Below are 144179 nucleotides of genomic sequence, written 5' to 3' on the forward strand. Positions count from 1 at the left end.
ACACTGGCTCTGAGTTTGAAAAAAAGGAGGTTAATAGAAAGGTCAAGCGTGCTATTAAATCTGCTAAACTGAAATATAAGAGTAAGATCGAGCAAATGTTCACTCAGGGGAACCTCCATGCAGCCTGGCAAGGTCTTAAGAACATGGCAGCAGTTAATATAGCTCCCAATGCCTGCAAGTACATTCAGGTTGCTGGTAGCAGCCCAACATCTCTTCCTAATGACCTCAACTCTTTTTACACCAGATTTGAGGCAGATAATAGTATTGTCACGATCGCCAAATGGAAGTGCCCTAGTTGGCCACCAGAGGGCACTCCGACCCGGACCATTTCCTCACCACCCTTGGACTTCATTTCCCATAACCCACTTTCAGGACTCATTATCTCTTCATTGCACCCAGCTGTCTTATGTTATTAGCGTCTATCTATTTATACTGAGTTTGTGTCTGCTTTTGTTATCGAGGTTTAATTTCTGTCACTGGCTTCACTGTGTGTTTTTCTTGTTTTGCGTGGACTATACTGTGGATTTTGACTCATGCTTGGATGGATTACGTGTTCGGATTACCCTATTAAAACTGCACTTGGATCTTACCCTCTTGTCTCTGTGCCATCCGTGACATAAACCTCGATCACAAATAGATCCAGCAGGATGATAATTCGAATCACTCCTCCGGCTACTATGAAGGAACGGAGGGCTCGTCTTCAAAATTCTGACTACCCTGAAACAACAGGGGATGGAGGTAGGATGCTTTGCCCAGTTGTTTTGGATCTTGGCGGTGGGGCTGGGTTATACTGATGCGGCACTGATGGATCTTTTGAATGGTTGCCTGGATGACTCGTTACCTCTATGGGAGATGAATGGACTTAAGGACCTGGATTTTTGGGGGTTCATTCACTATCTCCACCATCGGAGTCGATGGGCAACACCGGGTCAACCAGAGCCCGCTCCAGCCCGTGAGCCCGCTGCAGCGTCCACAGAAGAGGTAAACACAGAGCCACTGCCTCACCCATGTAAAAGGAGGAAGAGGAGGAAGAAGGCTTCCTTCATCCTTCAAGGCCCGGAGGCCTTTCCAGAGCCCGCTCCAGCCAGTGAGTCTGCTCCAGATTCCGTTCCAGCCCGTGAGTCCGCTCCAGATCCCGCTCCAGCCCGTGAGTCCACTCCAGAGCCCGCTCCAGCCAGTGAGTCCACTCCAGAGCCCGCTTCAGCCCGTGAGCCCACTGTAGCGTCCACAGAGGAGGTGAACACAGAGCCACCACCTCACCCACGTAAAAGAAGGAAGAGGAGGAAGAAGACTTCCTTCATCCTTCAAGGCCCGGAGGCCTTCCCAGAGCCCGCTGTAGGCCCGGAGGCCTTCCCAGAGCCCGCTGTGGGCCCGGAGACCACCCCAGAGGTCTTTCTTGCTTTTCCTAAGCGCCTTGCCCTGCCACCGCCGCCCAAGCCGTCTGCCCTGCCGCCACCCCTCAAGTGCTCTGCTCTGCTGGTCCCACCCATGCTTCAAGCTCCACCTCCAGACCTGCTGGAACCCGCCTGGTCAGTTCCTCCAGCACCGCCCTGGCATTCAGCCAGGACTCCAGACCTGCTGGAACCCGCCTGGTCAGTTCCTCCAGCACCGCCCTGGCATTCAGCCAGGACTCCAGACCTGCTGGAACCCACCTGGTCTGTTCCTCCAGCACTGCCCTAGCATTCAGCCAGGACTCCAGACTAGAGCCCTGCGCGGGACTGATTTCCTTAACCCGCACCCGCCCGCTCCCGCTGAATGTCTGACCAGGACCGCCCGCTCCCGCAACCCGCGTGTTCCACTCCCGCCCGCGCCCGCAATGTTTGTGTCCACTCCCGCCCGCTCCCGCGGACTTTCTCTCAGAGCTTGTAAAAAATAGGCCTAAACAAATACTCTCAGACTAAATTCGTTCAAGTTAACATCCAGAATAACAGACTTTAAACATGATTGCGTAAAAATAAGATGAAGTAGCCGCAAAGCCAAAGCACCACACGTGATAAAAACATTGGGTATTTTTTATTAGCATTATAAAACATTAAAGGTTAAAACAAAACCACAACTAGCGGCACCTCAGTTTTTAAACGCAGGCTACTGCATACACACCCACCGAACGATTAACTAAACAAGCAGTTTAAATAACAGTTTAAGTAAATAAGCCAAAGCACAATACGAAATAACTTTAACTTATTAAATAAACACATACTAGATATACTTTAAACAAATTAAATACAAAACGAAATAAATAAAATAAATAGAATGCCTTGCTAAACAGGCTATTGCAAAGAAAATAAATAATACTAATAAATAAATAAAAATAACGTAGCCTACTTAAACAAACGAATTTGATCACTGGGCCTTGCATTGCTTACTCCATATTACTATGAAGGAAAAGTATATTGCTGACTGCGGTCGCAGACTTGTGCATCTTTCTTCCATGATCCGCCCACACACACTAATGCCCTCTCTGACGGTGCACTACTAGATCATGCGAGAATGCTCAAAATAAAACGCGCAAATTTTAAGAATTGTTTCCAAGTGTCTGACTTGTCTTGCTTTGCTTTTGTCAAGTAAAGAGCCGCTTTAATTTTCCTCTTAACTTCATTTGTTGACTCCGTTTCTATTACATGCCAAATCCCACCGTTTCCTGCGGGTCTCCCGCAAAGTTTTCTCCCGCCCGCAGCAAAGGTAAAACCGCCCGTTCCCGCGAGATTTGCGTTGGGTCCCGCGGGTCCCGTGGGAGCCCAAACCCAATGCAGCCCTCTACTCCAGACCTGCTGGCACCCGCCTGGTCAGTTCCTCCAGCACTGCCCTGGCACTCAGTCAGGACTCTAGCCCTACTGGAGCCTCCATGGTCTGTTCCTGCGGCTCCTCCCTGGTCTTCAGCCAGGGACTCTGGACCTGGCCCACCATCCCTCCACCTGGTCCTCCTCCTGTCCACCTCCCTCCTGAGAGTTTTTTTTTTTTTTTTTTTTTTTTGTGCTAGGTGGAGCGTCTGGTATCCGCTCCGTAGAGGGGGGGTACTGTCACAATCACCAGATGGAAGTGCCCTAGTTGGCCACCAGAGGGAATTAATTTCCCATAACCCACTTCCAGGACTCATTATCTCTTCATTGCACCCAGCTGTCTTATATTATGTTATTAGTGTCTGTCTATTTATTCTGAGTTTGTGTCTGCTTTTGTTATCGAGGTTTAATTTCTGTCACTGGCTTCACTGTGTTTTTCTTGTTTTGTGTGGACTATACTGTGGATTTTGACTCATGCTTGGATGGATTATGTGTTCGGATTACCCTATTAAAACTGCACTTGGATCTTACCCTCTTGTCTCTGTGCCATCCGTGACAAGTACTCAATTGGAAACAATCATCCCGACTCTAAAACCTGGGGACTCTGCCCTCACTATAAGTACAGAAGAGGTGGTGCGAGCTCTTAAGAAAACTAAAGTTAAATCTGCACCCGGATCGGATAATATTTGTGGAGAACTTTAAAATACTGTGCGGAGCAACTAGGGGGTGTGTTACAGACTTCGTTTCAGAACTCCTTGGTCAGTGGCATAGTTCCACAGAAATGGAAACACTCCACAGTTATTCCTATACGGAAAAAGAGTTTCGTTAAAGCATTTAACGATCTGAGGCCAGTTGCTCTTACCTCTCTAGTGATGAAGGCAATGGAGAGAATTATTAAAAACTTTATCACTAAAGTCACCGACCCACAGTTGGACCCCTTCAGTTTGCCTTCGTACAGGTAGAGGAGTCGATGATGCAAAAGTGTTTATCACCGATGTTGTTCATGAGCACCTTGAGTCTCCTAATACCACAGCGAGACTTTTGTTTGTTGATTTTTCTTCGGCATTCAATACTCTGCAGACACACATTCTTGCTGAGAAACTCGCCAGTCGCTTTCATTTGGAGGATCAGTTGATTCGTTGGATAATTGACTTTATGACCAATAGGTCTCAGAGAGTGCTAGTCAATAATACCCTTTCTGATCTTCTATATACATCTACGGGATCCCCGCAGGGATCTGTCCTTTCACCTCTGCTCTTTATTCTTTATACTGATGATTGTAGGTCTACTCATCCCAATTGTCATCTAATTAAGTTTGCTGACGACACCGTCTTACTGTCTCTACTTTCAGGCTCCTCACAGCAGCATGGTCCAGCTCTCCATGAAATTTGAATGGTGTGATAACTCCTGTCAGGAACTAAACGTAAATAAGACTAAAGAGATGGTAGTGACTTTTTCGAATAAGCAGAGGCAGATGGCTATAGCAGTTACTACTGTTATTCATGAAAATCCTATAGAGATTATCGAGGAGTACAAGTACTTGGGTACAATATTTGATAACCTGTTGAAATTTACTTCCAACATAGAGGAGATACTTCGGAAATGTCAGCAGCAGCAGTATCTTTTAAGGAAGCTCAATTCTTTTGGGGTCAATAAGAATATTCTCTCTTTGTTCTATTACTCTTACATTGAAAGTGTCATTACATTCTCTATTGTCTGCTGGTTTCATTCTATCAGCCTTCAGAACAGAAATCGCCTGGAGCGTACAGTTAAAGTTTGTTTGAAAATTATTGGACTTCCTATCAGGACTCTTTCCACTATAAGTGAACAGCAAATGCTGAAGTTGATGGTAGGATTTTACATGACCCATCACACGCCTTGTTTCTGAATTTGAGTGGCTCCCTTCAGGGCGACAACTTCGTTGTCCAGGTTGTAGGACACAAAGGAGGAAGGCAACCTTCATTCCTAAAGTGGTTCAGCTTCTAAATTCTGAATCATTTCTGACCCCCAGGCTTACGATGTTGTGATTACATATTTTTAAACATTTTTATTATATTTTTATAGGGTCTGGATTTGCTTCTTAGATGTTTATATGTCATATCATAGAATACACATATGTTGTGTATATTGTGTTATTTATTTACTGTGTTGTGTTTTTGACGTATATTGCTTGTTACTCTGCGTGACCTTGTGAATTGCCCTTCGGGGATAAATAAAGTATTTGAAATTGAAATTCATTTTATGCTCAGTGACCCACTTTTGTTTTGATTTTGATGTTTATGTTGAATCATTGTTCTGTTGTAAGATCCAACCAAAGCCCATTATTAGATTTCTAGCAGGGACAGTCAGGTTTTGATTCATCTTTTGGTGTTTGCTAGAGTTTTTGCTGCTAAAAAGCTCATTTTTAGTTCCAACTGACCATAAAACCCAGTCCTGTTTGAAGTTCCAGTAATGTCTGGCAAATGGATATGCTGGAGTTTGTTTTTGGATGAATATTTTCTTTTCTTGATTTTTTTTTTTCTTTAAAGGGAACCCCTGGTGTTAAGACTTATATGGCTTAATATAACGTAAATGATGTATCTTACTGAAATATGTAGTAGAAAACCCATGAAAGATTTATGTTATTTAAAAAATCCATGACATATTTGGACAGATTTGGACAATGGGCAACGCCATTTTGTTTGCGTTCTATGTCGATGACGTCAAATGGTTGCACTCACTGCTCTACTGACACTGTCCTATTGCTATTTTTAATGCAACAAAACTCAGAATATAATATATGATGCCACATTGTGCAGCTTTTGGTTGTAATTTTCAGTTGATGAGCCACAAGAGAAGCGATCTAAGTCTTTATTGCTTTACTAGCGATAAGAGGAGAAAAGAATAGGAAGTTGTGCAGAATGTGGACGAATAAAACTTCCTAACTGCGTCTTTGTTCTCTTCAATTTAGCCCTGATGACTGAAGCTTTTTATCTGTATGTTTTGGGTCAACGGTAATTTAGTAATGCATACAGGTCTTAATATCCGCAGGGTTCCTTTTAAAACACGATCAGCCTTTTCGATTTGAGCCAGAGCGCAAAATTAGTGAGGATGAAAGCATCGAAGCAATGTCCCTGTGGCTATTCGAACTATACTGTTGTATGATTGACGTGTTAAAATCGTCTGATCACCTGAATGCATACACACAGTTAAACATGCTGAGAAGATGCTACTGTATGCGATAACACATATCCCGTGTATCACAGCGCACACAAGCTTTGAGGCGGTCTGTCTCAATCGAGATGTGTTATAGGCTTACCTTCGTCAGTCTCCACGACAGGCACGGCATTTGGTTAAAGCATACACTTATATCCATCGGCAACTGTAAGCTCTTTCAGCTGTGGTCTTCTAAAAGCCTCAAAGACACCAGGGCTTGTGAAGAGAACAAAAACGTGGATCTTTAGGAAGTTGTATTCGTCCACATTCTTCACAACTTCCCATTCTTTTCTCCTCTTATCGCTAGTAAAGCAGTAAAGACTTACATCACTTCTCTTGTGGCTCATTGACTGAAAATTACAACGTGTCATCGTATATTATATTCTGATTGTGTTGCGTTAAAAATAGCAATAGGACAGTGTCAGTAGAGCAGTGAGTGCAACCATTTGAAGAAACATTTAACAAAATGGTGGCGCCCATTGTCCAAATCGGTCCAAATATGTCATGGATTTTTTAAATAATGTAAATCTTTCATGGGTTTTCTACTACATATTTCAGTAAGAGACATCATTTAAGTTGTATTAAGCCATACAAGTCTTAAAAGGATTAGTTCACTTTCAAATAAAATTTCCTGATAATTTACTCACCCCCATGTCATCCAAGATGTCCATGTCCTTCTTTCTTCAGTCGAAAAGAAATTAAGATTTTTGATGAAAACATTCCAGGATTTTTCTCCATATAGTGGACTTAAATGGAGCCCAAACGGTTGAAGGTCAAAATTACAGTTTCAGTGCAGCTTCAAAGCATTCTATGATCCCAGACGAGGAATAAGGGTCTTATCTAGAGAAACCATCACTCATTTTCTAAAAAAAAAAAATTAAAAATTATATATGTTTTAACCATAAATGCTCATCTTGAACTAGCTCTCTTCTTCTCTTTTTGAATTCCAGCAGTGTAGACACTGCTAAGTGTATTACTGCCCTCCACAGGTCAAAGTTTGAAACAATTGTTATATACTTGCACTAGCGTATTGTATATGACAGTTTAGTTCAAACTTCGACCTGTGGAGGGCAGTAATACACTTAGCAGTGTCTACACTGCTGGAATTCAAAAAGAGAAGAAGAGAGCTTAGTTCAAGATGAGCATTTATGGTTAAAACATATATAATTTATATATTATTATTATTATTTTTTTTTAAATGACGATGGTTTCTCTAGGACGCTTTGAAGCTGCAATGAAACTGTAATTTTGATCTTCAACCGTTTGGGCTCCATTGAAGTCCACTATATGGAGAAAAATCCTGGAATATTTTCATCAAAAATCTTAATTTCTTTTCGACTGAAGAAAAGACATGAACATCTTGGATGACATGGGGGTGAGGAAATTATCAGGAAATTTTAATTTGAGAGTGAACTAATCCTTTAACACCAGGGGTTCCCTTTAAACCCTCCCAGACAACATGTGGTTATGTAGGGGCTGTTTGATTTTTTTTTTTTTTTTTTTTTTAGGCTTTCTGACCCAGAGATACAAATAAGAGATTTATTTTCACACCCTTATACATAACTAATGATCACAACTATATATATATATATATATATATATATATATATATATATATATATATATATATATATATATATATATGTCTGGTTTATGCTTAGGAGCATAGAGAATATAATTTAAGTTTATATAGAGATTCTTGACTATAAATCATAAAATGTCATTTTTGTTGAACAAATGTTACACATCCTGTGTGCCACTCCCTATATCTGACTGATGTTCCATAAATATGTTATTGCAGATCCTCTGTGGTCAGTGCCCTTGTGCCAAGTATGGATGCAATGAACACCAACTTCACACAAGACCAACCGTTGTTTAGCAGTTTGTAAGTATAAACTGGCCTTGGTGTTAATAGTAAATAAGTGTACCTTAGTTGTTTTGGTTCTTTATAACTTTTTCACATCTGACTTCCAGTGTCCCAGTCAAAGAAGAGTCAAGCTACTTTGAGCAAGTGTACACAGAACCCCTGCTGGTAAATCTACCCACACCTGACTTCAGCATGCCCTACAACGTCATCTGCCTCACCTGCACGGTGGTCGTGGTGGGCTACAGCTCCTTTTACAACTTGCTGACCCGCATGTTCCAGGTGGATGAACCGAGTCCACCGCTGGCCAAACGCTTGGCCAACCTGCTGACCTAACTGCCGAGAGCAGATCTGACTCCTGAAATGTCCATATTAGGCAGCTGAGAGAATCATGACTTTAATACAGCATCTGCTGGAGTTTTAAGATGCTTTTCAGCCCTGGAAGGACTCAATGCCAAGTGACTGTTCTGAACTTTTGTTGAACGAATAAGCTTCCAAGACAGATGGATTAGATGTTTTGTTTTTATGTTTTGTTTTTGTTTTGTGATCCACATAAGCAAAGATTAGCCACCTTTTTATGTTTTTTGTTTTGTGAGTCACAAGCAAAAATTAGCTACTTTTTTTTTTTGTTTTGTGTCACAAAAAAAAAAATTAACTGCCCTTTTATGTTTTGTTTTGTTTTGTTTTGTGAGTCACAAAAGCAAAGATTAGCCACCTTTTTATGTTTTTTTTTTGTTTTGTTTTATGAGTCGCATAATCAAAGATCAGCCGCCTTTTTTTGTGAGTCACATAAGCAAAGATTAGCCACTTTTTTAAAAAAAAAATATATATATTTTGTTTTGTTGAGTCACATAAGCAAAAACATTTTTATGCAGCGTTTTAGAAAACCATAGCTTGCTATCATGTGAAAGTCTCTCAAAGGAACTGCATGGTTTGGGCATCTGGGAGAAATATACATGGAAGAGTGTGATGTTAAGTCGTCTCAGTTTACACCACCTCTTTGAGAGCGTGACCAAGTGTCACAGAAACACAGACACCACAATCCAACTACTGAAAATGGATGTTTAAAAATGTGGCAAGTATTTTCTACTTTCTATAATGCACTGATATTCAAATATGTGTTGTTTTGAAGGACTGGACTGTTTTAATGTTTTGCCTTTTTTTTTCTCTGTGCATTTGTCTGTGGGCAGACCACATAATGACCTCCAGACTGGGTGTTATTGAATTTAAATTCTGAAGCAGCTCTTTAACACTGGTTAACTTTCACATAATAAACTGACTGGAAACCCATAACGTGTTGAGAACGGTTTGCAGCATTTTTTGTTCACGCCTCGAGGGATTTTGAGGAAGAATGTAATGTTTTTTTGGAGGGTTTTGGAAACTATTTGGTATCCCACTCAACCGTGCCATTCATTTTGAATTACTGTATGTGAAAGAGCCTCTGCCTTGAGTGACTGTAAATCCTTCTATTATCTGTTATGACATGGTAGTTTGTAATATACATATGCAGGTAATGTAGTTTAACAGATTTGTAGTAACTCACAGTTTCTTAAACTAAAAGTTCCACTGATCAAATCAGACTATCCAAGTAGTACTATCATCAACTAACCTATTACCCATATGTCAGTTAAACTGTGTCCTAGCTTGGTACAATACAAAACAAATTTCCAGCAAGAAGCAATTTGTCTCTACACAATGAATGTGAATGCAACATGATACAATCACAGCCAATCAGAAAAGATTGATGTTCAATGCATGGTTATGAATGGGATTTTGGACAAGTTGCCAGGTCTAGTTAGATAGATAGATAGATAGATAGATAGATAGATAGATAGATAGATAGATAGATAGATAGATAGATAGATATTCAATACTAAAATGTTGTCTTTCTTAAACAAAGGATGTAAACTTTGTTTCCCTCCAGACAGAATTCAAAGTCTGTTCACATTCCTGGAAGCTGATGCACGCTAACCTCGGTTCAGCACAAATGCCTTTCATTTTTGCACTTCTTTTCTCTTTATGTGACTAAATTGACAAGTAAAGCGTTAACGTGCATTCTTTGATTGATTGATTTCTGGTAGCTTAGTATATCAGTTCAAGGCTTTTCCATCACTGTCATGTTTTGCTGACAATTGTTTTGACCCTTTTGCTGCCAAGCTCCTGGAGAGGATGGAAACAGAGGTCTCTTTCATTACAAAACATTTTGCACGTGTTTGGGTTTTGGGGAGGGGAACTTGTACATTCCTAAGCACTGATGCCAATGAGCTGTTATGTGAAAAGAGAACAGCCAAATGAACACTGGCATACCAAAAATACCAACTCTTCAATGAAGCAATTTTCTTTTTTTATTTGTGGCCAAAAAACTCAACACTAAAAGACGGTATGAGGTTTTATTTGGTGGTTACAAACAGGGAAAACATCCCCTATGAATAACGCACTGAATTGATTTAGGTAAAATAACTCAATTATGTATTGTTATGCAAAATCAATCTCACGACTCTTTCCGGTGGTTAAATCAGCACGGTTCACTGCATGCATGACCGCAGGTGGTTGGGCAGCATTTCTGTTCGGCAGGGCACTGACCATCATGGTAACAGTATTCGGCACACATTGGAGTCCCCTTCGGTAGAGCACAACGACCAGGCTTCACTGCATGGATAGAGAGATTCAGCTTCAGTCTGGCCGTAGCAGCATTCAGCCTCAGATGTACAGCACAAAACTATGGAACGCTTGTTTCCACCACACAATAAATTTTTTAAAAGACAATTGCTTTTTATCTCACAATTTTGACTTTTTTTTCTTGCATTTGAGAGTTTACATCTGGTAAATCTGCATTTTTTTCCTCACAATTGCGAGTTTACATCTCTCAATTTTAACTTTTTTTCTCACCATTGAGATGAAAAAATTCTGAGAAAAAAAATACTGACTTTGTTTCAATTGCGTGTTATAATTGCAGTTACTTTGACACACAATTGCAAGTTTATATCACATAATTCTGAAGATGAAAAAAGTCAGAATTTGAGGTGAGATGAAGAAACTCGGAATTGTGCGGGGGAAAAAAGGTCCGAATTGTGAGGTAAAAAGTCACAATTACCTTTTTTTATTTTTAATTCAGTGGCTGAAACAAGCTTCCATACAAAACACTCAAAGCATGAATAGCTAGTTTTACTTACAGAGTGATGATTCATCATCTTTATTAATTTTGTAAAGCCACCCTGTGCATAAAACAGTGCTATAGGCCAAATTGAGGTACTTTTGATATAGAGAATATCATAACATAAAATAATACTTATTATTATTATTATTATAAAATAAGAGAAACTAAAAGGCAATGAGAAAGCTGACCCAAACATGAATAGAACAGAATAATATAATATATATTGGTAACACTTTACAATCCATTAGATAACATGAACTGACAAAGAAAAATACTTCTAAAGAATTTATTAATGGTGTTTAATGTTAATTTTACCACATACTAATACATTATTAAAGTTGAATAAGTTAATATTATTTAATGGACCTGACTTGACATGAACTAACAGCTGTATTTTTATTAAAGTTAACAAAGATTACTAAATCCTGTAACAAATCTATTGGAACCTAAGAGAACCTATAATATAATATAATATAATATAATATAATATAATATAATATAATATAATATAATATAATATAATATACCTGTATATGGAGCTGTACATTCATGTCCACATCCATTGCTGCAGCATTTCTCATTGTTGGGACAGTCACTGTCATCGGCACAGTACTCGGCACACACTCCTGCTCCAAATTTTCTGCGTGGACACACTCCTGGCTTTGCTGTAATACAGACACATGACAGAGAAACCATATCACTGAATGCTGAATCTCTTTTTCACTGTTTGGTTTTTCAGTCTTTCTACTTTAAAATCTCTTATTTTATGCAATGTTATAAGCTACTTGCTGTTTCTTTGTAATTATAAGTGAACTTCATTAGCAATTTCTGAGTGAAAGCTTTCTACAATAATTTTTTTTCAGTGTTCCTTTTGAAAGACCTCTATTATTATTATCCATTATTACTCATTGAAACTCACTGAAAGCAGGTGGCACACACACAGCACCACAGTCGAATACACAGCATCTGTGTCCTCCAGAGCAGTCTCTGTCAGAAGCACATCCTCGACTGGACGGCACGACTGTCAGCTTCCTTGGACAGTGACTGGTCACTACAGAAGAGAATCATTAGAGGAGACCAGCTTGTAATAAATGTTTGTTTCAGCATCTGTAAGTCAGTGGTTCTGCAATATGTCTTTCAAGCTAATTCACATATTTATCTGCTTCAGATCAAAGTATAGTTTAGAAATCTACTTTATCCCTAAACTGTGCCAATTATATATTCATATAAAAAGTGTGTAACAAGAGTTATAACCAATTGTATCTGTCAAAATAATTGTTATGCCAACCCCCTGACCACCCATATTTAAGTTTAAGCATTTAATCCATGACAAAAAAACATATATAGAAATACATTGGAATCGGAGTAAATGGACTACATTAAAGCCATATGATTATAATCAAGTTATAATTAGCTCCCCATGTTATATTGTATTATAGTTGAAGAGAAAATACAAATATACAAAACATTTAATAATAATGTTCTTGTTTTACTGTATATGTCTATATGTTTTCCTTGTACAATAACTTTATATGAATTACTTAAAAGGTTCATCCTTCACTGAACGACTGTACTGTATGTTTGTAAACTGTAATGTGCTGAAATGTCATATTTTGTAAGGCAGTTTTTATGCATTTCTTCAGGCTGCGTAATGAAGTTATAAGAACATGGATCTTCTCACCTGTGAAGTTTTCTCCTGGAGCAGCATCTGTTGTGCTCAAGCATCCAGACAGACACAATAACACAGCGCAGTACACTCGAGCTGTCATCCTCTCGACCTGCGATCACACAATGAACTCTGCTGGGAAAAGCGCTGAATTCAGTCAGGAGGGGCGGAGACTGAGTCCGCGAGGCTTCAAGGTCCTTGCGCGAGGTACACATACCTACAATGAAAAAAAACGAAAAAAAAAAAACAAAAAACGTGTTGCTGCATCAAAACATCAGTTGACATTAAAAATGAATGCTGCTGTTTTTTTCGACTTTAACTCGCTTTAAAAGAAAATAGATACGCCCTTCAGTCTCTCAAATATTATTATAAAAAAAGTTGTCCAAACAAATCATACTTTTCTCAGAACGATGAAGTATTTGACCTCGGGCCGCGACAATCAGAAAACGTGAAGTTAGTGGCGCGAGTTTTTTGACAAAAAAATGTGGGCACTTTAAAGGGTTAGTTCACCCAAAAATGAAAATTCTGTCATTTATTACTCACCCTTATGCAGTTCCACACCCGTAAGACCTTCATTCATCATCAGAACACAAATTAAGATATTTTTGGATGAAATCCGAGAGCTCTCTAACTCCTCAATAGACAGCAATATAACTTTAAAGGGTTAGTTCACCCAGAAATGAAAATAATGTCATTTATTACTCTCCCTCATGCCGTTCCACACCCGTAAGACCTTCGTTCATCTTTGGAATGCAAATTAAGATATTTTAGTTGAAATCCGATGGCTCAGTGAGGCCTGCATAGCCAGCAATGACAATTCCTCTCTCAAGATCCATTAATGTACTAAAAACATATTTAAATCAGTTCATGTGAGTACAGTGGTTCAATATTAATATTATAAAGAGACGAGAATATTTTTGGTGCGCCAAAAAAACAAAATAACGACTTATATAGTGATGGTCGATTTCAAAACACTGCTTCAGGAATCTTCGGAGCGTTATGAATCAGCGTATTGAATCAGCAGTTCGGAGCGCCAAAGTCACGTGATTTCAGCCGTTTGGCGGTTTGACATGCGATCCGAATCATGATTCGACACAAAAGCTTCATAACGCTCCGATGCTTCCTGAAGCAGTGTTTTGAAATTGGCCATCACTATATAAGTCGTTAGGCCTATTTCGTTTTTTTGACGCACCACAAATATTCTTGTCACTTTATAATATTAATATTGAACCACTGTACTCACATGAACTGATTTAAATATGTTTTAGTACATTAATGGATCTTGAGAGAGGAAATGTCATTGCTAGCTATATGCAGGCCTCACCGAGCCATCAGATTTCAACAAAGATATCTTAATTTGTATTCCAAAGATTAACGAAGGTCTTACGGGTGAGGAACGACACGAGGGTGAGTAATAAATGACATTATTTTAATTTTTGGGTGAACTAACCCTTTAAACGTGCTCATGTGAATAGCTCTTATATACAGTAGTTCTGTTGTGTTTTATGTTTTTCTGAGAATAGACATGACTGTTCTCTTCACTGGAATTCCTACATAACTCGTAACATTCTAAAACAACATTCGAACGCAATAAATACTACAAATTCTAAGAGGGCATTCTATGCGTTTGTTTTGTGCACTAAAGTCTGTCAATCATCATTAGAGCGCCACCCTCAGGCTGAATAACGCAAGGACATTATAAGTCTTCAATCCCAAATCAAAATAATTAGCAATGGCTAATTTTCCCCAGAGAGAACTGAATGGAACCCCTCATTTGTGCATGGAGTTTTAGAGGACAGTTTTCCCCCAAGGAATTTTGAAAGAAAGAAAGAAAAGATTTTTCAATGTTTCCTCAATGAATGGCATACACAGAAATATTCATGCTTGAAATAAAGTCATGTTAGCAGTCCTTCGTAAAGAATATAAAATACTACATTGCTTTAAAACAGATTGTGCATTAAAGGTGGGATCAGTAGATTTTAAAAAACACTGTTGGACATTGTTGATATTTGATATCAACCCAAACAAAACCATCCCCTCTCTTCATTCCTCCGCCTCCAAAATTCACACTCCAATCCTAACCACCCTGCTCTGAGTTGGCCTCGAACCCCGGCCCGGTCACTGCTGACATGCGAGGCGAATGCACTACCAATGACGCTAAACACCTCGTTCTCTAGTGGGCATCAGTGTGCAAAACTCTGTTTCGGATGTCTGTTTTTCACAGCTGACGCGCAACAAAATGCTTCACGAAAAATAAAGTGCAGTTGATGAACGAACAACAAGGAAGCAGAAAAAATTAACGTACAGTACACAAGAGTAAATACAATGTTTTCGTTGTTAGTTGCCAACAGCACAGCAGCTAAAGACAATCAAACCCAGTGTTACTCACAGGAGAAGTGGAATCAAAGCAGCCTCCACATCTGTTTTCAGGCCTTCCCCTTTAGCTCATTCCAGGGCTGGAAAGCTTTTCTTATAATTGCAAGTCCTAAAGTGCTTGCCCAGTCATAAACCTTCATTCCAGTGTTATTCTTCTGAGCTCTTTTGTATTGTGTCCCATCTCTCGGTCTGCATGTTTTTTCTTCTTTTTTTCAAATCTCCCTCTTGCTCTTTCTTTCACCTCGACCATCATACGCCCCCTAATGCTGATTGGTTACACGTTTGATAATGGTGTCGGCAGACTAACTTCCAAACAGTGTTTTTCAAAATCTACTGCGTCCACCTTTAACACAGTAATGTGCATCTAGTGGAATGCTGTAAAGTTTTATATGACCACTAGATGGCAGGTGTATAAAATAAGTTGTAGGTATTTGTTGTCAATGCTGTGTAGTGCTTTAAAAGAAAACCACATAGAAGAGCCTTTTATTCTGAGGAACCTTCAATTGAGGAACTTGAAAAGAGACACAAATAATACCTTTCCATTACCAAAGTGCATTACAAATTTAATACATCTGACAGTTGTGTAAAAAGTTTATTTATTGACTTGGGTTTTCCTTTCCTGTGCATAAAATCATTTGAAATACAAAATTTGAATAAAATCCAGCAAGCATTTATTGTAGCCAAAATGCACTTTAAAAAAATGGGAAATTTGAGAAAACTTACAGAGTATATTACGGGAATGATTCAACTATACCCAACAACAATAAATAAATACATAAATAAATATATTCAAATTCAAATTTAGTAAGTAACCAGTATACTGAATTTGTGTGCAAGGGACAACAATCTGTAAAACAATCTGCAATGATTTTACAAAAAAAATTGGGCTCAGATATTAAAACTTTAATTTTTAAAATTACTAACTAGTATTGGTGGAATGATATTGTTTTCTAAATATATTCAAAATCATTCAATAAAAAGGCTCTCTATGACATATAAAGGCATAATTTTGTTAAAAAACATGTAGTGTTATTTATGCACTGCTGAAATGAACAGATTTTGTGCACAAGTTATTTAAAATCACTGTGAGCTCAGTAACAAAGCATTCAACTGTACTTTACAGCATCATAAAGACATAACATTACTATTTGAAGGCTTCTGTTGTAGCAGTATCTGACAATTTCTTTAATAATTTACACCAAAAGTGGAAATTCCCTTTAGTACAACAATTTGTACTGTATCCTTCACCAAAAAGGCAAATCAGTCCAAGGCAGCTGAATGTAAACAACACAGTTCAGAGTCGACAGCCTCGTTTAATACTTTCCCATGTCTATTCGAAATAATGTGTGCTGAAATGAAGGCCACTTGATTCAAGTCTACTAATCTCTGTGAAATTCATATGACGGCTGAAAAAAAAAAAATGTTCTGGGTGTCACACCAAAACCCAATTTGCTGTTAGTTCATAATACTTAATGCATTAGGTAATGTTAACAAACTGAGTCTCGCTGTAAAGTGATACCAACTCAAGAATAAGGCTATAATAAAACTACTGAAATGTGCCCATGAAATGCATGTGTTTTAAAGTGTAGAGTTAGTATTAATTCCACAGTTTTCCTTTGTAACCTAATCTTACATAGTGCTTTCAGAAACATCCCTCATATTCATATAAAAAAAAAAAAAAACCCTGAATGCTTACGGGACATCTTCACTTTTACCCTTAGCCCTGACCAGCCCCTCGCTGTCCTCGATGCTCTCTTTAATGAGACACTCTTTTAGGTTGGGCTGGTTCCCTATATCAATCCCCAGCTCCTGGATCTCCTGTAGAAGAGCTTCCCAGCGCCTCTTGTCCTTCGAGATCTTCCAGGACAGCCTGACGTTGGATTGCAGGAGGGGGATGAGCAGAGGGTGCAACTGGCGCTGCTGCAAAGCCTCCTGGGAAGGTGCTAGATCCTGCAGGGCTCGGTCGCAGTGTTCCTGAGCCTCACTGAGTTGGTCCAGCTCTTGGAAGCAGGTGACCAAAGCGGAGAGCGTGAAGAACCAATGAGCCCTCTGCAGCTGGTTGAGCTGCAGGATCTGATGGCATCCTAACTTCTCCTGGAGTCTCAGGGCGTTGAGAAGAGACCCCAGAGCGTCTTGATGACGGCCCACTCGCATCAGCATCTGGCCAGCACGCAGATCACCCAGGTAGAAGAACTCAAGGAACGTAGGTGTGGTCCGCAGTTCAGATAGGGAGTGAAGGTGGGTCAGGTACTGCTCGAACGCCCGGCTGCGCTTGGCAATGGTCTCGGCGGCGAAGTTTTTACGCAGCTTCTTGCGAGGGAAGTACACGCCATCCATCTCGTCTCCGTGACGCCGTCGCAAGCGGCTGTGTAGCCGTTCGAAGTCAGTGTAGCGCCGCGTGATGACAGCGGGAGTTTTGTCAAACGCGCCAGAATGGATGACATGAATCGTGTAGAGCTGATGAGAAAAAGTGTATTTGACTTCATGTGAAACCATAAAAACAAAGCCAGCAAAAAAAAACAAAAAAAAACAACATCTGTTCAATTGGTCCATGAAATGATGCTAATTTTTGTCCTATTTGTCCCAACATTTTTGATTTTTAAAAGACTTTTACTTTAAAGTGCCCCTATTATGCTGTTTTAAAGGTGTTTTCCTAACAGATTTAAATGCATCCAAGGTCAAAAAACACTTTAATTCTTCATCACCTCTTTTCTCACAGTGTCTGAAACAGTTTGATAAAGGATTTGGTCTCTCTAAGCACCTCCTTTCTGAGAGCCTACTCTGCTCTGATTGGTCAGACGTCCCAGTCTGTTATGAATGGGCTACTGTGCTCTGATTGGTCAGATGGCTCAGTCTGTTGGGACTGGTCTACTCTGCTGTGATTGGTCACAGCGTGTGTCGGAAACGAAACATCTTCCTCAGCACTTGATACACAGATAACGATGGCATCGAACAGATGTTAATGTTTTAACAAGTTATTTCATGAGTAATAACTTATATTAATTAAATTAACTTATATTAACCTGTTTACCATACCATATACATGTGTGTCTAGTGTGGTAATGGCGCCATCTCTTGGCCAGTCATAGAATGACTGCTCTAAATATTTACACAGACATGGTGTTAAACGGGCTTAATTTGTAGTTAAATTTTATACCTATAAAGATTTTTATTGCATGATAATTGTTTTGCAAAGGCTTACTTAAATAATTACTCGTGTAAGATTATTTCTGTATTTGTTCCAGAGCCACAACTTTACCTTCAGTAAACGCTTTATTGAGATTCTGGGGTCTGGGGTGAATTCTTCAAATTGGATGTCATTATGAAGTTCTGTCCGACTGTCTGCAGGGGTTTGAATATAAATACACTCTATACATAGCTTTAAAACAGATTATGCATTAACAGAGTAATGTGTGTCTAGTGGAATGCTGTAAAGCATGCAACGTCAACTGGCGGCCCGCGGGCCAAATCCGGCCCGCCAGAGATTTCCATCCGGCCCCCAGAATAATACTGAATTCAGGAATAGCCTTGTAAGAGGAAAAAGTTTAGGGCTGGTCCGAATACCATTTTTTTAGCTTCGGTAGTAATGAACATCGACTCTTCGGAGAGAGGGGCTGAACATATTTTTCTCTCTAATAAAGGCAGGAATCTGTGTCTGTATGCCCGTTTGCATTTTTATTATTTCGAGAACCATTCATCCAATCGACTTCACAAGGGAGTGCAGTGTCGCATTTGGTGCAATATAGATGGACACGCGAGACGCGACACATTCAGAATTAATAAACTTTTAGTAAACTACAGTCAGAGCAGCGCGAGCGGGAAGCGGCGCACCTCACGCGGGCAGGGCTTATGCTCCGAGAACGGTCACTGCACTAGTGATATAAAACGCACACACACAGGTCTGTTAAATTAAGCAATACTTTTAAGGTAGTCTAATATTTTTCTGACTAACAAATTGGCACAGTAAGGGTAGATTTAAATAAAGAAAAACGAAATTTAAATAAAGAAAAAACAAAATTTAAATAAAGAAAAACTAAATTTAAATAAAGAAAAACGAAATTAAGTTAAATTAAAAACGGGATTAATTTAGATTGATAATAATGGGTAAAAAGCTAATACATTTTGTTTCTATTATTCTATTTTCCACAATGTCAAAGCAACAAAACACAAGCTCAGACATGCACTTCGGTCCATACAAACTCCGCTGTTCTGCGCTCTAGCCAGAGAACACTCCCATTGCTGGAACACGCGTCGGTTCTATTTCTAGCATGCACGCGTTTTCCGCGTGGCTCGAGCGCGCCTGAGACGCGTGTCTCAGTGTGCAAACTCCAACCTGTTAAATATGGGAGCCGAAATAAAAACGGACACGCCACGCAGCTGAGACGCTCATGCAGCCAGTGTGTCGCCGGCCTTATTGGGGTGAATTGCAAAAAAAAAAAAAAAAAAACGAATATTCGAATGTCAAATTTTCAAATCGAATACCAACCCACCGAACGAATATTCGAATATTCGGGTCCGTTCCATATTTATTTATTTTTAAATCTAACGGGAAAAAAAGCCTTCTGAAAAGTAGCTTGTGCCATAGCCTGCCTTCAGTCAAGAATGACGATAAACGCGTTGCTCTCATTGAACATCTTTTATTGTTTCACGTGCTCATTTTTTCACAAATGTCAAAATTTTCCTTGCCTGGGATTTGCGCACAATTGCTTGACAGTGATGGACAGCTTGACAGCCTCACAAATATGAAGCCTAAAATATCGCTATCGCCCCCTTGGTGGCTTGCTGCAGTACAGGTAATATGTAAAAAATAACATAAATTAATCAAATAATAACATATTAGGATACAATTCGAATTTTATTTTATATTACGAGTATCTGGCCCTTACAGTGTCTGCAGAGAAAAATTCTGGCCCTTGGACAAATAGAGTTGATGACCCCTGCTGTAAAGTTTTATATGACCACTAGATGGCAGGTGTATAAAATTAGTTGTAGGTATTTGTTGTCAAAGTTGTGTAGTGCTTTAATAAAAAAAAAATCACATAGAAGAGCCTTTTATTCTGAGGAACCTTCAATTGATGAACTTGAAAAGAGACACAAATAATACTTTTCCAATACTAAAGTACAGTACAAATTTAATACATCTGACAGACGGCCAAGTCTGTTGTGATTGGTTTACCTCTTACAGCACGTGTCAGAAACGAAACACCCATTCCCATATCTGAATTTCAGCTCTCGATCATGGCATCGGTTTTACCATATCAATTCGAGCCCAAGTCCTCATCCTTTAGATGTGCATGCAATTTATATTTGCTTTGATAGCGCAGAAAACAGCATCTTCTCGACATGTTGACAACACAAACTAAACTTTTTTTCAGTCTCAGCTACAACTACAGTGTTGAGGGTCAAAATTTTGTTGTTCCAATAAAAACCATAGGCTGGCATTATGCAAATTTGTTACAAACCTATGTAGGTTCGAGCAGGAAGCAAGACTGGCATGAATAAAGTCTTGTTTCAGAATTGATTCTTTCTTTTCGGAGATAATAACTGTAACAGCTATATTACACACTACATGAAAGATAATATCTGAAAAAGCATAACAGGGGCACTTTAAAAAAAGAAACGTCATTTAAAAATGACTTTTATTTGGATGATCTTATTTGTCATTGGCCCAAATATAAAATGCTGTTTTGAATGTTTGTTTAAATATGTAATGTGTTTTAGTAACGTTTTGAAGTTGCTAAAAAAAAAAGGCTGAAATGGTTCACAAGTTGTGTCTTTTGTACTTACCACATACTTGGAATTTGTCTCATGGACAACGCTGGCATCAGTCACCTCAAAAATGAGCTTTTCAGGAATGCAACGAGTTCTTGAGCTTCGCCAGTTTTCTTGTAGTTGTCTGGTGATCATGTTTGAGGTTTTGGGGGAAGGACCTATTGGGCTGGTATCTATAAACCAAAACCAAAGACAAAATTAACTGCAACTGTGAACTATCAAACTAAAAGTGAACCAAAAAGAAGAAGTGAAATCTGCCTACAAAAGATTATTGTAAATTCACAAAGAGCGTACATCATGTTTAAGCTTAAAGGAAGAGCTCTTTCCAAACTGTATGCTGTTTTTAAAAGAAGGCCTTTTTTTCATGCAAATTCTGTTTCCATACAATGGCAGTTAATAGTAACGACAGATGTCAAGCTCCAAAAATAATACAACATAAAAGTGGCTCATTCCACTTCTGCGCTATAACACAAGTCTTCCAATTAGTAAGTTGCTTTGGAAGCATCTGCTAAATAAATAAATGTAAAAAAAATTAACTGTAAGTCTTCTAAAGTCATGCGATAGATTTATGAACAGAAACTTGTTCACTAATGAGGATCCACGCCACTGAAGCTCTGAAATCTCATTCGTAGTTATCATTGTCACCAAAAAGCTACTGGTTTTCATGTGTCCAGTTCAATTGGCAACATAAATATGCAGAATAAATAATGTGATTCGAGAACTGCAAGAGCTGAAATGATTTTCAGCGAATGCTGACTTAAATATGAGTTCCTCACACACAGCTATCATATGACTTCATAAGATTTGCAATATGGCATACAATATGGGCATATAGGCTACCTTTATGGTGTTTTTGTACTTTTTGAAGCTTCATAGCTCTGCTCAATAATTAACAACATACCGTTTAAAAATTTTGGGGTCAGCTCAAGATTTTTTGAAAGAAATTGTTTTATTTAGCAAGGATGCATTAAATTTAAATACCTTTAAAGACATTTACAATGTTACAAAAGGTTTCTATTTCAAATAAATGCTCATCAAAGTATCCTGAAAAAACTGTATCAGAAAAAAGTTACGTTTATGTTGAAATGGAAGCTTGTTTCTGCCACGGAATAAAAAAAGTTTAGACTTTTTCTCACAGTTCTGACTTTTTTCCCCTCACAATTGAAGATATAAACTTGAAATTGTGCGTTATAATTGTAAAAAATTGTCAGAATTGTGAGCTTGCAATTGCAAGTTTATATCTCGCAATTCTGAGAAAAGAAGTCAGAGCTGTGGTATATAAACTCGCAATTGCCAGAAGAAAGTCAGTATTGTGAGATAAAAAGCCGCAATTTTCTTTTACATTTTTTATTCCATGTTAGAAACAAGCTTCCATAGTTTTCAACATTGATAATAATCAGAAATATTGCTTGAGCAGCAAATCATCATATTAGAATGATTTCTAAAGGATCATGTGACACTGAAGACTGGAGTAATGATGCTGAAAATACAGCTATTATCACAGGAATAAATTACATTTTAAAATATATTCAAATAGACAACCATTATTTTAAATTATAATAATATTTCACAATATTAAATGCAGCCTTGGTGAGCATAAGAGACATTTAGATAACATTTACCGTTAACATTTGAACAGTAGTGTAAGTTTTGGAGGATGAGTAAATGACTGTATTTTCATTTTTGGATAAACTATTGCATATGTAGCTTGGACTTCAATTCACCAACACAAATTGCTGTTCTACTCATCTATAAAGCATATACCTTGTCCTTTATACTACCATATTCCACAATTTTAGCATTTTATAAGATATGTATTATTGGTGACTACCTGTGCTGCTACATGCATTATCTATGGACTCTCCAAAAAAGTCAGAGTCACTGTCTGGCCCCGATCCGTCGCCGGGATCCTCAGAATCCAGGACCCCGTCACCCTCGAAGCACAGGGTCCCTCCGAGCCTTGCCGATACGCAGTCTGTATCATCCTCAAGTTCAGAACTTTCTGGAAAGTCATCCGTTCCATGGCAGTCTGCCTCGGAAGGAAGCTCCCCTTCTTTGAATAGAGAACGACGAAGTCTGTCGAACAGTTTAGAGGCCATCCCAGCTTTGCTCCAACCCTGGAGAGCACAAAAGACTTAATATGCATTCAAATCATGACATTACTTATGGCAGATGCTGTGAAACTATGGGTCTGTCAAACAAGCCAGTCAGTAATGGAAACACTGAAACTTCAAACCTCTCATGAACTTTCATTGAGCCGTGAAACGAGAGAGCAAACCTGATCTGTCACATAAATATTTATTATTTATTGGTGGTTTGGTGAAAAGAGCCTCACAACAGCATTGGATTTCTGTCATTTCCATAGAAGACATAGGAGTAAAACAGATATCATAATTATTTATCTTTAGATACAGTAGGTTTCTTTAGGTTTAGGTTTCATAAACACTCATGAGTATACGGAAAGTTTCCTAACAATTCCCATTACATTCATCACGGTTCATGGAAAAACTTTTGAAAGCCTTCAGGAAAGTGGGAGCGACTGCACAATGTTAATCCCTCTTAGCTTGCTACGTGCTAATAACATCCAGCCTAATCAGCACAACTCCCACAACTTATAATGTAAAGAAATTTGACAATAATTAAACAAAGTCGTCTCTAAAATCCATAAACTCTCTGATAAGCAGCACTAAAAGTCGCCAGACACTAAGTTTAGGGTTAACTTTTCCTGCTAACTATGGCTAATCTAACATTTCAACTCCAAAATGATGATCAAACATATACAACACACGAATATTTGAACTTACCCGAGTTACAGACCTCAAAACTACATTTGATCAGCTCTTCATGGTGCTGGATAAATAATTTCCATGTGCAAATAAAGAGAAGGAGCGGTGTAAACAAGGATGGTAGTTGTTCACTGACCATTAGAAGAGGGCGGACACACTCTTGACAACTGACTGACAGCCACAAAACAGGAGAAAACGTGTTATATGCCTCCTTAAATATGTATTTCATAATACATTTATGCACAGTTTTGTTTGGTGCATTTGTGTTCAACTTTTTATAATATTTCGTATATCATAACATGTGAATCGTTTCTAATAGTTGCAGCAATAAACTGTTTTTAATTTAACCGCCATACATACAACATGCAACACTGCATTTTTAGAGTATAAGAAAATATTATTTTATGATCTATATATTAAAGCTACATATTTATTATTATTTTTTTTATTATTATTATTTTTTTTTTTTTATTATTACAAAAAGTCTTTAAAATTTAGGAAGTTAATTACTCATAAGTGATTCATTACAATGACAAAAATAATCATTGCATCATTTTGAAGAAAATTGTGAAACTAAACTATTCGCCAGACTGCCTGGAATTACTGTGTGTTTTTCAATGACACTCCAGGCTGACAGGTGGCGCTGGACGCAACACATATTAGCGCTTCAAGCGCAGAGGAAGACCGTCATTGAAAGGCGGGTAAAAAACTTCATAACAGAGTCGTTTAACATAATGGCATCTAAAAAGCCGTCGAATATACGTAAAGTTGAGAAAACAGCTTCAAGTGAGTCCAAAAAGTAAGATTTTAGTTTGAATTCATTAAGTTCACTGTTTATATATAACTTGTTGCATGTACAATGTGCACTAATAACATACATGCTTTTGCATTATTTGTTTTCTTTGAAGTGTCATGTATTACACTTACTCTACTGTGCCAGTGTTGATCTTGTAAAGTTAAATATTTCAGATAATATAAATGATATACAATATCTAAAATTGATTTATGTTTAAATATTTCCTATCTGTATTTCTAAAATGACAATGAATAAACCAACTTGACTTGATTGAAAAGGTAAACATGATGGAAATAAAACTAACTTACGCGGAAAAGGGCTTGATAAGATTATATTATTACTATTAAATAAGTTGATAAGGTCTAACAACTACTACAAGACATGGGATATCGGTTTCTGCTACATAAGCTGAAGTGTGGGTCAAAGTCCATTTAGACTGTGACACTAACATTAAGTCAATTTCATTAAAGGGTTAGTTCACCCAAAAATGAAAATAATGTCATTTATTACTCACCCTCATGTCGTTCCACACCTGTAAGACCTTCATTAATCTTCAGAACACAAATTAAGATATTTCTGTTGAAATCTGATGGCTCTGTGAGGCCTGCATAGCCAGCAATGACATTTCCTCTCTCAAGATCCATTAATGTACTAAAAACATATTTAAATCAGTTCATGTGAGTACAGTGGTTCAATATTAATATTATAAAGCAATGAGAATATTTTTGGTGCGCCAAAAAACAAAATAACGACTTATATAGCGATGGCCGATTTCAAAACACTGCTTCAGGAAGCTTCGGAGCATAATGAATCAGCGTGTCAAATCATGATTCGGATCACGTGTCAAACTGCTGAAATCATGTGACTTTGGCGCTCCGAACAGCTAATTCGACACGCTGATTCATTATGCTCCGAAGCTTCCTGAAGCAGTGTTTTGAAATCGGCCATCACTATATAAGTCGTTATTTTGTTTTGTTTTTTGGCGCACCAAAAATATTCTTGTGGCTTTATAATATTAATATTGAACCACTGTACTCACATGAACTGATTTAAATATGTTTTTAGTACCTTTATGGATCTTGAGAGAGGAAATGTCATTGCTGGCTATGCAGGCCTCACGGAGCCATCGGATTTCAATAAAAATGTCTTAATTTGTGTTCTGAAGATGAACGAAGGTCTTACGGGTGTGGAACGGCATGAGGGTGAGTAATAAATGACATTATTTTCATTTTTGGGTGAACTAACCCTTTAATGCAGATATTCAGACAGCCTCTGTTTTTCAGTTTATCCACTGAGAATGAAGTCAGCAGTGGAAATAACAGTGGTGCAAGGAGGAAAACCAAAAGTAAGTGCATGACTTACAACTTCTCATAATTCATTGCTGTTATAGTACTGACCGTTTCATCTGATCTTGATTTTTAGCGTCGGGCACAATTGTGAAGTCTAGGTACATGCAAACTGAAACAAAGGCTCCTGCAAAGGTAACTAACTGCAAAATGATAGGAATAAACTGCGTTATGTTTCCATTCTAATGTTATCTCTCGACATCTGTGTTGCTGTGTCTGTTTTCTCTGTCATTTCATGGCAAAATCAGGACTGATTCTTTCATATGGTGTGTTCTGTAGAGCAGTGTTCAGCAGCAATTGACACTGCCACCCAGACCCACCCGGCCATCCTCTCCCAGAGTAGGCGGCACACGAAAGCCGAGGGATGGCGTCCCGTCGAGACGTACAATGAGCTCTCTGGCAGGCAATGACTCTACCTGTGAGTGTTGGGCTAATCTGTAGATATGTCACCATCTACATCTATATAGCGTCTCTGTGTCACAGTACAAGTTTTATTTTATTAGATAAATTACTTGATGACTGACAAATGTGATGTTTTCCCACAGTGGTCTCCAGCGTTCTGGAATCCTCACATTTAGCAGGAAATGTCTTTCAGTCGACTGTGTTGGATGGCCACTGCATACGTCCAGATTTTGATGTGTCCGTCATTAAAGGTGTGGTACTCATGGAGTAATATGATTTTTGTAACCAGAACGGCTTGTGTAACAAGTTGAAATTTTCCAGATAAAGTTGCGCCGCCAAGCGCAGTGGACCCCGAGAATGAAGAAAGGGACATGGCGATGGAGACGTTTATACTGTCCTTCCTCACTGCTAAGGTCTGATGTCAAGTTGATCAATATAGTTATTGAAAATGTCCCTCAACTTTTCTTGTGAATTTTTTTTTTTTTGTTTGTTTGTTTGTTTGTTTTTTCTAATAGCAACACTTTCACTACCACATTACTCATTCAGATATGCTCTAGTCCAACACATAGGCATACTGTGTATATATATTATCATACACATATCTATGTCCTTGCATAACAAACATTTTATATTCCTTGAATTTGATTTAACTTTTTTAACTTTAGTTAGTGTGTAATGTTGCTGTTTGAGGATAAACAACATTTGCAAAGTTACGACGCTCAAAGATCAATGCAAAGGGAGATATTTCTTTTACAGAAATCGCTTTTTAAGGACTACAACAAACGGCTGGTAGGGACTACAATGAGCTTCTTCCCGGGGTTAGTGACATCACTAACCCTTAAATTTACATAAACCTGCCCCTGAGAACACGCAACAAAGGGGGTGAAGCCATGTTGGGCTGCTTTAGAGAAGAGGAAGAGTTGTTGTAGTAGAGTGTTGTTGTCATGCCGTCATTTTATGCCGGACTGCTTCACAAACAAGGGTCAATTCAACACTGGATTTGCACAAAAGATTAACATGACGGCACATGCTAGTGGATGAGTTGAATCAACTCCACAGCAACTACATAAATTTATCCACTAACCATTCAGAAACGTCCAGTTTCATTCTAAAAGTTGTAACTTCTTCCTGAGTCTCTCCATCAGTGTCGACTCCGGTTTGAACAATGTAAGGCTGAACACCGTTACTGACAATCCTCATTTTGGCTGCGTGAGATTCTCCAGCTTTGTGGTTGTCGAGTAACTGAAGCACGAGCTGTTAAAGCTCCGCCCTCTTCTGGAAAGGGGGCTGGGAGCAGCAGCTCATTTGCATTTAAAGGGACACACAGAAAAACGGTGTGTTTTTGCTCACACCCAAATAGGGGCAAATTTGACAAGCTATAATAAATGATCTGTGGGGTATTTTGAGCTCAAACTTCACAGACACATTCTGGGGACACCAGAGACTTATATTACTTCTTGTAAAAGAGGCATTATTGGTCCCCTTTAAAGTGCCCTATTATGAGCCTAATTTTGTTTTGGAGGTTTCCAACTATAGGTTTACATGCATCCAAGGTCAAAAAAAAAACTGTAATTTTCTTATTATATACATTGCAGCATCTCCATGTTTTATGTTTGTCTGTCTAGATTCAGCATAATACCCGAAAAATGAGAGAGGAGTTTGAGAGGAACATTATGGCCGTCATGGAGAAAGAGCAGCAGTTGCGCGCACAAGTTAACCGAAAGAAGCAACAGTATCTGCTGCTGGAAAAGCAGAAACAACTCAACAGTTTACTGGACTTACAGGTCATCTTCACACATTTAACTCTGTTGTTTAAATCTTCATGTTAACACATCTCACATTTGAGTCCCTCCTTTTTTATGCAGATTGAGGCTTTAACTCCTGTTGCTGGTGCAGCAAAGACATTTGCAGAGGAGTACAAGTCATTTGCCACAGCCGTTGATGCCACGAGACACCAGCTTCCTGTGAAGAACGTGCACATTGGAGAGGACCCAGACCAGTTTTTAGGTGAGATTTGCTTTTATTTTTGGCATTGTATGTATTTTTGACATTTGTAGTTTATATTGTGTGGCATTTGGGTATGCCGTTGTTAAATGTGTTATATTGCTGGACGTAAAGTCACTAAGTTTAAGACATTGTGTGTTATTGAGGGATTGAAATAACAGGTCAGTGTGTATGCATGCATCTCAAGTCCAAGACAAATTTCCTCTTGGGGACAATAAAGTGTACTGAACTGATCTGAACTGTAAAAAAAACCAAACCAAAACAAAAAACTTTATTATAATGTAGATGCGTTCAAAATCTTCAAAGTGTAAGTATCTTAATATCTAACACTGATATTGCGATTTGTGTGTGTGTGTGTGTATATATATATATATATATATATATATATATATATATATATATATATATATATATATATACACACACAAGCATAACATTATAACCAATGACAGGTGGTAAATAAGTGGGTAAATATATTAGGCAGCAAGTGCACATTTTGTCCTCAAAGTTGATGCATTAGAAGCAGGAGAAATGGGCAAGTGTAAGGATTTGAGTGAGTTTGACAAGGGCCAAATTGTGATGGCTAGACAACTGGGTCAGAGCATCTCCAAAACTGCAGCTCTTGTGGGGTGTTCCCGGTCTGCAGTGGTCAGTATCTATCAAAAGTGCTTCAAGGAAGGAACAGTGGTGAACCGGCGACAGGGTCATGGGCGGCCAAGATCATTGATGCACGCAGGGAGTGAAGGCTGGCCCGTGTGGTCCAATCCAACAGACGAGCTACTGTAGCTCAAATTGCTCAAGAAGTTAATGCTGGTTCTGATAGAAAGGTGTCAGAATACACAGTGCATCACAGTTTGTTGCGTATGGAGCTGCAGACCAGTCAGGGTGCCCATGCTGACCCCTGTCCACCGCCTAAAGAGCCAACAGTGGACACGTGAGCATCAGAACTGGACCACAGAGCAATGGAAGAAGGTGGCCTGGTCTGATGAATCACGTTTTCTTCTACATCACATGGATGGCCGGGTGCGTGTGCGTCGCTTACCTGGGGAACACATGGCACCAGGATGCACTATGGGAAGAAGGCAAGCCGGCGGAGGCAGTGTGATGCGTTGGGCAATGTTCTGCTGGGAAACCTTGGGTCCTGCCATCCATGTGGATGTTACTTTGACATGTACCACCTACCTAAGCATTGTTACAGACCATGTACATGCTTTCATGGAAACAGTATTCCCTGGTGGCTGTGGCCTCTTTCAGCAGGATAATGCTCCTGACACAAAGCAAAAATGGTTCAGGAATGGTTTGAGGAGCACAACAACGAGTTTGAGGTGTTGACTTGGCCTCCAAATTCCCCAGATCTCAATCCAATCGAACATCTGTGGGATGTGCTGAACAAACAAGTCAGATCCATGGAGGATCCACCTCACAACTTACAGGACTTAAAGGATCTTCTGCTAACATCTTGGTGCAGATACCACAGCACACCTTCAGGGGTCTAGAGGAGTCCATGCCTTGACGGATCAGGGCTGTTTTGGCAGCAAACACAATATTAGGAAGGTGGTCAAAATGTTATGCCTTATCGGTATGCATACATACACTGGCAGTCCAAATTTTGGAATAATTAAGATTTTTGAAAGAAGTTTTCTTTTGCTCACCAAGGCTGCACTTATTTGATCAGAAATACAGTAAAAACAATATATTGTAAAATATTACAATTTAAATATAAGCAATTGGCAAAGCAGTTGTTTTTGAATAATTCCAACCAGATTTATTGAAAATTATTTCTTACACAGACGAAGCAGTCAAATGTCTAAAACAGAGCGAGTGTCTCTTGCAACACTATACAAAGGACATTCCCACTGACTGTGAGGCTGTGACAGAGTCTCTTAGAGAGATGAAAAATACAGGAAATGAAATCAGCCAGCAGTTGACAAGGTAAGATCAATTCAGTCTCCATATATGAAAGACTTTGCTTTGCACATTGTGAAGGCGATAGTACCGAAACATGTACCTCGTATTTCAAATAGAGCTTGATATTTCATCTGTGCTAGTTAAACTGATTTTGAATGTCCATTTGTCCTGTTTCATATTTTCTTGTAGGACTTGTTCGGATCTTCTGGAGGTGTCTTCATTAGTAAGCCGGGAGAATGTTTTGGTCCAGCAATCACTGGAGGAAGGCCAGATGGGACAGAGCACAGCCCAGACACTCTTCTGCCCCTCCATGCCGTGACATGCTTTATGATAATGTCATCTGTTTACAGTAAAATAATTAAAGAATGTCAGTGAATTGTAGGTATTTATTTCATATGTTATTGCAGAATGATTAAAGAATTTGTCACGTATTCGTTCTCACTTGTAGGACCGGTGATGCAGTGTAAAAACAACACTGATTCATATTTGTATTATTACAAAATAAAACACTTTTTTGAGAAATAGATAAGATTCTGTTGAATGTTTATCAAGAAATACATTGCTATTTTATTACTAATTTTAAAGTCCTTTATACCTAACATTAATTACTGGAAACTGAATTGATTTGTGAAAAGGGATTATGCAGTAAATTACTCTGGTTGCTTTTAATAATTTGGTTGATCAGATATTTGATCCTTTTTTCCTAAAAAAATAAAAAATAGGGTACGTACACTTACATATTATTTCAAAAAATATTGTAAACACTTTAAAAACACTTTAAAAACTGTAAAAACATTGTAAACAGTCGTTATATTGCATTTTAATTTCTTGTACATAAGCAATCTTCTCTTGTGTTTTTAATGTGATTCCAAAATGCAGTTTTTCCCAATTTTTTATGCAATTATACAAAAATGAGTACAAACAGGTATATATCTCACAACAAATATGAAAACAGAAAAAAAGGTATGCAAAAAGAAAAAAACAACAACCTGCATATACATAAGTAAAGGAAAAATATATATGCCAGGGTAAAAGTTTTAAACATTTAACCAAATTAAAGTGACAGTGCTTCATAAGTCTTTTCACCTTTTTTGTTTTTAATATCCTGTAAAGTAGTACAATACTGTTTAATTTCTTTTATAAAATGTTCACAATTTGGCTTAGCTTTCGTCCATTTCATTACATGCATATGGCATATATGACAATTTCACGCATAAATACCCATTACGTAGCATTTATCGGATATGACGTCCAGTTTCGTAAAAACAGGCGACCAATCGGAGCTGTCTCTACGGCAAGTGACGTCCGAGCATTTGAGATCAACAAACACGACCAATGAACAAAACAGCCATGAGTAGCGCGTGAGTCTCCCGAAAGCTTGTTTTTATTTTGATTAATTCACGACGATGTGATATGAACATATTATATTTAAATACCACTTTAAACGTTTAAGTGAAACCCGTTTAATTCACAGAGTATCCGCAGACAGTCTTCGTTTTGACAGGGCGAATGTCAGCAGCACAAAGCACATATAACTGCTTGAACATGACTGAGTGTTTTAATTGCATAAAATGTGTTTTGTTGTTTTGATTTGAAAATGACCAGTTTTTAATCATGAACTAGATAAATTATTGGTAATAAAGAGAAAAGAATTGCTCAGAAAGGTTGCAGTGAGCATTTTACAAACCTGTGCAATGTTGGAGAGTATTTCAACACTTATTTGCAATAATTCATATTGTCATATATGTACACTACCGGTCAAAAGTTTGGAAGGATTATTTTAATGTTTTTGAAAGAAGCTATGCTCACCAAGGCTGCATTTATTTATTTAAAAAATACAGTAAAAACATATATTGTGAAATATTATTACAATTTAAAACAACTGTTTTCTATGTTAATATATTTTCAAATGTAATTTTTTCCTTTGATATCAAATCTGAATTTTCAGCATCACTACTCTTCAGTGTCACATGATCCTTCAGAAATCAGTCTGATATGCTGATTTGATGCTCAGTTTTTATCAATTGTTAATAGTGCAAAATCATTAACAATGGTTCTTATAATAATTGATGATAAAAAATAGTTTTTGCTGGTTAATTATTTGTGTAAGTAACATATTTTCAGGATTCTTTGATGAATAGAATGTTCGGAACACCATTTATTGGAAATAGAAATATTTTGTAACATTATAAATGTCTTTACTGTCACTTTTGTTCAATTTGATGCATCCTTGCTAAATAAAAGTATTAATTTTCACACACACACACACACACACACACACATATATTAAGCAGCACTTAACTGTTGATAATCAAAAATGTTTCTTGAGCATCAAATCATCATATTAGAATGATTTCTGAAGGATCATGTGACACTGAAGTTATGATAGTAATGATGCTGAAAATTCAGCTTTGACATCACACAAAAAACATATTAAAATAGTAAACAGTTCATTTAAATTGATATATTATTTCACAATTTCACATATATACATATGTATATATATATATGTTCAGGTGGCATCAGTCCAGGAGGGGTCGAGGACACAGGCATAAGGAGCAGGGTCGACCGAACAGGGAGCGGGCGGTGGAGCAGACAGCTGAAGACTCGGTGCCCCGCGGCACCTGTATGACTATGTGCCCTGACTATGAGTTACGCCAGCGGGAGGCCCAGAATCGACTGCACAGGTTTGAGATGTTGGCCGGCACAGAGCGGGATCGCTTGCCGCGTGCTGATGTGTCACGTGCCGTCAAAGAGTACTCGCGACCTGCCGCGGGGAAAGACTCCACGAGAGCCAGTGACCTTCGACCTCCATCTGTGCTTTTAAAGACTGTGTGTTACCTAGTTGATGACATTGCAGCTTCCTCTACATTTCAGCCATGGACAGAGGTATGGAAATGTCATCTTTTTGTCATCTTTATCTGTAATATGATGGCCATTTCAAGCCTGTCTTGTTTACGTTCTGATCCACAGGTGTACAGTTTTGTGTTTGACCGTCTGCGTAGCGTTCGGCAGGACATGATTATCCAGCGCGTGTCGGGGCCGGACTGTGTGGCTGTGCTGGAGAAAAGCGTGCGTTTCCTTCTCTACGCCTCCTACAGACTCTGCGGGCAGCCACTTCAATATTATGACCCGCGTATCAATGACACGCACCTGCAGGAAAGCTTGAGCTGGTTGCTGGAGAGCTACAGAGATGGGAAACACCCGCATCAAGAGGAGTTCCAGGCCTTGAGTTTGCTCTATAATTTGGGTGAGTGAGTGGAAGCTGCTAGAGCTCTCAGAGCTGGTTAATATCAGTATATTGATTCACTGTAGTGCATGTACTGTAGTGAATGTTTACAGTTTTTACTGCTGCTGTGTCCAAAATCGAATACTTCCCTACTATATAGTATGCGAAAAGCTCTCCGAAAAAATGTTATGTTCATAGTATTCATAAAACTGTATGCTATCAAGAAGACCTACTACTTCCGGTGACATTCTAAAGTACGCATTCGATGGACACTTTACTGTCCCATGAAGCCACGGGAGAGGATTTATGAATGGCTGTGAAGAGCAACACAACTGACGCTGATAGGTCACGTGACAGTAACAATATAGCGGATGTAGTATGTTCAAATTACATTCATACTATATAGAACATGCTTTTTTAATGGTCACACTAGCTGCGTTTAAATCGGACCAGTAGCCCAGTCAGAATAAAAAAGTCATATGTAACTACGTCAATCGGAATAAATTAGCCAAATCCGATTTAAATTTCATTCGGATTAGTGTGTAATGTTGCTGTTTGAGAATAAAAAACATCTGAAAAGTTACAAGGCTCAGAGTTCAATGCAAAATGTTGAGAATAAACTCATTAAATTATGAGAAAAAAGTTGTTAAATTACGAGAACAAATCGAATTTGTTCTCATAATTTAACGACTTTTTTCTCGTAATTTAATGACTTTATTCTCAACATTTTATCTCGACTTTTTTTCTCTAAATTTAATGACTTTTTTCTCATTTAACGAATTTGTTCTCGTAATTTAACGACTTTTTTCTCGAAATTTAACGTCATTTTTCTCATAATTTTACGAATTTGTTCTCGTAATTTAACGACTTTTTTCTCGTAATTTAATGACTTTATTCTCAACATTTTATTTCGACTTTTTTCTCGAAATTTAACAAGTTTTTTCCCGAAATTTAACAACTTTAATCTCGAGATGGTTTTATTTTTTTCATTATTGCTTGGCCCTAATCCTCTTCCGTATAAACGTGTTGAGCTATATAACAATAATTCGTTTTCTGTCTATAAATATATCACAACAGTTGTTTCCTTGTTTATTAAAACATGTAATATATTAAAGCGTCTTTGGTGTTTCCATGGTTTCTACAAAATAAAACCGTAAACCGAGGGTAACGCGGGTATGACGCCATTGACTCCTCACACGTCCCGGAGCCTTGGTTAAAATTGCAATTTTCGACGATTTACAAATAGTTGCAAACATTTGGGATGTTGTAAGTACTCAAGTGAACAAATTATGTAACACTGGCCTAGTGGTTTTTGGATATTTTACTGCAAAATATTACATATTGCACCTTTAAGTCTGCTTTTTAGAACAAAGAAAAGAAGCAGTAGTAGGAGTATGGCTAGTATGCGCAAACATGGAAAACTCTGTATGTTCATGCAGTGGGCATGTCAAAAGATCAAATCTGATTTAAATTTTGTGACTCATCATTTCAATCACTTTATTTCAATCATGTGAACACTATTCAACAATCAGATTTCTTTCCGATTAAAAAAAGACACAGTGTCTACACCGAACGCGAGTGGTACGACGCGACAAAAAACAATAGAACCCATTATAAAACACTGGATTCAACATGGCGAAATCCCTCACAGTAAACTGAAGCCCTGTTCTAGCCATCTCCAGTAGACGGACTCAAGCTCTTGTCAAGCTTTTTGCTCCATTTTAAATCATTTTTTATATAGTGTTCAACAGTATGAATAAAATGTTTTATCTTGTATATTATATGAGAATGGCAAAGGATGTGTCAGGTAAACTGTGTCCCTTAAATCTAGAAAATGTAATAGTTTTTAGTCATAGGACCATATATTTAGATTTTTAGGGGCCATCATATACAGCAGCCTGTGAGATGCACATGAAAATAATTGAGAATTTAATGCTAAAAACTTGTTTTTTGCTTGTCAAAGAAAATTTTTATTCCTGACATAAAATTAATTTGACCTGTCCATGCAAGTTTATGCGGGTTTGGTGAACTGCTAATGTACAAAATCATGTTAATTATTTAGTCAAGGATTGGATACAAATTATTATAGGAAACATTTTCCCCAAAATGGTAGTTGTGGGGTAAGTTGTGTCAGATGCATCGGGGTAAGCTGTGCCAGTGTCTCAACTCATGGTCATAGTGAGATTTGCCTTCATATGCTGGAAATACTTTTACAGGTACTGTTGGAAAATGTTGAAAATAGGTTCACTACATTCAAATATCCTGAATATTTCATCTTTTTTCTGAATAATGAATAAATGCGTGCAGCAAAATAATAGTTTGGAATGAGATTGGGCGTGTTGTTATTGTTATTGAACTAAAACTATTAAAGAACATTTTGTTAATTGAAATAAAGCTTAAATAAAATAAAATGTAAATATTAGATGAAAAACTTAAAAATAAATAAATTTAAGGTGTCGTACTAATATATTGCTAAATGAAATACAACTAAAACTCAAATAAAATATATTCATAAATTAAAAACTATTTAAATAATAACTAAAAATATATAAACTAATAAAAATTACAAAAGCAAATCAATTACTAAATAATTAAATTAAAATTTAAAATATAAAAATATAAACCAATTCAAATTATTAATAACAATTATAGTAAATAATACTAAAATAACACTGGCACTAGTATTCTTTTCTCATTTATGTTAGTATTTCCACACACATTCCACTAATACCACATATACTTTGTTGCTCTCAAGTGTAATTATTGTAAAACGGAGGAGTAATAGAGAACAGATTATCTTTCATATCTTTTTTTATGCTTTCAGGTTCAACTCATGCCATTCAACATGTTCTTGAGCTTCCTGAGAGAATACGCAGCTCTCCGGCTGTTCAACTCGCTCTGGCCGTGAGTAGGGCACATACAGAGCGCAACCCAGTTCGGCTGCTCCGTCTAACCCAGAGACTGGACTTCATCCAGGTCTGTGCCGTCCACCGACACCTGCTGCCCTGCAGGAGAGACCTGCTCCTGCTCTACAGCCACGGACACAACAGCCGCAACTGCCGCTACCCTCTCCAGAGACTGGCACGCCTCCTCTTTCTGAAGGACCCGCTGGCGGCTGAGCTGTGCCAGGAGTATGGTGTAAACGTCAGCGGAGAGTGGGTGAACTTCTCTAAGAGCTCCTTCACTGAAGCTCCGTCTGGAGATCTGCAGTGCAGACGTACGCATGAGCCGGTGGAGGACGAGCAGTGGAACTCTTCTGCTGGCAGTGAGATTCATGGCTGTGCCTGAAACCACTGCTTTAAAGTGTTGTTCGTTTGCACTGATTGTTTCACTATTGTTTCATCATGTCCTGTTTGTGATCTTTTAATAATGCTCATTTCAGAGCCATTTCCCACTTCTGAACTGGTTTCAATAAAGTTTTTGTATTTTATATATATAAATTAGTGGTTGACCAATATGTGTTTTTCAGTGGCCAATGCCATTATTGAGAACAGAAGGTTGGCCGATGCCTAATAATTAGCCATATATTAGTGATATAGGCTAACACTGTTTCTTAACCAGAAGTGACACAATGAAGCAATAAAAGAATCCCTTAAATGTAAATCTTTGTTAACAAATGCGACAAGCAAAATGAATTTTTTGAGTTGCTTGGTTCTGTTTTAAGTCGTTTTGCAGAGTTGTCCCGCCCACCATGAAATCCCTTTGGTTCAAACTCTGCACCACATATTAAACATATCAAATGTTCTGATATCAAATATGTTCTGGTTATGATTGTGCTGTACAGCTATTTTGTTTTCAATGTGAACACATTGCTTGTTGCTGGAAATGTCTCTTGGTTATGATGAGGTGTAAGGCTTAACACTTGTTAAAAAAATTAAACTTTTTTTAAACAGTATATACTAGAAATTCCTTAAAGGGGCTCTATGTAAGATTTTTACTTTAATGAAGCATAAAAATACCCCGATATGTAGGAAACATGCTAAGTTCACCTACTTGTTCCTCAGAAAAATAATGCTACAGCCAGATATTCTACTTTGAAAATGTGAGTTCCGTGTCAGAATGTCTGACTTTGTTTTGGTCATGCTGCCAGTTTATCCAATAGTATTTCGACATCACAGGTTGCCAGTTGGCGGAAAACACCGCATATTGTAGCCATGGAAACCAACAAACAAACTGATTCTACTTGACCTAAAAAGCCTCTGAATCTATCTAAATATCTCTATGAACGACAGCATATTAAAACAGATAAATCAACTCATCAGCTTACAGTGTGTAAGTCTCCTCAGCTTTCATTGTGAATTGCGCTCCCTATTGTTGCTGGCAACCCGAGTCTTTTAACGAGGGGGCGGGCCAAACAATATTTTGAATTTGGACTGCAGTACCTATTTTGAACACTGTGTGTCATTCCTACATAGAGCCCCTTTGACTTTTTTTTTTTTTTTTTTGAAAAGCCGTTATTTTGCTAGATACCGTTAATTGGCAAATATTGTCCAATTATCTATTGCTTCATGATATTCGATGTATTAAATGAATAACAGAAAATAACAACTTTAATAATAATTCATAACAAACCCCTGTAAGCAAAAAAGTGCCACTTTGATCTAAAATTTAAATATTGCGAAGAAATAAAAATTAACAATGTTAAAATCAATTCATAACAGATCACCTGTAAGAAAAAAGAAAGTGCCATTCAGTTATTTATATATATATATATATATGCAGTGAAACCAAAATGTATTCAGACACCTTGAACATTTCATTCATTAATACAGTTTATTCACTATAATTTAAAAAATGGTAATAAAATATGACAAGATCTCAGAGTTAAACTGTGTCAGAAAAAAAAATAATTATGTCAGATAACACTTAAGCAAAACATGGTCAGGTCAAAGTGTCTGAATCATTTTTGGTCCCAAATGTTTATCAATTTTACTGGTAGTCCAATTAAATAAGTTAAAGTAGAATTTTTGGGTATAATATGTCACAGTTGACTTTATTTTGCTATCCTCACTTACAAATGAACTATAGTGTCCTGCACCCACTAGTAAAAATATACCAAAAATTTCAAAAGTGTCTGAATAATTTTGGTTTGACTATAGTGCTGCTTGAATGTTTGTAAACCCTTTGGAATTTTCTATATTTCTGCAAAAATATGACCCAAAACACCATCAGATGTTCACAATAGTCCTAAAAGTAGACAAAGAGAACTCAATCAAACAAATGAGACAAAAATATATACTTTGTCAATTATTTATTGAGAAAAATCAAGTCCTTCCACAACATTTCAGTTAGATTAAGGTCTGGACTTTGATTTGGCCATTCAAAAACATGAACTTTGTTCTTCTTTAACCATTCTTTGGAAGAACGACTTGTGTTCTTGGGCTTGTTGTCTTCCTTTCCTTTAGAATTTGCTGGTATAATTCATTTTTCCATCAATGACAGCAATTCGTCCTGGCCCAGATGCAGCAAAACAGGCCCAAACCATAATGCTACCACCACCTTGTTTCACAGAGGGGATAAGGTTCTTATACTGGAATGCAGGGTTTTTCTTTCTCCAAACATAATGCCTCTCATTTAAACCAAACAGTTCTATTATGGTCTCATCTGTCCACAAAACATTTTTTCCAATAGCCATCTGGCTTGTCCACATGATCTTCATCAAACTGCACACGGGCAGCAATGTTCTTTTTGGAAAGCATTGGCTTTCTCCTTGCAACTCTGCCATGCACACCATGGTTGTTCAGTGTTCTCCTGATGGTGGACTCATGAACATCAGCCAACATGAGAGAAGCCTTCAGTTGCTGAGAAGTTACCCTGAAGATTCTTTAGAAGATCCTTTGTGACCTCGCAAACTATTACATATCTTGCTTTTGGAGTGATCTTTGTTGGTCAACCACTTCTGGGGAGGTTAGCAATTGTCTTGAATTTCCTCCATTTGTACACAGTCTGTCTGACTAGATTTGTGGAGTCCAAATTCTTTAGAGATGCTTTTATAACCATTTCCAGTCTGATGAGCAACAACAACTCTTTTTCTGAAGTCCTCAGAAATCTCATTTGAAATCTCCAACACTCCAAACACATGTTGTGAAGTTCAGACTTTGCTAGATCCCTGTTCTTTAAAGGTGCCCTAGAATTGAAAATTGAATTTACCTTGGCATAGTTGAATAACAAGAGTTCAGTACATGGAAATGACATACAGTGAGTCTCAAACACCATTGTTTCCTCCTTGTGTAAATCTCATTTGTTTAAAAGACCTCCGAAGAACAGGCGAATCTCAACATAACACCGACTGTTACGCAACAGTCGGGATCATTAATATGCACGCCCCCAATATTTGCATATGCCAGCCCATGTTCAAGGCATTAGACAAGCCAGTATTAATGTCTGAAGCAGCACAGCTGAATCAACAGACTTTATGCAGGTAAGCAAGCAAGGACAACAGCAAAAAATGGCAGATGGAGCAATAATAACTGACATGATATCATGATATTTTTAGTGATATTTGTAAATTGTCTTTCTAAATTTCGTTAGCATGTTGCTAATGTACTGTTAAATGTGGTTAAAGTTACCATCGTTTCTTACTGTATTCATGGAGACAAGATCCGTCGTTATTTTCATTATTAAACACTTGCAATCTGTATAATTCATAAACACAACTTCATTATAAATCTCTCCAAAAGTGTGTAATGTTAGCTTTAGCCTGTTAGCTACAGCCTAGCTACTGTCAAACTCATTTAGAATCAAATGTAAACATCCAAATAAATACCATACTTACATAATCTGATATGCTGCATGCCGAACACTTTGTAAAGATCCATTTTGAGGGTTATATTAGCTGTGTGAACTTTGTTTATGCAATGTATTATAGGCCCTGTCCCAAATGGCACACTCCGGACTTGTGGACTTCCTCAGAGTCCACACTTTGGTGACGTCATGTAGTGCAGACCTATAGGGCCCTTGGTGCGAGTCCACGAGGGCGCATTGAGAGGTATTTTTGGGACAGACTCGATCGTCATGCCGGAAATAACGGTCTGGTTGTTTTTTGACAGGAGCTGCAGGTTCGGGGATAATATTTAGCATCGAGAACAGGTTTCTTTTCTTTTGCAAAATATTATCTCCATGTCAACTACACAGCCTGCTTTTGCTTATGCCACCTGGGCATTAGACAATATATACATGCTTATTTAAATAATGTATACAGTTGTAATAATACATAATGTTTCATTTGAAATAAGATTACAATTTTAACACATAATAAATGTGCGTGATTTTCAGATGAATTTACAGGTTTAAATATAAATACTAGGTTTACATATGACTCAGTAAAGCCCTGACATTCGGTTCTATTTATTTAATGAATCATAATGCGATCGTATTATTCAACGCGCTATTATTATGTTTGAGATAACAACCAATGGTCGATGACCATAATGTTTGTATAAACTCTAGGTAACAACTGGTAAAATGTACACCTAGGTCATAAAAACCGTAATGATACCTACACTATTTTCTTCTCAGCCATGTCATCAATTGCTCTTGAGCGAAATCTCCTCCCATCCGTTGTCTGATTGGCATTTCACAAGGATTCCTGGGTAGTTAAAGTGTGCGGAGCCTGCATCTATGCAGGCTTCGTGGAAGACCGCTTCAAGGGTACAAAGGGGGCACTGCTGAGCGCACTTCAGAGCGTTAAAATGCTGAATGGGACGGCCTACAGACTCGTAGACTCGGCGACCACGCGCAATTTAAGTCCACGAGACCGAAATTCCACATGAAGTGCGGCATTTGGGACAGGGCCATAGAGTCACGAGCTTGGGGGTGGGGAGCGCGAGCATTTAAAGGGGAAGCGGTGAATCGGTGCGTATTTAATTATGCCCCAAAATAGGCAGTTATAAAACTGAATAAAAAAAAAATCTATGGGGTAGGCCTATTTTAAGCTGAAACTTCACAGACACATTCAGGGGACACCTTATATTACATCTTGTGAAAAAACATTCTAGGGCACCTTTAAATAAAACATGGCACAAACTGACTCCTGATTGTTGATTGAAAACATTTAAGAACAGGTGAAGCCTAAATTCACCTTCAAATTAACTGCTAATCCTAGAGCTTCACATTACTTTTGTATATATATATATATATATATATATATATATATATATATATATATAAAGAAATAAAAGGGCAAACCTTGAAATTATGCAATGCATTTTGTATTGTTTATATTATAACTATAAACAATAAAATATTCATTGCATTAAATTTTGTGTGTGTGCGCATATACATATATATATAGGTGGACACTTAATGAAAGCACACAATAAATCTTCATTAATCCGTGTTATTATGTGATGGTTGTGATGATAGAGCTGCAGCAGTGAGGGAACATCTCATCTGTGACTGTGTCAGTGCAGAAACATGGGGGAAGCCGAGACTGTGCCATCCGACGAAAAACAAGCAGAAACCGGTATCTGTACCGCCGAGGAATCGATAGTATGGAGTCAAGAAGTAGAAGTGTGTCTTTTTCACGCCATGCTGGGTCATAAACCCGTAGGTAAGATGAATTCATCTTTTGAGTGATGTGACTAGGCCTGATCTCCGTGTATAGACTTCACACGTGAAACAATATAACTTAACATCATAAATAAGGACCATGTGCTCCTTTTCGCCTTTTAAAGATCTAAAATCATTAATGCATTTATTTCATAACGCCACTCAGATTTTAAAATACTGATAAAGCATTTTAGAGTTAATCTAAGCGTTTTAGTGATCTTTATGCAGTCCAGTCGCTAATTGTTTAAGACCATTTTAATATAACGATGTAATCGACGGCTTTATTATTTTAGAGTATTACTGAGTTGGACTATTTAATAAAATGAATAATATTGTGTTTACGGAGGCAGTAGACTAGCTTACATCTGTTGACATGTTAGCAAACGTTAGCGCGGCTGCTAACTAGCATGATAGCATTATGGCTAGGCTAATCTACATCAACACAAAGGTGTTTTCTGTGCTTTAAGGAGAGTGTCTCTTGTGAAACTGTTTCATATCTCCAGGAGTGAATCGTCATTTCCACATGATCTGCATTCGGGATAAGTTCAGTCAGAACATCGGCAGGCAGGTGTCGTCTAAAGTCATCTGGGATCACCTGAGCACCATGTATGACATGCAAGCGCTGGTAAGATAACTATTTTATGAGATTCATTCATTGCATGCAATGGACATCATCATCATCATCATCATCATATAATGTGATATATTATATGTGGTATCCAAAAGACAAAATCTGGGATTCAAAATGGAAATATTTCCATTATTTGGAAAAAATGTAATAATAATCTCTCCAAAACCTGTAAATAATTAAAAGTTGTAGGGTTTTTAAAACAATGAAAGGTTATAATGTAAAACCAATAACTAATATTTAAGATTCTGCGCTATTTTTAGGTAAATAATCAAATAAACACATTTGTGACACAGTCAGATGTTCAACTACATTATGATTTTTGTTATCATCGTTCAATTCAACTTCTCATGGTTATGTTGATGATAAAATTAGAATAAAAATGTTTTCTAGAAGGACAGTAAATAAAATAATCCAGTGGTCTTAGACTTTCTGATCCTAATATTGTGAAGGACCCAGGGTTATTATAGTTATAGTTATAGTAAGTTGCAATATGTAATATTTTGCAGTAAAATATCCAAAAACCACTAGGCCAGTGTTATATATTTTGTTCACTCCCAAATGTTTCCAACTATTTGTAAATCGTGAGAAAACCGCAATTTTACCCTTGGTTTTATTTTGTAGAAATCATGGAAACACCAAAGACGCTTTAAAATATTACATGTTTTAATAGACAAGGGAACAACTGTTGTGATATATTTATAGACAGAAAATTAATTATTGTTATACACGTTTAGTCTTATTGTTTAAATCAAATTTTTTGATTTTTTGTGAGTATTATGCTTTACCATGCCTCAGAGAAAAACACTATTTTGTTCATACGTTTTAAAATTGAATTGCATGCCATTTATCAACACAAGCCATCCAGCATTTAATATGATATTGTAAAATCGATCTATCTTACTGCAGTGTGTAACAGTGTCTCACAGCAGCCGCCGAGTGAACGCACAGAGTAACGTTATAACATAATTTTCAACACTCAAATGTATCTAATATGATAAACAGAGCTGCGTTACCTCATACTCATGACTGGAAAAGCGGAAGCGGCGACTGTGTCATAATAAAAGTCCCGCTGCTCGTGAGGCGTGTGTTGATCAATCGCTCCAGCTCCTCATTCAGCTTCAACACTCGCTCCTGCTCTGCTTCATACTACAGTAACGTTAATAATCGCATCCATGAACATGATTTGTTCCCGAGTCCTATCCCGATTATTTCCACCAGCTGTGATGTGAAGATCACATGTCCCAAGATTCTGCGCTCAAACTTGGCGTCATCAAGCTACGCCTCTGTTTTGAATAGGCCTCTAGCGACCTCTAGTGGACAGAAATCTTACATATTGCACCTTTAACTGAAACTTTATCTTTTTTTTTTTTTTTTTTTTTTTTTTGCTGCAATTTCCAATGGGACTAAATAACATTTACTGCTGCAATACTACTCAAAGCTAATCAGTAAATTACATTTTGTTGCTGCAGCATGAATCAGAAATACTCCCGTTTCCAAACTCAGAAAAGAGCTTTGTGCTGCCAGAAGAGATCATACAGGATGTCAAAGAAGGTGAGCTTCTCTTAGTTTCTGTGTTGAGATCATCCACAGTTGATCTGTTTGGTTTTACTGATTGTTAAAAACTCTTTTTTTGTCTTTGCGCAGGTAAAGTGGGATCAGAAGATGACGTGAAGGAGGAGTTCAAAGAAGAGAGTGACCCGCCTGCAACCCATGAAGAAGGTTCTCTCCTCCTTCACTCTCTTTATTTCTCTCATCTACTCACCCCTTTCTTTTTCCTTTCCTTCTCTCTCTCTTTCTTTTTGACGTAAGACGTCTATTAAAACCTGCGTCATTGCATCACTTTTTTTTCTGGATCGTTCTTCCGTTGGCGTGAAGCTCAGCGTGGCTCACACTGGTCATTTGTGTCTCATTTTCAAAGGTCTGGGTCCCAGTATGGCTGGCCAGGATTTTGCGAGGTATGGACAGAAGAAAACGTTTCGCTCTGTTCCAAAACTGCAGCTTGAGCTCAGTACAGACCAGCTCATTACCAGAGGCCTCTGTAGACAGCCTTCAGAGACCTCTGACCATGTGCGTCTTTCTCTTCGTCTTTCTTTCGCTGTCCTTCTTTCTCTTTCTCTTTTGTCTTTTTTTATGTGTTCTGTGCACCCTAGCTTGTTGTTGTTCTCTGTGTGTATGGGAGGGGGGCATGAAGCATGGCATGTTAAGGGTTTGCTTTGACAGGTTTGTTGAACAACAGTCGCTATATATGATAATGAAATAGCTTGCAGAAAGGTTCACCATAGAGCTGCACGATTCATTGTTAAAAGATATCGATCTTGATTCAAACACCCAGGCGATCTCTTTACTAAGTGAGAACGATTCATCTGTGTCTATTAAACCTTTGACAATCACACTGTAACGATCAAATCTGTGTCGCTGAGCCAGCAGAGCAGTTATCACGTGTAGGTAAGAAACGGCTTCACAAAGTCTTTTCAACCACGCAGTTTTGTTATTTCTGTTACAAATATTCATATTATCACAGAAGAGCTAGGATAGTAGTTTATAATTTGGATATAAACACTGATGTCTACGGTAGCGATCAAAATAGAGCAAATCACCTTTTGAAAGTAACTTGGCACGATTAATGATTGTATTGATTACGTCGTTATGCCACTAGGGGGCGACAAGTGACTGTTAAAAAAAATGTATTTGTCATTGAATCATTAATTCAAGAAATTCGTTCAAAAATGCTGATTCAACCAGTAATGAAACAAGTGTAGTATTTATGAGTCATTGAATCATTCATTCAAACCGATTTTTAAAATTATTTATTCAGATTAAACATTTTAAATTGACGGCAGATGTTAACATTTTATCAGAACTTTAGTAAATTACACGTTATTTTGTTTAGTTGTTTGTTGAGAATCGTTTTAAAGAAATAATAATAATAATAATAATTGTGTTTTTCAATTTAACCAGAATCGTGCAGCTCTAGTTCACCAGTTTTTCAAACATTTCTGGTAGCAAGGTTGAAGAAATAATACACATGGTTTTGACCCTTTAATTTGAAAATTGATAGTTGTTGAAGCAGACGGTAAAATGTGGTTATTAAACACATAATTCTAGGCTTTAAAAGCATCAGAGATACAAGTTCTGTTCCAAAACCTGGTGTTTTGCACCATACGTAGGCAGCATACTAACTTTCTAAATGACTGATTTGGAACCCTCTTCATTGGCAGCAGCATACTACAAAATCACATTTTAAAGCTCACACAAGACTCAATTTCAGAAGCGTTGTGTTAGCATGTTGCCAAGCTAACAACACAAGCTAATAAGCATAATGTGTGTTCACACCATGTTGGAATTGTCAGAATTATCATAATTATGAGATTGTGATTATTTTTTATGTCAAAAGTTTATTTTCTTGACGAGATTATTATAGATTATTTTTTATGTCAAAAGTTTATTTTCTTGACGAGATTATTATATTTAGGAAGTCAGCACATTCCTGGAGCTTGAGTTTCATTTGCTTCAGAAAAAAAATCTTATTCTTAAAGGGTTAGTTCACCCAAAAATGAAAAATAATGTCATTTATTACTCACCCTCATGCCGTTCCAAACCCGTAAGACCTTCGTTCATCTTCAGAACACAAATTGAAATATCTTTGATGAAATTCGATGGCTCAGTGAGGCCTGCATAGCCAGCAATGACATTGAACTTCTCAAGATCCAGAAAGGTATTCAAAACATATTTAAATCAGTTCATGTGAGTACAGCGGTTCAATATTAATATTATAAAGCGACTAGAATACTTTTTGTGTGCCAAAAAAACAAAATAATGACTTTTTAGCGATATCTAGTGATGGCCGATTTCAAAACACTGCTTCGAATCTTTTGTTTCAGTTCAGTGATTCGGAGCGCCAAAGTTACATGATTTCAGCAGTTTGGCATTTTGACACGCGATCCGAATCACTGAATTGAAACAAAAGATTCGAAACAGTGTTTTGAAATCGGCCATCGCTAGATATTGTTGAAAAGTTATTTTGTTTTTTTGGCACACAAAAAAGTATTCTCGTCACTTTATAATATTAAGGTTGAACCACTGTACTCACATGAACTGATTTAAATATGTTCTTCTGGATCTTGAGAAGTTCAATGACATTGTTGGCTATGCAGGCCTCACTGAGCCATCGGATTTCATCAAAAATATCTTAATGTGTGTTCCGAAGATGAACGAAGGCCTTACGGGTGTGGAACGACATGAGGGTGAGTAATAAATGACATTATTTTCATTTTTGGGCAAACTAACTCTTTAAGAACATGTGACTACATTTCTAAGGGACCGATTTGGAACCCTCTACATAGGTGATGACATGCAAGAACGTTGTGTTAGCATGTTGCTAAGCTAAAAACATAATAAGCTAATAAGCAGAAGGTTCGTTCACGCCATGTTTGAATTATCATAATTACAAGATTCTGACTTGCGTTCACGTCCTCATAGAGGACTTTTCCGATTACTACAGCATCACTGACTCAATGACTCAAGCAGTAAAATTTTTAAAACATTTGTTTAATAATTCCTATAATTGACTACTGATAATCATACATGCAAGAATGATCTAAAAAAACACATACAGTAGTTTGTAGCTGTCACAGAGTTGAATAACTATCTAATGTCCTGCTAAATAAACTATAAGTTTATTAAGGCATTTGCATAATGACTGTTAATGATTACTCAAATTACAAGATTAATTTTGGTGTTAATAGCCATAGAAATGCATAATTCAGAGTCCGAGGAAATGAACAGCACAGAATAGAAAGTCTCTGGTTGTCATCTAGTAATTACAGTAATTATGACACGGCGTGAACGCAACAGTAAACAGAGTACACACAAATATTGGGTAAAATACTGAATGGGAGTAAAACCATTACCATTTCTCTCGCTTAGTCCACTTGTCTAGGATTTTTTTTTTTTTTCTCCACAGAACTCATTGCATTCTTGGATTGCATTTTTCACAATGCTGTCTTAGAATTTGGCTAAAACGAGGGGTTTGGCACCAAGAGTCAGTCTAGTCCCTGCTACTTCATAGATATATTTTGAAATATTGGTGAACTCATTATGAGCAAAGGCATAAACACTTATATTTTAAGTACTGGTCATGTGTGTGACTTACTGAGCTATTTACTTTAGACAGTGGTGAGAATTCAGTTGCTTATAAGCTAGTTTATAAATATTGAAGTAGTATTTAAGTGACTTCAGGACTTTAGGTTTTGCACATGAAAAATGGTGAACATAATACTTGGTAGCATTTCTTGATGCTTACCTTAAAGGGTTAGTTCACTCAAAAATCAAAATTCTGTCATTTATTACTCGCCCTCATGTCGTTCCACACCCGCAAGACCTTCGTTCATCTTCAGAAGAGCTTTCTGATCTCCCTATACACAGCAACATCCTAACCAATTTCAAGGTCCAGAAAGGTAATAAAAAGACATCGTTAAAATAGTCCACGTGACTACAGTGGTTCAACCTTAATGTTATGAAGCAACGAGAATACTTTTTGAAAAAAAGTAAAGAGAAGAAATTGTTGAATACATTTTTGTTTTATTTTTGAGTACAAAAAGTATTCTCGTTGCTTCATAACATTAAGGTTGAACCACTGTAGTCACATGAACTGTTTTAGCCATGTCTTTGCCTTTCTGGGCCTTGAAATTGGTAATTTCATCAAAATATATATCGGATTTCATCAAAAATATTTTAATTTCTGTTCAGAAGATGAACAAAGGTCTCACGGGTTTGGAATGACATGAGGGTAATTAATGACACAATTTTCATTTTTGGGTGAACTAACCCTTTAAGTCAATGGTTCTCAACCAGCTGGGCAAGGCATCAGGCACCATAAACGTATTTAAATTAATAAATAAAATAAATTAAAACACATTAAACAAGATGGATTCTGAAATCCCCAATAACTAGGATTTTTACTGAAGAACATATAGCTCTTGAAACTTATGCAATCACAAAATGAATTGTGGTTAATGAATTTAATCATATCAATACTCCCGCTTTCAAAAGTTTATTTTCTTGAAGAGATTATTATATTCAGGAAGTCAGCACATTCTTGGAGCTTAAAATACTTGAATTCTTAAGAAGGCAAATTGTGCCATCATGTCAAAACACATTACGTAAAGCTGGTTATGTAATCGTGGTTGACCTTTCTCTGAACACTTGTTAATAGAAGGACGTATTTGGATTGGAGGATACATTCATGGTTTTTAGAGTAGAGAGAACTGATTTTCCAAACTATAAATGCCAGTATTTTGGATGTGAAGTTAAAGGTGAAGTGTGTAATTTCTGTGCCACTAGCATTACCAAACTGTATTGTAAATTCAGTGCTTGTTTTGTGCACAATTTCCCCTCTCTGTCTACCATTGTTTGGACAAACAGGTGGTTCTGCCACTAACTTTTACTATTGGTTAAACTAATGTCAGTCTTCATTTAGTGTAGTCTAGTGGTGCAGAAATTACACATACCACTTTTTAATTATGATAGAAAATTGGTGGAAATAACTATTTGGTTTTACTTCATTTTAAGGTGTCCTTATTACAGTGTAATTATACATTTAAGTACTCAGTAATAACACTTCAATACATGTACTTACTGTAGGGTTAGGATTAGGGTTTGGTTTAGGGTAGTTGCATGCAATTATGCATAATTTACTGTTATTACTACAGCAAGTTCATGTAACAAGGACACTAAAATATAGTGTTTCCTTTTTTGCTATATTATTAATGCTTTGTTCTTTGCGTTCCCTTATCCCACTCTTTTTTTTTTCTCATTTCCTTCTCCCTTCTTCAGGCAGCAATTCCTCCGTGAAGATGTCAGAGAGGTCGGGCAGCGGGCGCGAGAAAGAGAGAGAGCGGGCCGAGAGGGGGGGCTCCGGTGAGACGGGCAGCGGGTCGAAAGAATCAGCCGGGGAAAAGAGAAAGAGGAGCCGAGCCGTGGAGAAGGTGATGAACTCCAGCAACCCCTCCAGTCCTGGAGGAGCCAAGCGCCGCAGGACGTAGCCGCAGCTTGCAGCAGGAGGACTTGGGACATCAGATGTTTGAAAAGAACTGACTGAGAGAGGCGTAGCTAATATTGGTCGCGCTTGAGCCAATGTGAAAGTGAAATGACGTGCAGGGGATGTATGATGTTCGTGTGCGTTATCTGCAGTCCAGGGGTTCACTGCGAGGCGTTCCTGTGCTTTAAGCGTTCTGAGCTGTTCACAGACAGAGACAGCAGAAATATTGGAAAGTCTTTGGTGGTTGTGTAGGATCAGAGACTAGACTGATGGGGAAAGTATGATAAACTAATAAGCTTTCCTCTGCTGAGTTTGGAAACAAAACAGTGACTTTTTTTAAAAAGGAAAAACGTTTCTGGGAATTTTAAGTGGTAGCTTTATTTTATTTTTGTCCGAACGATTGTTTTTGAGATGGACCTGAGAATCAACTAGTTTGTTGTGTGATTTTAACAGGACTTGCACTGCAAATAAGTTGAGCTAGACGTCTGTTATTAACTGTATGAAATAAGCTGATTCTGTTAGCCTATTAGACGGTCATTGATCAAATGCTTAGGAAATAGTGATGGATATTTACACTGTTTCTGAGACATGATTGATTCAATTATTTGACCAAATGTGTGTTAAGCACATCAGGAGTATGTCCCTGATTAAAAAACATTATTGTGAACAATGTTGGTCTGAATTGATTTCTTAATTCACAATCTGACAGTGAACAATATTTAATATGTCAGGGACCCTTTTGATCATTTTCTGGTCTATAATAGTAAATATAAATGTTCCAAAAATGTTTTTTTACCCTGATGCCATATAGAAGAAATATTTTAAGCTATGATGCCACAGGAGATTATTTTAAAGTTATTTAGAAACAAACTATCCAGTGATGCTTCAAGGAACACTGGCTTCTCTTTTTCTCTGTAAACAGATGATACTTACTTTTTAATGAAATTAATACTTTTATTCAGCAAGGACACACTAAATTAATTTAAAAAATGAGGGTGAAGAGTTTTACATTACAACAGATTTCTATTAAAAAATAAATGCTGTTTTATTCATCATAGAATCCTGAAAAATATCCACAAAAATTAAGCAAAACTGTTTTCAACATTGATAATAATAATAAATCTTTTTTGAGCATCAAATCGAATGATTTATGAAGGATCATGGTCTCTATAAGTGACAAAATGAAGTCTGAGAGCGCAGAGACCTAGTCAAAATGTTTTCTACTGTTATCTCGGTAACACTTTGCAATAAGGTTCATTAGTTAAACATTAATGTATTAACTAACATGAACTAACCATGAGCAATACATTTGTTACTGTATTTACTAATCTTCGCTAACGTTAGTTAATGAAAATACAGTTGTTCATTGTTCATGTTAGTTCACAGTGCATTAACTAATGTTAACAAGATTTTAATAATGAATTAGTAAATGTTGAAATAAACATTAACAAAGATTAAAGGTGCCATAGAATTTAAAATTGAATTTACCTCGGCATAGTTGAATAACAAGAGTTCAGTACATGGAAATGACATACAGTGAGTTTCAAACACCATTGTTTCCTCCTCCTTATGTAAATCTCATTTGTTTAAAAGACCTATGAAGAACAGGTGAATCTCAACATAACACCGACTGTTTACATGTTACAGTCGGGATCATTAATATGTACACCCCCAATATTTGCATATGCCAGCTCATGTTCAAGGCATTACACAAGGGCAGCCAGTATTAACGTCTGGAACTGTGCACAGCTGAATCAACAGACTAGGTTAGCAAGCAAGGACAATAGCGAAAAATGGGGGGTGCAGGGAGCGTGTGATTTAAAGGGGCCGCAGCCTGAATCGGTGCATAGTTAATGATGCCCCAAAATAGGCAGTTAAAAAAATTTATTAAAAAAAATCTTTGGGGTATTTTGAGCTGAAACTTAACAGACACATTCAGGGGACACCTTAGACTTATATTACATCTTGTGAAAAAAAGTTCTAGGGCACCTTTAATAAATGTTGTATAATTACAGTTCACTATTAGTTCATGTTAACTAATGAACCTTATTGTAAAGTGTTACCGTTATCTCCTTGCTTTTTCAGATAACCAAAATGCACATTGCATCTGAACAAAATGAGCATAAGAATATAATTTATTGATGAATGAGGTTTACTATGAAATGATCAGTCTCAAAAACAGACTAGGAAACTGATCAGACCCTTGTGATAAATATACAATTTAAGATTTTTTTTTCCTAACTAATCATATTGAGATCATTTAAACTGTGTTCCATCTAGAATAGCCTGGTAATAAACGTTGTTAATAATAATACAAACAAAATTATATTACTAATTTGTATTGACAGGTGTCATATTTCAACCATACATTCAGACCCACACAGAGAGAACCAATCCGGTTCTTCTCCAGCAGGAGATAATTCAGGATAACATGCTGAGTCACTGAACACTGCTCTATTCCAGTGTGTTCCTCCTTCATCTCTCCTACTCTTCCTCTCAGCTCATTTCTGCTGCTGTTGCAGCTGTCTCACTGCAGTCCCTCTCCACCAGCCTCCCCCCACTTTGAGTGCCGCATTGCTGTATCAAAGTGGGGTGAGTTCATTACGCACACAGACTTGGACTGTGCCTGTGCCGCCACCTTTGCAGGAGCACAGAGTGTCTGTTTGCTGAGGGGAGAACAGGGTCCGTCTGTCAACTGCAGGTAAGAGGCCACAAACATCCTTCTGCTGATAACACTAACTATACTCATAACGGATGACAGCTTTTTTCTGTTCTGTGTTTTTATTTAGTACTTACCTGATGAAGCTATTTGGCATAAGACAAACTAATAACAATTTACACATTCTGTTCAGAAGTTCACATACCCTTGCATCTTAATTTTGGGTAATTTCCTTCAGCATCAAAGACTGTTTGTAGGCTTTTGTGATAGTTGCGCATGAGTCCCTGGTTTGTCCTAAGCAGTGAAGCTACCCTCTGTTTTTAACAAAAAACCTGAAAGTTATTTGTGTATTCTGCACATTTTGAGTTATTTCCCAAAATGGAGGTATGATTGTTACACCCTGCTTTGACACTCAATTGATGGACTTAAAAGGCTACAAACAATAGTTGTTGACGCAAATATATATTGAGAACCAAGGGTAGGTCCATATATATATCTCGTACAGATGATGCAAGGGCCATGTAAACTTTAAGTTTTGAAAATGCTAGGAGAAGGTATTTTATGAATCTTTTGTCTGAAAAAAAAAAATGTTTTGAGATTGTAATTTTGCAAGGTTATCTCTTCGTAAACTATTGATCTCATTTAATGAGATCAAGTCATCGGTTGTATGTATTGGTTATGACAGTTGTTGAGACATTTCAAATAATATATATTTTATAATTCTATATATGTATTGTATTTGTATCTGATATATTTATTTCCCTTTTTATGTTGGTCAGAAATTAACTTGAATGCCTTTGCTTTGCTGTGCTCTGAAAACTAATACTGTCTAATACTGAATTGTGTTCCAGGATGAAAGTACATGTTTGTGTCTATGTGTACAAATGTTCTTTGTCTCGCTTTCCACGGCTGTAGACAGAAGAAAGCTCCATCCGTTTCCATCCTTTCTTCCTGTCCTGTGTCATCATGGGGAAAGAGAAGATCCACATCAACATTGTGGTCATTGGCCATGTTGATTCTGGGAAGTCCACCACCACTGGCCATCTCATCTATAAATGTGGAGGAATTGATAAAAGAACCATTGAGAAGTTTGAAAAAGAGGCTGCTGAGGTAAACAGGGTCTCAAGAGTATGTCAACTCGATTCGATTTTAATGTTCAAGTGGAGTCAAATTGCTGAGAGTATGATGAGTTCGAAGTCAGATTCTGCATAATTTTTAGTTGGTAAAGAGATAAACATTGATTTGGGAAAACTGGGAGTTCAGTTGCACCTTTCACTTAAATTTAAGTGAACTCATGGGCATAGCAATGTCCTAATGTGTTGTGAAAATTGTGGTCTGTGCTGAATGATGGGTAATTCCAACCCACTTACAGTGTAGGATAATTATGTAAGACTCTTATTGTGCATAACACTACGCTTTCATCTCCGCTCAGAGCAAAAGGGAGACTTGCTGTGTAATTACATTAAGACATATACTCCTTGGAAGATGCCATTGGAGATGAAAGGAAATGATAAATGGATTTCTGGAGCTAACAGAACTATTAGTCAGGCCCTGCACTTCGGTCTTGACACACACTAAACTGTGAATATGAGGCCTGAGTAAAGTGCAAGACTCACCTCTGTCTTTGAGGGTAACTTGTTCTTCATACAGCAAAATGTAGGGGGCAAAACATCATGTGCACAGAGAAGCCAGTTGGATCTGTGTTATAGGATTACTAAAGATTAGGTGCTTTAGTAACCTTGACTGAACATCATCACTCTCAGCAGGGATTTTTACCTACAGTACAACAAGGATGGGCAACTCTGGTCCTGGAGGGATCCATCCCTAATCAAACACACCTGAATATTCTAACCTGTATCTTCAGAATTTCTTTAAAAATTACAGGCAGGAGTGTTTGATTAGGGATGGAGACAGTGCAGAAAAGTGGCCCTCCAGGACCAAAATTGCCCATCCCTGACCTACAAGCTTCCTTTTCAGAGCAGGACAGTGTTGGATTGTTGTGAAAAATGTTAAGCAATTTTTAAGAGTGAGAGTTGTCTGGAGCAAGTGCCTTGCTCAGGGGCACAAGGTATGGACCATTCTGGGATTTGAACTTAAAACATTCCAATTGTGAAAATTGTTAAGAGACTTATTACAATGAATGTCAGCTGGAGGCATAGCGTATGGACCCTTATGGGATTTCAACCTACTGTTGTGAAAATTGTTAAGAGACAAGGACAGTCAGATGGAGTAGATGAATTAGTGAATGGCACAATGTTGAGGCATAGCGTATGGACCCTTATGGGATTTAAACCTGCAACCTTCTGTTGTGAAAATTATTACATATTTATTATTGGGATAGATCTCTGGAGCAAGTGTCAAGCTTGAGGGCACAATATTGAGGCATCATTTATAAACACTTGCAGGATTTGAATTTAAAACATTTCAGTTAACAGCTCAGGGTTCACAAGTTACATGAGTGAAACATTTCTCTAATTGGGGTTAAAAGTGGGGTTTAGAACAATGATAACCTGGGATTAAGCACAATGTGAAGTTCCCAGTGAGCTTTTATAGAGGTACAATGAGCACTTAAGAGGAAAATCAAGTTACCGGATTTCCAGTAGGCCAGGCACTGGGGGAAAAAAAACCTTTTAAGGATATTGAATAAGCTTCATATTTCATATCATTTCCTATTTATAAGCACCTACATGCAACCATTCAGATGTGTAAGGGATGTGTAAGGGGTGCTTATTTATTTATTATTTATTTAGTGAAGGCATTTTCCCCTTTTACCCTCACATTTTTTGTTTTGGCAGATGGGAAAAGGTTCCTTTAAGTACGCCTGGGTTCTGGACAAGCTAAAGGCCGAGAGGGAGAGAGGAATTACCATAGACATCTCACTCTGGAAGTTTGAGACCACCAAGTACTACATTACTATAATAGATGCTCCAGGACACAGAGACTTCATCAAGAACATGATCACTGGGACGTCTCAGGTAGTGACAGTTCTGACTCAATTAAAAGAATGCACAAGAATAGTGATGCTTGGTGAGAACATCCCTACTTAAAGCAAAGATTCTTCAAAATTCTCTCTTCTACATACAGTGGGTACGGAAAGTATTCAGACCCCCTTAAATTTTTCACTCTTTGTTATATTGCAGCCATTTGCTAAAATCATTTAAGTTCTTTTTTTTTTTTTCTCATTAATGTACAAACAGCACCCCATATTGACAGAAAAACACAGAATTGTTGACATTTTTGCAGATTTATTAAAAAAGAAAAACTGAAATATCACATGGTCCTAAGTATTCAGACCCTTTGCTCAGTATTTAGTAGAAGCACCCTTTTGATCTAATACAGTCATGAGTCTTTTTGGGAAAGATGCAACAAGTTTTTCACACCTGGATTTGGGGATCCTCTGCCATTCCTCCTTGCAGATCCTCTCCAGATCTGTCAGGTTGGATGGTAAACGTTGGTGGACAGCCATTTTTAGGTCTCTCCAGAGATGCTCAATTGGGTTTAAGTCAGGGCTCTGGCTGGGCCATTCAAGAACAGTCACGGAGTTGTTGTGAAGCCACTCCTTCGTTATTTTAGCTGTGTGCGTAGGGTCATTGTCTTGTTGGAAGGTAAACCTTCAGCCCAGTCTGAGGTCCTGAGCACTCTGGAGAAGGTTTTCATCCAGGATATCCCTGTACTTGGCCGCATTCATCTTTCCCTCGATTGCAACCAGTCGTCCTGTCCCTGCAGCTGAAAAACACCCCCACAGCATGATGCTGCCACCACCATGCTTCACTGTTGGGACTGTACTGGACAGGTGATGAGCAGTGCCTGGTTTTCTCCACACATACCGCTTAGAATTAAGGCCAAAAAGTTTTATCTTGGTCTCATCAGACCAGAGAATCTTATTTCTCACCATTTTGGAGTCCTTCAGGTGTTTTTTAGCAAACTCCATGACTTTCTACAACTTTCTCCCATCTCCCAACTGCATCTCTGGAGCTCAGCCACAGTGATCTTTGGGTTCCTCTTTACCTCTCTCACCAAGGCTCTTCTTCTCCGATAGCTCAGTTTGGCCGGACGGCCAGCTCTAGGAAGGGTTCTGGTCGTCCCAAACGTCTTCCATTTAAGGATTATGGAGGCCACTGTGCTCTTAGGAACCTTAAGTGCAGCAGAATTTTTTTTGTAACCTTGGCCAGATCTGTGCCTTGTCACAATTCTGTCTCTGAGCTCTTCAGGCAGTTCCTTTGACCTCATGATTCTCATTTGCTCTGACATGCACTGTGAGCTGTAAGGTCTTATAAAGACAGGTGTGTGGCTTTCCTAATCAGGTCCAATCAGTATAATCAAACACAGCTGGACTCAAATGAAGGTGTAGAACCATCTCAAGGATGATCAGAAGAAATGGACAGCACCTGAGTTAAATATATGAGTGTCACAGCAAAGGGTCTGAATACTTAGGACCATGTGATATTTCAGTTTTTCTTTTTTAATAAATCTGCAAAAATGTCAACAATTCTGTGTTTTTCTGTCAATATGGGGTGCTGTGTGTACATTAATGAGGAAAAAAAATGAACTTAAATGATTTTAGCAAATGGCTGCAATATAACAAAGAGTGAAAAATTTAAGGGGGTCTGAATACTTTCCGTACCCACTGTAAATATAATGGCACATGTTTTTGGATTGGAATTTTCATTTGTAGGTGAACTATGAAAAGTTTACTGTTGCTCTCATCCTTTCTCTCCCAGGCGGATTGTGCTGTTCTAATTGTGGCAGCTGGAGTGGGTGAATTTGAGGCAGGCATCTCTAAAAATGGGCAAACGAGGGAACATGCCCTGCTGGCCTACACGCTGGGCGTCAAGCAGCTGATTGTAGCTGTCAACAAGATGGACTCCACTGAGCCGTCCTACAGTGAGAAACGCTATGATGAGATTGTTAAAGAAGTCAGTGCCTACATCAAAAAGATTGGTTATAGCCCAGCCGCCGTACCCTTCGTCCCAATTTCAGGTTGGCATGGTGACAACATGCTGGAATCATCTTCTAATGTGAGTCTTCTTGGCGTGTGTTTGCGTTTGTTTTCTACAAAGACCTCATACCGTTTGGCACTTGGCAGATTGCTAGCAATTTGATTAATAAAATCGTCTCATTTGTGCTGTGCAGATGCCGTGGTTTAAAGGCTGGAAGCTGGACAGGAAGGAGCAGCATGCCAGTGGCGTTACTCTACTGGAAGCTCTCGATACAATCATGCCTCCATCACGCCCCACTGACAAACCCTTACGTCTACCTCTACAAGACGTCTACAAGATCGGAGGTGGGATTAACCCACTCAATTCATGCATAACCACATTTTATGGGGTGATGTCATTTTTAAGATCAGCTTGAAGTTATATTTTGAGTTTAGAAAGCTTTTATGACTCGCTACACCACTATGTTTTCAGAACATGCTTATTCAGAGATGTCTTTTCTCCTCAGGTATAGGGACTGTCCCAGTGGGCAGAGTGGAGACGGGTGTCCTGCGGCCAAGTATGGTGGTGACCTTTGCCCCAGTCAACATCACTACAGAGGTGAAGTCGGTGGAAATGCATCACGAGTCTCTGACTGAAGCTCTGCCGGGAGACAATGTGGGCTTTAACGTGAAGAACGTGTCTGTAAAAGACATACGGAGAGGTAACGTGTGTGGGGACAGTAAGTCAGACCCCCCCCAGGAAGCATCAGGGTTTACAGCACAGGTGGGACAACACTCTTTGTCAACTTGTTTATCTCAGTATCTTTCTTGATACCTAGATTTTGTTGTCTCTCTCTTTCTCTTTTTATCAGGTCATCATTTTGAATCACCCAGGTCAGATCAGCGCAGGTTACTCTCCTGTCATAGACTGTCACACCGCTCACATTGCCTGTAAGTTTGCTGAGCTTAAGGAGAAGATTGATCGCCGTTCAGGCAAGAAGCTGGAAGACAACCCTAAAAGCCTGAAGTCTGGAGATGCCGCCATTGTAGACATGATCCCAGGAAAACCAATGTGTGTGGAGAGCTTCTCTCAGTATCCTCCACTGGGTATGTATCCGGTTCCTAACCTTACATTAAATACTTATGAATCACAGTGTGATTTGCTTTTCTTTTCTTTTCTTTAATGTCTTGATTTGCTTTCTTTTATGTTTTGTTTAGCTTTTTTAATTTGTTTACTTTGCTTTCTTTTTGTTTTCTTTAGCTGTTTTTAGTTTTGTTTACCTCACTTTTAGTTTAGTTTTTCTTTTATTTGATATTTTGCTTTGTTTTGTTTTCTTTAGCTTTTTTCAATTTGTTTCACTTTGCTTTCTTTTTGTTTTGTTTAGCTGTCTTTAGTTTTGTTTTGCTTTGCTTGGATTTGCTATCTTTTATGGTTTGTTTTGTTTTGCTTATTTTTTTATTTTAATATCCAAAACATCATCACTTAAAATGGCTGTAGCAATTTGTATGTGAAGCCTACACATAATCAAGAGGAGATATAATAAACCTTGTGCATGGCTCTGCTAATTAGTTCCTTGATATTTTTAGAGTTTTTTTCATGCCCTGTAAAATAATTTCTATATCTAAGGCATTAGAAAAAGACATGATGATTCATTTTTGTTCTTCTCAAATTACAAGAACCAAGCAACCTGTATTGAGGTTTGTCATACTTATTTGGAATTGGCGTCTCAGGCTATCATTACCGTTGGTCACTCAGTCTCATGATTAATGAGATCCACTGCAATCATTGTCAGGTTAAAGGTCTGACTCATCAGTGATGTTGAGCCTCCACATCTTCTTCTTGAAAACATGAGTTCATGTTTCTCTCTCTGGATTACATTTCCTCTGATGCTACAATTCCACTGAAACTGGTTATTAGGCCTGTTTCATTATACCGCCTCGCATCACATTTGACCTGCTGCAACATATCATTTTTACTGCATCTTGTTCTCATTATTTTCCCCCTAAAATCTCCATTAAAATTAGTTTTCACCAAGCAAATCTTGTTTCTGTAAGGCACAATCCTGATAGATGGCTGTGATTGGGTTGAAGTATTTAGTCAGCTCACACACATACACACCACTCAGAAAAGACACTAGGCCTTTCATCAAGCTATTTTCATTAAAAAGATATGTTTTTGTTTTGTTCTAGGACGCTTTGCTGTCAGAGATATGAGACAGACTGTTGCAGTCGGTGTCATAAAAAGCGTGGAGAAGAAGATCGGCGGCAGCGGGAAAGTGACTAAATCGGCCCAGAAAGCTCAAAAATCTGGCAAATGAATCTGAAACTCCAAATTACATTGTCACCTCAGGCCTCGCCCCAGCTTACATGCCCCCTTCATCTGGGCATGCTCAGTCTTTTCCCCCCCGTGTGCTTGAAATATATGCTCGAACCAACATTTGATCGACTGAAGGAAATAATGAAAGACTGACGTGAACACATTTTGACTGGTTGCACTGTATATTCACTTTTAATAGCAGACCCGTACACAAGTTGCATGGATGTCTGTCTGGATATATGCACGGCATCTGTTAAATGAATGTAGCTGGTATTGCTGAGTAATGTGTGAGTGTGTGTTTGTGTGTATGTGTGCTGTAAAGAAATCAGTGGAAAACTCCACTTTGACCAGTATAACAATAATTACAATGTCCAAAGGAAATAAACTGCTGAAGTTTTGTATAATTTATAGCATTGATAAGTAGCTAATCAATCCAAAGCACCATTTGTCTCCTTTCAGACCCTTGCAGCTGAAACCTGTGACGAATAAATAAAATGTTGCCCAAGTACATGAGTTTATAAATTAAATGTGTTTTTATTGTCTGAGGAGAAGAAAAATTGAACCAGACATTACTTTATCATTTGGTTTAAATTCTTATTAGTTCACTTGGTTGTTTAATGAATAAGAGCGGAATGGAAGAGACAGACAGATCTGGTTGCTGTCTGCAACAAAGAGCCTTGAGCTAATTTACATTCTAATGTGCTAATTTGATACTCAAGAAACATTTCTTATAATTAATGTTGAGAACAGTTTGGGAACAGGATTTATTTGAAACCATTTGTTTTGTAACAATGTAAAGTCTTTACTGTCAATTTAATGTCTTTGTGTCACAATAATTACACATGTAGAAAGAAAATATTCAATTAAACTATATAGTTAGAAGGATGGATATAGTCTGATTGTATACTCTCAGGGAAAAAAGGGAAAAAAGGTACAAAAGTTGTTACTGGGGTGGAACCCTTTCAAAAGATACATCTTTATACACACCGTAAACCCTAATGCTCAAAATACTTAATTGGTTTGAGTAGGGCAAACTCAAATTAAACAAATGAGTTCAATCAAATGAACTTTTATGAGTATTTACAACTTTCTTTTTCTTTTGAGTTCACGAAACTGACACATTTTAGGTAATCTGAAATGTTTTATTGTTTTAAGTTTTATGAACTTGTTTCGTTTAATTTAGACAAACTGAAATATACCTGAAACTGGGCTGGGATTTCTATTTCCCAGCATGCTTTGCTATGACAATTGAAAGAGAGAATAAATGCTAAAATTAAGTGTTATATATATGATACATTGGATTTACTTAACTTTTTTATGTCAACAGGTTCCACGTAAATGGGTTATGTTTAATTAACCATGTTTATTTCAGTAAACTTAAGTAAGGTTAATTCAATGCCATTTAGCTGAGTCAGGTTAAAGGGATAGTTCACCCAAAAATGAAAATGTGATGTTTATCTGCTTACCCCCAGCACATCCAAGATGTAGGTGACTTTGTTTCTTCAGTAGAACACAAATGATGATTTTTAATGCATGTCAATGGGAACTTCGTCTATAAGAGTAAAAAAAAAACATGCACAGACAAATCCAAATTAAACCCTGTGGCTCGTGACGACACATTGATGTCCTAAGACACGAAACGATCGGTTTGTGCGAGAAACCAAACAGTATTTATATAATTTTTTATCTCTAATACACTACTATGTCCAACTGCCTTGAGCGCATGCGCAGCATCTGGTGGTTGAGGTGTGTACGCGCTCTGCTTAAACATGGAGCCTGTAGTAAAACAGTTGTTATACAAATGGAAGTAAATCACTAAAAAACATGGTTTTATTACATCAACTTTTATTTTGTTACTTTTCGTAAGGGCAGCTTTACAAATAAAAAGGACACATACAAAGATCTTGTTCACATACTTCAGTTGGATGTGGAAAAACCATAGGCACAGCTGATGGTTTCAGTCGTACGTGATCCTCTCCTGGGTATGTAAAATCATCAGGGGAAAAATGATCGCTGCAGACCCTCAACAACTTTAGTATGTTAATGGGTGTGTTGATATCCAGCCGAAGAGCAATCAACCATAACTTCAAAAAAGCAGGATCAGAAGTTGGGAATACGTGGAAAGTCACCACTCCTGAATGAGTTCACGCGAGAAAACGTAATCTTTTAGTTTTAAGTCAGTTTGAACAATCCGGATAAGCACAAGTAAGTACCATTTTGATTAGCCATCGTACCTACAATGTTTGTGCACTGTGGAAATAATGAGTGAAGTATATGCACGAGAGATCACTTCCGGCGCTTGCGTAAACTACGTCAGAGCGCGTACACACCTCACGCACTGGATGCAGTTCATGCGCTCAAGGCAGTTGGACATAGTGGTGTATTAGAGGTGATTAATGATATAAATACTGTTCGGTTTCTCGCATCAATGTGCCGTCACGAGCCGCAGGTTTAATTTGGATTTGTCATATTTTTTTTTTTTACTCTCATAGATTGTGTTACCATTGACATGACAGACTGCATACTGCTGAGAAAAGGCTTTAAATGTGTCGCTATCAGCAGCATCCTCACATGATAAAACCGACTAGCCTGGACGGACTCCTTCCTTTCTGTTTACAGACGTGACGTAATGATGCACAGACGAACTTCTGCATGCTCGAATTTCCCGCGGAAATCCACCATGCCGCTCTTATTATAAAACATTATTACAAGCTTGCCGTTGTGAATCGAGACAAGATAATTAGGTAGTTTTAAACACTGGCTGGTTATGTACTTGCTCAAAAATTAGATATTTAAAAATTTTGGATAATTTTTAACCAAAAAAAGTTACGGACTGCAGCTTTAAGTTCAGTTACCGTAAAATTAAAGTGCATATTGCAGGTTTAACATTTTTTTCGAGATGAATATATAACCTTGTACAAAAATACCATATAAAAAGGTACTGCAGGGTTTAAAAATGTTTTGCGAGACATAAGGGCATTAATTTAGTAGATAAAGTGACGGTCTCTGTAAAAACCGCTTTTTTTCAGCGTCGCGTCATTTTACGTCACTACAGGGAGATGTTCGCAGAGCTCTGTGTTGATTCAGTGCAGAATATATTGGTATTTAGCAACAGCGGCCGTGAATCAGTGTGTTTTCGGTAGTTTTTGTATTCTATTTATCATCGTAATGGTAAATTATTGTGTTTGTGGAGGTTGTACAAACTTCAGCCTGTCAGAACATCGAGTACAGAGGTTTACTAACAAGAAAAACTACGCTGCTATCTTCCGTGCCGGGGTTTGTTTTGTGCAGGTGAAGAGACGGGACTTCACTTCTGCATCTGCGTCGAAAAACGCGTTCATTTTAGACTGGAGGATTATCATCCTGGCGATATGATGGAGTTCAACATTGTAATACTTCTGTAAATGATTATATTAAATGAATAAACTTACACACGCTATGCTTCTTCACCGTTTTTACTTGAATCAATTTCAACACTGATGAATACAAATTATGTACACATGCATACAGTCTCACACTCACACAAAACAGTTTTGAATGATGTGCTGGTAATGTAAATACTCCAATTTCATGCATGCCATGTATGTAAACTTATATGTACATTCAAGTTCACACAACTACATAATCACGGCGTCATACATCCTCACACAATCAGTGAATGGGCACGGAATAAACTCATAACACAGAATTAATGAATAATGGATAACATGAAACACATACAGTAAATTAACACTATATGTTTGACCGCCGGCGGGAGACATGATCACGGATCCGTCAGAGATGCAGCTCGATGAAGATTTACGGTGCACATTTTAAGTTTTGTGTTTGTTTATTACATTTGCTAACTACCAAATCAGTCGTGATGAGAAACGGCTATATCACGTAACGTTAGTGTGGACGGATATTAACGCGTGTGACATACGCCTGATCAAGGTTTATTCGTTTCTGTTATTAGTAATCAGTTAGGCCTACTCCTAGATGACCAATAGCTTTGCTATTGCCTGATTCATGATAATAATCTGTACAATATTGTGATCTGAGCACATGCCGTTAACGTTATATCTATAAGCTAACACCGGTCTCTGTCCTGTTCTTCACTGCTTCTCCTCACACAACAGCTCAATTTGTCTCTTTTGACCGTTATTCTGTCTAATTCTGGCCTGTCCCTGCTCTCTTGACCACATAGCAGGCTAATTGTAGGGCTGTGATTAGTTATACGAGTATAAATAAGCATTTACAATTTCCTCAGCATCCGAACTGTCATTACGATCCATTGTTTTCCTATAGTTTATATTGATCGCGTTCCCTTCAGTGACGTCACGTCCGATTTGGCATTTTTCAGATGCGTAAGTAAAATTCTCTCACAAAAAACGACTCCAGAAGCCTATGTAGCGTATTTATGCGTGTTTTTTCAAGAAAATCTATTTCATACATTATTTTTCTACACATTGAATCACTAAAGCTCTAACCTGCAATATGCCCTTTAATATCAAACAAAACATTAAATAAAAAATCCAGTTTAATCGATTAGTTTATTTAGCGAATGCATTCAAGATCAATTTTTACAACTTTTACAAAAGATATCTAAGAATAATACTTTTAACATAATCTTTACTCTGTAAAGATTTTTATTTTTAGTTGTTAGCCAGAAGACGGTTTTGTTACATCCGTGGCATGCCCAAAATGTTTTTTTTTATTAATAAAACAACTTTAATTCTTGTAAGCAGGTCCTCAACCCAAGCACATGCTCTACACTTAACCACAATGGTAACCTCCAAAAAGCACTAACATACCAGAAACTCTTTTAAATACAGACATAAAAGAACATTAAACATTAACAAGTCTCCCAATTTTAGCATCTTGATAAAAAAAAAAAAAATGCATAAAATAACATTTTATTTCTACATTTAATCTCCCTATCCAGCCCTTTGCAAAGCATAATGGGAAGGGAAAGTCCTGTGTTGGATTAATTTAATTTACTTAAGTAAATTGAACAAGCATCAAATGTTATTTTTGGCTTACCTAATTGATACATTTTCTTTCAAAATGAAAAAAAAAAAAAAAAAAAAAAAAAATGGGTTGAGCCAAAACACAACTGTTTCAAGTCAGTTTAACACAATGCAATTGTTTGAATGAGAAACCTAATACAATGGTGTTAAATGAAAATGAATTTTAACTGAACAATATCAAAAAATATATTTTTTTTAAAGTGTACCAAAAGTGTACATGAATGTACCTTCTGTACCTATAAAAGTGTAAGCCTATAAAAATTAAATCAAAAAGAAATTCAAATTGGTCAAGTAAATTCAGTGTTTCACATGGTCATCATTTGGAGTCTTGCTCTAATGGTCTTGGTCTTAAGATTCCTTAAGTATAACCTTGGTCTGGGCCTGGAACTCATTTATTTGTCTTTGTCTGAGTCTTAAAACCGATGTAAAACAATGTTTTCTTTATATTTTATGAAGAATTTCATTAAAAAACAAAACAAAAAGAAAAATAAATAAATAATCTTGGACCAGATATTGATTTGGGAGTCTTCAATTGGATTTAGACCTTGAGAGGATTAGGTCAGAGCCTTGAGCTCCTGTCTCGCTCTAGATCTGGTATTGGTCTTTGCATGACTCAGTATAGCCACAAGAGGTCACTAGTGTACTTGCCTGAAGGTGTCTGGTGAGATATTGGTGGCTCTATCTTTCCCTCTCTCTCTTTTACAAAGTAATGGAAGTGTCTTGAATTCTAGCTTAAATCAAAAGTCCAAAGCGCTGAAACTCCATGGGGGGAAAACAGATTATAATGTTTGGGTTTTTAGAGCAGTTTACTGAAATCTAAGTTTACTTCATTCACAAAGTTCTCAAGCCATTAATGTTTTTTTCTTCACTTTTATTTAGCAATTCTAAGAACTTTTAAACTTTAAATTCTAAACACTTTTAAAAGCAAAATTGCATTCTGGTTAGGGTCTGCACACACCACACAGTCCACCATAATGGACATTGATAGGGTTTTGTGCCTTGAAGCTTTCTATCCTTTTTTCTTGTCACTATCGGTTCTTCAGAATTCCACTCACTGCTCTTTAAATGGAGTTTTAAATGAATCTGAGGCTGAATCACAGCAGTTAATGGCAGTTGGCTCTTTCCCTGTTGTCGTATGAATGGCGATGGAGGCCAGAAGCAGTCTTTTGAAATGATAAGTGAAATAATTACGGTGAGTGAGTAGAAATGCCCGCAGAAGGGCCATGGGGTTGGGGTGTTGTGTTTGGTGTGATAAATTAAATCGTCAGGCCTTTTGTCCAGGCTTTCAACTGAGGGACATGAATCATACCCCTGTTGAGTCCACGAAAACAGTCTCTGGGAATGACTGGAATACTAACGTACTGCTTGCAACACAGAATATAAGCTCTGCTCCAAAAACGTCTAAGCTTCCTAGCTAGACAGTATTTTAAGGGCTCATAAGCAAAGATAAATCATCTAAACTTTTAAGATAACTAAAAACTCTAACGCAGGATCATCCTTTACAGGCTCAGTGAAAAAATTGGTTGAAAGTTGAGAGAAATGCAGATTATAAATACATTTCAATCACTACATAACAATAAAATTACTATTTTACCCAGTATTTCATTTGCTGGATATTTGTATAGCCTATATAAAATATTGTATTGAAAATATACAGAATAATATAGGCTTTTGTTTTTTAATTAATAATCCACTTCATAATATATAAAAGTACATGTGATAAAATAGGGTACTGTGTGTATAAATATATTGATTATATATGTACTGTATATATTCACATTTATATGGAAATATGTATATGCACACAATTATGAAGAAATATATATTTTCAGTATTCATTTTTAGTAATTTTAATACTTTATTTTAGTTAGACACCAAGACAACATTTATAATTTTCATTTAATTTTTTACGTTTTTCATCTAATATTGTTATTTTATTTTATTTAAGCTTTATTTTAGATTTAGTTAACAATAAAACACTGATTCTACTCTATATTTTTATATGCCAGAAATACTTAAAAGATTAGTTCACTTTCAAATGAAAATTACTCCAAGCTTTACTCAGCGTTTGGTAACGCTTACTGCCATTATAAAGTTTGGATGTGTCAAGATATTTATTAATATAACTCTGACTGTGTTCATCAGAAAGAAGAAAGTCATATACACCTAGGATGGCTTGAGGGTGAGTAAAGCTTGGGCTAATTTTCATTTAAAAGTTAACTAATCCTTTAAGAGTAATGCTAGTATGTCATTCTGAATTCAGCCAGTGTACTCTGTTACTGCAAAAAATTTTATAGTAGGTAATGTGAATATTGCATGCATACAGAAAATGTACGGTACAGTATGTATACTGCCAACTACACACAGTAATATAGAATTCATATGATAGTACACCACTATAGCCACAGTGTAATGGATAGGAATGCATGGAGAGAGAATATACTTTACAATTAAGATGTGAACTGAAAACAACATTGCAAAAACTTTTGGCCTTGTGATACCAAAGTACACAATAAGAAGTAAGACTTATATATCATTCTCAGGTGTGTTTACGCATTTACAGTGAGGGAATATGATAGCAAGGCATGTGACCTTATCAGTATTCAGTGGTCTTCTACTTTGCACTGACATTTACAGGAAGTAATTGGCTGTGGAGTGCACAGAGACCTTGTTGACCTAAGGAATCCTTCGCTTTTGTGGACATACTCAGTCCTTGGGGAAACCAGCGTGAACAGGAACCTATAACAAGGGACTTCTGCTCGGTAAATATGCGAAGAGTTCCAGAGAAACCCCACCGGTTACGGCTCACCACAGGTCTCTAACTAGGGATTTTTAGCATCATTTTCTTCAATTAATTTCATCAAGACACCTCTTCCCATAAACTAGCTTTACTTATTTATGAGGACTCCTTTAATAGATTCATCACACATGGACAGTTGCATCGAAGATGGGAAAATTTGCATTATTGCTAATGGATATGCACTGTCACAGCTCAGCCTGACTTGCTGCCAAAACCGACAGTATTACACACTCTGTTTGCTTGCAGATGGAATCTGCAGACATTTTTTCTTCCAAAACCTGCAGAATAGATTACAAATTTTGGGAGCTAAAAGCTATCACTTTGTTAAAATTCGGCATGAAATGGAAGTTGCAATAGACTTTTCTTCCATTTTGTGATATATCCTAGTGAAACGTAGACTGGGTAAACCCAGCCTGATCTGCCGGCGATTTGATTTCACCCGGCAACTCAGTCTGGAAACCCGTACATTCATTTCTACTGCTTCTGTTACACTTTTGCGGGAACCAATCACAGACTGGCTTATCCACCTTGCTCGCTATTGGCGGGTATAACACGATGACGATAGAGAAGCGACGGCAAGCAGGACCGTCAGTCCAATTCCTTTTAACCTCTCGACAATGCTGAATGACTTCTTTAGTTTATCAAACAAATCGCTCGAGTGGGTGTAAATACCACTGACTTTCATGTTTTTTTGCACAACCTGCAAAAATCGCTCGATGCCATTGCTGCTTCTGCAAACCGCTGATCAATAGACCCCTTAAAAGTTCGTAAACATTGCAACGTTTCCTGGTGGGCGGGGCTTAGCTGGAGGCAAAAAGAGACGCTGGACTCAATGTTGAAAAGCATAAGCTAGCATGTTTTAGGAGGGATTTATTAAACATAGATGCAGAAGAAGGTTCAGAACTGTCCGAATATGTACAGTCACTGACTCTGCGGGACCGTGACAGCTATTTTTGTAAATTAACTTAAGTTTTGGTTATTTCCTAGACAACATATGAATTACTTTCAGGTGGTTCGGGGAATTTTGTAAAGGCTTATTGTCTAATGTAACCTAACGCTGGACTAACTATGATTATGGCTAGAAATGTGGATTATTTTAAGAGACCATTCAAAGGATGGCACACACATCTATCGCTGTATGTTTGTTTAACATTTAAGCTAGCTAGTGCGCTGAAAGTTGGCAACTTTTCACCTATAAAACAGAAACTTGCTGATTTGTACTAGATAAAACCAACACACCATTACATATGCATCGATTATTTTACCTGATATGAAGTGTGCACTGCAAACATGAGCATTATTTATGATCGTCTCCGTCCAGTCTGTACGCCATATTGCTTTCAACTACAATTGTCTTCTTGATTTCTGTGAAGGAATGTCTGCCGGGATCTGGTAAAACTTTAGTTTTGAACCAAAAGTCCTGTTCCTTCTATTCTGGCAGCCAAAAACACAACAAGACAACATTTTAAAGTCAAAACCTCAAACTTTTAGCGCGCCTGCTATTAGTTCTTATTTATGTTTTGCCTCCAGCTAGAGCGGTGACGTCACAGTGACGTAGTCGATTAAGGGGTCTATGCTACAAACCAATAGAGGGTATGCACGTGACGTCACCGTCGACCGTTAGGTCACGCCCGCTAAGTGGCACAAAGACTGAGCGGCAGCATTGGTTTTCAGCGTGAATGCCGCGAAAAACACACAAAACACATCCAAAACGGAAAAGAGCCTTATGACTGACTGTACAAATAGCTTTGACACAAACCCTGAGGTATATTTAAAGACTGCCGAAAAAAAGAAGCAAATGTATCGCTGCAATTCCCAGAAACAACTCGACTCCAGGCAGAGAAACATGGATTTGCAGTTATCATTTTGTGTCAAATTGTTGGATTTGGATTTTGAGGTAAAATCATACCGTATATTGTATTGTTATATATTATGTTGACAAATCATCAATTAAATATTTTCCGTCTTATATTCTGCATAATTGTGTGTTTTAAAATAAACACTGACGAAAACTATACTATAAAACTATATATTTTAGGGCTGGACGATATATATAACATTGATATAAGTGATTACTCGGATTTAAACCTAACGTTACCTATACTGTAGTTATATAAAATATTCACAGGCAGATTTGCTTTATGTATTTCCCCAGCGTCAAATCAGGCACATATAACTTAAATGTCAGAAAACACGACTCCAGGCTGCATGTCAATATCCATGGATTAGGTTTATTTTACAACCTGTAAGAAACACTTTCGAGTCCAGTCTTTAGTGTAAATCGTTAGTTTTACTCGCGTTTTCGCAGTTTCCCCTATTAAATCCAGTCATGCAGCAGGTTCTTTTGTCACTCAGTCCAGCTGAGGGAGCGCGTTCCGGCGGGAAAGTGACGTTGATGCTTACCCTGGCTGCGTTCCAGTTCGTTTTTTAAATGCCCTTCCCTCGCTAACTTCCCTACGGAAGAGGATTAGGGCCAAGCAATAATAAAAAAAAATGTAACATGTTTTTTCTCGTAATTTAACGAGTTTATTCTCAACACTTTATCTCGATTTTTTTCTCGAAATTTAACGAGTTTTTTTCTCGAAATTTAACAACTTTAATTTCGAGATGGTTTTATTTTTTTATTACTTCTTGGCCCTAATCCTCTTCTGTACTTCCCTCAGTCTCGTTGACTCGATGTACTTCATGCTTACGTTGCACGAGTGCCCACTACTGGCGGAACCTATGCAATGGGCTGAATTGGAACGTGCTAAGCACTTGATCACTTGGAATCCGCAATGGAGCTGATTTATTATTTATTTATTTTACCTAGCAATACAGCATTCTATATGTATATATGTGTGTTTTAAATGTTTTAAAAAATAATTAATATATCTTAGAGTTGTTTGTGGTGGGGTAAATTAAACGCGATATGCGGTGATGTCATAAACGTGTTGCACTGTGGGTTATGGAGCTGCCTGAAGTGTACATATGAAGTAGACTCGTTCCCTCAGTTAAAGTCAAGGGAGCGAGGGTCTGTCCATTTAAACTTCCCTCGTCCACTTCACGAAGTGGAACGCACTTAAAAATGGCGGCAGGGATTCCCCCGAGGGGAAGTGTTTAGGGAAGTTCACGAGTGCGTGTCTAAAACTGGAGTGGAACGCAGCCCCTCTATACAAACTAAACCTGTCTGGAGTTTTTGCGTCGTTCTGCAAAGTACGTCACCCGGATCGTTGATCTGATTGGTTGAAGGACTATCCAATTGCGTGAATAATGCTCGTTGATCACGCCTCTTGTGCAGTAGAAAATATATACAGACTCCCCAGACCAATGTTCAATTTTAAATTGAGCTTGGTCTGGTGATAGCCAGACAAAGTGAAACGGCTTCTTGAGCAAGAAGAAATAAACTAGTATTGTCAAAAGTACTGACTTCGGTCCCAAATCGGTACTGAAATTTTAAAAATGTGACGATACCAGCATTTCCCCCTAGCATTTTGAGCGCTGTTGAGCGGATTCTTAAACACCTCTGATTGGCCATTGTGTTCACGCACCTCAACAGATATGTCTGTGATTGGCTACAATGATCAACGCTTCAAAGATGTTGTAAATAGACATCTTTGACACTCTTCACCGAGCGCTTACACAGATACACATGGGAGCGTTTGAAAGCAGGCCTTTAATATATAAGGGATCCACTGATAGACGCCTGCTTTTAAACGCTCCCGTGGGTATCTGTGTAAGCACTCGGTGCTGAAGTCCATACTTTTGACAACACTATAGTAAACACATCATCAAAGAGAAGAGATGTCCCTGCAAGAGGGAGGGGAAGTTATTTTGATTAAAGATTATGAGGACACATGAATTTTAAAAAATATATTATACAGTATGCATGGTCACAGATAAATCCTTTATCATAAATACTGCAAGAATGGTCCATTTAGTTTTCATGGTGACTTTAAAGATAGCATAGCTTTCTACGAAGTCCGGTGCCAGCAGATTATGTGTGTGCCTGCTTTCATGGACAGTTTTGTGGACAATGTTGGTCTGAAGAACTATGGACTTGTATTTTCTACATAGTGTTTATGGATGAGCCACTCTTATTCCATCCAGCAGACTCTTAACAAACGATCCAAATATACCAGACTGATAAATAATTGAGCGTGAGCTTTGAATAATTCAGCACACATGTTAAAGTCTGGTCGCTGGGATGGTTTTGGAGAGTGGATGTAAATGAGATAAATGCTTAGAAAGAGAAAAAGAGGGCTTGGTATATAGATCCACAGAGAATTTTGGTACAACACCTTTTGTCCTTCTACTAAGCAACAGATTTCATTTGAATATGTTAAAGCGAGTGTAAATGCCTGAAGTAGCAATGTCAAACCCTTTGCAAGTAGCCACAACTGCTTTGACTGATAATAATCAGTTTTTCTCCTCCTACATTTGATGTTCTTTGTTCTTCCTCAAACTATTGTTGAGGATGTGCTGTCTGAATGTTGTCTTAACTCACCGTGGAGAGGTCAGAAATGAACTTGCCGTGAGCCTCCAGGGGGGTTGAGGAAGTCGTCTTGACGTTAGCCTAGTTTTCAGCCCAGTTAGAATAACACAGTGGTCATCACTCAGTCCTCAGTCTGCTAAGAATAGCGACGGATGACAGCGGCTCAATGGAGCTGGAGTTACAGGTCAGCTTTGAGAGACATGCAGATCCACTTTCCATGAAAAAACAAAAACAAAACATTTTTTTATTTCTTTCCATGGAGTTTGAGTGGTCTGAAACAGACAATAACCTTCAAATGATTGGTTTAAAAATATAAAACAAAATAATAAAATAAAAATCTAAGTATTAAAGGGATAGTTCACCCCCCCAAAAATGAAAATTTTGTCATCATTTACTCACCCTCAAGTTGTTCCAAGTTGTGCTGAACACAAAAGAAGATATTTTGAACAATATGGGTAACCAAACAGTTGACGGACCCCATTGACTTCCATAGTATATGGGAAAAAAATACTATGGAAGTCAATGGGGCCCCTCAACTGTTCAGTTACTGACATTCTTCAAAATATCTTCTTTTATGTTCAGCAGAAGAAATAAATTCATACAGGTTTGGAACAGCTTGGAACTTGGAACACCTTAAAGGTATAGTTCACCCAAAAATGAAAATTCTGTCATTTACTCAACCGTAAATGACAGAATTCTAACTTTTGCTTGACCTATCCTTTTAAGGAGCGGTCACATTTACCGTTGTTTGGCGAATTTTCGCAGGAATCCATACGGTTGTGAATTTCGTGTGAGGGTGAAAATTTCACACCTTTATTATTCCAAAACAAATACAAAATACAAATTTTTTGTCACATAACATCTTATTAGCATGTCTTTATGTTATATGTCACAAAAGTCCTTCTAGATTTGATATGAGATAGTTTTGTTTCATTTCCACTACTGTAATCATGGTCGCACCCCACAGCCCCAACTGCTTCAATAGGCAATTTGGAAAATTAATTCAGCATGACTTCTGTCTCTTTATCACAGATGCTGCTTTGTACGTCTCAGATGGAAATACAGCAATTATAATTACTTTCATCAGTGATAAATAATAAATTAAGGCACCAGAATGTTTCTTTAAACGTGACTCCACAGTCAGTATATCTGATTTTTGCTAAATCTGTTCTGAAATTTCAGTTTTAAGCGTCATTAAATGGATAATAAAGAATTTAATTTATTAAAGATATTACTAATATGTTAAAGATAAGCTGCAAATTAAGCACATTTTTGTTCTTTTTTTTTTTTTTGCTTATAACCCGTTAGCATTCCACTGTACCGCTCGTATCTTTCAAAAGAGACCTAAGGAATGCTAAGGGGATAATTATAGAAATATATTTTTATCTTGCAGACTATTGAGTTGGAAGAAATGAGATATAGAAGAAACAAAGGTTTATTTAAGGGCTTTTTTACTTTATTTAAGAGTGCAGGGAGCAGGGATCATGGGATGGGCTTAAACTTGCATTCCCATAAGGCACTGTGCCATTGCTCAAACTGTATTTTTGTTTTAGAGAAGAGGTTGTGTTAAAAGCTAAACAAAACAGTGATTTATTCTAAAAACGAGCTAGGATTTGAGTTTAAACAATGCTTTTGTTGTTTTAAAGTTCTGTTTCTTGTCAGACTTTGTTCTTGTTCTGCCAGTCTGGCTGTGAGTTGAATGGAAGAGCTTAATAGCCTGAGAGGAGAATTTGACTGCAAAACAGCAGATCAATATAAAGCAATTATGACAAATGTCGGAGGTCTTTGTGAGGCATCAGCGCTCACAATGACTGATCATAGTGCTGTCATCGACTTGCAATTTTAATGCTGTCTTTTTCTTTAGACTTCCTTCTTTTCATTAAAAAGAATCCATTGGTAAAAATATGAATGCCACAATAGTTAGATGAGAGCTGTAGGTAAATCACAGAACAATTTCATACCCATACTTAATCTAACTGAGAATAAAATAAGCAATATATGATTGTAGGATTGCGATTTTTGATATTATACAACAGTTCAATAAGCAAGAAGTTAATACAAGTACATTTTAGACACATTATCATCAGTTGCTTTCTATATTTTGCTCAGCCAATGAAAATAATTCCAAAAGAAGCCAAACTAGAATAGAAACGAATCAGTGTATAGGCTATAATCGGATCGTTTGAGTGAATGACTCAAATGACTCATTCAAAGACAGTGGCTGTGTTCGAAATTGCACCCTATACACTCATTCACTATTCCCTACATTACTAATGTACTAATGTCCACTAATATAGTTCACAAATGAGTGAGCGAATTTGGACACTGAGTGCTGCCGCTTTTGTATAGATTGTTCTTGCTGTTTAATAATCATTTGAATCAACTGGCAGCTCTAGTAGTAATGAAAAGATTTATCTTGAACCCTGCCATGGAAACTATGCATAGACCTTAATTAAACTATTTAATAATCAATTAAAAAAAAGGCATTTATACCTGTATGATATCATGCTGTAACCACATTCGAACAGCAGTTTGGAAAATGCGATTCTCACAGTGTATTATGGGTATTCTCTAGCTGCTGAGTGTACATCAAAGCCACTTGAAGGCAAGCCTGAAACCTTAGCTGAATAAAACACACTAGAGGCCATTTTTTAGAATGGATGTCAAAAGAGGAGATGGTTCACTACGCTGAATAAACCGCTTTTGTGAGGAAATAACTTATCATTGGCCCATTGGCTAATTTTCAACATGTTTGCTCTTAGGCATTCGTTTCGGATTGATCTAGTTTTAGAGTTTACAGCCAAAAAAAAAAAAAGGTTTTATAAGAGAATTCATGGACAATTGTGCGACATGTATGATTCAGTTTATTGCACTTCTTATTCATTTCTATGGTATCCGCAGTGACTGTCGCACAACTCTGAATGAAAATCAATGAGGTCAAGGATGTAATGTGATTGGTTATCAAGGCACACATGATCCAAAGTTAGCCGTTATGCTTTTTCCAATGGTAGAGCCACGGACCCTTATATCTCCCAATAATAAGATCATTGGTGCGCCCGAAAACATGCACTATCTGAGTAGGTACTACATTTGAATTTGAACTTACTTCACGACCATTAAAAAAGTACGTTCTATATCTCCAACCCTGAAAGAAACACTCACCTGCCTGTAACTTTAGTAATCTTGGAGACCTTGATTTGCCTCAGATGTGTTTAATTAGGGTTGGAGCAAAACTCTGCAGGACAAAGGCCCTCCAGGATCAACGTTCCCCATCCCTGTTCTATATAATATGAATGTGTGTAGTATGAATGTAATCTGGACGTACTACATCTGCCATGTTGTCAACCAGCATCAGTTGCATTCATAAATCCCCTCCTGTGGCCTCATGGTATAGTAAATTGTCCATCGAATGCGTACTTCAGAATCTCGTCTGAAGTAGTAGGTCATCCGGAGACTTTTTGCCTACTGTTTTTCGAATATTATGTATTCGGTCATACTACTCTGTTGGCATACTGTTTTTCGTATGATATAGTGTAGGGAAGTATTTGATTTTGGACACAGCACATCTCTGGTGAACATCTGTTGCACGCTTATTATTGCAGTGTATTGTGAGACTGAATGAGTTTTGGACAACACTACAAATGGCTGTCCCCTCAAATAGTGCCCTATTTAAGGGTATAGGGAGTGATTTCGGACACAGCACCTGCAGTCACTGAAAGATCCCCACTGCTAATGGACCGTTTACACCAAGAACAACTATAATGACAACAACTATAATGATAACTATATAAGCGTCCATCCACAACAATGCACCCTCATGTCGTTCCACACCTGTAAGACCTTTGTTCATCTTCAGAACACAAATAAAGATATTGTTGATGAAATCCGATGGCTCAGTAAGGCCTGCATTGACAGCAATGTTACTGCACCTCTCAAGGTCCAGAAAGGTACTAAAAACACTTTATAATAACTGCACGCTATGAAGCGTTAGTTAAGCATTAGTAAATAGTTAATTCATCACTTATAAAGCATTAATAGACATTACTAAGCAGTTTATAAATACAGCTATAATTGCTTTATTCTTGATTTATAAGCATATCTATAATGAGTTTAATAATTGTATTTTCATACTTTATTAAAAATTAATTCATTATTTCTAAATTAAGTATTACATTATTTACAAACCAGTTATTTAGGAGTTGTCAGTGGATCATAATATCATTTAGGAAGTGTAAGTAAATGATTAATAAACTATATAAACATTCATTTATACATCTTATTATTTAGATATACAGTAATAATTAGTTAGTGTGTTAATAAATGCTTTATTAACACATATTCCTACTGTAATTCATGATTAATTCAGGCAGTTATAAAACATTTAGAAGAGGGCAGTTAACTATTGTTGTGAGCTCATCTAAAGTGAGGACTATGTATGCCTCATAAAGCTTTACAAAAGGAGATTTAAAGGCTCAGTGATCTTCTGCACTGCTGTTCTCTAATGTTTTAAAGTTAGTACTGAGATAGTTTTGACACTAGGAATATGTGTTAATAAAGCATTTATTAACACACTAAGTAACTAATACTGTATGTCTAAACAATAAGATGCATAAATGTACATTTAAATAGTTTATTAATCATTTACTTACACTTTCTAAATGATCTTAACCACTGACAACTCCTAAATAATTGGATTGTAAATAATGTAATACATAATTTATAAATGATAAATTGACCATTAATAAAGTATGGAAATACAATTATTAAACTCATTATAGATATGCTTATAAATCAAGAACAAAGCATTTATAGCTGTATTTGTAAACGGCTTACTAATGTCTATTAATGTTTTCATAAATGATGAATTGACTATTTACTAATGCTTAACTAATGCTTCATAGCGTGAGTTATTCTAAAGTGTTACAAAAACATATTTAAAAGCAGTTCATGTGAGTTCGGTGGTTCTACCTTAATGTTATAAAGCGATGAGAATACTTTTTGTGTGCCAAAAAAACTAAATAATTTTTCAACAATATTTATATGGGCTGATTTCAAAACACTGCTTCAGAGCTCTTCGAATCAAATCAGTGAATCTGAGCACCAAAGTCATGTGATTTCAGCAGTTTAGCCTGTTTGATAGGAGATCAGAATCACTAATTCAAAACAAAAGATTCATAAAGCTCAGAAGCTTCATGAAGCAGTGTTTTGAAATCGGCCCATATATTGTTGAAAATTCGTTATTTTGTTTTTATGGCACACAAAAAGTATTCTTATCGCTTTATAATATTAAGATTACGGGTGTGGAATGACATGAGGGTGAGTAATGAATGACTTTATTTTCATTTTTGGGTGAACTAACCCTTTAAGTGCTTGATTTAGTTCTGTCATCTGCCATTTAAATGCTCGAGCTCTTTAAAGTCTGATGGATTATGATTGGCTGCCAACATTTTTATCATTCATCAACTGGAAAAATCGTTTTGATAGTGATTCCAGCTGTGTTATGGACTTCTATAGTGTCAATGGGCAAAATGACATTCATTTACCAAATTCAAGGACCGGAACTATAATATGAATAATTCTAATTAATTTAGCTTTTAAATCAGATACTTGAAAATGACCCATAAAAAGACCAATTTATCAACTTTGTTTAACTATACTTAATCTTAAGCTTGAATGTAACTGCAATTGTGCAAATTGTCCAGCACTCATTTTAGATACATTTCTCATTTCGAGTCCTGTCAGAGGGTGTCTTGCTTCTCAACGCTTCTTTGAACAGCCATTCAGAGAGACATTTCCTCCCCAGTGAGACCCTTCTGATTCACCTCATTGCGTTACTGATGTGGAAAAGTAAAAGTGAAGCATAGACTGAAGCACTGAGACAAAGCCTTCTTCAGAAATGAAACACCCTCTGCTGGATGATTTCTCAGGTACATTTCCATCCATCTCAGAAAGTGGGTGGTAATGATGTCCCCTGAAGAGGCCCTTACCCATCTGCTTATTTCTTCCACTTAGAGCTGTTCTTTTCTGTAGTTACCCCATCTAATGCAACAGCAGCCACATAAGTGTCATTCTCACTAGCTCTCTCTTTTGTCAGTGCAAACAATGGCTAAAGTTCCCACTGCAATTTTGAAAGTCACAAAAAATGTACTAGGCCATTGACTTGAGACTTGACTTGAACTCCAAATTAGAGACTCATAAACAACATACAACAACAACTCCATAGACCTATATATTTTGGGAACTACTCCCTTTGAAAATATGAAGGATGCACAATATTAGCATCATATTGGTTATCGGTCAAAATCTTTTATTAAATTATGTCTTTTGTTTTGTCATTTTCATTAACATCTATTAATGAATACCTATTGGATGATACTGCCTGGATATTTAATAATTTCTGCCTATTTCAAGATTTAAATCATATTGTCTAAAGGCACGTTCACACCTAGGAAGATAACTATATTAATGTTTAATAATAATTCCAATTATATGAGAATAGAGTGCAACAGTGGCCTTGGTTCTGGAAGTATTTTTACCATTCATTTTTCCCATACGGATTCTTAAAAAGTCTTTGTGGACATTAAAGAGTTGCCATGATTCACTGTTTTTGATTCTCTGGTGAAGATTTCTCTGCAGAATTAATGGGTAACGTAGTTTTAACACAATTATTTAATAAATAATTTAAAAAAGGCAGGTTGGTCTTTAAAGTTTAAAGGTATCTTTAGCAATCAATTCCCCTATGGAGAAAATGAATGGGATTTTTACTTTCAGAACCGGACTGTTGCACTCTATAGGAAATGTTATTGGAACGATATTGCTGGAATCACACTTCCAGATCGATTTTTTTCCCCCAAGGGTAATAAAGCTTGATCATTTAAAGCAGCAGATGACAAAACTGAAGCACGTGTGTATAATAAACAGAACATTATCGTCTGTTGGTGTGAATGTTTATATAGATATTGCTATTATCATTTTTGTTAATGGGCCTTAACACTAACTAAAAGAGATAGCGATAGATTATGGCAAAGATTTCACCATTTATTAACACTTTAAGAACCCCAGTCTGATCTTCAACAGGTTTGCATGACATTTTCCTTGCCCGGTACTTCTTCGCCACAAAATTCTGTCACTCCGAGCGGTTAATTTTAGAAGAGCTTGTTTTTGTATTCTCCAGGCCACATGAGCCTATTCTACTTTTCTCACTATTGATCGCCAGTCCAAAAAATGCCTCTGGGGCAGCACGATCTGTGTGAAGACAAGAGATAATAAATTTCACCACAACAAATGAGCTAGCAGAACATTCAGTGTCCTGACTGCATAGCACGGTCTGGTAGAACTACTCGTCTTACTGTGATGAAGCTAATGTTTAGGTTGGTGATTCCCCATGGGCAGCAGATAAAGAGGGAAATGGATGTGTTTGATAACACTCCACTTAATGTCATTTCACTGTTCTGATAACCACAGAAATGATTGAGCATATATTTATCCATCCGTCCGTCCTCCTTCATTCATTCATTCATTCATTCATTCATTCATTTTCTTTCTTTCTTTCTTTCTTTCTTTCTTTCTTTCTTTCTTTCTTTCTTTCTTTCTTTCCAGTCACATGTCTGTTTCCTTTGTTCCATCCTTCCTTCCTTCCTTCATTCCTTTCATCCATCCAGTCACATATCTGTTTCTTTCTTTCTTTCTTTCTTTCTTTCTTTCTTTCTTTCTTTCTTTCTTTCTTTCTTTCTTTCTTTCTTTCTTTCCATCTAGTCACATGTCTGTTTCCTTTGTTCCTTCCTTCCTTCCTTTCATCCATCCAGTCACATATCTCTTTCTTTCTTTCTTTCTTTCTTTCTTTCTTTCTTTCTTTCTTTCTTTCTTTCTTTCTTTCTTTCTTTCTTTCCATCCAGTCACATGTCTTTTTTCTTTGTTCCTTCCTTCCTTCCTTCCTTCCTTTCATCCATCCAGTCACATATCTCTTTCTTTCTTTCTTTCTTTCTTTCTTTCTTTCTTTCTTTCTTTCTTTCTTTCTTTCTTTCTTTCTTTCCATCCAGTCACATGTCTTTTTTCTTTGTTCCTTCCTTCCTTCCTTCCTTCCTTCCTTTCATCCATCCAGTCACATATCTGTTTCTTTCTTTCTTTCTTTCTTTCTTTCTTTCTTTCTTTCTTTCTTTCTTTCTTTCTTTCTTTCTTTCTTTCTTTCTTTCTTTCTTTCTTTCTCTCCATCCAGTCACATGTCTTTTTTCTTTGTTCCTTCCTTCCTTCCTTCCTTTCATCCATCCAGTCACATATCTGTTTCTTTCTTTCTTTCTTTCTTTCTTTCTTTCTTTCTTTCTTTCTTTCTTTCTTTCTTTCTTTCCAGTCACATGTCTGTTTCCTTTGTTCCTTCCTTCCTTCCTTCCTTCATTCCTTTCATCCATCCAGTCACATATCTGTTTCTTTCTTTCTTTCTTTCTTTCTTTCTTTCTTTCTTTCTTTCTTTCTTTCTTTCTTTCTTTCTTTCTTTCTTTCTTTCCATCTAGTCACATGTCTGTTTCCTTTGTTCCTTCCTTCCTTCCTTTCATCCATTCAGTCACATATCTCTTTCTTTCTTTCTTTCTTTCTTTCTTTCTTTCTTTCTTTCTTTCTTTCTTTCTTTCTTTCTTTCTTTCTTTCCATCCAGTCACATGTCTTTTTTCTTTGTTCCTTCCTTCCTTCCTTCCTTCCTTCCTTCATCTGTCTTTCTTTCCTTCCTTCCTTGCTTTAATCCATCCATCCATCCATCCATCCATCCATCCATCCATCCATCCATCCATCCATCCAGTCACATGTTCCTTCCTTCCTTCCTTCCTTCCTTCCACACTGTACATACTTCCTTCCTTGCTTCATCAATCTGTCTGTCCATCATTCCTTCCTTCCTTCCTTCCTTCCTTCCTTCCTTCCTTCCTTCCTTCCTTCCCGTCATCTATCCAGTGTTGCCCACTATTTGCAATGGAAAGTAGCTAAACCCTGCTCAAAAAGTAGCTACATTTCACTAGATGATGTAATGCGCCAACTGTTGATACTTTGTTTCTGTTTTCTCTCCTAATCTATGCTTACACTATATTGCCAAATGTCTAATAAAGCTGTTCTCATATTTTCTGTTAGACAATGGAATGAGTATTATATAGTGACTGACTACGTTACATGTTACTACATGCCTTTCATTCATCCTTCCCCTGATAATCATCCTTCCTTCCTTCCTTCCTTCCTTCCTTCCTTCCTTCCTTCCTTCTATCCACCCATCCATCCATCCTATTTCTTTTGTTTTATTTTCTTTTATTTTCATTTCTTTTCTTTTCTTTTCTTCCACCTGTTGGAAGATCAGTTTTCTTTAAGGCATATAGGGGTTTTAATAGCAAACAGAGGAGATATTGAGTAGGTAAGGTAATACTGGCTCACTGCATCATTTAGTTTCTAAGTAACTGTGACGGTTGGAAAATGATGGCCCAATCCACTGGTCAAACATCAGCATATAGCAAGAGTAGAAGTCACTGCAGCCATTTGATTCATAACTTTTCCTCTCACGTACTTTGGCCAGGCATTAAAGGACAGGCCCACTGATTTAGTTCAGTCTGCTGAATGCCATCATATCTCGAAGGATTAACTGTACCTTACTTTCATTATATTTCTATTCAGGACTTGATGGGCCACATGATAAAAGTAATTTTAAAGCAATTACCCAGTGATTTATAATATTCTATACTCATATTTGATTTATTAATATTTGGCTTAGGAATTCATATGCATTTTGGTGCAGAAAGTTTTCATCAAGTGTATTTAAAGAAAATTTCTTTAGCCTAGATGTCCTGATACATGTTTCTAAACAAGAAATGTAAGATAAAACAGAGACTCTTAATGCTGAGAAATGATCCACATGGTGCGAAAGGTAAGGATGTTAGAGAGAAAGGGAGATGAAATGTAAAGATCCTAATCACATAGAGAAGCTGTCAGGACTTGTGAGATTACAATGAGGAAGGCAAGGCAGGTACTTCTGCTGTCGGATAAGAGTCATTGGTATTGTTCAGATATTTCACAACAAGAATACAAAAACAATATCCTCTCAAATGTGTCACTCTTAAAGCTTTCTGACAATAACTGCTCCATTTGTCTGAAAGACCTGGCTGATCCTACTAATCTACTAATCCCCTCACATCCAGAGTGACATCTTGAGAGATTTTATAGTGCAAATGTCTAATTGCAACCAGAAAGAAACATGCAAAAATGGACACATGATCCAAAAGTTCTTCTTATCAGTAAGAAGTTAGGGTTAGGGTTAGGGTCCTTTTCGAGCAATCTTCTTATACATATATTAGACCAATATGTCAAGTCTGCACTAGGAAAAGCAATTATTATACCAGCAAACTCAAAATTGGAGTAAAAATGAACAAACTAGGCTATAAATACTTTGTATTGTAGGCTTGGATTATTATATTATTATATAGCCTAGTGTTTCTGTACAGATAGACAGTCAAAAAGACAAATTAATCAATATTTTATTTATAACAGGGTTTTATTTATTTAGAAAATAATAACACACCACAGATCCTCAAGAAACAGTAACAAAAACATAGTGACAGAAATGTCAGAAATAGCGTATGGGTCTGTCACGTGATTAAGGAATGTCTCAAAACCCGAAAGACTCATGAAGAGAACTAATCAATTCTCTTTCCGGCTCAGACTGCATTGGTTTAGCGTATGGGTCTGTCACGTGATTAAGGAATGACTTAAACCCGAAGACTTGTCAGACAAGAGGTGAGGTGAGCTTATCATAAACTGAAGACCCAGGTAAAGAATGAATTAATCTTTTCTGTATCTTATAGCATTGTAGTTTTGTATTGTTTGTAGTGTGATCAACGTTTGCGTAAGTAGAAGATGTGTTGGGGAAGTGACACGTAACTTTTTAATTACATTTTGCTAAAATGAATGAAATGACTCAAAAAAAGATTTGTTCATTTTGCTGAACGAGACTCAAAAGTCTGAGTCGGTAAAATGATCCGAACTTCCCATCACTACAAACTAGGGAGTAATGAGTAAGCAAGGAAACTAAACAGAGCAGGGAAACAAGAACAAAAGGAAACAGAGCAGGAGTGCATTTCCTGATAGCCAGCTATGGTTGCAAGTTCCGTCAATGAGTCTGTTTTCCCGAAATCATAGTTCCAATGAACATTTGCAAACTGCATCACAAAGTTGTGTGGTTGGAACGGCAGCTCTTGAGCTGTGGTTAGAAGTACAGTTTCTTGTTTGCATGGCAGGAGGACTTAAAGGTCCCATTCTTCGTGATCCCATGTTTCAAACTTTAGTTAGTGTGTAATGTTGTTGTTAGAGTATAAATAAAATCTGTAAAATTTTAAAGCTCAAAGTTCAATGCCAAGCGAGATATTTTATTTAACAGAAGTCGCCTACATCGAACGGCCAGTTTGGACTACATCCCTCTACTTCCTTCTTTAATGACGTCACTAAAACAGTTTTTTGACTAACCTCCGCCCACAGGAATACACAAGAGTTGCGTTTGTAGACTGTGTTTGTCGCCATGTCGTCGAAACGCTGTTATTTTCATCCCGCAGTCCAATCACCGGGTCTGATTCCGGCTCAAATTGATAGGGTAAAATTAAAGACATGTTTACAATAACACTGAGCACGTGCATCTCCACGTTATGGTAAGAGGCGTGACCTTTCCGGGCAAGGTTCGCTAAGCTGCTGTCGAATCACAACACAGGAACCGCTGGCACAATCAGAACTCGTTACGTATTTCTGAAGGAGGGACTTCATAGAACAAGGAAGTCATCAGCCCGTTTTTATGACAGTGGAAACAGCGGTATACAGATAAGTAAATTATGTCAAAAATACTGTGTTTTTTTAAACGCGAAACATGAACACATGTTATATTGCACACTATAAACACAATCAAAGCTTCAAAAAAACGCGAAAAACGGGACCTTTAATAAATCCTTATCTTGAACAAAATTAGCAAGCTGACATTCCGTACAATCTATATCTTTTATTTCAAATATATTCAAATGTCATTCATGTGTTTTAGTTTGTAAAGAGATTATAAAGCACCGTTTTTGAAGAGTGCTCATGTGCGTACATGCTCTAGTAGTAGGAACGAGTCTATGATTGAACCTGGAAATTAAGAAAAATAACTGAGAAAAATGAAAATTAGTCCTGATGCAATGTCTGTAATTTATAGCAAAAAATCGAGCATTAATTTGATCTCAAATGGATTCATTAAAAGAAGTTATTACTCCACCACATGCATGACATCATTAACCAACGTAGTTGATCGTCAAATTTGTGACTACGGTTTTGGTCAAAATTTACGACTAAACACTTGTGACTAGTTGATTTCTTCAATGATGCATCATATTATAGTAGTTAAAGGGTTAGTTCACCCAAAAATGAAAATTATGTCATTAATGACTCACCCTCATTTCCTTCCAAACCCGTAAGACCTCCGTTCATCTTCGGAACACAGTTTAAGATATTTCAGATTTAGTCCGAGAGCTTTCTGTCCCTCCATTGAAAATGTATGTACGGTAGACTGTCCATGTCCAGAAAGGTAATAAAAACATCATCAAAGTAGTCCATGTGACATCAGTAGGTTAGTTAGAAGTTTTTGAAGCATCTAAAATACATTTTGGTCCAAAAATAACAAAAACTACGACTTTATTCAGCATTGCCTTCTCTTCCGGAATCCTTTCCATTGAATTGATTCCATTGAATTGGTCTTACGGGTTTGGAACGACATGAGGGTGAGTCATTAATGACATAATTTTCATTTTTGGGTGAACTAACCCTTTAAGCAGCGAGTTATGTTGTTGTATGGGAAACGCACCCCAGAATGTCAAAAAAGACAACTAAACCAAACATTACAGTTGATGAGTTTGCAAGAAAAAAACATGATTCAACATGATTTTTCTCTTGTATTTTGCTCTCACCTCCTTCGAATGGCATATTTTAATGACAAATACTGTATTTACTGTAATTCAAATATGGCATTTATTGGTTGATGTAAACACTGGTTGGGCCGCATAAATAATACTTCTTACTTTTAAAAAACAGACAGAAATGGGTTAGAAAACTGGAAAATGACTGTTTTTAATGCCACAATGAAGTTCAATGGGTATTTTATTAACACTGAGTGCTCTGTGCTACATTACGTTTGTGGTTATCATTGAATTGAAGCTTATTACAGGTCATCAAATCAAAGAGAGTAAGAGATAAGAGGTGTTTCTGGTGTCTTGAATTCATTATAACCTGTCTCGATGACCTTATGTGGGAAAATTACTTTCCATTGTGTTATAATGGCAGTCATCAAAGTAACTCCATTGTCAGAAATGAGCCTCTATTGAGAGCCTAATACTCAAAACATCTGCTGTTATTTTGGCATGTACAGAAAATGGCTCAATGTTGAAACTCATACATTCAGGGCACTGTGTCAGGTTCCTAAAATTCTTCCCAAGTGTCACATCGAAAGTGTGCTGTAAAAGGTCAGCTTTTAGTTGGACCTTTGTGATCTAATTTCCTAACATTAATCAGGCCATTTCATGCTGGAGAAATTACTGCATGTGATGGATGGAAATTATCCTGAATGTACAATGGCACATTTTACACTGGATTTCTGGGGTCTTTTTCTCTCTCTTCCACCCTCTAATGTCACTCTTGGCAGAAAATGGCTCTTTATACATCATTCCTTCAGTAAAGTTGCATCTCCATCTTCAGTGCCATTGTCACGTGCCGTGGTGGATAAACACTCACGATGAGAAGGAATGCAGAAAGGAAGACTTTAATAACAATCCAGGAAACAGGCGAAACACCATCAACACAAATGCATAACACAAACGAGAACCAACAAAGCCTGAGGGAGAACACAGGGAATATATACAAGTCAAACAAATGGGCAAACAAGACTAATTAACAAGACACACCTGGGACCGATGAACTCAAATCAGGGAAACTATAGAAATAAACCAGTGGCAGTAAAAACTGAGAATAAGGAACATGTGACAAAAGGAAACATAAACAGAACCCTGACAGCCATCACCATCACTTCATTTATAATACAAGTGTCACTAGTTTTTACAGTTTGCTTGGATCACAAGCATTTCAAGGACACAGAGAGTGTCATCGGGCCCAACGGATAGGGAAAGAAATATTCTCCAAAACCATATTTCTCAAACTTCCCCTTGAATAGACTTTCCTTACTGATATTTGTAAGGGTAGAAATATTGCGCATAGGAAATGTACATCCATTCACATTGACAATAGATATGACTTGAAGTAACCCTTCCAGAACATATATAGTAGATCTGCAGTTGTGACTTTTGTAGATTGAAACATTGATTGAATTTGGTTTCATAATGAGACTACTGACAAAGATAATTCAATGATAAGATAAGATTAGATGTTCTCAGCATAACAAATTGTAATGAAAACAAGATGATATGAAAAATGATTCTTCTTCGAAGACAGTTCAGAACTCAAATAAGCAGAAAGGGTGAGAAATCTGATTTGTACACTCCATTATTACATTTATATGGAATGTTTTTAAGACACACAGTGTTATTTAGTTCAGTCATTGTTCGATAAAGATCTGAAACATTGTGTATTTGGCCTTTTTTTTTTTACTAATTTCTCATCCACAGCTTTTAAAGTGTTTTCTACTTCATGAAGCAAGAGATATGCTACACGTCTCCTAAACTTCTTTAATATTTGCAATTCTCTAACTTCTTGCCCAAAACATGCAAAATTACTTTAAAAAAACATTAACCTTGAATATTATCAAGTGTAGTCGATCAAACCTGGTAGTTTATTTATTTAAAGCTGTCTGAACAAAGAAGTGTGAATGCGCTAGGCTGATGGATCACCTTTAAGAAATGGAGGGATAAAGTGAATGTGTGTTTGCTCAGATGTGAAAGTCATGGAGACAGTAATGTGAAGGGGGGGTCTGGTGTTTAACTGTCAGACTCAGAGCACAGGAAACATGAAGTTGGGAGTGATGTAGGTATAATTACAGTAACAATGAAAACGGTGGATATCCAGGCTGCTGTGTTACACACACACACACACACACACACACACACACAACACAAGGCTGATAATTACCGTCACACCTGTCTGAGCGCTGCAGTTCTCCTCCTGGGCTGTCTGAGGTAAAACATGTGAGACAGCTGCTCTTGCAGCGAGGGGCGTGGATGTACACCTGCCCTGCTGAGATCCCCTTCATACTGTGTCTATCTGGTTGCCTGTGCAGTTTATCTGTACAGATGCCTGTATATGCTGAAGTGTCTGTTTATGTGTGCATGTTTGGAGAGTCACAATGAAGTATGCTTTTTGTAGTTACAGTATGTCACAATAGGGAAGAAAAGACTATCCCAACTTCAGTTTCATGCAGACTAAAGTGTGTAGCAGAACACTTTCTGTGATATAATGCATTTATTTTTATTTCATTTTAGAGATCCGCACAGGATTTACAGCATAGGCGTAGCCACCTAAAAATAAATGCAGAATTATTTTTTATAGTCTTCATAAAAATGTTTTTCTAAACTTGGGCTATTGTTGTTTACTTACAATATTTGTTAATTTAAAAGTGCCCTAGAATTAAAAATTGAATTTACCTTGGCATAGTTGAATAACAAGAGTTCAGTACATGGAAATGACATACAGTGAGTCTCAAACACCATTGTTTCCTCCTTCTTATATAAATCTCATTTGTTTAAAAGACCTCCGAAGAACAGGCGAATCTCAACATAACACCGACTGTTACGCAACAGTCGGGATCATTAATATGTACGCCCCCAATATTTGCATATGCCAGCCATGTTCAAGGCATTAGACAAGGGCAGCCAGTATTAACGTCTGGATCTGTGCACAGCTGAATCATCAGACTAGGTAAGCAAGCAAGAACAATAGCGAAAAATGGCAGATGGAGCGATAATAACTGACATGATCCATGATATCATGATATTTTTAGTGATATTTGTAAATTGTCTTTCTAAATGTTTCGTTAGCATGTTGCTAATGTACTGTTAAATGTGGTTAAAGTTACCATCGTTTATTACTGTATTCACAGAGACAAGACTGTCGTTATTTTCATTTTTTACACTTTACACTTGCAGTCTGTATAATGCATAAACACAACTTCATTCTTTATAAATCTCTCCAACAGTGTGTAATGTTAGCTTTAGCCACGGAGCACTATCAAACTCATTCAGAATCAAATGTAAACATCCAAATCAAATACTATACTTACGTGATTAGACATACTGCATGACAAACACTTTGTAAAGATCCATTTTGAGGGTTATATTAGCTGTGTGAACTTTGTTTATGCTGTTAAAGGCAAGCGCGAGCTCCGTGGGTGGGTGAGCGTGAGCATTTAAAGGGGCCGCAGCCTAAATCAGCTCATATGTAATGATGCCCCAAAATAGGCAGTTAAAAAAATTAATTTAAAAAAATCTATGGGGTATTTTGAGCTGAAACTTCACAGACACATTCAGGGGACACCTTAGACTCATATTACATCTTTTAAAAAGACGTTCTACGGGGACCTTTAAAATGTAATTTAAATTATGTGCATTAAAAATATATATCTGCCGATATTCGGACTACCAACCAATCCACAAACAGCTGCTAACTGTGACCCCAGCATCTTTGGAGACGATTTCTGCACATTCTAAACAATAGAGAATCTTTTACTAAACCGAGCTAGAAATATGTCGCAGAACTTAATTTGGATCGTTTTCAGAGTGACTCCTACGGAATAATGAAGGCTGCTACCTGGATCAGACGTGTTTGGCCAGATGGAAATATTACAGTTACTGAGCAAGCACTATGGACTTAGAGTGGAAAGTGCTGAACTTAGAGTATTTGTGCAACTGCTCAAATGAAAGGTGGATGGGATTCCCCTGTACCCATGCTTAAAAGAAGTCTTGAAATTGCAAGCACAATAAACCTCACAAGAATTGAAAATGGGCTACTTTCCCTAGACTGGACTCACTGGATTGAGACCATAGACATCTCTCAAGCTGTTGCGATCTTTCTTGGTGTTCTGTGGTGTGACAGATCACTGTAGCGCTTCAGTTCAAGCAGAGCGCACGTGAACCGACCATCTCTTCCGCTTTACTAGTTACATCCTTACAGTCTATGGTTACAACACGAAATAACCATGAATGAACATCCTCAGATATGTTGAAAAATATAGTACAACTTACCGAAATCTGTATCATGTCACATGTAATTGCTCAATCAGTGTTTCAACCACAGAAAAGCATCAATAAAACAGAATGTAAAAATGTCACATTTATGGTCACATTTATCTCAGAAAAGCCGTTCAATGTCCAAAAAAACTCATAGTCAGCTACAAAAACGAACTTAGAGAGGAGCATTTTGATATGCACTATAGGCTATTGCATATTCATTGTATTTGTACTTATTAACATGTGCTTCAATATTCAATGTATAAATCCGTTTTATGACTGCCACCATTTAAATGTTTAGGCCTATATAAAAAATGTGTAGAAACTTAATTATGTCACTAAATTAATTATGTCATATTTATTTATAACGTTATTATTAAACTTCCTTATGTGTAATTTATATGTAAGTAGCTTACAAATCAATTAATATAAATATTATAATGATGTACCAGCTGTGGTTCCCTGTATAGTTTACAGCATTGAGAGATATTTTTCCTTGAGGAAATTTGCCTTGTCTTGTCCCAGATAGACCCCAAATTCAACAATATTGAAGGTAATCAAATCGCAAGCTTCTGAATCAAAATCAAATCCAACTGTGAAATTTGTGTCAATGTCCAGCCCTAGTGAATTTTGTTTTGTTTTGTTTTTTAACTTGAAGCAAATGTTGTCGTTTCCATTTATTTTCTTGTCAGAGTGCACAAGAATGCTTTGTTTACATGTTTAAATCACAAAAAAATTCTCCTGGGGCAGGAAGCCCCCAGATCCACATACAACAATTTACTTCAGAAACATGTCACCTTTTTCACCTCTTTTGAGTTTGCAGTCTATTCTGTACCTTTAGTGATACACAGAGTCAGGGGGTTTTGCACATTAATCTGACAATAAATGTGGCACACTCAGGTTTTCTGATGCACACCCAGAGTCTCTTTTCTGCTTACTCTAATGTTTAACAAGTTTCTTTATCTGTTTTTTTTTTTTTTTACAGCTGCACATCCCAATTAAGTCTTTATACGTTTGTTATATCTCCCAAAAATATTAACTACATTATCACTCAGTGATATATTAGGTGCATCATCTTCTCAAAGTGGATTTTTTTTTAAATCTAGCATTGTTCATATATTGTTGTCAAATAATTTGGGTTCAACTCTTAATCGCTGAACTTAAAAAGTTTCATCATGTTAGAAGGTCATAGAGAACATCAAGAACAAGCAAACACTGTGAGGACAAATGAATATTTATCACCACCTGAACAAGTAGTGTTCTGAGTGGTCAGGGGACCACAGTGAAATGTTTATTCATAAAGGGATTATGTAAAATAGCCAGAGAGGCGTGTTAGTACATTCAGACAGGGCCTAATGGTCAGTAATTAAAACTCAAAGCTGGTGTTGAAAGGAGGAGAGAGCACTTATTGTTTTGGGTGTTCAAGAGAAAGACTGGTTTTCCCTTGAGAGACCTGCATTAGTCCCACAGCATCCAGGGTATATATGCAGAATATATTGATTAGTGTGTGTGTGTGTGTGTGTGTGTGTGTGTGTGTGTGTGTGTGTGTGTGTGTGTGTGTGTGTATGTGTGTGTGTGTGTGTGTGTGTGTGTGTGTGTGTGTGTGTGTGTGTGTGTGAGAGAGAGAGAGAGAGAGAGAGAGAGAATGACAGATGGGGGCACATCACAGGCCTGTCACTAACCAAACACTAGCACATGTTCTCTGACTGGCCGTCTGCTCGTCCTTGTCTTTTCACCTTCTTGACTCACTTTGTCCTGTCTTCTGTGACGTGCATGTCTTTATATGCTTTACTGCTTTGTGGGTGCTTTGAGTGTTTTAAATTGCCAATTTCTGCAAAGTTGAATGTTCTATTATATGTTTTAAAAAATAAAGTGTAGTATAAAAACTATTATTATTTATTAAAAATGTATTCATAAATTTTATTTAAAACAGAGCTTTTATTTACTTTATGGTGTATTTCAATGTCAGGATCGGCTTTTAGGAATTTGTTAGCGAAACTTCGCTGCAAATAGGTCTATTGCCCACTGTCAATACTAGCCTAAGTGATGCATACTCAAAGGTGACTTCCAAACCAAGCAGTTTATATCGTTAAAATGCAGTGAATTTGTGTGTTAAAAGTTCAACAAACTTGAATCTGATATGAAATCCACAAGGAGAAATTTGTAGCCTCATGTCCCTCAAGCTAAATTTTTAATCACTTGGATTCCTGTCGAGAGGACTGTATTTTGCCAGCGGATTTTAGCTGTATGAAGGCAAATTAGCTAAATTTTGAATGCAAAAAGGTCAGTTGTCAACTGTGTAGTGATGTATGAAACACAGCTCACACAGAAGTCACTTTCAAACCAAGTAGCTCTCTGCTGGTCAATGTGGCAAATTCGCATGATCAACTGAACCTGATATGAAATCTGCTTGGGGAAATCACTAAAAGCTAAAAATCGTGTCAGATCGTGCAAATTTCATATTGAAATGGCTGGATTTTGCCCATGAAAATTCGTTGAGCAACGGCAAATGTGTTCTTTACTTCGCTCATTAGTATAATGAAAAAGGTGGTACTTTCATGTACTTTCTCTCATATCACAACGCGGTCTCTCTCTCTCTTTAACAAATGCAACTAGTGCTATCTTTTGTCTCTGTTATGAAAATAATATCAGAGGACAATAGCATTAGTTGAACTCAAATCAATATTTCATGTCAATGCACTTATTTGGGAAGTAGACATGTGAGCATCTTGATTTTATTTATTATTTTGTGAAAATGACTGTCTGACTCTACATAGGCTACTTATACATTGTACACATTGTCGCAGTCTGTCTCATAAACTTAATAATTCACATCAAAAGCTACATACTCACACATGCTCTATTACCACCAACTAATCTGTTCTGAATGGCCTTTCAAGCATTTGCCATGAGACAGGAGCAGGTGAAAATACACCATTAGTGTGTGTTTGGATTCAGGGATGCATGTTGGCATCATGTTGCATAATCACACTAAAGACATTTGTCCTGTGCGGAAACATGCCAGACACTTTCTATCTATCTCTCCATCTTTCTGGTACTGCAATCAGCTTATTGATGCGAATATAGAGGAGGCTGTAAGCTTAACAAGCCAGCATGTGTCAGTGTGCCCTATGAAGCCAACTTAAACATAGACTCCAGTCTGACTTATACAGAAATGCAACTGTTTGCTTTCTGAAATGTAATTTGACTGAAGTGCTGGAAAACATTCCACCTTTTTTATAGTATTTTGACAGTGAAAAAATGGTTCAAGCTCATGTAGGCAATGAAGCTATGTAAATGCTGACTTGTGCTCTTGCTCAGACATGGAAATGTACTAGAGACAGGCAGACAATGCTTTCTTGGTGTTGTAAATGTTGAAATCAGGCTTGTTTTAAACAGATCTTTATAGTGAGTTCTGTTTTTATTAGCTATTTATGGCAGAGTTTATTGTTTGGGTTACATTTTATTTTGATAGTCCACTTACTAACTATAAGTATCATTGCAACTGTCATTAGAGTATTAGTAAACTATTAGGTTTGGGTTAGGTTAGGTTAGGGTTTGTAGAATAAGTTGATGTGTACTTGCAAGTTACTTATAGTCAGTAGAATGTTTGTTGGGGGACCAAAATAAAGTGTTAACATATATTATGCAAAGAGTGAGTCTACTAATACTCTAATGACTGGTAGTTGACATATAGTTGCAAATGTATTTATAGTTCATAGAATATCTAAAGTGGACAATTGAAAAAAAAAAAGTGTAACCACTGTTTAAAACAATACAATAGTAGTACAGTATATCTGTCACAGTAGGTTGCAGCAAGGAGAGGTGAACCTGGATTTGAAGCAGTCACATTTATTTAACAATTCAAACAAAACAACAAATATGCAGGATCACTGGAATAACAGGAAACGTCGGAGAAAGCAAATCAAAATATGCAGCAACGAAAACAGACAAAAAACAACTGAAAATGAGGGCTGTATATACACACAGGTCAACTGAGGAGGAAAACAAAGCACCGGTGGGGACTAATCAATCAACTACTGAATCATTATGACAACAAATGCAAACAAGGAAACACAAAGGAAAAAGATGAAACAATGAGAACCAAATTAAAAGTCCATGAAACACTAAAATGAAACAATACTGCACATTACATTATTCCCCCCTCCCAAAAAGGCACATCCTCGCACCATAATCCATGGGGGTGTGGCAGGAGTAGCCAGGGAGGAGACAATGGACTGGGTAGCTGGGAGGAGCCTGGGAGTGACCCAAAGCAATGCCAATGACAAAGGCCCATGGCGGAACCGATGGAGATAAGAGCCAGGGTGGGGCCAGGAGCCTGAACGACTGAGGTGGAGCTGGAAGAGGAGGAGACCCAGGTGGACCTGAGATGAAGACCAAGGGCAACACCAATGGACTGGAGGGCCGAGGCGGAACAGCAGGTTTGTGGGACTGAGGTGGAGAAGGGGGTTCTGTGGAGAAGAGCCCAGTGGAGCCAAAGGGGTGGAGGGACAAGGTGTAGCCAGAGGACCGAAGGTCTGTGGCGCAACCTGGGTGATGACTGACAAAGGTGGAGCCAAAGGGATGAGGTGTAGCCGGAGGAAAGACAGACTACGGTGGAACCGAGGGAGTGTGGAGCCAAGGTAGAGCCGAGGGAGCGTGGAGCCAAGGTAGAGCCGATGAGTCGACAGGATGAGGTGGAGTCCAGAGGCTTGAGGTGGAGCTACGGGGTCGAAACACCAGGGCAGAGCAGGAGACCTGAATGCCCAAGGCGGATCCGAGCTGCTAGGTGGAGCCAGCGAAGGAGGGGGTCCGTTGTGGGCATAGGCTTTGGATCAGTGTCTGCAGTGGGCTCTGGTTCTGTGGTGGGTATTGGCTCTGTGTAGAAGATCGACAACATCATGAGGGTGAGAGTGGACTGGGAGGGCTATAGTGGCAATGTCATCCTCCACCTCACTGATGGTAAATGGTAAGCCACACAGCAACAGCACAATGTCCAAATACTGTGCCGGGGTCCAGCTAGAATCTCCCCCGTGGCATCAGTAGGCTGTTGTTCTCATCCAGTCCATTCCAAAAACAATCCAACAATCCAAATTAAACTATACAGCAATGAGAACAAACAAAAACCAACTGAAAATGAGGGCTATATACAAACCCGATTCCAAAAAAGTTGGGACACTGTACAAATTGTGAATAAAAACAGAATGCAATGATGTGGAAGTTTAAAATTTCAATATTTTATTCAGAATACAACATAGATGACATATCAAATGTTTAAACTGAGAAAATGTATAATTTTAAGGGAAAAATATGTTGATTTTAAATTTCATGGCATCAACACATCTCAAAAAAGTTGGGACAAGGCTATGTTTACCACTGTGTGGCATCCCCTCTTCTTTTTATAACAGTCTGCAAACGTCTGGAGACTGAGGAGACAATTTGCTCAAGTTTAGGAATAGAAATGTTGTCCCATTCTTGTCTAATACAGGCTTCTAGTTGGTCAACTGTCTTAGGTCTTCTTTGTCGCATCTTCCTCTTTATGATGCGCCAAGTGTTTTCTATGGGTGAAAGATCTGGACTGCAGGCTGGCCATTTCAGTACCCGGATCCTTCTTCTATGCAGCCATGATGTTGTAATTGATGCAGTATGTGGTCTGGCATTGTCATGTTGGAAAATGCAAGGTCTTCCCTGAAAGAGACGATGTCTGGATGGGAGCATATGTTGTTCTAGAAATTGGATATACCTTTCAGCATTGATGGTGCCTTCCCAGATGTGTAAGCTGCCCATGCCACATGCACTCATGCAACCCCATACCATCAGAGATGCAGGCTTCTGAACTGAGCGCTGATAACAACTTGGTAACAACTTGGGTTGTCCTTGTCCTCTTTAGTCCGGATGACATGGCGTCCCAGTTTTCCAAAAAAGAATTTCAAATTTTGATTCGTCTGACCACAGAACAGTTTTCCACTTTGCCACAGTCCATTTTAAATGAGCCTTGGCCCAGAGAAAATGCCTGCGCTTCTGGATCATGTTTAGATATGGCTTCTTTTTTGACCTATAGAGTTTTAGCTGGCAACAGCGAATGGCACGGTGGATTGTGTTCACCGACAATGTTTTCTGGAAGTATTCCTGAGCCCATGTTGTGATTTCCATTACAGTAGCATTCCTGTGTGTGATGCAGTGTCGTCTAAGGGCCAGAAAATCACGGTCATCCAGTATGGTTTTCCGGCCTTGACCCTTACGCACAGAGATTGTTCCAGATTCTCTGAATCTTTGGATGATATTATGCACTGTAGATGATGATAACTTCAAACTCTTTGCAATTTTTCTCTGAGAAACTCCTTTCTGATATTGCTCCACTATTTTTCGCTGCAGCATTGGGGGAATTGGTGATCCTCTGCCCATCTTGACTTCTGAGAGACACTGCCACTCTGAGAGGCTCTTTTTATACCCAGTCATGTTGCCAATTGACCTAATAAGTTGCAAATTGGTCCTCCAGCTGTTCCTTATATGTACATTTAACTTTTCCGGCCTCTTATTGCTACCTGTCCCAACTTTTTTGGAATGTGTAGCTCTCATGAAATCCAAAATGAGCCAATATTTGGCATGACATTTCAAAATGTCTCACTTTCAACATTTGATATGTTATCTATATTCTATTGTAAATAAAATATAAGTTTATGAGATTTGTAAATTATTGCATTCCTTTTTTATTCACAATTTGTACAGTGTCCCAACTTTTTTGGAATCGGGTTTATATGTACACAGGTTAACTGAGGAGGAAAACAAGGAACAGGTGGGGACTAATCAATCAACTAATGAATCACTATGACAACAAATGCAAACAAGGAAACACAAAGGAAAAACAGGAAACAATGAGAACCAAACTAAAAGTCCATAACACACTAAACTGAAACAAGACTGCACATTACAATATCACAATAATAGACGGTTGTGTAAAAAATGAATTAATGTTGGCAGTCCATATTAATAGTTAGTTAGTTCATAGTGAAATTGTGTATAAACTCTGTGATTTGTCTGCCAAATGTAACATACAGACTATTTCACAGACTCTGAAAAGAAAACACAATATACAGTTATACAATGTACAGCTGCTTATGGACATTTTGCTAACTGCCTCAAATAAAACTCTGAATATCTTTCAAATATTTGTCACTCACCTTGCAAACATTGGCAAACCCAGTCAATATTCCATTCTCAAAAGTGTCTGTATTGTTAACCCAGTATTTTGGTTCCAGATGGACTGATAAAAGTGCAGTTGCATAAAGTCAGCCAATCAGAAGGGAGCTTGCCAAATCAAGAAAGTTTAGAGTTGTTTGTGGAATATGCATCAGAGAACCAATGGACTGTGGGTGGTCTAAGAATGGGCTTTTTGATAGGCACACATGCATATCTATATTTAATGATGAATTCTCCTAGGTGGATATTAAGTTGGAGAGTGGGAGGTAGAAGAAAGTAAAGTGAGGAATGACTGATATAAGTAATTGGCTCTCTACTGATATTAACTGGCCATCTGCTAAAACATCTCTTTTTTCCTCTCTTTGACATTGCATCCGGTCAGAATCCCGGGAAGTATATTAATGATAGTTATCACATTGATGAAGACTGATATACATATAGTTCTATGACTTTTTTTTTTTTTTCAATTGCACTCTGAAGTGCTCTTTCTTTACAAAAAAAGAAGAGAGAAACAGACTGGAAGATCATATTGATCTTGTTAGAGATGGACTCGCATATGCATACCGAATGATTTTGCACCTGGCCTTCATTGGCCGTCAGTAGATTTGATTTTTTCCCTCCACATTTTTTTTCCTTCACTTGCCTGAAAGAGGTTATTTACTGAGTTCATTTTCCCTTTATTTTTCATTGGTGACCATATACCACATTTTTCACACAAATGCGACCTCTAATAATAAATAACTCATTCTTCCCCATGTCATTCCAAACTCATGTAAGTTTCTTTCTTCTGTGGAACAAAAACGTAAGCTCTTTTTTCTCTTTTCCATACAATGAAAGTGTCCAAAACATTTTTGGACACTACAAAAATGTGTCCAAAAGTTTACAAAAATTACATAAAAACATTTAAAAGCGGTCCATGCATCTAAAGCCATAGGAAAACTTAAGAGCCATAGGAAAAGAGCTTAAAGAGCTATATAGTTTAACTCATATAGGCCTAAATGTGTTTTGTTGGTATATATTAATGTATTTGTGCTGAAAAAAAAAACCTTAAAGTTAACATTTTAAGCCTACCATTTTTTTTTAAGTGTAGGAAACCTTTATACAAACTGAACATAGTTAAGTACATCCCCTATATATTTTTGAATTTCACAATAATACTAGCCAAATATGTAAAGGTTACAAAGTGTTTTGTGCATGTATGTATATATTTTTTTTTAAAAATGTAACACTTTTTGAAGGGGTGTCATAAGTGATGACACCTTCATAATCTTGACATAACGTGTCATAATGAAGGATTTTTGATGTTTTGACAACTGTCAAAGTGTCATTCGCTCAAATGTCATTTTTTCAAAGATGAATTTAGATCCGAGTTGACAACTTGACATAAACCAATACATTACCTGTCAGTGTCTTTGTCATGACAACTACCATTTTTTGGGTTTTACATTAAGTCATGTAGTTGGGAAACCATTATAATTTATGAAAACTGCTCAATATGGTACAATAATATAAAATGTCATTAAGTGACATACTCTGACAAATCATTTTTAGCGTCAGTATTTCATGTTTTTTTTGTTTTTGTTTTTTGTTTTTTTAAGTTTCCTCCAACAGAAGGTCAGATAATAGACAATTTCAAATTTCGTAAAAAAGATGACACTGTTATAAAATAATGGTAACCTTTATTTTAGGGTCTTTTAACTAGTTGCTTATTACTATTAGCATTCATATGGCTAAAATATTGGCTATTTATTAGTTTTAAAGCACATTTAATGCCTTATTCTGCATATCTTATTTTTTAATACCCAATTCACAATTAAATAATACAGTAAATTAGTGAGGGAAAATATATTCGTTTATAATGTGTTCCCAACAGTGTTACAAATAATGTAATGTAATGTTAACAACTAAGTAGTTTTTTAAGTTTGATAACAATCTGCTATATGTTTATGACAAATGTTTTGCTATGTCAGGTTAACAAAGACACAAAGTATCTGATTGACATATGAGCGAATGACACTTATGCAGTTGTCATAAACATGCATAAAACCTCCTTCATATTCATGACACGTGTCATGTCAAGATTTGAAGGTGTCATTCAGTTTTTTCAAGTAAAGTTTAAGTCTTAGATGGGCTTTGTCAGAAAATGCTGAAAATGCTGCCAAATGTCTCATGCCACCAAAGCCTTGTAATTTTTTATTGTCTCATGCCACCAAAGCCTTGTAATTTTTTATTGTCAATTTTACAAAAATTACCTGAAAAACAGTCCAACTCTATTTGTTGGGGAGTATTCTGAAAAAGAGTGTGTTAGTCCTTGCAGATATGGTATTTATTCAAAAAGGACCAAGATATCTATCTATCTATCTATCTATCTATCTATCTATCTATCTATCTATCTATCTATCTATCTATCTATCTATCTATCTATCTGTATGTCTGTCTGTCTATCTATCTATCTGTCTATCTGTCTGTCTCTGTCCGTCCATCCATCCATCTGTCCGCATATAAAAAGTTTCTGTACATCTATAATTCTCCATCAGTTCATCTTCTTACTTGGGCCATACTTTGCCAGCTATTGGCAAGCTCAGCTCATTAAAGGAATTAATTATTGAAATGTTCTCTGTGTGTGTTAGACTATGTATTTGTCTATACTTTATCCAGTGCTTCATTCACTAACCTTCAAACTGACAGGTTCTGCAGAAATCAAGAGAAAGAGCATGGCCCGGAACCATGCACATAAAAAACTAGAGGCAAACTAATTACAGTCGGTATAATTAGCAGGCATGTGGCTGTCTGCCAGCTCAACTCGCTTTAAAGAGAAACTCTGCCTCTGTTAAAGACTTAAAGGGGAAAAGTCCATATTGTATTTACAATCATGGGAACTGCTGCTAGCCCTGAATCAGTTGGACCTGGCTGGGCATTTATTATTCTTTGGATCCAAATCTCACACACTCTGCTCTGTGTGTGTGTGTGTGTGTGTGTGTGTGTGTGTGTGTGTGTGTGTGCATAGGTATTACAAGGAGAGGGTGACTTATGAGGACATTACTCCATGTCCCCATTTTAAGAAAAGGTTTATAAATCATCCAGAATGAGTTTTTGTGAGAAAGATGATGGGTAGCTTTAGGGGTAGGGTTGGTGTAGGGGGATAGAAAATACAGTTTGTACAGTATAAAAACCATTACGCCTATGGAGTGTCCCCACAATTCACAAAAACAAACATTTGTGTGTGTGTGAGAGAGAGAAAGAGAGAAGAGAGAGAGAGAGAGAGAGAGAGAGAGAGTTTGCACGTGCAATGAGTGCTAGACACAATTTAATTAATTAGAAGTACAATCAATAAAGGTCAACTTCATGATTTGTCAATTTAGAAATTCCTGTTGGCCTTATCAGCAGGTTCGGGTTTATTGGGAATTCATCCACAGAATATTAATGAACTAGCTGCCTATTGGAAAGATTCATATGAAAGTAAGTTTAAAACATGGCAGATTTTTTTATTTTTTTTTCAATTTCCCTCTCATTTCAAAATCTGCTTATGTATGAAGCTAATGATTTAACAATGTCTAATGTGTTTTATGTTAATTATTAAATATAATCAATAAATGTAATTCAAGGCACTAGGTGTCAACAACACCATCATTCAACCCATCAACACCAGTTCACCACACTCTGCCCACTCGTTCTCAATCGCCTGAGTTCTGATTCCCTGCACCTTCCTCATCAAAGCACCCTATATCTACCGTCATTCCCTTACATCATTATCTGATCTCGTCCTTGATACAAGCACGTACAGACTGCTTACCTGTCTACTCACCTGAGAACCTTACCTGCTATTCCTGTGTATCCTGTCTTCTGTCATCCGTCTTCTGACCTTCATCATCCGTCAGCCTGCTCACCAGCTCCCATATCCTGGTCTACACCTGCAAACAAACACAAGAGTTACCTGCCAGCTAAATCACTATCAGACTCTCTGCCTATACAGACTCACCTTTGCTGCATTCCCATACTGCTCCATTCTCAGCTTAATAAAACCTGTTTCTCTTTGCACTGCAGAAGAGGCACAGAAGCTGCATCTGAAGTGACAGGGTGTTTTTACACTGTTTAATGCAACTCAGAGGTGGAATGAGTGCATTTACAGTGCAATTGCAATTTAATAAATAATGTTATGAGATTAATGTTAAAAAAGGTCCAGCTGACCAATTAGAGCACATTGCGCTTTTCAGAAGGAGAGGCTTCATAGAGACAGGAATTAAACAGAGTGTTAGTGACAGACTGGGAAGAGAGGTGCTGCAACAATATAAAATACAGATGCTGGTCATATAATTAGAATATCATCAAAAAGTTGATTTATTTCACTAATTCCATTCAAAAAGTGAAACTTGTATATTATATTCATTCATTACACACAGATTGATATATTTCAAATGTTTATTTCTTTTAATTTTGATGATTATAACTGACAACTAAGGAAAATCCCAAATTCAGTATCTCAGAAAATTAGAATATTGTGAAAAGGTTTGATATTGAAGACACCTGGTGTCACACTCTAATCAGCTAATTAACTCAAAACACCTGCAAAGGCCTTTAAATGGTCTCTCAGTCTAGTTCTGTAGGCTACACAATCATGGGGAACTGCTGACTTGACAGTTGTCCAAAAGACGGCCATTGACACCTTGCACAAGGAGGGCAAGACACAAAAGGTCATTGCAAAAGAGGCTGGCTGTTCACAGAGCTCTGTGTCCGAGCACATTAATAGAGAGGCGAAGGGAAGGAAAAGATGTGGTAGAAAAAAGTGTACAAGCAATAGGGATAACCGCACCCTGGAGAGGATTGTGAAACAAAACCCATTCAAAAATGTGTGGGGGAGATTCACAAAGAGTGGACTGCAGCTGGAGTCAGTGCTTCAAGAACCACTACGCACAGACGTATGCAAGACATGGGTTTCAGCTGTCGCATTCCTTGTGTCAAGCCACTCTTGAACAACAGACAGCATCAGAAGCGTCTCACCTGACAAAAAGGACTGGACTGCTGCTGAGTGGTCCAAAGTTATGTTCTCTGATGAAAGTAAATTTTGCATTTCCTTTGGAAATCAAGGTCCCAGAGTCTGGAGGAAGAGAGGAGAGGCACACAATCCACGTTGCTTGAGGTCCAGTGTAAAGTTTCTACAGTCATTGATGGTTTGGGGTGCCATGTCATCTGCTGGTGTTGGTCCACTGTGTTTTCTGAGGTCCAAGGTCAACGCAGCCATATACCAGGAAGTTTTAGAGCACTTCATGCTTCCTGCTGCTGACCAACTTTATGGAGATGCAGGTTTCATTTTCCAACAGGACTTGGCATCTGCACACAGTGCCAAAGCTACCAGTACCTGGTTTAAGGACCATGGTATCCCTGTTCTTAATTGGCCAGCAAACTCGCCTGACCTTAACCCCATAGAAAATCTATAGGGTATTGTGAAGAGGAAGATGCGATATGCCAGACCCAACAATGCAGAAGAGCTGAAGGCCACTATCAGAGCAACCTGGGCTCTCATAACACCTGAGCAGTGCCACAGACTGATCGACTCCATGCCACGCCGCATTGCTGCAGTAATTCAGGCAAAAGGAGCCCCAACTAAGTATTGAGTGCTGTACATGCTCATACTTTTCATGTTCATACTTTTCAGTTGGCCAAGATTTCTAAAAATCCTTTCTTTGTATTGGTCTTAAGTAATATTCTAATTTTCTGAGATACTGAATTTGGGATTTTCCTTAGTTGTCAGTTATAATCATCAAAATTAAAAGAAATAAACATTTGAAATATATCAGTCTGTGTGTAATGAATGAATATAATATACAAGTTTAACTTTTTGAATTGGAATTAGTGAAATAAATCTAATTATATGACCAGCACCTGTATATCATAAAGATATTTGTACAATTGCCCTTTTAAAGGTGCCCTCGAATGAAAAATTGAATTTATCTGGCATAGTTAAATAACAAGAGTTCAGTACATGGAAATGACATACAGTGAGTCTCAAACACCATTGTTTCCTCCTTCTTATATAAATCTCATTTGTTTAAAAGACCTCCGAAGAACAGGCGAATCTCAACATAACACCGACTGTTACGTAACAGTCGGGGTGTACGCCCCCAATATTTGCATATGCCAGCCCACGTTTCCAACATTATAAAAGGCATTAGACAAGGGCAGCCAGTATTAACGTCTGGATGTGCACAACCAAATCATCAGACTAGGTAAGCAAGCAAGAACAATGGCGAAAAATGGCAGATGGAGCAATAATAACTGACATGATCCATGATAACATGATGTTTTTAGTGATATTTGTAAATTGTCTTTCTAAATGTTTCGTTAGCATGTTGCTAATGTACTGTTAAATGTGGTTAAAGTTACCATTGGTTATTACTGTATTCACGGAGACAAGAGAGCCGTCGCTATTTTCATTTTTAAACACTTGCAGTCTGTATAATGCATAAACACAACTTCATTCTTTATAAATCTCTCCAACAGTGTAGCATTAAACGTTAGCCACGGAGCACTATCAAACTCATTCAAAATCAGAAGTAAACAATATAACAGTATACAATACCAGACATCCCAACCTGCAAAAAGTCATTTCAGGGAGGTACCCCCCCCCCCCCCCAAAAAAAAAAAAAAAAAAGAGGAAGGAGCTATAAGCTATAGGCATATGCAATTATTTGTTAATTGTTTAAATATGTAGATTACTTTTACTATTTATATAAGCTGCTTATACTATTTATGTAAACTGCTTTTATTTATTTTCCATTGCAACTTTAAACAGGTCTAAGGAGTTTGCTGTTTTCATGTAGCCTTGGCAACTTGCCTGAATAATATGCACATGAAATGAAACTTGTCAACTCACCTCACTGATAATTGATTGGTTGATTTGCAGAAAAAGGCCATTCGGGATGCTCTCTGTCATACATGCGCTTCGCACACACATGCAAGGTCTCTCTCTCGCTCCCTCTCCCTCTCTGCCGTGCGCGCGCTGGTTTGAAACACAGTCTCTATGCGCGCTCTTGCTTGCTCGCTCTAGATTCCGGGAGATTTTAACTAATTTGCGGGCATCAGGGAGCCGCTATCAATATGCGGGAGACTCCCGGAACTTCCGGGAGACTTGTGATGTCTGCAATACTCACATAATCCGACGCATGCATGCTGCATGCATGAAGAATACTTTGTAAAGATCCATTTTGAGGGTTATATTAGCTGTGTAAACTTTGTTAAGGCACTGTTCAAGGCAAGCGCGAGCTCTGTGGGCGGAGAGCACGGGATTTAAAGGGGCCGCAGCATAAAATCGGCGCGTTTATAATGATGCCCCAAAATAGGCAGTTAAAAAAATGTATAAAAAAAAATCTATGGGGTAGTTTCACAGACACATTCAGGGGACACCTTAGACTTATATTACATCTTTTAAAAACATAATCTAGGGCACCTTTAACCTTTTATAGATACATTTTATATCCCTTAGTCCTACCATCAAACCCAAACAAAATAATGTTATAGAGAATATATATAACTTAACATAAATGTGTAGGAAAATTACAATTTTACTAATAATATAGCATTAAAAAAAGGTATTTTGAGCCACTAATCCCACTCCTACCTTTAAACCTACCTATAACTGTTTCTTAAAAATAGCCTATGTAGTTATATAGAAAAACATAACAGGCAGATAAGTGTAATCACAGTAATTTATTGCAAAAATGTCAAAAGCGGTATCAAAAGTAGTCCAAATGATGATGTGTTGCAGTCACAGTCCTCTCTGGCGGTATATAATTTTGTAGGTACAGAGCAGAATTTAAGTTATTAATCGTTGCAAGCATTTCTCATTCGAATGCACATCAATCGAAACAAGGCATGTCGCAATCTGTGACGAAGCAGGCAATTTTAATATTTAATAAAATGTGTTTTTTTGAACATTCAAGCATGAAAAACTATTCTAGTAGACCCCAAAAACAAAATAAGGACTTTGTAAAAGGGCATAATATGACCTCTTTAATAAAATTAAAGATTTTATTTAAAAATTAAATAAAATTCTATGCAATATCCTAACAACAGGATTTTCAAGATTTCTTAAAGCTATAAGGAGAAGATATAAGGTTCAACCTAAGGAATATCTTGATGACATATCACTTGTCCTTTTTGTCTGTGTAGATACATTTTCTCTCTCTGGGAGAAGGATCGCTGGGTCATTTGAGCCAAACACTCTCAGCTCAGAATAATAAACTGAAGGAAGAGGGCCCTCAGGGTAGCCAAAGAAAACAGCTCTCCGTTATGGATGAGCCGTGAATGCATGAAGGAGTGTGCATGATGGATGTTAGGCGCAAGAGTGAAAGGGCGAGCAAAGTTCAGTGACTCGAGGTACTGTGAGCTCAAACTTTTTATGTGTTCATGAATGTATGTGATAATGCCTCTGTGCAAAATGTTTTAAAGGAAGAGTTTTATGTCTGTGTGTTTTTGGGATCCGAAGGTGGTTATTCTTTTGATTCATTGATATGTTTGCTTATTTCTCCAACAGGAAATATTGGAATTCTAGTGTCTCACTCTCAACATGACCACAGTTTACACTGGAATGAACACAATCATTCCCAAAACAGACAGCAGAGAAAGAGGGATAGCAAATGAGAGATTACAGGAAAATATTTTGTCAATAGCCGACAGGTAAGGTTAAAATCTTTACTGTATCCAATTTAAGGGCATTACAGAAGCTATTTGGAGAAAACATCTTTGAGTTGCCTAGAAGTGAGTGATTCATTTCAGGAGAGTGACATCTTTTATATTGCATTCTGTCACAGTTTGAGACACTAATAAATCCTGTCAGTCCCTGTAGCGTTCTCCTCAAACTCGTATGCCATAAAAACATACTTGACACGAGTACATAGACACAAATACTTAGCCAGGACATTGCAAATGGACAGTTGTACATACTTAGCATTCGTTCATGCATAGCTGTGCTTGTAAGAAACCTCAAGGGGCAATATAGTCTTCAAATGCCTGTACCATGGACCCTTTTCACATTTCTGGGGTTTCTGCTGAGGTCATCATTGTTGGTTACCTCCATAGTGGTGAAAAAGAATACAAATATATGCATTTCCATTTGCTCCAGTAAAAAAAAAAAAAAAAAAATCACAATAGCATGTATATGACAAATTTGCTGTCACTCTGTCAGGGTTATTTTTAGTTTATCTGTGTTTTAGTTTTGGTTTTTCTTGTTTGACCTGCCTGTTTAATTTCCTTGTCTGTTTCCATGGTTTTTCATTGATTGATGTTGCTTGTTTCTTAGATTGGTTTGGTTTTGTATATATTGAGCTTCTTTTCTGTCAGTATTTGTTTCATTTTTAGTTGGCTGTTCTGTTCTCTTTTTTCTAATTTCTTGTTTTTACCATCTATGAGAGAGAGGATGAGTCCTGCACACCTGCCATGCACAATGCACCCGTTGCATCCACAGCCACCATCCCAACGGATGTTTAGCCCGAGCCCACCACAATGTCAGCACCAGAGGTAATACCTTAATCGAAGATCATCCCAGAGACCGAGCCGGACAATAAGTCTGACCAGGTGTGTGAGCCGGCAACAGCGTCCGTGCCTGTGAATATATTGGTGGAATATGAGGGGATGGAGTGGAGCCCTGTCCTTTCGACTGCGGGCTGATGTAAGTGCACTGAACTAGGGACCCCTTATATTTGCCAGCTCGACCATGGACTGTCAACCTGTTTGCTCCACCTAGAACCTCCTAGCCCATCACTTCACCTCAGGCCATCAACCTGTCAGCTCCACCATGGCTTCCTCGTCCCTCTGTCTCCACCTTGGTCAGTCGTCACTCTGCTTCTGCCATGGATTTATGGGCCTTCGTTGTTGACTCACCCCTCCATCACTTTGGCTCCGCCGGGCTTCTCCTTCCCTCCAGCTTCACCTCAGTCCTCGGGCACACCAGCTCTGCTTCAATCCTCCAGCACCCTGGCTTCACCTCAGCTGCTCGATTCTCAGGGCTCCGTCTTGGTCTCCTGGACCTTCTTTTTCGCCTGGTCTCCTTACCTCTTTGGCTGCTTCTGGGTCTCCGCCACCATCAGCCACATCTCAGTCTGTTGTCCCTTGGTCCACCTGCCAAGTCTTCACCATAGCTCCTCCCTCCCTTGACTCTGCCTTGGGATTTTGTTCTGGGATTCCTGCTGGGGCTTCCACCCTGGCTTCTCCTACCATGAACTCCTCCCTGGCTTCTGCCGCCATCGCCATGTTGTCTTCTCTGCCCTGGTTCCTGTGGTCATCCTTTGTGCCAGCTCTGCATCCCCCATTTTAGCCCCCTCCCACCCTCTGTTGGACTCTGTTCGGAGGGGTAAATAAAGGCCTTCTGAAGCAAAGTGATGCGTTTGTGTATGAAAAATATCCATATTTAACAAGTTATAAAGTAAGATATCTAGCTTCCGCCAGACCACCTTCTGTATTCAACTTATGAAGAAAGTACAATGCCTCTTGCAGTTTAAAATACTTATGCTACGTCCTACGCCTTCTGTATTAAAAATTATTTTCATGAGTTGAATGCGGAAGGTAGTCAGGTGGAAGCTAGATATTTTACTTTATAACTTGTTAAATATGGATATTTTTCTCACAAATGCATATAACTCCGATTGTGTTCATCAGAAAGAAGTCAAATACTTCTAGGATGGCTTGAGGGTGAGTAAATCTTGGGGTAATTTTCATTTCAAGGTGAACTAATCCTTTAATAATTGCTTGTTTCTTTGATTGTTTTGCTTTTGTATATATTTAGCTTTTTTTCTGTCAGTCTTTGTTCCATCTCTATTGCATATTTTTGGGGGGGATGTACTGTTCTTGTTTTGTAAGCCCAGTATCATGAGAACCTTTGTTTTATGTTAAGTTTGTGAATAAACCATAACTGCTGCAAATATATCCTGCTCTATTTCTGCGTCAGCCAACTGTGACACACTCCCTCAGCTGTTGTATTAGAAAAACAGTGTTAAAAAAACAATGTTAACTAGTTTTCTGTAATTTAATGGCAAGGTAATATAACCCAAAGTATAGAGATAGAAATGTACAGACTTTCTTTTTCTTTTTTTTTTTAATGAACATATAGAAAACATGACTTGCTAGATTTATGATGTCAATAACTGTTGAAATGCATCATCACAGTCTGTTAAAAGTGTCCATTAAAGCAAATTTAGTTTCCTAGCTTTAATTATATAAAATATATCATTTTCAGTACAATGTTTCCATCTCTTGTGTGAGAGTACAAGAAAGAAGTAGATGTAAAAGAAGGATTATTGGTTGGGATAGAGGGTGGAGGAGAAAAGCACAATACTGTGTGTGGTTGGATGTGCTTTCTTTACTGAAGGAAACTTCCTTTCAATGGGCCGTCTCTCCCCATTAACCACAAAAGCCAAAGATAACACTTGAGAGTGCTGCTTTTGGCCTCTCCTCCATCCGTGTACTGAACTGATTTCCACAGGATAAGTCATCAGATATCATTAAGTGATCTTTAAAATAATAATTGGTTGATCATTGACATATTTTTATGCCCCTAGGATTATATGAAGTCAACTAAATAGAGGATTGCACAAGTAAGTTTTCTAAGGAAATCCATACCTCCTTTTTACCCAAATATTAGTAATTTGATTTTAATAAATTTTACAAATACATTTTTGAATGTTTAGATATATACTGCTGTGCACATATTGAGAGCATCTAAAATTTATTTTTTTTATGAATCCATTATATTATATTTGCATTAAATATATTTGTACAGTTACATGTTTCAATTATATTGATATTATAATGTCAAATCAGGCAAATGTGTTAAATATATGTGGTGACACCAAGCGGCAACCTCCCCCTTTCTCTCGTGAAGCCAATACGGAAGTAACTTAAACTGCGATTCATCGACTGGCCGCTAGGGACAGGCTCCAAAAGAGAGCAGAATCTCATAGAGTCCCATGTTAAATTGGCCAAGTTTATAGCAGAAAAAAACATGTTTACAAGTTGGTTCAAATTGTGGTTTTGGTCTATACTGCTATTTTTGCCCTTCATGACAACTCTGATGGGGGTGAATTTTTTTTATAACTTATCCGTTTAAATTATATTAAGCCTTAAAGTTCTGCATAATTAAGGGCGTGGTCACTTGAGTGACAGGTATATTGCGCTGCTGTCTGTGAGCCGTCATGTTACCTCAGCTGCCGCTGAATTTGGCATCTCAGCCGTATTTGTGCTCGATTATTTTATACAATTATAAAATATGGCTTGCTGCATAATATTCGAGACTGATGTGTGTCTGTGTAGATGTGCATGCATGGGGAAGAGACACAGAACACACGTTGTTGGATCGTGGCATTGGCTGAAAGTTTTGGTTGTGAGGTTTACTACAATGACAATGGCGAGAGGATATCAAAATCCGACAGCACTGCTTGGATATTATAACTAAAACTGCTGCACTATTTTGAAAAAATATATACTTTGGACACAGGCTCATTTGTTTGTTAGATACGATCGTATACAGTTTTACAACATAAACGCTGCTCAGATTGCATCCTTTCTTGAAGAACGATGACAGAGAGCAGATCATTCAGAAGAAATGTGACATGTTTTTTTGTTTTGCAATGGACACTCATATATTACCCAAGTGCCACAGATTGGATTCATCTCGCGATCTCTATTTCATTATAAAGGTATGAAGTCCCATTTGATTTTCCATGGTGTTATTTGCACACCCAACACTACTGGTGTTGGAGGATCTATATCTTAAAAAAAACACCGTAGATTGACAGTAAACCTTTAGAACGTTCTGATGATAAAACTTATCTTCATTAATATTTTAGATCGTATCTAAGATAGATAGATAGCTCCTTTGCTGCTAACATGGTCACGTCGAGCTAGGCGGGCGTGGTTTCAGCAACCAGTCATATCAGCTCAAACCACCTCCCCGCCTCTTTGCCCATTTTCAGTTATCCGGGAGTGACGGGCAGTGACGCGCAGTTTCGCTTCAAAACTGCTGTTCAGAACTCTATGGGTGACGTCACGGACGCTACGTCCATATTTTTTTACAGTCTATGGGTGACACTGAATATACACTACTGTTCGAAAGTTTGGGGTCATTAAAATGTTTTTTTTAATGAATGTATTCACACCAAGCAGCATTTATTTGGTCAAAATACAGTAAAACAGTAATATTATGAAATATGTGATTGCAATTTAAATCATAGCATCATTACTCCAGTCTTTAGTGTCACATGATCCTTCAGAAATCATTCTAATAGGCTGATGTGATGCTCAAAAAACATTTCTTAATATTTTCAATGTTGAAAGAGTTGTGCTGCTTAATATTTTTGTGGAAACCGTGATACTTTTTTCAGGATTCTTTGATTGAATAGAAAGTTCAAAATAACAGTATTTATTTGAAATAGAATTCTTTTGTAACATAATAAATGTTTTTACTGTCAATTTAATGCATCCTTGCTAAATGAAAGTTCAGTAAATGTATTCAGTTATTTCAGTAATTTAAACGGTGGTGTATTTAATTAATGTCATTGATTAAATTCAATAAAATCAATCTATTAACTCCATTAATTTAATATTCCATGACTCTAAAAGAATCTGGAAAGTTACGAATACGTAAAGTTCTTCACATGTTAAGTGCTTAAGTTTTAGATGCTGTCAGTATGTTAATTATGTACGAATCAGTGTCTTGCACTAGAATCACACTTTATATATGAATGTGTGTGACTGGATATTTCTAAATTAAAAAAAAGTTTATTTCAGACAGACAAGACAAAAGTGTGCCAAAAGTATAGTACCTGTAACAAAAACAGAAACGATGCGTCCATAAATTAAATGCATGCCGCTTGAAGCACATTTTGTGACAGATTTGTTGTAGGCCCCCGCAGGGCCTCTTCTTTTCAAACAGGACATTGGTTGTAATGTTGTGCGTCTGTGCATGATCACCCCACCTCACCATCTGAAGTGTTGTGGGAATGATGTATGACTAGGAGTAACACATTACCCAGCTGGGCTGTATTTTTCTGGAAGGTTTGGTGTTGACTTGTTCTCTGTTCTGTTCTTTTGATATGTCACATTCTTTGTACAGCTCAAAGGCTGACCCCCAACCTAGGAGAGCTTAGGAAAAAAGTTTGTTTCCGTACTTACACATGCTCTTGGAGAAGTGGAGAATCTTTTGCATATTCAAAAAAAAAAAAAAAAAACGCTGTTGATTTTGGTTGAAGAAGAAGATCCCCCTGATAAATGTATTCCATGGTAATCCATCTTTTCTATCTGTTTCCATTAATCACTCTCTGTTCTCCTGGTTCTGTAATCAGCTGAGTCTCTACAGTCCAAGTTCTGCTGTTGTCTTCTCCCAAAAGTCGCATGCAGTTCATGCTTCAAGTCACGTTTCAGAGTACGAGTAGATGGGAAATTCAAAAGCTAACATTTACACAAAGAATACTGATAGAGGAATAGCAAAGAGAGAAAAAAAGAAAAGAGCTGCAGTTTAATCCAAGTCGGAAAGGACACGGCCCAAAAGGCAGGTTGTGTAAATGGTGTTGTGTTGGTGTTTATAGGTTACTGGCATACTGAAAGGTTACACGCTGCCATTTCCTTCTCCTTCTACAGCTTGACATTTCCTGACACCCTTGACCAACTGTCTATTAATTACGGTGACATTTCAGGCTAAACTGGCCATCGAAAAATGCCAGAGGAATCTTAAGACATTTTACTGAATAGGAGGATTTTTAGTTGCAGTGGTAACATCCGTCTCCTCTCCTGTCAGGTCAGATGATCAGTGATTAGAGAATGAAGGTCATTATTGATCATCCATATGTAATTGCGGAAGCTTCCTGTATTGATGTAATCAGTGAATCTTGAAGGAATACTCTGTGTTTAGTACAAGTTAAGCTCTATTGACAGCATTTGTGGCATAATGTTGATTACCGCAGAACAGAATTTCAACTGGCCCTTTGCTGTTTTTAAGAAAGCACCGATTGCAAAACACTTTCATGCTGGAATTACAGAAGTTAACAAGGTTTTGTTAAAACACTTACATGAATTATTCAGATTATTATTTGATCTGTAAAGTCATCTAAATCATTGTTTTTGTGCTAGGAATACTTGTCTTGTGCTGGGCAAAATGACAAAATACATAGGCTACATCTGCCTATGTATACAACTGTTCACTTGTACCCAGTCATTGTCTGACCTGTTGTATGTTATGTTACATGGACTCACCTTTGATGTTCATTGGAAAAGACTTGCCTGGGTTTTTGTTACCAGTTGATGGATAATCTTCCCTGTGTTTTTCAGATAAGTGACTTTATTTACATCAAACCTTACTTGAATTGCTTATCTGTGTTTTGGTTTTTGGATTTTGAAGAACCGTTTCCTATGGATATAGTTTTGTTGACCTGTTTTCATGGAAAACCTGATATCACAGTGTACATAGTGTACCTTCAGATGAGTGGCTGATCTATTAGTGTTCATCAGAAAAACTTTCTTGACGACAGCCAAATGTGGATTACTGAAATTTTGGACCCTGTTTACACCTGTATTTAACATTGTCCATATGTGACTGGATCACCAGAGACAGATGTTAATGGCAGGTGTAAACTGGGTCGAAGAGCTAATGAGGGTGAAGCTCTTTGATCAATAACAACAGCATTGGCTGGAGAACGTGTAGGACTTCAGTTTGTTCCTCCTATTGGTGTGAATTAAAAACATCATTTGCATTGGAAACAGATGTGTTGAAGACTGGTTTCAAAGAGGAAACAAATGCACAAATCTAGGGAATGTGCAAAATTAAATCAGATTTTTTTTTTTACTGTCTGTGTAACTCAGACCAGCTGAGGCTCCCCTGATACATTGGCCACGTTCACAACAGCAAAATACGTTTGTCAGTCCTGTGTTGTGAGTCCTTAATATGGTTGCGTTCACACACCGTTCAATTATTTACGGGAGTGACTTTTTCAGTTTTATGGACGTTGCCAACTTTGATACTACTTTGGCCACTGCCGCTATTGTTGGTTACCGGTACGAGAATATGGGCTTGTTGCATGTTCATACAGAGAGTATTCGAGACACTACTATGAGTTTCTGTGTGAATGGGACATTTCGAGAGACACACATAATGTATAATGTTCCAGGAAATCCTTAATATGGACAACGGCATTCATGGGTGCTTCTCATTTCTAATTTTTGCATCCTTGTTTCCTTTCCTCGCTTCCTTTCCTTGTATGTCAGCTTCATCCCCAGGCCACAGGCTGGAGGACAGAGGAGCGAGGAAAGAGGAAGCATCAATTTGAGAAGCACCCCAGCTATTGATGTAGCTGAATAAAAAGAAGATAGAAATGCTGTGACTTGTTAAACAAGAAGATAATAAACACAGAACTGTGACAATATATGGTTAATTTGCGTTCTTCAAGCCATCTCAAGTATTTTTCTAAAAATAAAGCATATTTATAATGCAATGCTAATCGACATAGCATTAATTACAGTATAATACTACAAAATAATATATTGTCTGCTTCATTCTGTGATAAGAAGCGACTTTAGATCCCAAATGGAAGTTATTTTAAATGAAGTGAAGTGAGTTTGGAGTAAAAACATGTCATGTTTGGCGCGTTTTGCTCTTCAAATGCACTTCATAAGCAACTCAATAGCTTGCAGACATGGAGCAGAATTCACTGAACTGATCGAGCTGCTCTGATCGCAGTGATATTGTTGCCACCAGAAACCACCAGTTGTAATGGACAGATGAAGTATGAAGATAGCTGGCTACAATTTGAGCATTTTTTGGGGCAGTAGCTAGCCTAGGATTTGGGTCTGATTAACTCTTTTTCTGCCATTGATGGAATTTTTCGTCATTTATGAAACAACTCTTTCCCGCACATTGACTGAATTTTCTGGCAATCCATGTTTTCACTTTTATACAATAGTGGGCACTATTACGCATCGTCTGTAAGAGTACAGAATCTCTGGATCAAAACACAGGTGAAGAAGAAGCAGAAACAAGTGATAGAAGCATTACCTACGTATGAAAGCTAATGCGATCATCACACATTAAACGGCATATAAACAAAGTCCCTTTAAAGGGATAGTTCACCCAAAAATGAAAATTTGATGTTTATCTGCTTACCCCCAGTACATCCAAGATGTAGGTGAATTTGTTTCTTCAGTCGAACGCAAATTATGATTTTTAACTGCAACCGCTGCCGTCTGTCAGTCAAATAATAGCAGTGGATGGGAACTTCTACTGTAACAGTAAATAAAACTTGCTTAGACAAATCCAAATTAAACCCTGCGGCTTGTGACGACACATTGGTGTCCTAAGACACGAAACGATCGGTTTGTGTGAGAAAACGAACAGTATTTATATCATTTTTTACCTCTAATACACCACTATGTCCAACTTCGTTCAGCATCCTGTTAGTGAGGTCAAAAAACCCGCTCTGCTGACGGAAGTGATGTCTCGCCCATATACTTCAATGAGCGCGAGACATCACTTCCGTTGTCAGAGCGCGATCAGACCTCACTAACCGGAAGCTGAACGGAGTTGGACATAGTGGTGTATTAGAGGTAAAAAATTATATAAATACTGTGTGTCGTCACGAGCCGCAGGGTTTAATTTGGATTTGTCTAAGCAAGCTTTATTTACTCTTATTGTTCAAGTTCCCAATCACTCCTATTATTTGACTGACAGACGGTAGCGGTTGCAATTAAAAATCATAATTTGCGTTCGACTGAAGAAAAAAAGTCACCTACATCTTGGATGCCCTGGGGGTAAGCAGATAAACATCAAATTTTCATTTTTGGGTGAACTATCCCTTTAAGACAGAGGTGTCCAATCCTGCTCCTGGAGATCTACCTTCCTACCAGGGGAAGTAGACGGACGGATGTATCCTTGCTTGAGGGCCTCGTCGATGTAGTCCTCCATGGCCTTCTCCTCCGGCACAGATAGGGGGTAGATCCTTCCCCGTGGCACTGGTTCACCCGGTAGCAGATCTATGGCGCAGTCCCATGGCCGGTGTGGCGGTAACTTGGAGGCTCGTTGTGGGCAAAAGACGTAGCTGAAGGGGGCGTAACAGGCTGGGATGTCGATGGATCGTTTCTCGATGGGGCTTTCAATGGAAGTGGCACAGATGGAGATTTCTTTGGAACGTGGAGATGGAGGAACAGGAAACCCGGAGAGGCAGGTCGAGAAACAGTGTTCGCCCCACTTCAGGATCTCGCCCGTGCGCCAGGAGATGGTTGGGCTGTGGAGTTCGAGCCACGGGCGCCCTAGAACCACGTCAGCGGTGGATTCCTCCAGAACCAGCAGATGGATATCCTCGACATGAAGGAGGCCTATGCGGAGTTGCAGAGGACCAGCACATCGGGTGATCTTTTTGCGGCCTAGGGGTTTTCCGGTAATGGAGTGGGCTTGATAGATACTAGGCGAAGGCGAGGTTTTGAACTTGAGTTGACGGCAGAGGGACCCGGAGATGAAGTTCCCGGCTGACCCTGAATCGAGGAGCGCAACAACTGGAACAGACATATTGGCAGCAGTAAGGGTTACAACGGTGGTGAGTGGTTTCATCTGGATTAAAGAGGGAAGGATGGCACTCACCAGAGGTCTTGGAGGGCGTGTTGGGCATGCGGAGAGTACATGCCCGGGAGAGGCGCAGTAGAGGCATAAGTTCAGGGTCAGCCGGCGTTGTCGTTCTGCAGGGGTGAGTCGGGAGTTTTCAACTTGCATAGGTTCGCTGGCTGGTTCTGGGGAGCTGACGGGTTCGGACCGACGGAGGAGAGGTTGAAGAGGTGGCTGGCCCTGGTGCTCTTCAAGACACGACTGCATACGAGTGCCCACACGGATGGCGAGTTGGATGAAGCGTTCGAGGCCGATGTTGTCCTCGTATGCAGCGAGATGCAATCGCAACTTTGGTTCTAACCCCTGGCGGAAGGAAGTGATGAGGGCTTGTTCATTCCATCCGCTACTGGAAGCCAGGGTACGGAACTGCAAAGCATAGTCACTCACAGCGTTAGATCCTTGCTTTAATTTATAGAGTTTCTCACCGACAGATGAATCCGAAAGGGGTTTTCCAAAGACTTCGTGGAAGTGAGAGACGAAGGCTGAATAGGATTTCACCACGGGGTTCTTTTGAATCCAGAGTGCGTCTGCCCAACGGAGAGCTTTACCTTGTAGCTGCGAGATGATAAATGCGACTTTAGAGGTGTCAGTGGGGTAAAGTTGCGATTGCGTCTCCAGGACCAGCTCACATTGCAGGAGGAATCCGCTGCAATCCTCCGCCGATCCTGAGTAGGGCGCCGGCCTGGCCATGGGACTGGCGTGCTGGGTTGGAAAGTGCAATGAAGAAGTGACTGGCGGGGGGAGCAGCCGTGCTGGAGGGTGACGGTAGAGGGTTGTGGTGGAGTGAGTGCTCGGCGCAGCGCGCTCACGAGCTCCTGGAACGGGTCTTGTTGGCTCATGCTGATCTCTAGCCGTGTTTTACGGGTCCGGTCTTCTGTTATGATACAGACGGCATGGAGGCAGAGGTAAAAGCAAGTATGGTGGTTTATTTGAGAAACAGCAATGAGCAGGTGAGTAAATGGAAGATGGAGAATTCAAATGAGATGATAGAGGTTTGATACTGTCCTTGTGATTGCAGATGGAGGTAGAAGTCGAGGAGATGGAGAATGGCTGACGAGGAACACTCACACACACGGAAGGAGGAACACAGGAGGGGAACTGGAGACAACGGAGCGATAGGGATCGCTGGTAGCAGGTAAGTAGCAGGTTGAGTCCTTGAGGTTCGCATACATGAGTCTGTACTACAAACGAGACCGGACAACTGGTGTGTGTGTGAGTGTGGGTTAAATAGTGCTGGTGATTAAGTGGCTGATGATGTGCAGGTGGCGATGATTAGAATTCCGGTGATTGGGTGCGTGGGTATTGACGGGAGGTGGAGCCTGACGTGTCTGTGACAGGTCATGCAGAATAAGGCATTAATATGTGCTTTATAAGTACTAATAAACAGCCAAAATCCTAATATGCATGCTAATAAAAAACTAGTTAATAGTGAGAATTAAACTAAAAAAAAATAAAACCCTAAACTAAAGTGTTACTGAAATATTTAGCCAAGGCATTTATGCACATCATTAAGCTACTGCATGAAGTTTATTAACACAAACAGTGTGCTAAAATAAGGTAAAGCTGCAATGCTGATAATAATGTTTACAGTTCAGTTGAATGTGACTCATGCTGCTAATTGGTTTATTCTCTAACATCCTACATTTCTTCTCCTCCATGCAGAAATGAAGGCACTTAACCTATGTGACAAAGCAAATATATATATACCTATAAAGGCAACTGCTGTGTTTAAGTTAGTAATGAGGTACAATGATAAAAACAACAATTAAAAAAAACATCTTGCTGTTTAGATAAATTAACATACAATACAAGTGTTCATGGTGCAATATGTTCATGTTATTATGCTATAATCAAACAATATCTAAAAGTTTATATATTTTAAAGGGATGGTTGACCTAGAACAGTGGTTCCCAGACTTTTTAGAGTGGTGTACCCCCTCTCTTAGACTGCAGTCACACCATTTTTAATTAAGAGACAATATTTGTCCCGTTAAATTGATTTTCAGGTGCATTTTTTTTTACCTTTTATGAAATAAATAATGTTTTAAATAAAAAAATGTTCAATAGAGAAATATGCAATGATGTTAAAAAACAAAGTGATAAAATCCGCCAGTAGGTGGCATTAAGTCACTGTCTTAATGAGTAAGTCATAGAGTCATTCATTCATTCAGTAACAAAGCAAGTGGCTGTGTTTATGGTATTTATGAATGGATCATTGAATCATTGACTCTCCTGATTTGTTCACTAAGGAAACACCGTTGTGTGTTTCTTGGAGACGCACAACAGCTGTGGCTTTCATTGGAACTATTATTTCAGGTGCAAAATAGAGCAAACAATGCTATTAACTGTTGTATAAAATCAATGTCACATTTGCAATCGTGTGGATATTTGGGGAAATTTGCATTCTTGCTCATATAACATATCAATATTAAAAACAAGAACTCACATAGGGTATGTTTTTGTATTGAAGAGAGTTTGAGTCTTAAATCGATCTCTGTTCATGCTCTATGTCTATGTTCTTCATGCTAGTAAGTGTTAAAACTGCACTTTTACAATGTAGCACGATTTGCTAAAGAAGCACACTCTGCACACAATCCTATCATACAGTATGCACAGTGCTTGTGCGGATGCAGTCAGTTTTGACCGCAAATGGTTAGGTAATTTGATTGGATGTCTTGTATTTGACCTTTTACAGCACTATTTTGCCTGTTAGAAATACATGCTTGGCTTTAATGTTATTTTAAGGTGGGGTATAATTATATGAACGGCAATACTCGTTTTGTTCGCTTATCACCTCACGTACCCCAGTTTGGGAACCACTGACCTATGAAAGTTCTGTCATTCACTCATGTCGTTTCAGACCCTTAAGGCTTTCATTCATCTTCAAAGAACAAATAAAGTTATTTAATGAATCCTGAGCAATTTCTGTCCTTCTATTGAAAGTCCATTCACCAACATTTTGACTCTTTAAAAATGCATAAAGCCAAAAGTAATCCATATGAACATAGCATATTAATCCAAGAGACAATCTTCAGATCACTTTTCATGATGAACAGATTTAATTTAGGCCTTTTATTCACATATATACATTAACACACGTAGTGTAGAGCATATCAAATGTAGTAAGTGGACGTTTTGATGAACTAAACCTGATTAATAGCTTTACTACAACGATTAATTATGTTTTGTAAGTAAATGGCTAGGCTATCCTCCACCAGATAGAACAGCAAGAACCAGCATAAACCAGCATCCAGCTTGTGTAATCAGGTCTTTTAAGCAAGGTAAGCAATTTGATCTTGTTATAGGTTTTCATATTTGAACTGTAGATTTACAGAAATGGAAAACAAAGACATTTTACACACTATATTGGCCAACTGAATATCTTTTAGGCAGTTTGAAAATGTATTTAACAATTTAAGCACATCTCATGTTACTATGGTGAATGTTTTCCAAAACAGCCACAGAGTAAAATGCAGCAAGGCAAGGCCTATTGTTCATTCTAATGAGTAGATGAAGTGAGGTTAGATGAAGGTTCACACACACACACACACACACACACACACACACACACACACACACACACACAGTTCAGCTTGTCTGGAAAATTTCACTTTGAATGTTCGTTCACTCTTTTCAGCCCTCTTTTACATTCACCTATACGTTTCTGTGCTCTAGAGGGTTTTGTTAGAAGATTTTTAAAACACACATAATTCCGCCTGCTCTTTCTCCCGTTAATCTCCTCAGGGAATGATCTGATTAGCATCTCTGCTAATAACAAAGATGCTGTTGAACAAACCGGTCACATCTACACATGCAACCCTGACTGAAGGAAAATTAGACGCACTCTGAAGACAAAAGCCCCAAGCTGCAGCCCTTAATATTTATTAAATACATTTACAGAAGGGCAAGGTAAAATAAATATATAAAGCTAATTATCATGTTGCATAATATGGTAATTTTTGCAGTAGCGAGTCAATGCTGTGTCATAACGGTTGGCGCATAACATGTCCATGAACTTTTGTTTTCATTAATACAGTATTTTTGTTGAAAAAATAAAAACACCACTATTATGTAAAGTTTACGTGCTCTGACTTATCACTGTTTCTTGCATTTTTACCATTTGTGTGTGTGTGTGTGTGTGTGGACTGTCAAATGAACGTTGTGTAATTTCATATGTTTTTAATAGCTGTTTGTGATGTCACTTTCATATGTACACTTCATGATGTTGAATTTGATTCGGTAAGCTTCACATTATCTTTTCTTTTTCCAAAAAAAAAAACATTTTTCACTTGGATTATGCAGCCAAATTCATCTTCTTTGGTCTGTCACTGGACTTGAAAGTTCTAAAGCACAGCTAAAACTAATCCACCCTAATACAACTCCCAATTGGACTGTAATTGGATTGGAATATTTTGGTCTGGATGTGGAGCGAAAATTAAAAAATGATCAGAGGAATGAGGCATATGTGGATTGGGGAAAAGTGAGACAGTCTCATCCTTTCTGAACAAAAAGTTTATATTTAGAGGAAATATTGAGTTTAATTACCTGAATATCTTTGAAAGTAAAGGCAGTTTAGACATTCCTTTTGATTATTTTCTGCTTCCAAAAACAACTCCTTAATATAGATGCATAGTCAGAATGCTATGAGAAAGACAGCCTGGATGCTCAAGCGGGAACATTTGTGACTTTGCCCATGAGAAAACCAACAAATTCCACACAATTCAGATAACTGCTTATTCCTGTGGCCAATTATACTCCTCTTTCTCGATCTGTCTCAGTCTCTGGAGATATTCGGTGGAGGGCCTTTCAGCTCTATTACACAGTGAAACGAATGAACGTATCCTCAGAGAGAGGCTGCTTTTACTTTCAGACCTGTCTCATAGGAACTGAGCCAGAACTCAGTAACTTCACCTCCAACCATCCCACACTCAGGGTTACTAACAAACCTTGACCTTGATTTTATAACACATTCCCACGCTCGTTCCTCTGGCAATAGTCATGATTTGAAGTGATTTTGAATGAAAGGCCACTGCAGATTGGATGTTGTTACACCACTTAAAGTCCTGAAGGACTTTAAAAAGCACTTCCATGGATTTAACTTTGGGGAAAATGGTTTTAGTGCCAGACATAGAGACATAGAGAATGAAAGGCTAAGACCTTGTTCAGTTTAGTCAAAAGTCTGTCTGTGTGACACTAAGTTGAAGATGATTGTTCTGTTGGAGTGCAACTGAGAAGAGCTTCTGGTTGGAAAGCTTTAAGACTAGACAGAGAGTCAAAACAGAGTCAAGTCTGTTAAATGAATCATCACAGAAGTATTGAATAAGATTGAATGGACGTGAACAGAAAAATCAATGAAGCTGATGTTAGAGAGAATAAAAGAAGAAATTACAGCTGCAAGCAGTGATGAAAGGGCCCTCGCACCCGGGGCCACCACCATCCAACAGTGAATAGTGGGTGAATATGGCAAAGTCATTTTGACCTGCCACACTTCCTGCTGCCAACAGGTGGCACATTGACTATTATTGAATATTGCCATCTAGATGTCTTCAGGCCAGGACTATTATCAAACATGTGAAGTTTGGAGCAGATCGGACTTTGTATGCCTGAGTTAGAACAACTTCCTGTTTCATGGCATTAATCACATACTTTAGCACTTAACCAAGTGTTTCATGATTTAACGTGTTTCTAGCATGTTTGGTACTTCGTGGCATATTTAAATGTGTTTCTGTGAGTGAATTACAGTGTAAAGCATGCCATTTCCTGTTGACAGCAGGTGGCGCAATGACTAACTGAATATTGGCATATAGATACTGTTAGGCCAGGAACTCTTATCAAACATGTGAAGTTTGGGGCAGATTCGGACATTGTATGCCTGAGTTACAACAGTTTCCTCTTTCATGGCGAAACATCAGACTTTCTCCCTTCAACAAAAACTCAAGATCTTCGCAATTTAACGTCGCAAAAGCCTTTAGATTAGACCGACCAAAATATGATGTTTATCTGATAACATCACTAGGAGGAGTTCGTTAAAGTACAAAGTCTGAAAATTCAAAATATCTAATTTCCTGTTGGGTTTTCAGATTTTGCACCTAGGTAAAATTTGTAGGATATTGGGCTGTTACATGTGTCTACCGAATTTCATACTTGTATGTGAAACGTAGCAAGAAGGGCGCTTAATTGAAATTTTGTAGGTGCCGCTATCGAGCCATTTTGCCACACCTAATTCTGAAACCCCATATCATAAATTTTCACCACTTCTGACGCATGTGCAAAGTTTCATGAGTTTTTGAGCATGTTTAGGCCCTCAAAAATGCAATTCATTTTGGAGAAGAAGAATAATTGACGGAGCAATTTAGCAGGGCCCGATCACCGATAGTCACACCATCGGTGCTTTGGCCCTAATAATGTAATTTTCAGAGAAGAGTGTGACCCAATACCAGGCTTTTCTGCAGGTTACTTCATTATCTCAGTGTTACAATACTGACGGGGCAAAGACAGAGGATCACAGATAACGTTGTTTATTAGACACAGGTTGAGGTACAGGTGAACACAGGTGAGTTGGTAAATGCAGTAGAGGTGAATGATGTATGAATAAGAAGTGATACTGTCCTTTTGTGAATTGCAGAGTGGATGCAGGTAGCAAAGATGAGACGCTGGAGACTGACAACACTCACACACAGACTGGAGACACAAGAGGTAACTCGGAGACGCTGGAGACAGGAAAGTAGCAATGAGAGTCCTTGAGGTAAGCACGAAGGAAAAGTCCTATATGCAAATGAGACCGGACAATGTGACTGATGTGTGAGTGTCTTATATACTGGTGCTGATTGGCGTGCTGATGAGGTGCAGGTTTGTGTGATCAGTATTTAGGCATGGAGTGCGCTGTGATTGGTGGGTGTTGGAGCCTGGCGTGTCTTTGACACTCAGTAGGCGGTGACCAATTTACAAACGATTTGTTCAAAACACACTGATTAGTTTAAATGCTGCGTCAGAACTCGAATACTACTCTACTATATAGTATGCGAACAAAGTAGTACAGTATGTCTGAATTCATAGTATTCAAAAAACAGTACGCGAAAAGTACCCGGATGACTTACTACTTCCGGCGAGATTCTGAAGTGCTCGTACGATGAACACTTTACTATTCCATGAGGCCACGGGAGAGGATTTGCGAATGGAGTTGAAGGGGACGTAACTGACGCTGGTAGGTCATGTGATGATAAAAAACATAGCAGTATGTCCGAATTCATTCATACTACTTGCATTCGTACAATATAGAACATACTTTTTCAAAGGTTGTGAAGTAAATTTAAATTCAAATGTAGTACCTACTCAACAGTACGTGATTTCGGACACAATTACATGTCTTTGAGTGAGTTGTTGAATCATTTACTAAGATGATTCATTCAAAACACACTGAATCATTCAGAAAAGAAACAGACTGTCTTTAGGAGTGAGGGATTGAGTCATTCATTCAAACAATTCCTTCAAAAATGCTGATGCTGAACAGTTCACTGTCTGTAGGAGTGAATGAGTGATTGACTCATTAATTCATTCGATTCCTTCTAAAACTGCTGATTCAAGTGACTGTCTTTGTGAGTGAGTAATTGAATCATGCATTCATCTGATTTGTTCAAAACTGCAGATTCATTAAGGAATTAAACGAGTCATTCGCTCAACCCAAAAACTTTATTCAAAAACTTGACTTTTAAGTGACTCATCACTATTTTTAGTTAGTTACTCCCCAACACTGATGGTTAATCTCAGGAATGGCAAGTAGTTACACAGTATATTAAACTACATTGGTAAAACATTGTATTTGTTGGATACACTGGATTCATGAAGCTTATTAAGCTTATGTTCTTGCCTTTAGTTTTACTGGTAGAACTGGACTTGAATTGCAAAGAGCACAAATGGATTGTAGTTTTCAGCAAATCTGTCACATGTGCTGAGCTGCATGTTTGCCCAAAGTGGGTGGTTATTATCCATAATGTGCAGGTGCATTATGGGTAATTTGTTTGGGTCAGACCACATAGACCTTGGCATACTGGTGTAAAGGTTCCATTAGTCTGGAAATTGAGCAAAGCATTGATCATTGCGAATAATACACCATACCTCTTACATGCTCCTGTTCTTTCCCCTGAATAATAACATTAACCTACATGGGGAAAAAAGTTCTTGAGCAAGGCAGTGCATCTAACAGGCTATGATTCGTAGTGCATTTAATTAAAAGTTGTAATTTCATTTAAAAATTGTAATATGTATCCATAATCAAATTTCAGGGCTGAAAGTTTTATTTCTAGCTTTGATTATTTTTATCCCTTCTTTGATTTATTATATCCCTAATTTCTGCACCAATCCCATCACTCTTTTGAATTCAGCACCTCACTTCTTTTACTATGTCTGAAGGTGAAGGAGCGTAAAGGCTTTTTTAGTGGGTAATTGGACTTGGATGACAGTTGACCGCATGAGTGTGGGAGCCATGCAGTTCTGATGTTAAGGTCAAAGTTTTGATGTCATAATTATTGTTGACTGAAGCTGCATGTCACATTAAAGTACACTGGAGTCAACACAGGAGAACAAGCTTTCAGGATGAGTGCTTTCAGCTGTTGTGTTCATCAATAACAACATCCTGACACTAATATGACAGATGTATGCATAAGCTTTCACACATCACCAGCTTCCACATTGCAGCCCAGAAGCAACAACATTTGCATTTCTGTTTTGCAGATGCAGTAAATAAGAATTTGGAGCTTTTAGTCCATGTGGGTTTTGGTTTAGTCCATTTAGAGGAAGTCAATGCAACTAACAATGAATAATACTAATTTAATATAAATTAATCTTAATTTACCAAAGTACATTTTTATAAAAAAATAAAAAAATAAATAAATAAAAACTTTAAAAATAACACAATATAATAACCCAAAAATATTAATTAGAATAATCTTAAAAATGTGATTAAAAAAACGTTATAATTTAAAAATATACAGGTGCTGGTCATATAATTAGAATATCGTGAAAAAGTTCATTTTTTTATTGTAAATTATTTTTAAAAATGAAACTTTCATATATTCTAGATTCCCTACATGTAAAGTAAAACATTTCAAAAGTTTTTTTTTTTTTTTTTTTTTTAATTTTGATGATTAGAGCGTACAGCTCATGAAAGTCCAAAATCCAGTATCTCAAAATATTAGAATATTTACATTTGAGTTTCATTAAATGACCATCCCTACAGTATAAATTTCGGGTATCTATTGTTCTTTGAAACCACACTAATGGGGAAGATTGCTGACTTGGCAATGGTCCAGGAGACAATCATTGACACCCTCCACAAAGAGAGTAAGTCACAGATGGTCATTACTGAATGTTGTGGCTGTTTACAGAGTGATGTATCAAAGCATATTAAATGCAAAGTTGACTAGAAGGAAGAAATTGGGTAGGCAAAGGTGCACAAGCAACAGGGATAACCACAAGCTTGAGAATACTGTCAAGTAAAGCCAATTCAAACACTTGGGAGAGCTTCACAATGAGTAGAATGAAGCCGGAGTCAGCGCATCAAGAGTCACCACACTCAGACATCTTCAGGAAAAGGACTACCAAGCCACTTCTGAAACAGAAACAACGACAGAAGCATCTTACCTGGGCTAAGGAGAAAAAGAACTGGACAGTGAACAGTGGTCGAAAGTCCTCTTTTCAGATAAAAGTAAATTTTGCATTTCATGTTGAAATCATGGTCCCAGAGTCTGAAGGAAGACTGGAGAGGCACAGAATCCAAGCTGCTTGAAGTCTAGTGGGAAGTTTCTGAAGTCAGTAATGATTTGGGGGCCGTGACATCTGCTGGTGTTGGTTCATTGTGTTTTATCAAGTGCAAAGTCAATGCAGCCATCTTCCAGGAGATTTTGGAGCACTTTATGCTTCCATCTGCTGACAAGCTTCATGGAGATGCTGATTTCCTTTTCCAGCAGGACTTTAGCACCTGCACACAGTGCAAAAACCACTTCCAAGTGGTTTGCTGACCATGATATTACTGTGTTTTATTGGCCAGCCAACATGCCTGACCCTGAATCTATGGGATATTTTCAAGAGAAAGATGAGAAACAGTCGATCCAATAATATACAGATGATCTGAAGGCTCAATAGTGCCTCAGTAGTGCCACAGGCTGATCACTTCCATGCCACACTTCACTGATGCTGTAATTTGTGCTAGAGCAAGTCATTTGCTGTAATATGTGCTGCCGACCAAGTATTGAGTGTACAAATTAACATACTTTAAAGAACTTGAACTTTTCTGTTTTGCAAATCCATTTTTTGATTGATCTTCGTAAATATTCTAATATTTTGAGATACTGGATTTTGGACTTTCATGAGCTGTACGCTCTAATCATCAAATAAAAAAAAAAAAAAATAAAAAAACTTTTTAAATATTTTACTTTACATGTAGGGTGTCACGATCACCGTCTGTTCCTGTCAGTTCCTGGACTACATTACCCATAATCCTCTCTGCCATTCACCTGCACTCACTCCACCAATCACTACACTAATCATCACACCCAGCTGCCACGCATTACCAGGACTATAAAGGACTTTCACACACACCACCTCAGCGCGAAGTCTTGTTTTCCCTGTGATGCAATTCCGAGCGATTATACCCTGTCTGATTGTCTGTTACCGTACCTCTTGTCTTTCGTTTATGATCCTGTGCCGCCTGTCCTGACCATTGCTTTGTATACTGTTCTGTGATTGATATCCGCCAGCCCTGACCCTCTGCTTGTTCCTGACTACGATTCTGCCTGTCCCTCGCTGTTCCTGTTTGCCCCTGTTCGACCCAGCCTGTATGACTACGCTCACTATTAATAAAGCTTTGCATTTGGATCCCTACCCGAGTCCAGCCTTCGTAACAGAAGACTTCGCCAACACAGATCCAGCAGCTTTCGTGAGTGTTCCTGTCATTACCACCATGAATCCAACCGCCCAGTTGATCGGTCTCCGTCAAGGAGATAGATGCATTGAGGATTATGTAACGGACTTTATTGAACTGGCGCATTTGACCTGCTTTACCGAGGAGTGTCTCATGGTATTCTTCCGCGGTGGACTATCAGGCCCGCTCAGTGCCATCATGCCGTTACATGATCGCGATGGGACTTTAGAACAGTATATTGAACAGGCTTTGCAACTGAGTGGATCCGCCTTTACTGTGGGTGTCGCGGAGGAACACGACAGTTCGCTGTGTCACGTAATGGCTGCCGCTCAGGAGAGCACTCACAAAATGGCGGCCAGTACAACATCACATCACGTCTTCACTGATCGCCCAGAGCCACGTCCTGTCTCCGTTGATCGCCCAGAGCAACGTCACGTCTCCGCTGATCGCCCAGAGCCAAGTCAGGTCTTCGCTGATCGCCCAGAGCAACGTCACGTCTCTGGATCAGTCAGAAAGCAGCTAGGATTGTGTTCCAGTGTGGCTGATCCACCGCTGATTTCAGCGCGAGCGGCTGGTATTCCCAAACATCAGCCGGCCGCTTCGCACTCAAGCCAGTCGGCCGCTTCGCACTCAAGCCAGTCGGCCGCTTCGCACTCAAGCCAGTCGGCCGCTTCGCACTCAAGCCAGCCGGCCGCTTCGCACTCAAGCCCGGCGGCCGCTTCTCTCTCAAGCCAGCCGGCCGCTTTGCACTCAAGCCAGTCGGCCGCTTCGCACTCAAGCCCGGCGGCCGCTTCTCTCTCAAGCCAGCCGGCCGCTTCTCTCTCAAGCCAGCTGGCCGCTTCGCACTCAAGCCCGGCGGCCGCTTCGCACTCAAGCCCGGCGGCCGCTTCTCTCTCAAGCCAGCCGGCCGCTTCGCACTCAAGCCCGGCGGCCGCTTCTCTCTCAAGTCAGCCGGTCGCTTCGCACTCAAGCCCGGTGGCCGCTTCGCTCTCAAGTTCATCTGTTTCAACGCTCTCAAGTTCGTCTGTTTCAATGCTCTCAAGTTCGTCTATTGCAACGCTCTCAAGTTCACTGGTTGCTATGGACTCATGTTCGCCGGGTGCAACACAGTCAAGTTCACCGGTTGCGACGCACTCAAACGCCCTGGACGCGATGGACAAGATGGCTGCTTTGCCAGTGCCTACGGGCAAGATGGCCGCCCCCTCGGTGCTCACAGAGGTAAGGGGCGTTCCAGCCACTGAGTCCGCTCCAGAACCCGCTCCAACCAGTGAACCATTGCCTCACCCTCAGAAGAGGAGGAGGAGGAGGAGGAGGAGAAAGGCGTCCTCCTCTCCTCAGGACGCAGATGCCCTTCAAGAGGTCGCTGTGGGCCTGGAGACCACTCCAGAGGTCTCTCCTACACCACCCAAGCTTCTAGCCCTGCCAGCGCCACTCAAACTCCTTGCGCTGCCAGCGCCACTCAGGCGTCTTGCCCTGCCGGCTTCACCCACACGCCTGGCCCTGCCGGCGCCACCCGAACTCCTTGCCCACGAACCTGCGACGGGCCCCGCTGAAATCCCCAAGAACTTTTTTGGGGGGGGCAGTGTACCTGAGGGTGGGGAGCTTGTGGGTGGGGACCCTGCTCAACCATGGCTGTTAAGGGCCTCTGAACTGTTATGGCCATCTCTGAACTGCGAATTATTATGGCCTTTAATGGACTCTGACCCACTGGGGTCACCTATAGACTCTGTTCTGCCGTGGCTGCCTGAGCCACCTGTTCTGCCGTGGCTGCCTGAGCCACCTGTTCTGCCGTGGCTGCCTGAGCCACCTGTCCTGCCGTGGTTGCCCAAGCCACCTGACCTGCCGTGGCTGCCCAAGCCGCCTGACCTGCCGTGGCTGCCCGAGCCGCCTGACCTGCCGTGGCCGCCCGAGGCTCCTGACCCGCCGTGGCCGCCCGAGGTTCCTGACCCGCCGTGGCCGCCCGAGGTTCCTGACCCGCCGTGGCCGCCGAAGGTTCCTGACCCACCGTGGCCGCCCGTGGCACCTGACCCGCCGTGGCTGCCCGTGGTACGTGACCCGCCGTGGCTGTCCGAGTTCATGGAACTTACATTGGAGACCCCGTTCCTGTCTGCCGTAGAGCTCCAATGCACCCACCCCCCCTCCCTATTCGTGCCATTTACGGCGCGAGGACGCGCCTTCCGGGAGGGGGACATTATGTCACGATCACCGTCTGTTCCTGTCAGTTTCTGGACTACATTACCCATAATCCTCTCTGCCATTCACCTGCACTCACTCCACCAATCACTACACTAATCATCACACCCAGCTGCCACGCATTACCAGGACTATAAAGGACTTCACACACACCACCTCAGCGCGAAGTCTTGTTTTCCCTGTGATGCAATTCCGAGCGATTATACCCTGTCTGATTGTCTGTCACCGTACCTCTTGTCTTTCGTTTATGATCCTGTGCCGCCTGTCCTGACCATTGCTTTGTATACTGTTCTGTGATTGATATCCGCCAGCCCTGACCCTCTGCTTGTTCCTGACTACGATTCTGCCTGTCCCTCGCTGTTCCTGTTTGCCCCTGTTCGACCCAGCCTGTATGACTACGCTCACTATTAATAAAGCTTTGCATTTGGATCCCTACCCGAGTCCAGCCTTCGTAACATAGGGAATCTAGAATATATGAAAGTTTCATTTTTAAAAATAATTTACAATAAAAAAAATGAACTTTTTCACGATATTCTAATTATATGACCAGTACCTTTCCCTTAAAAGTTTGAAAGATTGGTAAAACAGTAATATTCTGCAGTCACATATAAGCATCCACTCCAGTCTTCAGTGTCACATGATTCTTCAGAAATCATTCTAATCATTCTGATTTGATGCTCAAGAAACATTTATTATTATCAATGTTGAATGCAATTGTGATTATTAATATTATGTGGAATCCTGGATACATTTATTTTCAGTATTATTTGATAGAAAGTCCAAAAGAACAGCATTTTATTTTAAACAAAAATGTTTTATAACAATGTAAAACTTATTACTGTCACGTTTTAATTAATTTGACGTTCATCATTTTAATGCATCCTAATTCATCCTTTCTTATATTGTCACAGTTTGGGCTTTTATTTTAATATTCTGCTTTGTTTCCTTTAGTTCTTGTTTCCCTGCTCTGTTTAGTTTCAGTTTCCTGGGTTTCTGATTATGTCCTTGTTTTTTTCTACAGTTACCTATTATCCACAGCTGTGTCTTGTCTAGTTCTCAGTGTATTTGTACTCCCTGTTTGGTTATGTCCTTTATCAGTTATTAGGCTTACTTTACATGTAGACTTTGCTATTGATTCTCTTGAGTGTTTTTCTGTGTTATTCTCTGTGTCTCTGTGCTCTTTGCATCCCACGTTTGGCTTACCACTACACTCCATTACAGAATATCCGACATTTAAAAGGAGTAAAAAACAAACAAACAAACAAAAAACATCGACTTACCAGCAGTGCATCTCCTCCTCCTCGAGAGAAGAACTTTAGTGAAGTATTTGGGGTGGGTGCTCCTGCACAGCTGTTCCCCTCTCACACGGAGCCAGAGACAGCCACCCAGTTCATCCCAGAGCCAAGAGCGGACCTCTGTCTTATAGACCTGTGGTCAGACGATCCAGTTCCCTTCTGAATCCTTACCTTCGAATTGATGCCTTCTCTGCCGGTCATGTTTCATTGTTTGGATGCTCCAGTTCTGTCGAGAAACCTTCCTCCTCCTCCAATGTTCCCTGTCTGACTCCCTGATTTCATCTCCTCCACTTGTTCTGTCCAGTCTCCTGTATCTGCCCTCTCAGCTGGTGTCCTTCATCTCCTCGGCTCCGTCGCTAGCACTGTGCAACTCTCTGGCTTCCGGAATGGTGTTATGGGTTCCCCGGCTTCACCTCAAGCCTCAGGCCAATGTCTTCACGTCGGCTTGTCAGCCCGTTGGCTCCACCTGGCTCTGCACTCCCTTGGCTCTGCCATGGTCCTGTCAGCCCGCTGACTCCCCCTGGCTCCCTCGTCCCTCTGGCTCTGCCTCAGTTAGTCACCATTCTTCCTCTGCCACATACTTCCAAGTCTTCGGGTGCGCCTCAACCTTCCATTCCTTCAGCTCCACTGGGCTCCTCCTTCCCTTCCGGATTCCCCGTCGCCCTGGTCTGCCGAGACCCCTTTTCCGCCTCGGTCCTGCAAGCAAGCGGCTCCAGCTAGATGTCGCCCTGGTCTGTCGATCTCTCAGCACCGCATGGGTCTCCATCACTTTCAACTGTGTATCCGTCAATAATTTCCGCAGGTTGCTCCACCCTGGCTCCTCCTGCCGTCGGCTCCACCATGGTGTCTCCTTCTACCAACTCCTCCTGGTCCATGTCTGTCACCAGCTCCGCACCTTCCTCCAAAACCCCCTCCCTCCCTCCACAGTTCGAATATCAGTTACGGCGTGAGGAAGCACCTTGCTGCAGGGGGGTACTACTGTCAGGGTTATGGACTATTATTTTGATATTCTGTTTTGATTCCTTTAGTTCTTGTTTGATTCCTGTTTAGTTCCTCCCTGTTTGGTTGTGTCCTTTGTTGGTTATCGTGCTTAATTTGTGTGTGTAGTTTGCTATTGATTCTCCTGAGTGTTCTCCTTTGTTAGTCTCCATGTTCATTAAAGACATTGTTTGTTATTTCTGTGTCCTGCGTTTGGATTACTACTACACTCCATTACACATATAAAATGGCTTTGCTAAAAGAAAGAGTCCTGTCCCACTTTATATTAAGTGGCCTTAACTACTATGTACTTACATTTATTGTGTACATACATGTTTTTACATTGTACTTATATTTTAAAAACACCTGCATGTAATTACATCTGTAATTAATTTCTGTAATTACATTGTATAATTACACTGTTGACCCATTCCTTAACCCTTACCTAACCCTTACCCCTACCCTTAAACCTACCCATACCACCAAAGCTTTCCCTAACCTTACCCGTATCACACCTCAATAGAAGCAAAAGTGTTTTGTAATTCAATATGAACCCAATAAGTACATTGTATTTATTTTTTAATGTAAGTACATAGTAGTTAAGGCCACTTAATATAAAGTGGGACCAAGAGTCTAGACTAGATTTTACTTCTCTTACTAGATTATTGACATCATGAGCAAATCATCTTACTGCAGTATATTTTGTGTTTTATTTGTATGTATGAGTGTCTGGGTGCATGTTTCCTCAGTAATAACCACCAAATATTTTTAACGCCTTATAAAATAAACCTCATTCTCATTTTTTGATATCCAGCATCATTGCACAGCACCCTCAGATTTCATTAAATCGTTCTACAATGGAGCTTTGGAGATAAAACTGGTATCACAATATCCACTTCAAAAAAAGAGGTTATTTTATTGAGATTATTATTAAGTCAACATGATGTCTGGCATTCTGCTTCTCTCAGCAGACCTTGACGTGTCTCTGAAATGAGGAGAAACTTATTTCCTCTTTACTACCAGGAAGTCATAAACCTGTCAATCAAATCTGATACAGAATCCTCTGGAGGTTACTGTAAACCTGTGTGTGTCTCAAAGAGAGGGGGTATGAGGAATTATTACAAGGGATTGTGAGGGATATATAATGCTCTGTAACTATATTCAGTCGCATATAACGTATCAGAATCACAGCTGTAATACTGAGACCTCTATTAACCTACAGTGAAAGTCTAATGCTGGCAAACAATGCCTAAGAGAAACTCTCCTAATATGAGTTATGTGCTGCATAATCCCATCCTTCTGTCTCAAAGATTGGACAAAGGTTTGTATTAAACAGTATAAGCCAGGTGGTGACACAGTGGATCACCAGGGTTTATAAATGTATTTGTTCTGTTTGCAGTACAATAATTCAGTGACAGGGAGAGAAGAAAGCAGAAAGACATCCTGGACGATCCTCAGGCTCTGTTGGCTGCACAGGCACACATTAGGGCTGCAAAGTTTTTGAACATTCACTTTAACGGTTAATTCACATCAAATTAAATGTGGCATCTGCCCCCAACTGGCACACTTCATATGCACTTTCGGTCTTGTGGACTTACAATGGCTGCCACGTGCATGTCCGTTAGGTCCATGAGACCATAAGGTATCCCATTCATCATTTTAGGTTTCAGAAAGGTGTTCGCGAGCGGCCCCTTTGGGGCTGCTATGTGTCCTCGATGCGCACTTCAGCTGAGCCCGCAAGCTTGCGAGCTACGCAAAGGACTTTACCCGGCAGTCAAAGCGGCATTACGTCATGAAAGTGCAGACTCAGAGGAAGACCGTGAGTGTTTAGGGTGCCATTCGGGATTCAGCCAAATTGGTCTAATGAAGGGAGAGGCTGCTCACTGCAGAACCAATGGGTGGAGCTAGATGGCCTAACCACACCCTAACCCTACCCATAACCCTATCACTAAACATAACCACCCATTAGGTCCAGAGAAGGGGAACTTGATGTCATTTGGCTCTGCAATGAGTATCACTTGCATGAAGGGCTAATATGTATAAAACTTTCCAGAATCAGAAATGTTCTTAAAGGGAGAGCTGACACAAAAATATAAAATTCTCTTATCATTTACTCACCCTCAAGTCATTTCAAAATGGTATGACTTTCCTTATTCTGCAGAACACAAAAGAGTATATTTTGAAAAATGTTGGTAACCAAACAAATGCTTAATAGGTGCTCAGTCCTTTTGTGTGAAAAGGGCTGATGGAGTTCTCTAGAGGGTTTTTTCACACTTGAGCTAGTTAACACTGGGTCATTGTAAACCCCTGGTAAACAGAATCCTGGTTTATCTACTCATAATTTATCCGGGGTTAACAATTAATCCTGGGTATCCATACGCTGTACATTTCCTAAACCTGTTGTTAAAATTCTTATTTGCATATTTGCGGTGTCAGAGTCACTGATTGGACGAACACCACGTGCAACCTGTTTACATAAAGGCTTTAGCATTGCGCATCCTCATATTACACAATGCAGACTGTACTGTGAAGATTTTTTTTTTTTTCTGAATGCATAGGCAAGATGCCCATTACATGTTTAGGCTTAAATGAAATGTCCACTTTTAGTAAACTTTAGTAGGTCCTGAAACACACACACTCCATGGCATCCAAACACACACCCGACTGCAGACTGGCTGTTTCTGTGATGATTATCACATAGTTAACTTTCTGCTCCTTGCTTCACAGTGTGTGGCATCTTAGGATGGATTCTCATGCAGTGCGTCGCTGCTGCTGTGGGCTTTGCTGCACTCACAGGCTGATGAAGCAACAGGGACCAGTCGCAGGGGTCTAAACTTTAATTCACCATAGGACTCAAGTGCTTTTCACATTTTGATTGAGGGCGAACCGGGCTGTGAAACAAGAGAAACATGGTGAATAAAAATGAGTGACGCAGCCTTTGGCCTGACTTTCCTTCCTTCTCTCTCTCTCATTCCTCTTTCAAATCTTTTTCCATACACAGATATATCTTTTGAAATTGCTTTTTTTTAATTTTACATTCTGCTTATTATATTGAGTGGCATATTGTTGTTTGGCACAGACCACTATTTTGTGAGAATCAATTTCTTTTTTAAAAAGTAATGGATTGGACTGATATGATTACAAATTCAATTAAGCCTGCATCATTTGTGTGGTTTCAAGAGAACCTTTTAAAACATCACTTCAGTGCCTAAACTGCACATTTAGTTGATTTGTTCCAAATCACTCAAGCAAGACAAACATCTCAAAGAGACCAGATACTGGTAACCATATCATTTGCAGTTGGCATGTTTTCTCTTCACAGAAAAAAAAAAAAAAAAAAAATCAGCTCAGCTTCGTGTTGAAAATGATTAAACCTCTCTACATATTTTTGGTGACTGTAGATGTTTTACATCTATTGGTGTACAAGTAGACAACTTTAGGAAGAGCTTTTGATAACTTGCTGGATAATGTCTTGTTGGTGTCGTTTAAGCCATGCTGCCATTTCTGGGTTTTATTGGCCAACTAAAGAGCCCAGTGGGTGCCAAAACGCTAAACTAAAAACGGAAATGTTTTTAAGCGTTTTGGTCGTTCATTTACACGACAACGGCGTTTTGGGGGACCTGAAAATGGATGTAAATGGGTTTGAAAGTGCAAGTTTTTGAAAACTATACCATTATCGTCTCTGAGTAAACTACAAAAACACACATTTTTGAAAACAGTGACGGCTATAGTCGCATAGTGTTTCTTTACAAAGTGACGTTGCCAACTACTGGCCTGCCATGAATAATACAACATTTTTTTTGTTGTTTTCACAGATCCATGTGAACAGGGATGGTTTTGACAATGTTGCAGTTTGTGCGCATAACTTTTTAAAAACACAAAGGAAAAACTACAGTTTTTTGTACATCGTTAACGTAAACGTACCCTGAATGAACGGCCAAAATGCATAAAAAGTTTTCCATTTTTAGTTGAAAACATGGTGTAATTGGCCACTATAACATCACCTTAAACTTTAAGTGTTTACATGATTACATTTCTAATAACAAATGTCCCTGGTACTCATTCCCAGAACATAGTTTCACCTCAGTCAGGCATGTCACAACATACATGGTAATAAGTACTATTAAGCAGTTTCTTTGTAAATCTGAAAGTTTATTATGACAAACACCTTTCACATTTTGCACTCTCCGTTATATATTGGTTGTGTTGTGTTGTTTGAGACATATTGACCTTCAGTTTCTTCCACTTTAGCAGTATATTGATGTTGAGGTGTGGGTGTGTGTGTGTGTGTGTGTGTCATCTGTGCCGGCTCATTACCTCTGTAGGAATGTGCAACACCTCATATCAACAGATCCTCCATTATCTTCACTGTTTGACACACAGACTAATACTTTCGCTCTTTAATTAGAAGGGATTTTAATGTTCAGCAGGTTTGATTGCCTCCAATCCCCTCTGACATCCATCTTTCATTATAACTTGTAAACCGCAAGTAGTGTATATGTGTATGTGCGTGCCTGGGCTTAATCAGTTTCTGAGACAGACAAACTAAGAACAACACAGAATTACACTCTCACTCACAGTCTTTCACCCAGACAAAGCCATATATTACCTTGCAATTTGTGCAACATGACACTCTCAAATCAAATATAACTGAGAGAGAGAGAGAGAGAGAGAGAGAGAGAGAGAACAACAGTACTGAAGAGTTTACCATAAGATTTCTTAACTTCTGCAATTAATTTAGCAGGAACCACTAGGTAAAGGCTTCCTATCAAAGTTTATTTTGTAGATATACATTTTTAAAGGTGTAGTAAGTGATTTCAAAACACTGTTGACATTTGAAATCACCAAAACAAGCACGCCACCTTACCCAAAAGGATCACACCCCTTTCTTTAAAGCTCCGCCCCCAAATTCACAAACATGCTATGCAGCACAGGCACCTCCCCCTTGTGAGTGGACACGCCCCTCACTGCTGATTGGCTACAAGTGTATTTTGGTGCTCGGTCTGATCCATTTTTAACAGCGTTCCTCAGAAATCGCTTACTGCATCTTTAAGAGTTTAAGAAAATCTGCTGTTGAATTCAGTTGATCTTACCAACAGTGATGATGCAATTGAAATATTTTCATACTGAGCTGTGATTGGACTTCTTTCTTACATCTCTTTCCTTTCAAAATTGTTATTGGTTTGTCTTTCTTGCATATACACTACCGTTCAAATGTCTGGGTCATAAGATTGCATTTATTTAATCAAAAATCTAAATAATATTGTGAATATTATTGCAATTTAAAATAACTGTTTTCTATTGTAATATTTTTTAAAATATAATTTATTCCTGTGATGTCAAAGCTGAATTTTCAGCATCATTACTCCAGTCTTCAGTGTCACATGATCCTTCAGAAATCATTCTAATATGCTGATTTGATGATCAAGAAACATGTATTTGTATTGATTCTTGTATGTAGGTGGAAACCATCTATGCAGAAGCCTAAAACCTAAACTTACCTTAAACTTTAGTAGTGTTTGTTTGCTTCCTTACAAGCGCTGTTATCTCCCTCTGGAAATCTAGTTTTCAATTTCACTCCTTGCCAAAGACAACAGCAAGAGCTACAAGATAGATTTATTGCCTTATTTGAGATAAACCCTCCTGCCATCTTCTGTTTGTATCATGAACAGAAGGTTCATTCACCCCCTTCAGGTCAGTGGATGAAACTGGCAATAACTGGTGTGTGATGCTTGTGTTTGTTTAAACATTATTCATCTGCCATATAGCCGAGAGTTCAGTCAACACAAATGGTCGACTGGCAGCGAATAGGCAAGTGAGATTTGCAGTAATCTCTCTCTTTGATGATCATGCATTTCTTTTAGGGCACATCAAGTTTAAATATGGTGGTTGGAAAACTTGGAACTAGCTCGCCCTTTGATTGAATTTCTGTGAAAGGAAATATCTGAGCAGGGAGGAGCGTGTGGATTTGGTCACATGTTCTTCTTTTGTTACTTTCTGTGTATGTGTGTGTGGTTTGATATATTTGCACTTTTGGAAGTTATTTGGCGTCTGCTGCTTGTCTTTAAAGGGAAAGTTCACCCCAAAATTAAAATTAGTATTTTTTTCCCTACTGTGACAGTCAATGGGAGCAAGATCTGCTTGGTTACAAACATTCTTCCAAATATCTTCATTTTTGGGTGAACTATCCCTTGAAGGTGAATCCAAAGGTTTTAATTAATATTGCAATCATAATAGCATGGTATTGCACCTCGCTGAATATGCTTATTTTTAATACACACTTACAAAAATTAGTCTTTATCTTCAATAGAGCTAAGTAAATTGATAGCAAATCCTATTGTTTGTTTTGGGTTTATGTGCTATCTAGGGATTGGATTTTTTCAAATTGATTTTTCCACTGGTTACTTCAGTATACCAGAAGATGGCGACATATGACTGTCTTTATTACATGACTCTGTGGAATACTTGATTCTGATTGGTCAATCACGCCATCCAGTAGTATGTTATGCTGTCTTCACGTGCTATTGGAATATTAATAATTTCCACTTCTGAAGTCGTGATTACAAGCTCATCACATTCAAGTTTCAAAAACGGAGGGCGTTCATATGCAATTTTTACCTAAGAAACTAGTATTTACGATAATTCCGAGAGCATGTGAAGGCAGCATTATTCCCTAAAAACAATGATGTACATTCAGCCGGTTGTTATCGCAGAATAAACCCCTTCAGACTGATGCAAGACCCTTCCACTTCACATTAGGGGTCCTGATCACCCAGTCGGGGTTTATTCTGCGATAACAACTGGCTGAATGTACATTATCCCTTACTTATGAGTCGCTGAATCATTCATTCAACCTATTCACTCAAAACATCAATTTATTTAGGAACAAAACAAGTGACTGACTTTATGAGCAAGTCATTGAATTATTCAACCAAATGTTTTGCGTTTGGTGAGGTAATAAAATATTAAAATGCAGTCAAATCAATATTTTGTGTACAGCAGTGTTGGGTAAGTTACTTCAAAAAAAGTAATTAATTGCTAATTACATCATCAATGTTGTATTTAAAATACTTTTCTAATTACTCTTTCTGAAAAGTAATTTAATTACTCAATAAGTAACTTACTAATTACTTCTTAAAATCCCTATAAACCTTGACCAGATAGACAATAGAAAGGAAACTCTTTTAATAATTTAGTCAAACATGGAATAGTTTAGCCATTTATAGCTTTTTAAAATTTAAAATTTTAAAACTTTTATTTCCTTTATAATACTCTAATTTTTTTAGTAGCAAATAGGGATGTCACTATACCAAAAATCTAGTAGTCGGTATACCACCAAAAGTGCACAATACTCCATACCACGGTAAAAATATATAAAAATACAAATAAAACAATGCTATATATATATTTTTTTTTCAGGTAGGTCTAATAGTAAGTAAAAATACCACAGAAATTGAATACTCAAATATACAATCACTCTGCATAGTCGTAATTGTATAAATTAAACATAGATTAATCCTTATTAAAGCTTTTCTTTCGTTGTTTGATTATCATCTGTAATACAGACAGCAAATAGTAGACAGTAGCATGTTTTAAAGGCTGTTGTCACTAAGACTTAATGGACATGCTGTTCACATTCACATAACCAACGCGAATATACGCCAAGACGGGCATTTTGACATAACTGTGTGTGTATTTGAATGTTTATGTGTAATAAACCGCGAAAATGTGACACTCGCGAGAGGCGTCTATGTGTGTGCGCTTTGGCTGACTGAAGACCGTCTCTCAGAGAGCGCGCGCAGTTTTTTCTCCCTAGGACATAGCTTACATTTTACTGTAATGTTCTTGCCTAACTTACCTGTGTCAAAAAAGTGAAGTAATTGGAACATTTCCATTCTGCAAAACAGCCACTCACTTCTGCCGACATCTTCAGACAGCGACTACGCAGCCAACTAGTACGCGCAACTGCACTACAGCTAACGATTTTAAAGGGGCAGCGTTCACTTTTACCTTTAGACGACAGATTTCGATTTTAAACTCAATATTGATTTAAACAGAACTGTTGAACTAATTTACAGTATGTAACCCACACAGCAAAATGACTCATCGTGGCTTCCGCGAACGGACCCATATCGGCGTCCACTTGAGCGCAGTGACGGATCTGCAATGAAGGCGGATCGCGGACCGGCCGTGGCTTTGCGCTGCATCCACTCCGCATCCACGATTAAAACCTTGCGGCGGGTCCGTTTGGGACCCGCAAATTGATACAACCATTACAGTAAAGGCGCGTGCGCGTGCGCGTCCGCGGATCCAACATGGGTCCGCTCAGGATCCGCTGATTGACAATAGAAATTTTACGGTGCCACCCGGAGGCGGAGCTGATCCTCTGGGCGGTGCCAAAACGAATGTGACAGTCACGCGGGTTTGGCGACTTGAATGCGGATCCGCCTAGGAGTCTCCTGCTGTGTGGTAACTGTAATTAAATTACCTAAAAATTAACAGTAATCCCTTACTTTACTTTTTCAGTGGATAAGTAATTTAATTACAGTAACGAATTACGCGTTACACCCAACACTGGTGTACAGTTATTCAATCATGTCATCCGGTATTGCGGACTTGCTCTCTCATTTCATCCAAACGCAGCTGCTGCCATTTTGCGACTATTGTTTTGTTCACTGTAATGGATTATATGATAACAAACAGGTACAATTTTAAATCAATTTTTATCTCTTATCCCCATAAATAATTATTTATGTGGCGAAATGCCGTGTAATATGTGGTATGACTGTAACGTATCTCTTAAATGTCCATCTAGTTTGAACTTGCCATTTGCTAGCAGCTGCTCTCTCCGTGTAAGCTTTGTGTTTAAAGAGCTAATAAAATATTTAGACTCAATCAATATTGCATTTCTAACTGACCCTTCGCCGGGAGTTTGATTGACTAGCGATCTAACCAATCATAAGGCTGAATCCGCCATTTTGTCCGACAAAGCAGTCAGGAGTTAGAAGATTAACCTCGGTGGACTTGAACTTGAAAATGGTGTGTACTGATGTCTTTCTGCATTTGAAACAACATTCCTTCTTATGTTCATTCATGTTTATTTGATGCTATAAATTAACTAGTAGAAAGAGATGATCAGTTCACGAGCTGCATGAGCTGAGGCACTACAGTGATCTGTCAGGACACATTAAAGAGCCACAAAACGGTTTATATTATTTGAATTTCTTAAAAAATTACACAATTTGAAAGCTGGGACTTTCTTTATATCATAAGTAACCTGCTCTGTCTTGTCTTTCGATGTGTTGTCAGTGTCCTCTTTGCTCCACGATATATTTTTCACTGTGTGTGGCGTGACAGCGCCATGGCTTGTCGGACAAAGAAACAGTAACTAAGGGGGGCGGGTCTTTGCGAAGGGTCAGTTATTTACTTATGTGGCAAGTAGCCATGTAATAGGCAGGAAAATGTACATCCAGCCGGTTGTTATCGCAGAACAAACCAAATGAATGTACATTATCCCTTACTTATGAGTCGTTGAATCATTCATTCAACTTATTTACTCAAAACAAAACAAGTGACTGCAAGTCATTGAATCATTCAGCCAACCGATTTGTTCAGAAAGACAGATTCAGAATATACAAACTTTTGGGATCAGTACATTTTATTTTTAAAGTAATTTATACATTTATTCAGCAAGGACTTATTAAATTGATCAAAAGTGATGGTAAAGGCATAATGTTACAAAATATTTTTTTTTCAAATAAATGCTGGTCTTTTGAAAGCAGCACAACGGTTTACAACATTGATAATAATAATAAATGTTTCTTGAGCATCAAATCAGCATATCAGAATGATTTCTGAAGGATCATGTGACACTGAAGACTTCAGTAATGATGCTGAAAATTCAGCTTTACATCACAGAAATAAATTACATTTTATAATATGTTCAAATAGAAAACTGTTATTTTAAATTGTAATAATATTTCACAAATATTACTGTTTTTACTGTATTTTTGATCAAATATGTAGCCTTGGTGAGCATAAGAGACTTCTTAAAAATCACAAAAAATGATACCAACCCCAAACTTTTAAAAGATATGATGTCAAATAAAATGTGACATCTGCTCAGACAAAAATCTTTTGCTATTAAAACCACTGTTTTGTATGTTTTGCTTTCAAATAATGGTGAGATACAAAAGAAAGTATCTAAAGACTTCATCATTTATCAGACATAATGTCATCATAATGTTTCCCCCATGTTTCTGCCAGTCTCTTGTCTAAGAGCTGTTTGACAGCGCTTTCTCAACCCATTTGTGACCTGTATCTAATTCATCTGCTTGCACGCAGGGCGAGTGTACCGTCATGTTGTAACAAGAGAAACTGACATTTCGTACAGAGGGGGGAGGGAGTGCGCTGCTTGAATTCCCAACGTTTAATGTTCCACATCTGCAAGCGTGATCGCTGTTGAAAATCATTTCATGACAAGTCATTGTGGTTGAACTCGTGGCAGCTAAGCCATGGCTCATGATTTGTGTGTGCTTCGCAATGCCATGTTGCTGCTTGACAAAGTGCGTGTGTATGTGTGAAAAATAAAAATGGAAACATATCTGCGGGTCCAATCGTTTTACACATCTGAGGCCACAGGTGGTGTATTTCAGGCTTTGTCATGGTCTCCATGGAGACAAGGAATATTAATGTACAAGGTGCCAAAATTACTCTTTCTCTTTCATTGCCTTTCTGTCCCTCTCTACACCTACTCTTACAGTAAAGAAATACCCCACTTTATACAACTATACTTACAACCAGTGTTGGGGGTAACGCATTAAAAGTAACGTGAGTTACGTGATCAGATTACTTTTTTCAAGTAACTATCAAAGTAATGGATTACTTTTAAATTTACAACAATTTTTCAAATAAGTCACTTTGTTTAGTGTCTACCATCAAATCATCATATTAGAATGATTTCTGAAGGATCATGTGACACTGAAGACTGGAGTAATGATGCTGAAAATTCAGCTTTGATCACAGGAGTAAATTACATTTTAACATATATTAAAATAGGAAACAGTTCTTCTAAATCATAATAATATTTCACAATATTAGTGTTTTTATTGTATTTTTGTTCAAAGAAATGCAGCCTTGGTGAGCAGAAGAGACTACTTCTTCCTTTGTGTTATATTGAAATACTTGTGTTATGTTAAAATATTAAATTTTTACCCCAACATTCAGATCAGAGCAGCTACTGTTGTGAGTCTGGCTCTTTATTCATTATTTTTGCAAGAGAATCGTGACCCCTTATCACAATATCCACATTCAAATGCACACAGTCAGAGTGTGAAGACAGACACGATCCTCTGTGGTTAAAGAAAAGTCCCAACCACAGAAACAAGTCTTTGAGTGAACTGTATAAATGTGTGAGTGAATGTATTAGTGCAGAGTTATTCTATAAAAATAACACAATAAAAACATTGAGGCAATTAATCATGTACATACATCTCTCTCTTCCTCTCTTTCTCTCTCTCTCTCTAACTGTGCATGTTTATGTTTAAGGTAAACAGAGACAAAGCTTCTGTACCAAAACAAGACATGTATGATTGTATTATGTTTATAATTGGATACAGGATGGTTATGTGATGAAGCGAAGCGGCTGTGCTATAAATAACAGCTCTCGGTACATTATACTTGTAAAGGATGAGACATTAACACAGCAGAGTGCCATTGTCAGTGCCTGACATTCATTATGGCTCACATCTGACCGAGCAGAAGCCCAGTGTACATAAACATCACATGTTGTCTATATCAGAAGTTGAGAGGGTGACGACATGTCCTGTGTTGCCAATGACTGAAAATAGCTGACGTTTCTTCAACAATAAGCACTTTAAGAGTGCACAACATAATAACTGTAATAAGGCAATTTCCTTATCAAGACATTTTTATTCCAGAAATGTTGAAAAATGTAATTTACATCACAGAATGCTAATATATTTGGAGATATGGTGAAAATGACACTGACTTAGCTGAAGAAACACACAGTTACACAGACATAGGCGTAAACAAAATTGACTTTGATGACGACAATCTTCTGGCAGTTTGTTCTGGGGTTCCAGTAAAGGACATTATTAAGAAATCTGACTCACGGATAAGGGCCTGGCAGGACAGATGTGCCTTATCAGAAATGGAGGCATTAAAAAGTTGTGTGTGTGTGTGTATAACTGTAAAACTTACATCTCAGTGTGGACTGCCAAGACTTTCCAGTCAGAGACAGAAGATGAGTGTATTATTAAAGGTCTGGAAAGAATGAACGCAGCAGACTGTAACACCAAGTGTGAGTGCATAGAAATGTGTGTGTGTGTTAAAATATGAGTGACTGTGTCTCCATTTTAAATGGCAACTGCTGGAAATAAATTTCCTTGCTTGAAAATCCAGTTGAAACCAGCTGGTAGGTGATTTTTACGTGTTTCTGGAAGGTCAGAGAGTGGACTGACTTGAAAACAATTTTCAACGTTTTTTGGTCGGTGACTCATTTTTTAGTAACATGAAACCATAGAATTTATAAAAGAAACCATAATTATAAAATAATTCATGCATAAAATAATATTCAATTAAATATTAGTTTATATTATCTAAAATTGATATTATCAATATTATTGTAATATATTTTAAAATGTGATTTTCAGAACCATTAATTGTCTTCATCTTTTTCCTGTTTTACCATGCTTTGCCTATAGCGTGACAATTACATGCATGTTTAATAGGGTTTTATAGGGTTATTAATATAGTCGTATATTATAGTCTATTGTCTGTTGTCCTGTTTTTATTGTTATATCGTGCGAACGGTGAGTACTTTACTGTCTTCTTGTATTGCTGTACTTGAACTTGAATTTCCCATGTGGGATCAATAAAGTACCTATCGACCTAAAAATCTGTATACAGTATATATTAAAAACACAGCATAAATAAGATTAAGTTAATACATATACCCTAAATAGCATCTCAGGTGACCCCAAGGGTGACCTCAAGATTGAAACTTCTATTTTTTTTTTTTATATATATATATTTATGGGCTTTTTGTGCCTTTATTCAGACAGGAAAGCATTGGGCAGAGAGAGGGGCAGGATCGGCAAAGGACTTCGAGGCGGGAATCGAACTCGGGTCACCATGAACGCATTTGCGCCATATGTCGGCACACTAACCACTAGGCTATCGGCGCTGGAAAACTGGAAAACTGCTTTAAAGGGAGATTAAGTTAGTACTGTACAAAATGACTGAATTCATCTTCACTGTAAAAAGCAAACAGCTGGATCAACTTAAAAAAATTACTTCAACTGGTAATACCTAAAAAAACTTAATTTATTAATTTTATCAACTTAATTTCACTAGGTCAATCACTTATATTATTTGAGTTCATTCAATCATTTACATTAGTCCAGCAACAAACCAGCTTGATCTGTATTTTTTCCAGCAGGGACATCTCAATTCAGACCAGTGTTGATTGATCTTTGGTTGTTGGTTGCGTGCGTGTGTCTGTCAGCACACGCTCGTTTTTCCAGAGTCGTGAATTTGTGTGTCCTTTCTCTGCATTGAGCTAATGTTATATAATAAACACATCACAGGCCATGTTCACACTGCATATATGCATGCGTCTTTTCATCGAGCCGCTGAAAACAACCATCTGAACACAGCCAAAAGACTGGCCAATAAATCGTGAGAGAAGCTTTTCACAAAGAGAGCAAGCTCCCGTCAAAGCCATCCTAACTAGCATGACTACAAACACACTCATTAATTAGTCAACAGCTTAGTGATCTAACCACCCGCCAGGGGGGCAGGGTGGAGGTCAAAGTGAATGACCTTGTCTTCATCGGTCGCCGTGGCGACCGAGCCACCCGATCTGTCAAGCACTTCTTTTCAGCACGGTGGGAAAGCATGTTTGGCCCACGACCCCCATCATCCCCTGCTCATTGGACTACAATTCCCAGCCATTGGGCATGGGAGTCAGGTTTGTTCAAGAGCCGCCAGTCAGGGCTAAAGTATAGCCAGGCACAAAAGCAGACTGGAGCGAACACAGTGGGCTGGAAAAACTAGAAGT

At 38.3% G+C, this 144179-nt stretch overlaps 7 protein-coding genes across 13 annotated transcripts; 5 read left to right on the forward strand and 2 right to left on the reverse strand.

The window, feature by feature from the left end:
- Positions 1-7748: 7748 nt before the first annotated feature.
- On the forward strand, positions 7749-8973 carry LOC125259967 (GPI transamidase component PIG-T-like). The gene is made up of 2 exons (XM_048178011.1): positions 7749-7860; positions 7950-8973. The coding sequence occupies exons 1-2, from the start codon at positions 7808-7810 to the stop codon at positions 8173-8175; spliced, it is 279 nt and encodes a 92-aa protein (XP_048033968.1). The 5' UTR covers positions 7749-7807; the 3' UTR covers positions 8176-8973.
- A 1242-nt stretch (positions 8974-10215) lies between these two features.
- On the reverse strand, positions 10216-12892 carry LOC125259965 (perlwapin-like). Its single transcript, XM_048178009.1, has 4 exons — positions 12678-12892; positions 11916-12047; positions 11524-11661; positions 10216-10488 (listed from the first exon to the last, which is right to left on the reverse strand). Exons 1-4 carry the CDS (start codon positions 12763-12765, stop codon positions 10355-10357), a joined length of 492 nt encoding a protein of 163 aa, XP_048033966.1. The 5' UTR covers positions 12766-12892; the 3' UTR covers positions 10216-10354.
- Positions 12893-15611: 2719 nt separating this feature from the next.
- On the reverse strand, positions 15612-23881 carry snx21 (sorting nexin family member 21). Of its 3 annotated transcripts, none has more exons than XM_048178003.1 (4): positions 23628-23881; positions 22642-22927; positions 20826-20983; positions 15612-17495 (listed from the first exon to the last, which is right to left on the reverse strand). In XM_048178003.1, exons 1-4 carry the CDS (start codon positions 23823-23825, stop codon positions 16731-16733), a joined length of 1407 nt encoding a protein of 468 aa, XP_048033960.1. In that variant the 5' UTR covers positions 23826-23881; the 3' UTR covers positions 15612-16730. The 3 variants fall into 3 exon arrangements, with proteins under 3 accessions (XP_048033960.1, XP_048033961.1, XP_048033962.1); XM_048178004.1 differs by having other exon boundaries at positions 23615-23870; XM_048178005.1 differs by lacking the exon at positions 23628-23881 and adding an exon at positions 23047-23535.
- Positions 23882-24241: 360 nt separating this feature from the next.
- Positions 24242-30431, forward strand: haus8 (HAUS augmin like complex subunit 8). 3 transcript variants are annotated; one of them, XM_048178006.1, is made up of 10 exons: positions 24242-24395; positions 25676-25737; positions 25815-25873; positions 26018-26156; positions 26284-26391; positions 26462-26553; positions 27766-27924; positions 28006-28147; positions 29935-30076; positions 30242-30431. In XM_048178006.1, exons 1-10 carry the CDS (start codon positions 24331-24333, stop codon positions 30369-30371), a joined length of 1098 nt encoding a protein of 365 aa, XP_048033963.1. In that variant the 5' UTR covers positions 24242-24330; the 3' UTR covers positions 30372-30431. The 3 variants fall into 3 exon arrangements, with proteins under 3 accessions (XP_048033963.1, XP_048033964.1, XP_048033965.1); XM_048178007.1 differs by having other exon boundaries at positions 24264-24382; XM_048178008.1 differs by having other exon boundaries at positions 24279-24395; positions 25650-25737.
- Positions 30432-31281: 850 nt separating this feature from the next.
- On the forward strand, positions 31282-37176 carry sac3d1 (SAC3 domain containing 1). The gene is made up of 4 exons (XM_048178844.1): positions 31282-31413; positions 32569-32941; positions 33026-33302; positions 36106-37176. The coding sequence occupies exons 1-4, from the start codon at positions 31388-31390 to the stop codon at positions 36567-36569; spliced, it is 1140 nt and encodes a 379-aa protein (XP_048034801.1). The 5' UTR covers positions 31282-31387; the 3' UTR covers positions 36570-37176.
- A 4446-nt stretch (positions 37177-41622) lies between these two features.
- On the forward strand, positions 41623-50171 carry LOC125260200 (MRG/MORF4L binding protein). 3 transcript variants are annotated; one of them, XM_048178435.1, is made up of 6 exons: positions 41623-41832; positions 42335-42456; positions 43932-44013; positions 44107-44181; positions 44381-44529; positions 49297-49416. In XM_048178435.1, the coding sequence occupies exons 1-6, from the start codon at positions 41697-41699 to the stop codon at positions 49312-49314; spliced, it is 582 nt and encodes a 193-aa protein (XP_048034392.1). In that variant the 5' UTR covers positions 41623-41696; the 3' UTR covers positions 49315-49416. The 3 variants fall into 3 exon arrangements, with proteins under 3 accessions (XP_048034392.1, XP_048034393.1, XP_048034391.1); XM_048178436.1 differs by having other exon boundaries at positions 41625-41832; positions 44381-44417; XM_048178434.1 differs by lacking the exon at positions 44381-44529 and having other exon boundaries at positions 41630-41832; positions 49297-50171.
- A 1392-nt stretch (positions 50172-51563) lies between these two features.
- On the forward strand, positions 51564-59917 carry eef1a2 (eukaryotic translation elongation factor 1 alpha 2). Its single transcript, XM_048178842.1, has 8 exons — positions 51564-52202; positions 53076-53270; positions 54956-55135; positions 56882-57178; positions 57294-57444; positions 57606-57862; positions 57951-58185; positions 59269-59917. Exons 2-8 carry the CDS (start codon positions 53127-53129, stop codon positions 59394-59396), a joined length of 1392 nt encoding a protein of 463 aa, XP_048034799.1. The 5' UTR covers positions 51564-52202; positions 53076-53126; the 3' UTR covers positions 59397-59917.
- Positions 59918-144179: the final 84262 nt, after the last annotated feature.

The sequence above is a fragment of the Megalobrama amblycephala genome, linkage group LG24, assembly GCF_018812025.1.
Source record: "Megalobrama amblycephala isolate DHTTF-2021 linkage group LG24, ASM1881202v1, whole genome shotgun sequence".
Taxonomy (NCBI): domain Eukaryota; kingdom Metazoa; phylum Chordata; class Actinopteri; order Cypriniformes; family Xenocyprididae; genus Megalobrama; species Megalobrama amblycephala.

What these genes read in the sequence shown, in the direction of transcription:
- LOC125259967 (XM_048178011.1), top strand. Translation starts at nt 7,808, where the DNA reads ATGGATGCAATGAACACCAACTTCACACAAGACCAACCGTTGTTTAGC. An exon ending in CAACCGTTGTTTAGCAGTTT is followed by an intron (nt 7,861 to 7,949) that starts GTAAGTATAAAC and finishes TCTGACTTCCAG; the next exon opens with TGTCCCAGTCAAAGAAGAGT.
- sac3d1 (XM_048178844.1), top strand. Translation starts at nt 31,388, where the DNA reads ATGAACAAAACAGCCATGAGTAGCGC. An exon ending in AAAACAGCCATGAGTAGCGC is followed by an intron (nt 31,414 to 32,568) that starts GTGAGTCTCCCG and finishes ATATATGTTCAG; the next exon opens with GTGGCATCAGTCCAGGAGGG. An exon ending in CATTTCAGCCATGGACAGAG is followed by an intron (nt 32,942 to 33,025) that starts GTATGGAAATGT and finishes TCTGATCCACAG; the next exon opens with GTGTACAGTTTTGTGTTTGA.
- snx21 (XM_048178003.1), bottom strand. Translation starts at nt 23,825, where the DNA reads ATGAAATACATATTTAAGGAGGCATATAACACGTTTTCTCCTGTTTTG. An exon ending in TGATCAAATGTAGTTTTGAG is followed by an intron (nt 22,928 to 23,627) that starts GTCTGTAACTCG and finishes TGTGCTCTCCAG; the next exon opens with GGTTGGAGCAAAGCTGGGAT. An exon ending in AGACAAATTCCAAGTATGTG is followed by an intron (nt 17,496 to 20,825) that starts GTAAGTACAAAA and finishes TTTTCTCATCAG; the next exon opens with CTCTACACGATTCATGTCAT.
- LOC125260200 (XM_048178434.1), top strand. Translation starts at nt 41,697, where the DNA reads ATGGGGGAAGCCGAGACTGTGCCATCCGACGAAAAACAAGCAGAAACC. An exon ending in CATACAGGATGTCAAAGAAG is followed by an intron (nt 44,014 to 44,106) that starts GTGAGCTTCTCT and finishes GTCTTTGCGCAG; the next exon opens with GTAAAGTGGGATCAGAAGAT. An exon ending in GCCTGCAACCCATGAAGAAG is followed by an intron (nt 44,182 to 49,296) that starts GTTCTCTCCTCC and finishes TCCCTTCTTCAG; the next exon opens with GCAGCAATTCCTCCGTGAAG.
- haus8 (XM_048178006.1), top strand. Translation starts at nt 24,331, where the DNA reads ATGGCATCTAAAAAGCCGTCGAATATACGTAAAGTTGAGAAAACAGCT. An exon ending in GCTTCAAGTGAGTCCAAAAA is followed by an intron (nt 24,396 to 25,675) that starts GTAAGATTTTAG and finishes TCTGTTTTTCAG; the next exon opens with TTTATCCACTGAGAATGAAG. An exon ending in TGATGTGTCCGTCATTAAAG is followed by an intron (nt 26,392 to 26,461) that starts GTGTGGTACTCA and finishes GAAATTTTCCAG; the next exon opens with ATAAAGTTGCGCCGCCAAGC.
- eef1a2 (XM_048178842.1), top strand. Translation starts at nt 53,127, where the DNA reads ATGGGGAAAGAGAAGATCCACATCAACATTGTGGTCATTGGCCATGTT. An exon ending in TGATCACTGGGACGTCTCAG is followed by an intron (nt 55,136 to 56,881) that starts GTAGTGACAGTT and finishes TTTCTCTCCCAG; the next exon opens with GCGGATTGTGCTGTTCTAAT. An exon ending in CTCTCAGTATCCTCCACTGG is followed by an intron (nt 58,186 to 59,268) that starts GTATGTATCCGG and finishes GTTTTGTTCTAG; the next exon opens with GACGCTTTGCTGTCAGAGAT.
- LOC125259965 (XM_048178009.1), bottom strand. Translation starts at nt 12,765, where the DNA reads ATGACAGCTCGAGTGTACTGCGCTGTGTTATTGTGTCTGTCTGGATGC. An exon ending in TCCAGGAGAAAACTTCACAG is followed by an intron (nt 12,048 to 12,677) that starts GTGAGAAGATCC and finishes TCTCTTCTGTAG; the next exon opens with TGACCAGTCACTGTCCAAGG. An exon ending in ATGTACAGCTCCATATACAG is followed by an intron (nt 10,489 to 11,523) that starts GTATATTATATT and finishes CTATCCATGCAG; the next exon opens with TGAAGCCTGGTCGTTGTGCT.